At 54.7% G+C, this 132,591-nt stretch overlaps 14 protein-coding genes and 2 non-coding genes across 19 annotated transcripts in view; 7 read left to right on the forward strand and 9 right to left on the reverse strand.

The window, feature by feature from the left end:
• Positions 1-13,527, reverse strand: part of UNC119 (unc-119 lipid binding chaperone) — a 15,543-nt gene extending 2,016 nt beyond the window's left edge. Inside the window, exons 1-3 of the mRNA XM_054394384.1 lie at positions 13,407-13,527; positions 1,899-2,012; positions 898-1,000 (exon numbers count right to left, since the gene is read on the reverse strand). Of these exons, the coding sequence (XP_054250359.1) occupies positions 898-1,000; positions 1,899-2,012; positions 13,407-13,527 (338 nt within the window). The remainder of the gene's footprint in view (positions 1-897; positions 1,001-1,898; positions 2,013-13,406) is intronic.
• Positions 13,528-14,234: 707 nt separating this feature from the next.
• On the reverse strand, positions 14,235-18,684 carry PIGS (phosphatidylinositol glycan anchor biosynthesis class S). Its single transcript, XM_054394254.1, has 12 exons — positions 18,639-18,684; positions 18,384-18,523; positions 18,203-18,314; positions 17,656-17,745; positions 17,403-17,494; positions 17,037-17,235; positions 16,554-16,696; positions 16,338-16,452; positions 15,909-16,054; positions 15,688-15,788; positions 14,898-15,108; positions 14,235-14,744 (listed from the first exon to the last, which is right to left on the reverse strand). The coding sequence occupies exons 1-12, from the start codon at positions 18,682-18,684 to the stop codon at positions 14,469-14,471; spliced, it is 1,671 nt and encodes a 556-aa protein (XP_054250229.1). The 3' UTR covers positions 14,235-14,468.
• Positions 18,685-19,586: 902 nt separating this feature from the next.
• Positions 19,587-23,035, reverse strand: ALDOC (aldolase, fructose-bisphosphate C). Its single transcript, XM_054394206.1, has 9 exons — positions 23,009-23,035; positions 22,082-22,207; positions 21,790-22,001; positions 21,643-21,697; positions 21,412-21,572; positions 20,855-20,938; positions 20,585-20,759; positions 20,305-20,504; positions 19,587-19,682 (listed from the first exon to the last, which is right to left on the reverse strand). Exons 2-9 carry the CDS (start codon positions 22,191-22,193, stop codon positions 19,587-19,589), a joined length of 1,095 nt encoding a protein of 364 aa, XP_054250181.1. The 5' UTR covers positions 22,194-22,207; positions 23,009-23,035.
• A 10,504-nt stretch (positions 23,036-33,539) lies between these two features.
• On the reverse strand, positions 33,540-36,858 carry RSKR (ribosomal protein S6 kinase related). The gene is made up of 12 exons (XM_054394435.1): positions 36,802-36,858; positions 36,484-36,681; positions 35,903-35,986; positions 35,749-35,817; positions 35,519-35,588; positions 34,682-34,789; positions 34,471-34,511; positions 34,355-34,382; positions 34,195-34,284; positions 34,035-34,123; positions 33,848-33,958; positions 33,540-33,761 (listed from the first exon to the last, which is right to left on the reverse strand). Exons 1-12 carry the CDS (start codon positions 36,856-36,858, stop codon positions 33,540-33,542), a joined length of 1,167 nt encoding a protein of 388 aa, XP_054250410.1.
• Positions 36,859-37,437: 579 nt separating this feature from the next.
• BLTP2 (bridge-like lipid transfer protein family member 2) lies at positions 37,438-52,245 on the reverse strand. Of its 4 annotated transcripts, none has more exons than XM_054394479.1 (38): positions 52,187-52,245; positions 51,869-51,915; positions 50,951-51,113; positions 50,754-50,872; positions 50,339-50,399; positions 49,993-50,140; positions 49,659-49,815; positions 49,167-49,291; positions 49,008-49,075; positions 48,783-48,931; positions 48,422-48,537; positions 48,027-48,190; positions 47,647-47,911; positions 47,321-47,526; positions 46,060-47,155; positions 45,622-45,813; positions 45,331-45,533; positions 45,133-45,251; positions 44,839-45,059; positions 44,524-44,714; positions 44,339-44,438; positions 44,064-44,266; positions 43,418-43,712; positions 42,546-42,703; positions 42,217-42,423; positions 41,786-41,885; positions 41,408-41,590; positions 41,007-41,128; positions 40,773-40,928; positions 40,568-40,689; positions 39,753-39,933; positions 39,593-39,679; positions 39,393-39,503; positions 39,172-39,307; positions 38,814-38,938; positions 38,385-38,486; positions 38,146-38,280; positions 37,438-37,941 (listed from the first exon to the last, which is right to left on the reverse strand). In XM_054394479.1, exons 4-38 carry the CDS (start codon positions 50,855-50,857, stop codon positions 37,759-37,761), a joined length of 6,291 nt encoding a protein of 2,096 aa, XP_054250454.1. In that variant the 5' UTR covers positions 50,858-50,872; positions 50,951-51,113; positions 51,869-51,915; positions 52,187-52,245; the 3' UTR covers positions 37,438-37,758. The 4 variants fall into 4 exon arrangements, with proteins under 4 accessions (XP_054250454.1, XP_054250453.1, XP_054250455.1 ...); XM_054394478.1 differs by having other exon boundaries at positions 48,422-48,540; positions 49,659-49,775; positions 49,953-50,140; XM_054394480.1 differs by having other exon boundaries at positions 49,659-49,762; positions 49,946-50,140.
• A 2,021-nt stretch (positions 52,246-54,266) lies between these two features.
• SDF2 (stromal cell derived factor 2) lies at positions 54,267-56,004 on the reverse strand. The gene is made up of 3 exons (XM_054394554.1): positions 55,467-56,004; positions 55,184-55,380; positions 54,267-54,600 (listed from the first exon to the last, which is right to left on the reverse strand). The coding sequence occupies exons 1-3, from the start codon at positions 56,002-56,004 to the stop codon at positions 54,313-54,315; spliced, it is 1,023 nt and encodes a 340-aa protein (XP_054250529.1). The 3' UTR covers positions 54,267-54,312.
• A 5,768-nt stretch (positions 56,005-61,772) lies between these two features.
• SUPT6H (SPT6 homolog, histone chaperone and transcription elongation factor) lies at positions 61,773-85,524 on the forward strand. Its single transcript, XM_054394116.1, has 36 exons — positions 61,773-61,891; positions 62,363-62,515; positions 62,652-62,722; positions 63,276-63,471; positions 64,143-64,227; positions 64,617-64,890; positions 66,095-66,196; positions 66,701-66,817; positions 67,337-67,426; positions 67,913-68,055; positions 68,320-68,471; positions 68,964-69,062; positions 69,674-69,803; positions 69,911-70,061; positions 70,486-70,640; positions 71,242-71,437; positions 71,761-71,900; positions 71,979-72,096; positions 72,728-72,804; positions 72,982-73,117; positions 73,529-73,666; positions 73,991-74,158; positions 74,645-74,772; positions 75,839-76,046; positions 76,506-76,653; positions 76,902-77,044; positions 77,790-77,930; positions 79,019-79,214; positions 79,349-79,587; positions 79,878-79,991; positions 80,481-80,605; positions 81,094-81,206; positions 81,582-81,659; positions 81,741-81,907; positions 83,260-83,447; positions 83,631-85,524. Exons 1-36 carry the CDS (start codon positions 61,783-61,785, stop codon positions 83,815-83,817), a joined length of 5,175 nt encoding a protein of 1,724 aa, XP_054250091.1. The 5' UTR covers positions 61,773-61,782; the 3' UTR covers positions 83,818-85,524.
• Positions 85,525-89,716: 4,192 nt separating this feature from the next.
• LOC128976996 (adenine phosphoribosyltransferase-like) lies at positions 89,717-90,738 on the forward strand. Its single transcript, XM_054394434.1, has 5 exons — positions 89,717-89,839; positions 90,001-90,094; positions 90,172-90,318; positions 90,404-90,499; positions 90,604-90,738. Exons 1-5 carry the CDS (start codon positions 89,717-89,719, stop codon positions 90,732-90,734), a joined length of 591 nt encoding a protein of 196 aa, XP_054250409.1. The 3' UTR covers positions 90,735-90,738.
• Positions 90,739-91,240: 502 nt separating this feature from the next.
• On the reverse strand, positions 91,241-93,236 carry RAB34 (RAB34, member RAS oncogene family). Its single transcript, XM_054394220.1, has 10 exons — positions 93,183-93,236; positions 93,002-93,093; positions 92,560-92,625; positions 92,255-92,356; positions 92,114-92,178; positions 91,991-92,042; positions 91,772-91,853; positions 91,590-91,680; positions 91,396-91,503; positions 91,241-91,308 (listed from the first exon to the last, which is right to left on the reverse strand). The coding sequence occupies exons 1-10, from the start codon at positions 93,234-93,236 to the stop codon at positions 91,241-91,243; spliced, it is 780 nt and encodes a 259-aa protein (XP_054250195.1).
• A 1,211-nt stretch (positions 93,237-94,447) lies between these two features.
• On the forward strand, positions 94,448-96,949 carry RPL23A (ribosomal protein L23a). Its single transcript, XM_054394251.1, has 5 exons — positions 94,448-94,489; positions 94,975-95,155; positions 95,481-95,657; positions 96,041-96,110; positions 96,864-96,949. Exons 1-5 carry the CDS (start codon positions 94,465-94,467, stop codon positions 96,876-96,878), a joined length of 468 nt encoding a protein of 155 aa, XP_054250226.1. The 5' UTR covers positions 94,448-94,464; the 3' UTR covers positions 96,879-96,949.
• On the forward strand, positions 95,334-95,407 carry LOC128977116 (small nucleolar RNA Z17). Its single transcript, XR_008489399.1, has one exon. It is a non-coding gene; the product is annotated as a small nucleolar RNA Z17 (small nucleolar RNA).
• LOC128977130 (small nucleolar RNA SNORD42) lies at positions 95,906-95,972 on the forward strand. Its single transcript, XR_008489412.1, has one exon. It is a non-coding gene; the product is annotated as a small nucleolar RNA SNORD42 (small nucleolar RNA).
• Positions 96,950-99,757: 2,808 nt separating the features above from the next.
• TLCD1 (TLC domain containing 1) lies at positions 99,758-101,858 on the reverse strand. Its single transcript, XM_054394409.1, has 4 exons — positions 101,662-101,858; positions 101,401-101,483; positions 101,021-101,103; positions 99,758-100,459 (listed from the first exon to the last, which is right to left on the reverse strand). Exons 1-4 carry the CDS (start codon positions 101,856-101,858, stop codon positions 100,064-100,066), a joined length of 759 nt encoding a protein of 252 aa, XP_054250384.1. The 3' UTR covers positions 99,758-100,063.
• A 1,258-nt stretch (positions 101,859-103,116) lies between these two features.
• NEK8 (NIMA related kinase 8) lies at positions 103,117-113,024 on the forward strand. Its single transcript, XM_054394269.1, has 15 exons — positions 103,117-103,163; positions 103,557-103,762; positions 104,773-105,005; positions 105,744-105,875; positions 106,056-106,264; positions 106,676-106,755; positions 106,955-107,136; positions 107,347-107,497; positions 108,499-108,575; positions 109,741-109,858; positions 110,161-110,311; positions 110,505-110,668; positions 110,864-111,022; positions 111,195-111,353; positions 112,996-113,024. Exons 1-15 carry the CDS (start codon positions 103,117-103,119, stop codon positions 113,022-113,024), a joined length of 2,097 nt encoding a protein of 698 aa, XP_054250244.1.
• Positions 113,025-118,277: 5,253 nt separating this feature from the next.
• Positions 118,278-123,707, forward strand: TRAF4 (TNF receptor associated factor 4). The gene is made up of 7 exons (XM_054394299.1): positions 118,278-118,420; positions 121,009-121,060; positions 121,374-121,478; positions 121,568-121,729; positions 122,225-122,386; positions 122,461-122,616; positions 123,049-123,707. The coding sequence occupies exons 1-7, from the start codon at positions 118,278-118,280 to the stop codon at positions 123,679-123,681; spliced, it is 1,413 nt and encodes a 470-aa protein (XP_054250274.1). The 3' UTR covers positions 123,682-123,707.
• An 8,442-nt stretch (positions 123,708-132,149) lies between these two features.
• Positions 132,150-132,591, reverse strand: part of FAM222B (family with sequence similarity 222 member B) — an 8,933-nt gene continuing 8,491 nt past the window's right edge. The window contains exon 2 of the mRNA XM_054394247.1: positions 132,150-132,591. This exon is cut by the window's right edge and continues 1,846 nt beyond it. The gene's annotated coding sequence lies outside the window, so the exon portion shown is untranslated.

The following is a 132,591-nucleotide window of genomic DNA, read 5'->3' on the forward strand; positions in this document are numbered from 1 at the left end:
GGTTTGTGCTGGAAACTACAACTACTGCTCCATTATACTATTATGGACTTAATGACACAACAGCAACAGGCCTAAAGCTCTTGATTAGATCTACTAATTTAAATTTCAGTCAATGTACACAAAAAGAAAGATAACAAAGAACCTGCCACACCATGACCCAGTATCTTCCTAAAATCTCCAGTGAGGACAAAGCAGCCCACCAGCCTGCTCCTCAGAGGGCAAGAAGAGAAAATACAGGCTGAAAATTGCACCTCCTGATGCATGCTGTTTAACTGCAGAGAAATCTGAAGTTAGGAGCAATGATCAGTTAATAGTAATAGTGTAGTTAGTAGTAATTACTATTAACTTTGACTAAAGCAAAAATACATTCTGTCACCTGCATTCCAGTAGCAATACCTTTGGCCTAAAGCTTTACAGAAAGATACTTTAGGTGCCACATTTTGGTGTGGTTTACAGAAGACAGACAAATCCAAGATTCTGGTGCATAAAGTGTCAAACATGACTTCACCATCTCACATACATCTATGGATTAATGTTTTTTGGGGAATGCAGTGTGGAATTCTGCAGATAAATTTTCCAAAGCTGCTGCCAGAGCCTCTGACAAACAAACTATAACATGCAGAAAATAGCTGGGATACTTGGATATTCTGTACACCTTACTTTGTCCCTTTTAGCATTAATCTCTTCAGCTCCATCCGTATTCCTGAGGTAAATAAACAAGCTGAGGGGATGGAGAAAGCAAAACATCCAGCAAAGATGTTTGGAGATCCTCATAATAGCAAAAGATTCGCATTAAGTCAACTTTCTGACAGGATCAGCAAGCAAAAGACATTGTTTAATAAGATTTCAGTTGTTTCCTGTACTAGAAAAAGTAGCCCAGGAGCAGCTCCTACTTACGTGGCTCCCACTTGCCGAAGTCTAAGAAAAGCTGGAGTGAACTGGTAACGGACAAACCGCCCAGCATTGGGGTCAATGTCCTTCTTGTCATTGTGTTCACGTTCTGGAAAAGAGCGAAGCACAAAGCAAGCCTCTGTCACAGTCATCTGAGAAACAGAAACTCTATGGAAATAGTTGCAACTGTACATTATGGAGGCTGAGAAACCAGGAAACCATCCTGACAACATCTAGTGATGTGCTTACCCTCTTCCTAGCCTCTCTAAGGCATCCACTGCTGGTCACTCAGAGACAAGATGGCAGGACTCTGCCACCTTTGGTTTGATACAGTCCTCATCTTCTGAAGTGATTTACTGCTCATGCCTCTGATTCAGGATGGCAGTGTGACTCTCAAAAAGCCATTTCACCCAGCAGGTCTGGGCTGCTAGCAGTAAGCTACAAAAAACTTCCTCTCACCTGCAGGGAGGTGGGGAAGATTTAACTGCTTGATCAAGATGAGAACAGTTGCCCTGGGTTTTTATTACCACTGGCACAGGTAACACTTTGATGATTATACCTGAAAAGTCAAAAAGCAAATTTTTCAGTTTGGCCAATTTGCACAACTGACAAAGTTTCTCCCTTTGGGAAATCCAATTTTCCTGATTCCTGAGTGAAAGATATTAGACTAACAGTTAAACTATGTATGGGGGGGGACTCCTAGCTGAGGAACAGCCAAGAAACAAACACACAGTGATCTCCTCCTCCTCTGCTTCTGTTTACAACATCCATCTGTCCTTTCTCATTGCAGATGGCAATTGTAGGAAGACAGCAGCAAGGAGTTCTGTTCCCTGTTCTGCTACAGGGGACACCTGAATAGTATTTCTGCTGGGCCTCCAGCCCTCTTGCAGTTGATAGCATCTGCAATTGTGGGGAAACGTACTGAATGAAAGGAGTGGGACAGGCAAAAGGAAGCACATGCTGGCATTTGTTTGCTCATGACAAGAGCACTTTGTGTGTGCACTCACCTGAAGCTGCTGGTTTGGTGATTTCAAACAAGACTGTGCCAGATTCCATGTCCCGGATTTTGAACCTGGTGAAGTCTATCTTGTAAACATTTTCCTCTGGAGTACACAAATAATCTGCAGAGGAAAGCAAACTCAAATGAAGGCTGCCCAGAATTACCAAGTATTTTGGGTTGTCCTTTGGAGGCCACGAGCAGCAGTAAAAGCAGCCCAAAGGCATCTCCACTGCTGCCTTGGGTTTGATCCCAAACTGATGTCTATGAAGACAGCCTCAGTTCTGAATGCTTACGCCACCCTGCTTGGACAGGACAGGGAAAAGGCTTCTCTTCCCAGCACTGGGAGGTCATCACCTTTTCCCAACCCTGTGCCAGCATCTTCTGCAGCCATTTCCCTTCAGGGTGCTGAGAATAGTCAGCACCTCCACCAAATCCTGCCCTTTTCAGTGTAAGAGGCTTTGCCTGTTCTAAGAACTGCCCTCTGGCAGAACGCGAGTGCTAAGCAGCTTTGGGAGCACTAAGCCAACTGCACGTAACTGGAACAGGAGTATCCTCCCTGTGCCACCTCCCCTACCTCCATCCAGACCTCCAACAGACAAAGGACAGCCTCTTCCCACCACTGATGATTGTCCCACACAGGGATTTTTTTTTAACTCAGTGCTGAAGATAGTGTTGAAGCCTTTCCTCGTATCAGGAAACCAGTCTGGGAAGAGAGCCCTTCCCTGCTTCCACCACAGTTGGCATCTTTGGGAGAAAGTGACTGCTTCAGCCTTGCTGTGCCCTCAAGACAGCTTCCTGGCCTGGGCATCAGGCTCCTCTGTGGGAAAAGGGCAATGGCACTTCATCTGACTGCACACACAAGCATGGATTGAGAGCAGCTCCAGTAACTTCCTTTATGCTGACAAACCTAACTAAATGGTGTATGCATGCACGCTGGGCTAGCTTTTGAACTCTGCACAGTGTAGGAGACTTGTTTTGGAGGTTCTGTGGTGAAAGTAGTAGTTTAACATTCTAATTCTAAGCCCCTTCTCAGCTGCTAATTCCTGTTGTTAGTCTGAACTAATAATTTATTTCTGTCTGCTTCCCTGTTTCTAAAATTCAAATGCATCCATCCACCTAAGGCTTATTCACTGACTATGAAAACAAGCTACTGTGTACTGCATGACCACACCTGCCCATTACAACCCCTACTCCAGTACCAGTATAACAGCTCTGGTACCTACATTATAGCTGGGGGTTATGGCTCATGGGCAGTGGTTTGCACATCCCATAGTTAAGGAGTTAATAGAAGATTGCTGTGGTGTAGTTAGAGAACGTCCCAAACACCAAACATTGCAACTACCAGACAGCAAGACCCTTGTGCTGGAGTCTGTAATGACAGAGGAGGGCAACAAAGCTGGTGAAGAGTCTAGAGAACAAGCCTGAGGAGCAGCTGAGGGAACTGGGGTTGTTTAGCTTGGAGAAAAGGAGGCTGAGGGGAGACCTTCTTGCTCTCTACGACTACCTGAAGGTGAGGTGGGGGTTAGTCTCACAAGTAACTAGCAATAGAGGAGGAGGAAATGGCCTCAGGTTGCAGCAGGGGAGATTTAGGTTGGATATTAGGAAAAAAAATACTGGGTGGTCAGGCATTGAAACAGGCTGTCCAGGAAGGTGGTGGAAGTCACCATCACTGGAAGTTTTCAAAGAATGTTTAGATGTGGCACTTCAGGAAATGCTTTAGTGGGCATGGTGGTGTTGGGTTGAGAGTTGGACTTCATGATCTTAGAGGTCTTTTCCAACCTTAATGATTCTATCATTGTGTTCCATGAAATGAGTTATCTCTATAGCAAGAGACAAAGCTGGCTGGAGTCAGCACTGTGGAGGGTTGCTGTGAGGTGCAGCTGAGCATAAACTAGACACCTGCACTGATCTAGAAGCCCTTTATTCTTTGCAAATCTCCTTAACCTGGAGAAGTGTCCAAGTGCTCACTGGTACAAGGTGTTAAACATGCTCTCTGTTGGGTTCTGCTGCTCTCCATCACCACCACCAAATGGTGAATGCTCAAAGGAATGGGCTTTAAGAGAGAGGACCATGTTCAAAGCATCTCTGGCATTTAGAAGAGAGGCTTCCCTTCCCTACCAACATAACACAAAGCAAAAACAACACCAGTACCCACATTAACAGGAAGAACAAGGCAAAAGCTCAACCCTTTTACAACCACAAGAAGTCTACTGTGGAAGAAATAGCCTAAGAACTGCACAAAATCTTCTTTTCTGTCTTTAACAGTAGCCAAGGAGATGAGTTGGAAATTTAAACCAAGTCCTGGCCTTAAGCCTCACCATCTAGCAATCCTCAGGTACATTTTCTGCAATTACACAATGACTTTAGGTTCTAGCACATCAGCCAGTCCAAATTCTTAACCCATCCCACAAGTTCCTGGCTCCAAGCAGCCCCATCCAAAACACAGACTGACAAAAGCAGGAGCAGATTCCCACAGCTCCAGTTTCTCCTTCCTCAGCCCATGGCTGTGCTTGCACCTTCCCCCTGCTCTCCACGAAGGCAAGAGGCCAGTACCAGCACAGCCTGGTGGTCGCCTGGGAGCTGGGGACACCTTCCCTAGAGCATGCAGGCGAAGTCTGAAGCTGTGTTTCTCTGCAAGTTAATTATTAAGTGTTTTTCCTCCTGCAGAATTCCTGCCCATGCAGCACCATGGCAACAGCTTTATCCCCCTCCTTGGCAGCAGCGTTGCTGCAGTAACGGTGTCCATGACTCATCTGGAGAAGAGAGCCAGGCAGAGCCACCAAAGAGGAGTAAAACCCAGGCAGAATCCCCATCAGGCTCCTGCTCATTGAGATTTTCACCTCTGTACTATATTTTCCAACTCCTTTTGGACTGAAAATATTTTTAATCTTTATTACTTTAAAGGGGGGGGGGGGGGGGAAAAAATTTTTAAAATGCCAGTATCTAAGTGGATGACATCTGGGAAGATTAGCTGCCAGAGTACTGCTGCAATCAAGTGGTTTTTCCTCCTCTGGCAGTGCCCAGTCTCCTAGCAGGAAAAGGAAAGGAGGCACACATATTCCTCTCAGTCTGCACCACATTTGCTTGCTGCAATTCCTGTTCAAAAATCAATCAAAGCAGACACATGCTGGGTTTTTCCCCACATACATAACAGGAGCCTGCGGCTATGCTGGCAGGTCTTATTGGGAATGGGCTGCTTGCAATTGGCAGATACTTGTGTGCTTAGCTGAGCACTGTCAGATTTGCTAATCTCATCCTAGACACACTTATTTTTAAATTACTGTAGGGCCCAGTTGCCCACACTCCCATGACTGACGCACTCAAATGGATCATCTGCTTTCATTAGCCCAAGCCACCACCACCACCATTTGGGGAATGGAGGCAGCATCCATGTCTACTTCAGTTACAGGATCACAGGATATTAGGGGTTGGAAGGGACCTCCAAAGATCACTGAGTCCAACCCCCCTGACAGAGCAGAACCATAGAATGCAGCACAGGTCACACAGGAATGCATCCAGATGGGTCTTGAAAGTCTCCAGAGGAGGAGACTCCACAACCTCTCTGGGGAGTCTGTTCCAGTGCTCTGCGACCCTCCCAGTGAAGAAGTTCCTCCTCATACTGAGGTGGAACCTCCTGTGCAGTAGTTTATATCCATCACCCCTTGTCCTGTCACAGGGTGCAACTGAGCAGAGCCTGTCCCCTCCCTCTTGACCCCCAGCCCTCAGATATTTATAAACATTGATTAAATCCTCTCTCAGTCTTCTCTTCTCCAGACTGAAAAGCCCCAGGTGTCTCAGCCTCTCCTCATAAGGCTCCAGTCCCTTAATCATCCTTGTAGCCCTCCTTTGGACTCTCTCCAGCAGATCCCTGTCCCTCTTGAACTGGGGAGCCCAAAACTGGACGCAATATTCCAGGTGAGGTCTCAGCAGGGCAGAGTAGGGGGGGAGAAGAACCTCCCTTGATCTGCTAGAAGACATAAGACAGCTCAAGCCTCTGTTGGGTGAAGTGGCTCCTTAGAAGAAAGGTAGGCTTGGCCTCTCAGGACAGAATGTCATCTCATTTGCTCAGCTTCCCCTGAAGCAGGTTGTGTCATTTCCCTGAAATAACCAAATAATAGTGTTCTGTCCCTGCATGAGCCCTTGGAACTCCTCTGATTCAGGGCTGGCAGAGAGCACACTCTGAGCAAGGGGTGGACACATCAGCACTGCCTTAGGAAACCCAACAGATCAGCTTTTGGCCAGAAGCAGCCACATTAAATAGTGCAAAAACAATTCCCAGGAAAGAAGCATTTCCTACTCCTTCCAAAGCCCAGTGAATTACCCTATCCCAGACCACCATACCCAAACTCCTCCCAGCAAGAGCTCAACTACTGGGCTGAATTTGTTCTCAAAGCAAAAAGCAAACTCCTGCAACTTGCCCAGACCTGGTATTGACAGCTACTGCTCACTGACACTTTTCCTTCTGGTGCCTCTGCAGCTTCTTTCCCATAATCCCTGCATCACATCCAAAGATCTGCAGCTCACCACTACTAGAGACATTTTCTTTTTCATGTTTTTGAAGAGTCTAGAAGCACAACTAGCAACACTGTGGTGCTGTCAGGAAGCAGCAGAGGTGATGGACTTCCTCAGTCAGTCACAATGGAGTCCTTCATGAATTGTCCTATTGCCTCTGTATGAAAAAACAATTAAAAAAAAAAAAAAAAAACAAACAGCAATCTGTGGCAAGGCACTCAGGAAGAGGCCTCTAGTGTTGTTACCAGGAACTGTGGATGCTCATTCCCTGCTTACAGTTCTGAGGTGGTACCTCTGCTGTCCAATCCAGAGAAGAACCAGTTCTCCTCCAGGTAACTTTCTTCCCCTCCCTAGAACAACCAAGATTGCAAAAGAAACCAGCAAAACAGCCCAGACAATGACAGCAGGCACTGCCTATTCTCCTGTGAGCAATGGCACACTGTGAACCCAGGTGCATGTTTCCAGCCATGTATTTCAGCAAGCTGGCATTACAGAGGAGCACGAAAGGTGAGGGCTAATACATTGCTGGATAGCGCAAGAAGAAAGCTAATGAAGGCACTTTCTCCTCCCACCCTCTTCCTGTTATTTCAGCTATCCAATGGATGAGATTAGGTGTTTGATCCTCATCACAGGAAGCTAGAAGTCCATCCTATATTTTCACATTTCCTTTGCAACCCCTCCACCAAGCACATTTTATCAAGAGGAGTTCACAGGCAGTAGGGTTAGCACTTCTTCCTGTGCTCCTTTTAAGAGCCTCTCTCCTTCTCTGCAACCAGGAGAAAGCACGTGGCCCCTCTCACAGGCTCTACAGATATTTCTGTGGTGCTTAGCAGAGCAACTAAACTCAGATTGGGCAGCTCCTATTTTAAGGCCTATTTCTAGACAAGCATTAGCCAACAAGGTCAGAAGCTATTTTGAAGACAACTCCCAAGACGCAAGCCAGGTACAGCACTAAAACAACTGCAGAGGAATTGTTAGGAACTGGAGATTAGGAGATTATCAGATTGAAGAGTCTCAGGAGGAAGCAAGCAAAAATAGCATGAACCCATGAAGATCCACAGTGCTGACGCAGGACAGAGTACAAGACCTGGAGGGGAAGGCAGGGCAGGGTTCAGGTATTGATATGCCTGCTTAGACAGACGGGGTCCAATTAAAGAAATAAACCATTTCCCTTGCCCTTTGCCTTAGCAGTTCAAGTTGTGTAAAGAAAAGGGCAGAGAAACAAGCTAAGCCAGCCAGGACATGCTCCATTTCTAAAGCCATGGGTTGGATAAACAAAGTCAGTGGAGATCAATGGGTAGGGGAACACCTGCAGCCCCCAGCACAGTGGCAGGGTACTGGCCCTTCACCACAAAAAGGACATTGAGTTGCTGGAGCACATCCAGAGAAGCACAACGAAGCTAGTGAAGGGACCAGAGAACAAGTCTTCTGAGGAGCAGCTGAGGGAACGAGGGTTGCTTAGTCTGGTGAAGAGAAGTCTGAGGAGAGCTTCTTGCTCACTATAACTTCCCAAAAAGAGATTGTAGTGAGGTGGGGGTCAGTCTCCTCTCCCTAGTATGTAGTGGTAGAATAAGAGGAAATGGCCTGAAATAGTAACAGTTTAGGTTGGATATTTGGAAAAAATTCTTTACTGAAAGGGTGGTCAGGTATTAGAACAGACTGCCCAGGGAATGGTGGAGTCAGCATCCCTAGAGGTGTTCAAAAAACATTTAGACATGGCACTTTGGGACATAGTTTCATGGCCATGATGGTGTTAGGTCAATGGTCGGACCTGACAATCTTAGAGGTCTTTTGCAACAGAAACAATTATGATTCTATTGTGAATGTCCTAGAGGAAAGATCTCACACCAGGAGGACCTGATGGGAGTTTTTCTGCAGTGGCATATTCAGTGATCACCACCATGAATGAAGCAGAGGGGTGCAGCCCAGCAGTCACTGAGCTGAGGCAGTCACAAAGGTGCCTGCAGCCTCTACAATGAGCACCCACCTGGCAGCTTGCCTTGCCACACTGCACACCAAGTCCTGTCACACAGCTTACCAAGTTCTGCTTTTTGTGGCAGCCTGCCTGTCTTTAATATTTTTTTAACTAGAGATTTCCAGACTTCACCCTCTCACAATTCGTTTGATCATAGCCCTCCAGGCCTTGTTAAGGAAGGATGGAGCTGCTCTTCCCTCGTCCCCAAGGCATCCAAACACTCTTTCCCACCCCCCTTGTTCATGCTGTTTGCACTCAAAGTCTGAAACTATGTGCACAACATGAACAAAATCAGTTCCCTGTGCTCTTACACAGGACTAAGCCAAAGCAATCAGGCTCTGGCCAAATCCCCAGGCTGACTCCTCCAGCTTTCTTCTTACCTTTGCCATTTCCACCCGGAATAGCAGAAGGAGGAACCCCCCCAGCTGCCAGACCAACACTCTGTGCTACACACACACCATGTGTGCTGCCCTGGAAATCTGAACAGCCCATATTGTACTGCAAGACCACTGAAAAACAAACCCTTCATCTACACAACACTTTGAGCTGTGTTTTCTCACAAAGCCTTGAGAAGGTTCATAATGTATGTGGTGAGGAAGAATCACGGTGAGAGCAGCTTGACACAGCTCTGCAGCAAGAACTCTGAGTATCAACACATCACAGCCCTGGACAACTCACAACAGTGATTCCTTAACCTCCTCATAAACACCCCCAGCTAATCAGAGCTCCTAATACAAAACATTTTCCCAACTGATTGAAGAAAGAAAGGAAAGTCATGGTCCAGGAGTGGATTGGAAGGTTGATTTGGGCACTACAGGGAACCTTGTATGAAAGTCATCCAGGAAGGGTCTGTCCTGACCGACCCATTGGCAGCCCTCTGCCAAGCTGGCCTTTAGATAAAGCTGCTAAAAGAAGTCTCAGAGAAATCCTCAATGACAGCTTGGGGAAGAGATTAGTTTCAGAAATGATTAAGTGTGTGCTCCTTATTTCTAGGTTTTGTTTTGTAATTGTTCCCAAGTATGTAATCGATTGCTTAACCCTTTTGGGTTTGCCAAAACAAAATCAGATTTACAATAAACCTCACTAACAGTAGCTTTGATTTACTGTTCCAGACAAACTGTACAGGTACCTGAGGCTGCAATATGCAGGCTAGTCTCAGAGGCTGAAGCTTGCCTTTATTTCCATATCTGTTTGAAGCCTGGCACCACTGCACGGCAAAAAGGGTGGCATTATTGGGGCTGTAATATCACCTTTCTGCTGACCACTGATGAGTCTAACCCCAAAGAGGGAGGAAAAAATTAAAGCTCTGCTTGAATTAACCTTGTCCTGCAGCTAATGTGGGGGTCACACAGCATGAGCCAGCAAAGCTGTGAGATGCAGTGTGGTCAAAGACAGGAGGGACAGTGCCTGGGAACAATAGCCCTCTGGTTCTCAGGTGGCTCCAAAAGGCAGGACATGGCATTCACAAACACCAGCATCCCAATAACTGCAGATGGACTCCTCCGATCCTCTGGCTGCTTGAATAATTAGTTGCAATTTGAACTGAGGTCTGCCCCACTCCTTTGCTAATCCAAAGTTAATCATGTCCTAAGGTTTTTCCTCTTTTTTGTAAATGCACTTATGTGAGCAAGTGACAAATCTTGCTAATTGCAATGAAAATGCTTCACACACCTTACACCTAATCCAGCTGGAGCAGTGCCAGAACCAGCCCAGCCAAAAGGCCCAGACAGAGGTGCTTAAAAGACATAGAGACGTGGTGTTGAGGGACATGGTTTAGCATCAGACTTGGTAGAGTTGGACAATGGTTGGACTCGATGATCTTAAAGATCTTTTCCAACCAAACAATTCTGTGATATTCCAGGGCAGCACCCCAGATCCATCAGGCTGGATCCTAGTGCCCAAAAATGTTATGGCCCTGGAGCTGCTAGAGAATTTCACATTGAAAGGACACAGCAAATGCAGGACAGTTTGCACAACTCACCCTTTAAGCTTATTAGAAGCACATTAAAAGCATAGCCCAGCTGGCTCTCCTGCCTGGTTACAGACGGGGCTTCTCTGGGTTAGCACTAAGTGTGCTTTTGCCACAGAGCCACATCCTGCACCTCCACCCTCCCAGCCTGAGATATTTCACATTTGCTCCTTTATCAGCTGTACCTGTTGAAAGAGCAAAGCCCAGCTGTGCTTCCTGATCTAAAAGCAAGGGTTTTTCCTAGCCCCCAATGCCAGAGCAGGGCTAAGAGCCTGATTGCACACTGCCTGCTCAACAGGGAGCAACCACAAGCAGCAGCTTGGTTCCAAAGAGACCCAGCTCATCCAGGGCTGAAAGGCAAGTACGTTTGCCCAGTGTATCAGGAAACGTTGAGGAGCTCCACAGCAGGCAGAGTAAGCATAAAATTACAAGATCTAAAAGCCCCAAAAGAGCATCTGCAAGATCAGCACACCTCAGGCACATGCAAGGCACATGGTGTGACGTGGTGTCTTGGTACCACAGGCAGCCATGCCAAGGAGTCCCTTTAGTAACTGGATCCATACTGGACTCCATCAAGTAGTCAGGATTCTGCCTCTTCCTACAAAAGCAGAAACACACAGGCTACTCATGGTGTAAGCATTTCTAAACCACAAATTCCTGCAGTACCAAGCTCTCCTCTAACATGATTTATCCTGGGCTTCATCTGCTGCAGCAACATTAAAGCATGCCCAGGTCTCTGATCAGCTCACACCTTAACTGCAGCATGTCAACAGTGTGAGCTACCGTATTACTGGCCCATGAGTTTGGATAAAGGTGGATTATGCTCCATCTGGAGCAAAAAAGGACATCCAGACCAGGAGGACATTTCTGCTGCAACCCTGCCACCAACTCTCCCTGTAGCTTCAACCATCTGGAGCACCAAAACTTCAGGCATCAAAAGACAGAACTGCTGAAGCAAGGCATCATGTCTGCCCCAACTCAGCATCTCCAAGGGAAAGGCTGGGGCTGGGGCTGAACTTCTCTCCCACAGGCTGGTCCTTCCCCCTGCCTGCAGCACACTCTGCTCAGAGCAGACAACTGGAACACTTTCCCAGTGGTATTTTTGGCAATCTGTTTTCAGGAGCTCGCTGTGGCATGTGGAAATGAGTAAAGGAATGCCCCAAATAATCATTACGTGTTAAGGATCAGAAAAATATTCCTGTATCTTTGCTCTCTGTGCTAAACCCACCAGATGCAAAACCAAGCTTGAGAAGGAGTGCTGCAACACATTCCTTGGTCATAAAATACAATATGCCCAATGTGGATGTATTGTATAACTGTATCCCTAAACACACACTGAGGATTTCAGGTGCAGAGCACATTTGCTAGCTCCCATGTAGCCAGCAGGACATGCAAGTAGTTCCCATGTGCAAATATTACCCACAACTCATCACAGGACCTGACTGGACCTGATTTGGCCTGACCCATCCACACCTCCTGTGCTACCCTCATACCAGCAAGTCTCATAGCAGGAGGGAAGCAAAACATTTTCATGCATCTCACATCTTCCCTGCGCTCCAGAGTGTGCTGCCCCATGGCTGGAAGAAGCAGGTGACAAACAGCTCTCCCAGCCTGGCTCTGAAGCCAGTGACCAGCTCAGCCTTCCCTGTGCCCTGGGAATGCAGGTGGCTACCAGGAGCCATGCACCATCCACAGTGGCCAGTGACACCACTGAGGTGTGAGACCACACCATGAGGTCTGCACACTCTGGGAGCAAGGTGGCCAGGTGCCTGCAGCCCCTCTAGACAGCACTGCCAAAGGCAGTGCCACGCAGGCTACCATGAAGCAAGTACATGAAGTGTTTAATGCAGCCATCACTTGGATTCACCATCTAACTGCTGCTCCTCAAGTCTCCTGGCAGCACGCTTCGGTGCCTGCTGCACAGCTCTCCCTGCTACAGGCAGATTTCTAGGTCTGGGCAGTGAATCACTCTGATGCAACCCAGCAGAGCATCTCTGCTTGGAAAAGGGGACCCAAGGACACTCCAGCCACAGCAGCCCCTCTGTCAGAGAGGAGCCTGTGTAACCCCTTCCTGAGGACAAACACCCAGGCCCCAAAGGGCTCTCCTCCCAGCCTGCTCACCACGCAGAGGCCCACAGGGCTGCCAGCGCACACCAACGCTCACAGCCGCATCCTTCCTCTCCAGGGCTCGTCACGCCGCACAGCCCCAGCCTGTGTCACAAACCCTGCTCCAACGCCACATTGCAGAGCGCTCCAAGGCGAAGAGGAGCACGTCCGGACCAGGCCAGCACCCTCCTCCTCCTCCCTGCCAGAAGTCGTCTTTCCTTGCTCAGCCTGCTGCCTGCAGAGAGATGACCCAAAGGACCCAGGACATATAAAAAGGCTTTTTTTCTGGTGGGCAGCAGGGCAGACCACCCTTGTGCATTGCTGGCACATACCCTGTCCCAGCCTGGCATGCTACAACCTGAACAGGTCCAAGACAGCTGTCCAGCCCCAGCTGAGCTGCTGTACCGAGCACAAGAGACCTTCCAGCTGCATGCTCCCGCACCTGATGGCCCCTGATGATGCTCTGAAGACCAGCAGTGCTATATTGGGGAAGGGGAAACTGCAGGGAAGGTTTTCAGGATGGGGCTGCAATGAAGCCCTCCACAAGTTGCTGGCCACAGATCCAGCCTAGCCCCCAGCCCCATGGCTGTGAGGTCAGTTTAGCTCAGCCCTGCACACAGGGGCACGGATACAGGAGGGTGGCCGGGGGCGGGGGGGGTGGTGGGGGTCTGCTCCATAGCTTGTGCATCCCTGGGATTAGGGGGAAGCATCCCCAGCCCTGAGCTTCACGTCTTGCCATCCTCTGGGGTCCCTGGATAGCACCCAGACCCCAGGGGTAGCACCGGGGAGGACCCTGTTCCCTGAGGTACTGCATCCTCAAACCAGCTCCCTCCTCTGCTCGCCAGTCCCAAGGGGGATGCGTTCCCCATCCCCTGTCACCGCCGCGGGTCGGTCCTTGCCCCCCTGCTCCGCGCCCCGCCGAGTGCCGGGGCAGCCCCCTCCCCAGTACGCACCGCTGGTGACCCGCTGCAGCCCCAGCACATCGTCAGGCCCGATGAGCGCCTTCCGGCCCAGCTCCTCCTCGGTACGAGCTGCCGCCGCCGCCCCGGCCCCACCGCTCTTCTTCACCTTCATGGCCCCGCCGCCGCCACCGGTGTGAGCGGCCCTGGCCCCGCTGCGCTCCGCCACCAGCCTCGCCGCACCGGGAGGGGCATCACCGCCCCGCCCGCCCTGTGGCCCGCCCCCCGCCCGGCCCAGTGCCGCCCGAAACGAGGAGGAGGAGATGGGAGGAAGCAAGGCAGAACAACGACCATCTCAGCCGCTCCGAGGGGATCAGGCCAAACCCCGAGGCGGGGGTTCGGTGTCCCCAGACGCAGCATCGGCCCGGGAGCCCGGGGTGGGGACATCCCTAATTTGAAGCCGGGGGGAGAGGCAGGAGGAGAGCATATCCACCCCACAAGAGCCTCAGGCTAATACTCTGAATGGAGCCGGAGCCCATTATAGTGTAAGTGCCCTCCCCACCTTTCCCTGAGGCTCTGCCTCCATATCCATCACGCATTAGATAAAAGATTATGTAAAAACTGTGCCATTTCCCCACCCCAACCATGAGAACCTCACACCGAGTGCTGACAGCTAAATACTCACTGGACAGGAGCCAGACCCTGTAAAGCAAAGGGAGGGGCACAGCAGGAGGCAAGGGGGGTGAGGGAACTGACATTGAGGACTAAGAGAGTCGCACAGCACCACACCAGTGCCCCAGCCCAAGACAAGGTTTTCTTTATTTACAGAGCAGCTTGTTTTATACACAGTGTAGGGCCAGGGTGGGGGCACGGAGCAATCTCCCTCCCTCCTCTCTGACCTCTGCCTTTCTGGGTAAAGGGCTCAGAACCCAAACTGAGAGAATCTCCCCCCTCTTAAAGCAGCCTCTCTTCCCACTTCTGCATCTCAGCCATGGTAGGCTCAAGCCAAACTATCAGGCAAAGCCCTGACACCCTTCTGAGGGCCATGAGTCTATGACAACATGGCTCCACAAGGTAGGGACAACTCCAGCCCCCACACAGTCATTGCTCATGGGCTCAGTCCGTCTTGATGGGCTCCTTCTTACGCTGCCTGGTCTCCCGGACAATCTTGGCCAAAGAGAGGAGGATGGGGACAGCCACAGGCAAGAAAAGTGGTATGTAGATGGCAAATTTCTGGTCATCGGGGAAGTAGAGGAGATGGAGGAGAGATGGGTCAAAGAAGGCCCTCTCTGAGGAGGTGACTGCCTCCTTGCTGGCCTGGAAAGCCGAGTGCAGGTGTCCCGCAGCCAGCTTGGCCATGGCACTCTGCGCTGAGGCCACCGCTCGGTACACCTGTGTGGGAGCAACACCAACCGTCAAGTCCCTGGCCAGGGAGGACAACAGAAACAAGCCTGAGGATTTCACAACGGTGAGATGTCATGGTCTGCACAGGGACAGTGGCATCAGGCCCTCAGCACTCCCCCCCTCAGGGTGTCCATGCATTACCTCAGAGGCAACATCGTCTTTGATGACAATGTTCCCAATTTTGTCCAGCAGCTGAGCCAGCGATGTCAAGGTGGTGGACACAGTGGCAATGTTCTCTATGGTGTGGGCCCAGAGCAGGCGGTCCAACTCCCAGTCAGCCAGTACCTCGTTCCCTGGGCTCTCCATCAGGAACTCAGCAGGCAGCTCTTCCCGAGATAACCCAAAGAGTAACCTGGAAGCAGAGGGGAAGATCCCAGTCCACATCGCAAGTCTACTATCCCACATGCGCTCCCTGCTTTTCCTCTTTTCTGCTGCATTCAGTCCTAGCAGGGCTCAGCCATGCCTAACCACAGAATGCCTGCACGGTGGACCTCAGAAGGGTCCTCTGGGGAATCATCTAGTCCCACCCCACCCTCCTGCCAAAGGAGGTTGCACAGGATCACATCCAGCAGGTTTGGAATTTCTCCAGAGAAGGAAACTCCACAGACTCTCTGGGGAGCCTCTTTCAGTGCTCCAGCACCCTCACAGGAAAGTTCTTCCTAATGTTCAGGAAGGTTTTACCTAATGGCCTCCTGAACATAGAGTAGGACAAGCCAAGCCTCCTATCTCATGAGATGGGAGATGCATCAGCACCTCTGGCCAGAAAGCAGTGCTGGCCAGTAGTTAGCACCTCAAAGGTAACAAAAAGCCACCCTCAGCCTCCCTGAGCCTATGCAGGAGCTGCCCAGGTAGAGTTTGCTCTGACCCTACCAATTTCCAAGTGTACCAGCAGAGAACACAGAGGCCCAGGAAAGGAAGAGAGAATCCTCACCGGAGCTGGGCCAGGAAAACTTCCATCACTCGCACCATGTCCACGTCCACATGCAGTGGGAGGGAGGCTTGGGGTGAAGCAGGGGTTTCAACATTATAAACCTGCAGGAGAGCATGAGTGAGGCACAGACCGAGCCCTGGGGCTAGCAGAGCTGCAGCGCTCACTGGGGATGGGGAGCCACCACCTTGCCCAAACACTGCCAGCACCCCACGGCCCCGTACCATGATGCCACCCCAGCGGGGGCTGTGGAAGGCGTTGGTGCTCACTGGGGCTCCGTCCTTGTCCTGGATGTACAGAGGGGTGTGGGAGCGCTCAGGCACATACAACAGGAAGTTCAGCACAGGGTACAGTGAGGCAGCGCTGGAGCCTGCAGCAGGACAGGGTCAAAGAACTCCCCTGGCTGACACGAACAGCAACAACAAATGGCCTGCATGCAGCACTGGGGCAGAGCCCAAACCTGCTCCTCCTTCTACAGCAAGCCCTCAGCAGAACTGCCAGCCCAGCAAGTCTCAGTCACCCTCACTCTCACCCAGGGCTGGCACGGCCTGGTGCTGTGGGGAGGGAAGGGGCATATGCCATAGGCACGGCAGTTCCCCTTCCCTCAGCAGAGGCCAGTCCTGCTAGAGTTAGGTCAGGGGCACAGTGCTCACCCAGTCGAGCCTCCACAGGGTTGATGACATGCGGGAGGCTGTGAGCGCTCAGAAGGAAACTGGAGGACTCCTTATCAAAGCGTGGTGTGACTCCTAGGACAGCATAGTATAGGATCTGCAGGCACACAACAAAGGTGTTGCTGACAAAGAAGAGCATCCCAGGGCTCTCAGAAAGGCCAGGGCTTGATTCTCCCCATCACCTCTCCCAGCCCTTACCTGTGAGTCAACAGAGAAATTGGCCACCAAGCTCAGCTTGTCCAGGACAGGCTGCACATAACAGTTCACAGCATCCTCAATGTCCCAGTCCACAGTGTGAGATTTGGGGTCAGGGTTCAACAAGCTGAAGGTGATCTCATACCCTGCCAAGGACCCATAACCGGTGGTGGCAACGGCACAGGCACCACCCATTGATGCCAAAGCTTGGCATGCAGCTATGGTAGTGCTCCAAGAGCAACAGGACTTGACTCCCTCCTCCCTGGCCCACCGTGATACAGGGTGACACACCAGTGCCCCCAACACACAACACCTGCAGCACAGATCCCAGGCCAGAGCAACTGCCAAGGGCAAAGGAGATACCCTGGGGCCTGTTACTCCAGAGGACATCCAGGGATGCCACCAATACACCAGGAATGGGATCTCCTTGCAGGGCCAGAGGGCTTTCCCCAGGTCAGGGAATGGGGCTGGGGTGCACATCCATACCCAGGCTGGATTTCAAGTGCCGGCGGGCATCAGAGCCGAGCTGGCCGTCAGGCACGCGGTCTGAGAGGGCAGCAGCAATGGAGCTGGATGTGAAGGACATCACCTGTGTGAGCTGCTGGAGACGGGTGTGGAGGGTGGCCAGGCCCCCTCCAGCCCTCACCAGGGCACTGCGGTGCTTCCCCACATAGATGTTGATGCCCTGTGGAAGGGACACAGTGAGGGCCAGACGCAGGGCTGGCTCCTGCCAACACGCTGGAGAACAGCATAGTGCCACCTGCAGCAGCCTGGAAACAGATGCCTCCACCCAGGCGCCCCTTTGATGGGTGAAGGACTCAGAAGGTAGCACCACTGGGTTTGGCTTCCTACCTGAGGCAGAAGAGAGGAGGTCTCAGGGACCACATATGTGGTCAGAGAGCCCAACAAGGCATCTTGCAGCGGGTGCAGAGCAGCATCAGCCTCTAGGGAAGATGGAGGCACTAGCAGGGTTGGGAATTTCCCTCCAACTCCCATCTCACCATGAGATGCAGCAAAGCCAAGTCCTCTGCTCAAACAGCCTCAGCAAGAGGAACCTGCTCTTCCAAAGAGTTCCCCCAGTTACCCTGAACCCTCATCCCAGTACCTTGTGCAGTAGCCGCACGCAGTGCTACGTCCTCCTGAGCCGTGGTGATGCGATAGATGATCTCATAGCGGGACATGACACTGGTTCTCACTGTCAGGGTGGGGAAAGCCCAAGTGAAGCCATTAATCCCCAGGCCGTTTGTAGGAGTCAAGTGCTAAAACGGACAAGAGATAGCCCCAGGGAGAAAAGTGCGGTCCTTTGGGCACCAGCTTTAACCTCAGCTTAGTGACCCACGTAGTATCAGCAGCTAGGGCAGCCCCAACACCACCCAGGGCACATCCCGCTCTCTGAGGGCTGCCATCACCCACATCCCCATGGAGAGCAACTCGTCTCTTCTCTGTAGCACCCTGGAGACCTTGCTGTCTCCTCTGCTCCCATGTGCTGCCAGCTCAGGACAGGATGATGCTAGCAAACATAAGGTCCAGAGAAAAGAACTCGATGCTAGCCTCCTGATGAGAAGCTGCAGGCACACATGAAGTTCCCGGGGACGGGCAAGGCCACCCAGGAGGGTTGGCCGGGGCAGGTGATAGCCACGGGCGTCTCTCACAATTCATGGGAATCTCCATCTCCTGCACGTCCCTGAATGGCAGCGGCTTCGGCAGGTCTCCGGGCACCGACCCCGGGGCGAAAACCACGGCGACGGGCACGGTCAGCTGGAACTGAACCAAGGCAGGGTCAGCCCAAGCCCGCGGACCCGCAGGCCCCGGCCCTTCCCTCCCGGCGCTCACCGGCAGCTGGCCCAGTCCGTCGATGTCCACATAGGGCAGGGAGGCGCGGTAGGTCTCGGTCGTCTTCCACCACAGCGGCAGCCCCAGCACCACGGCGATGGCGGCGAAGGAGAGGGCAGCGCGCCGACCCCGCGTCCGCTCTGCGAAAACAGCGCTCAGCGGTAGCCCGGCACCGGCTCGGCTCCCCAGGGACAGGGCGGAAAACACGGCTGAGTGACAGCGAGTGAGCCCCAAGCACCCAGGTACCGCAAATACCTGCTTCATCCGCCGCTATCGCCGCCGCTGCCGCCGCCGCCGCCATCCTCAGTTCCCGGACCAATAGAGCGGGCGGAACCTATGCGCAACTCAGCCATTCAAAGCTCCCAGCCATCAGGGATAGCCAATAGGTGTGGACTTCGGGAAGCTGCTTCATAGACAGGCAGGCAGCAGCACCAGTCATAGCGCGGTAGCTGTCCTCAGGAGGCGGGCTCTGGCCGCACTGTGTCTACGAGTACCACGGAAGGACATACCGTGTCTGGGTAGCGCCCAGCACCGCAATCGGGAAAGCCGGGGTGGAAGAAGCGGGGGAGTAACAGTGGCTCCCCAGGGAAAGCCGGGGTGGAAGAACCAGCGGAAAAGTAGTAACAGTGGCTCCCCAGGGCCTCCTCATCCGCCCTATGGCACACCCTGCCAACCAGCAATGGCTGCAGGTGGACTGAGACCAGGCACAACTCATTGCATGAGTGAGCACAACGGGTGGTGCCCAGAAGAACTGGGCAGGCCCAGGGTTCCCGGCGGCAAGGAAGAGGCCTCACAGCGCTGTCTCTACCGTTTATTCGTTGTTAGGCTATTTGGTACACGGGGTGCACACGGCAAACACAACACAGGTGCCCCAAGGGCAGCAGCAACCGGGACTGAGAAGCTACGGCAGGGCAGGGGCACCCCCAGGCCTCCCCTCCTGCCCCCAACGCGGCCGGGCCTTCCCCCCACAATGGCCCAGCCAGAGGCCCTCACTAAAGGGGCACCTGGGTGGCTCCCTCCAGGGGCCAAGTAACCCAGGCCCCCCACTTCATCTGCAGACGTGGGGCTGGCCTGAGGGGCACACTCTCCTTCCCCTCCCCCGCGTGGTGGCTCCCCTGGGTGGCTGGGGTGGAAGCAGGGTGTGAGCAGTGGTGTGGAGGGGGCCAGGGCAGGGGCCGGGGCCGGTAGGGCGCCCGGTGGGGCTCAGTAAGCATGGTTGGCCACGTAGAGGGACTGCCCGGCAGCCCCCGAGTCGTCCCCACTGCCCTCGTACTTGCCCAGCGCAGCCAGCCCATTCACCTGCAGGGAAAGGAAACGTCAGTGGACCCCATGGACTATGGCCTTCAGAGTCCCCCTGACTCTGGGGACAGAGCCTTCAGGGTCCCCCAGTGCATGGCAACAGTGTTTGATGTCCACTGTTCCCCTGCAACAACACAGCCCCTGGCATCCCCTTCCCACGGGGACATAGCTCTTAGTGTCCCCCATCTCACTGGGCACAACCTTTGGTGTCCCCTATCACCCCAATGGACATGGCTTTTGGCATTCCTCTTCCCACAGGGACACAGCTCTCAATGTCCCATGTCACCCTAGGGAGTATGACTCATCCCACAGGGAGCTGGCCCTTGGCCCCCGTTGCACTGTGGGGACACAGCCCGCACTGTCCTCCATGGAGACAGTATTGTGTCCCTTCCATGGGGAACATGGTCCTTGTCATCCCTTATCCATGCCCTAGGTGTCTCCTGTCACCCTGTGGGACATGGCCCTCAGCATCCCAAAGTGCACAGTCATTGGTGTACCCCTCCCATGGGTGTGCAGCCCTTGGTGTCCCCACCATCCTACTAGGACACAGTCCTCAACATCCCCACCACCTCAGAGGACAGAGCCCTCAGCACCCCTCTCCTGTGGGGGCCATGTCCATCACCTCTGCACGCTTGACGAATTCCTCGGTGGCAGCAATGGCATTGTCTGGCTGCCCACGCCAGGCGCTGAGTGCTGATGCCTGCAGTGCTCGCCCATAGGAGAAGGTGAGGGCCCAAGGCCGCACTAGTGGGCACGTGTTGATAGCATTGAGGTTGATGGAAGCCTCCTCCTCACTCTGACCCCCAGACAGGAAGGTGACACCTGCAGATAATGAGGTTATGGCACCAAGAGGGCCACAGGATATCCCCCTTCTGGTGACTGCCACGTCCTGGTGCTGGTACCTGGCACGGCTGGGGGAACGGTGCGGCGCAGGGCGGTGACAGTGGCCATGGCAATCTCCTCAGGGCTGTACTTGGTGGGGCAGGAATGCCCAGGAGTCACCATGTTGGGCTTCAGCAGGGTCCCCTCCAGGTAGACATGGTGATCACTCAGTGCCTTGTAGACAGCTGCCAGCACCTGGAAAGGACATGGAGTTTGCAATGGCCCAACACAGCATGGCACAGCACGTCACAGCATGGTGCCTGCCCTGCTGGTGGTACCCCACCACTCACCTTCTCCGTCACATACTGGCACCGCTTGAGGTCATGGTCACCATCGGGCAGGATCTCTGGCTCCACAATGGGCACAATGCCATTCTGCAAAGGCCACGCAGAAAATATGAGGATTTCCCTGGACATCACCCTGACCCCATGAAAATGTGGGCCAATACCTGGACCTTGGGAGAGATGCTCAGCCCCAAGGTTCAATATCCACTCTTGCCAGTGATGCTCATCCCATTGGGGCAATACTTGGCACCATGAGGCAACATCCAGCCTCATGGAGCAGAGCCCACATTTGTGGGATGATGCCCAGTCCCATGTAGCAATATCTGGCCCCACAAGTGATACCCACCCCATGGAGCAATGCCTGGTCCTGGGGGTCAATGCCCATCCATGTGCAGCATTACTTAGCCCACCGATTTTATGTCCAGCCACATGGGATGGAGGCAATGCTGAGCCCCATGCATCTGTGGCTGTCCTTGTGGGGTAATACCTGGCCTCTCAGGTCAACATCCATCCTATGGCTCAATGCCCATCCCATGGGGTGAGGCCTGGCAACAGACACATACCTGCTGGCAGATGCTGGCGTAGCGGGCCAGGACGTTGGCATTCTCCATGATGGCGAGGGCAGAAGGGGTGTTTTCACTGATTTTCAGCACACAACGCCACTTGGCAAAGTCAGCCCCATCCTTCTTGTACTGGGCACAGCGCTCCGACAGCCCATCCAGACCTGTCAGGCATCACATCAGCACCACTGCCCCAGCCCCTGTGGCCCCAGCCCCAGTGGCCACCCTACCTACCCTGTGTGGTGGTTTCGCCATCTGTCCCAGCCAGTGGCACAACACCCTTGTCCACCTGTGAAGAGAAGGAGAAGGTGCTGCTAAACCCTACCAGCACCCTCCAAGCACCCTCAGCACCTCACAAACTCATAGGAACCCTCCCCAGACCTTGATGCCCACGACAATGCCCTTGTCTTTGATCATCTGGACGAAGGGAGTGCCATCATCAGCCTTCTGGTACATGGTCTCGTGGAAGAAGATGACACCTCCAATGCATTTCTTCACTCGGCTGTCGGCGCTGAAGAGGATCTGGCGGTACAGCCGGCGGTTCTCCTCTGTGTTCTCCACACCAATCTGGTTCAGGCGCTTTGCCATACTTCCTGCAGGCACCCAGCACCATCGTCAGCCTCAGGCATGGGGAAAAAGGGTGGCAGGGGAGACCCCCCCCACACACACTGACCTACGGACTCATCAGCAGCCAAGATGCCCTTGCCCGGGGCCACGATACGCAGTGCGATGTCCGACAGCTCCTTCTTCTGCTCGGCCGTGAGCGCCGGGTATTGGTGCGTCATGGTGCTGGTGATAGCTGCGAGCGGACGAGGTCTGAGTCACGCACCGGCGAGGTGCCCCCACCCCCACCTCCGTCACGCACCCACATCGTGTGGGGACCGGGTAATCCCCCCGCGGGGGAGATCCCGCTCCAGCCCGGGCAGCGGGCTGAGGGCACGTTGCATAAGCGGGCAATGCCCTCACCCCGGGCCGGGCAGGGCCTCGTGGAGGATGCCGGGGAGCTCCCAGCCATTTTGCTGCCTGCCTGCCTGCCCGCCCGCCCCCAGCCATCTTGAGGCAGCGCAGCTCCGCTGGTGGGGGCCCGGGGATGGAGATATCCCGGGACCGGGAATACGCCGACGGGGAGGGACGCCGGAGATGGCGATTGCCCGGGGAGGGGTGCCTGGGGGGAGGGAGAGCGTGGAAACACCCCGGGAATGGCGCTAACGTGAGAGGGCGAGACCCCAGGGGCAGAACTGGGAGTATCCGCTGGTTAGGGTACCCCGGGGACGGTGCCGTCGCACGGACTATGCCCCAGGGAGCCAGTGCTCTCCCCGGGGCGGTGATCCCCGTCCGGTACCTCCCGGGCTGGGGTTGCGTCAGCGAAGAGCGTGCCTCTAGGCTCCCCGTCTCCCCACAGACACCCTGTGCCCGACGGTCTCTCTGCCCCGGCACCCCTCCCAGCGCTGTCCGACCTCAGGGAAGCCGGCGGCGCCGCACGGAGCGCGCCCCGGAGCCTCGGCAGGGTTGCTGGCTCTCGCCGCCGGGATCCCTCTGCCGGCTCCCCTCCAACCCCTCCACCCCCGCTGGGTGCACCCTCCTCCCAGCTGCCCCTTACCGTGCAGGGCGTGTGCGGCGAGAGCGAACTGCGAGCAGCAAGCTCCCGCCCCGCGGTAAATGGGGCTGCGATGCCGCAGAGCTACGTGACCGACGGGGCGGCACCCGGCAGGACCGGCCCCCAGCCCTCTCTGCTCCGCCCTCCCCCTCCCCTCCGCCAACGCCTCACTCGCCTCCCCCTAAACCCGCCTGCGGCAACTGCTGTCTGGGGACCATGCTGTGTCACCCCTTTGCAACCCTATGCTGCTGGTGAGGACCCGTCTGTACCCCCGCCCCGTCTAGGGACCCAGCTGAGTCACCCCCTGTCATGGGCAGGAACCTCCATACCGCCAAGACACGCTGTGCCACCCCCGTGTTGCCACCCACCGGCCCCGCTGTGCTGTTCCTGGTTATGGGTAGGGGCTTCCCCTGCTACCAACTTGTTGCTGCTGGGGAACCTGCTGTGCCTCGTTATTGCTACTGGTAACTTAGGGGCAGAGAGCACCTGTACCACCCTTGGGTTGGGGACCACATTGTGCCCTCCTAATGCCACTGCCAGCTAGGGGCAGGGACCTTCTCCTCACCTCTTCTGGGCCACCCCAAGGCTGGGCATCACCGTGCCACCTAATTGTTGCTGTTGCAGAGACCCTGAGCATGTCACTTCCGTTGCCAGGGGCCAAGTCCCAGCACCATAAAGCCTCAGCACTCCAGGACAAAGTAGGAAGTCCTACAAAAGACCAGCTCTCCCCAAAAAGCTGCCTGCAGCTAGGGCAGGGACAACAACAGTGTCCCCGCTCACCCCACAGGCCAGCTGCCAGGACCATGCTCTGCCCAATCCCTGCCATAAAAGGAGGGTTTGGCTGCCCTGCATGGCCCTGAGCCAGGAAGGGGAGCACATCTTTCCCTTCATCCCAGAGTCAGGCACAGCCTCAGGCCCCCACAGCCAGCCTCATAGCTGGAGGAGGGCTGTCTAACCCCCTGGCAGCAGAATCATAGCCAGAGCAGGAAGGTAACAATGCCAGGGAGCATGAAGTGCTGCTTCACCATGAGCCACCCACACAGCTGGTAGAGGCAGAGCCATAAACACCTCGTGTCCTGGGTGTGGGGGGATGATAAAGGTGCCAGCACTCGCCCTGCACAAGGCTTCGCAGAGGGCAGGGGAAGGTGATTCCACAACCCCCCCGCAGAAGAAACAGGCCATTAAAAATCAGAGCACTTGTTGCAATGCTGCTATTTTGGGCTGTGCTAAGGGAGGGAGGTGCTGTAAGGCCCCCATGGCAGTCAGGAGCATCCTTGGGGTCGGGAACACTGGGAGAGAGGATCCCACAGGCCATGCCCAAGCACAGAAGGAGGCAGGTGAAGTTGGAGCTGTGCTGGGAGCAAGGACACCCTGAGGGACGCCCACCGTGCAGCAGCAGGAACTAAGGACAGGCGGGGAGCTGGCAGAGCTCCCAAAGCCTCGCTAGAGATGCTGCATGCCAGAGGCACAGTTGAAGAGGAGCTGTCCCCACACAACAGGCTTGTGGCCCTGAGTCCCACAATGGGAGTACAGGATCTGAGCTCCAATACCCTGCACAGAGGGAGGCAAGAGGGGGGCTCAGAGGGAATCTAGGGCAGGAGGAGGAGCAGGGGGAGGGAAGCTGGGTCAGCCTGGGCGTGCTGGCTGCTGCCAGGGCTGCAGGGTGGGAGCCTGGGGAGCACGGTGCCTTATTGAGAGCAAGCAGCAGGAGGGTGTGTGTCCCCTGCCAAGAAGGAGAGGCCCTGAGGTGGCAGAGAGCCATGCTCAGGGCCCTGTGACAGGGACGGAGCAGGAGCAACCAGCACAGGCTGAACAAGTTGTCCCCACCCAGGGCACCAGGAACTTCCTGCATCCAGACACCAGGCAGAGTGAAAGCAAATAGAACTTTATTCAAGAACTAATTACAACATTAAAAAGAAAATTTCATACTACAGGCTAGTACATCTCCGCAGCTTCCCCACTGCCACTGCCTGGCTCCACATTCAAGTACTGCTGCAGCAGGCTCTGCAACTCGGGGCAGCCAGCTGGGATGTCAGGGACAGCCAACAGGACCTGGGGACAGCAGTGGCATTAGTGACAGCATCTGGGATAAGGATTTGTGTTGCTGCAGTCACAGCAAGGGTGAAAATAATGAACCACAAACCTCACCTCTTTTATCTTCTCCTGCAATTTCTCGTGGGTTCGTAGCATTTTCTGGACTTGATGGAGCTTCACCTCCAACCCTTTGATCTACAGTGGGAGATACTTGTCAGGAACCTACCTCAAAACTGGGCAGGAAATGGTGCAAAAGGGAGACAGGACTAAGGCCAGGGCAGCCCCCTGGGGTTCCTCATACCTGTTCCAGGTACTTTTTGGAGATTCGACACTTCTCATCATTATTGTCCAGCATCAGCTGCCGCAGTTTGTCCACCTGCAAAAAGGGCAAATGCTGCTGAGCATTTACTGCGGGGCAAGAGTGCTGGGATGGGGAGCTCTACCCTACCACCCTCCTGGTTTGAGGAGCAAGGGCAGGAGTGGTCAATACAGGGGTGGTGACACGGGTTCTCAACTTCACCTGATGCTGCAGCAGAATCCGCTCTTGAACGTGGGTCGTGTCCACCTTGGGTTCCTGCAACCGCAACTCCTGCCACAGTGTCTTGGCCTCTGTCTCAGCATGCTGGAGCAAGCGCTTCAGCTGGAAGACATCTGCCTCCAGCCTCTGTGGGGAAAAAGGAGATGCTGAGACAGATCCTGTGGTCAGCACCCTCGAGGCGTGTAAGCCTGGCAAACCCCCTTCACACACCTTGACTTCAGCACTGTGGTCAATGAGTTGTGTAATCTTATTGTCCCGCTGCTTCAGCAGGTCCTGCAGGTGCTTCTCGGACTGCAGGGGAGAAGTGGTGTCAGGCAGTGCCTAGCCATGGCTGCCCCTGGCACCTTGAGGGAAGCTGGGTTTATGTTCAGGAAGGTCAGATGAGCCAGGAGCACCCTTGGGCCATCGCCAGAGCTGGTCACCCAGATTTCTCCATGCCCTAGATCAGCGCCTGTCCCAGTTTGGCTCTGGCCTGGGGGTAAGTGCTGGCCCACTTTTGGCACCGACTCACCTCCATCTTGTCCCTCAGCTTCTTGTTCAGCTTGGTGATGGTGGCCTTATGGATCTCTATTTTCTCCTCACTCTCATCTGTCACCTTCTCCAGCTGGTGCTGCAGGTCAGAGCTGGAAGAGGACAGCAGTGTGGAGCAGGTGGGGAAAGCAGCCAAGGGCAGTGCTGGGTACTGAACCCCATCCTGGGCATCCCACCAACTTCATGGTGGCAGAGACCCATGCACCACCCTGGCAGACTGGAAAAAGTCCTTCTAGGCATGGCAGCAGAGGGCTAATTCGGAGCTGGGGTGAGAGTCAGACCCCAGACAGGCTACCTACAGGAGAAGCTATACCCAGGAGAGCAGTGCCCATGTGCTCAATGTGAGCCCCAACAGAACTCACATTTCCTTACGCAGTTCCATGAACTTGTTCTGCTCTTGCTCCTGGATGCGGTAGCTCAGCATGGTGAGGTCAGAGACCACAGCTTTCAGTGCATCCACACTCTCCAGCAGACCTTCCTCGGGCTCTGTGGGTGGGGAAAAGGTCAGCCCATGTGCAAAGAGCCAAGTAGGGTGGTGGGCTGCTCATCTCCCCATGCAGGCAAGCCCTGCAGCTTCAGAGCAGGGTCCAGGGCAGGGTGACAGCCCCAGTACCTATTTGCCTTATTGCAGAAGCAGGTTTGTCCTTGGTAAACACACTGCCATCTCCAGTAGCTTCATTGGCATCTGCAGAAGGAGGGGATAGGTGTACTACGATCAGCCCTGCATGAGCTCACTTGCACCTCCATGTGCCCCAAGAAGCTAAGAATTCCCTGGACACTTGCTGGAACCATGACCCCACCCACAGTTGCCACAAAGCAACAACCAGGGAACCCACAGGAATGGCACTGGGCTCTCTTTCTCACCCAGAATGGGAAGCAGTGATCACCACCCCAGGACCTCCCCAGCACCCAGACAATGGATGACAGTTCACCTCTCCCTGAGACTGCTTTCAGGATGGTGCCCACAAAGGAGCTCCTGGGATAGGGGGTGCGGTATGTGGGGGTGCGGCAGGCAGGAGTCACAGGACGGTGTGGCGTCTGCCAGCCTGGTGTCCGTGGAGCTGGGGTCCGAGCTCTGCTGCTTGATGGAGCATTGTCATCCTTCAGAGGGAGAGCACATCATCAGAGCATGACTTGTGACAGCTCTACACTGCCCCAGCAAGCTGGGCAGGTTTTGAAGCCATGCCATAAAGAGCCACAGATATCTGATCCTCCCCTGGTCCACCCCCAGTCCTTATCTGGCTCTCACCTCCTCTTGCAGAGAGTCCCTAAGGCTGTCAGCAAGTTCCTGCAGCCTCAGCTTGCTTTTGCTGATGTCTGTTGTGCCCCAGGAGACTTTGTTCCTCTTCAGCTGCAAGTCAAGGAGCTCAGCCTTGGTACTTTCCAGCTCCTTGCTGAGAGCAGCCTGCTCTTCCCTGCAGGACAGCATCAGCCTCAGTAGGAACCATTCTTGGTGTGATATGGGGATGCTTCTCATGCCTGCCTCCCATCATGCCACATGGGTGGTGCAAACCCAACTTACTTAGGCAGCTTCCCCCAAGAAATGATCTGCTGGGCTACTCCACAGCCCCTCCCACCCACCTGAGCCACCACACTTGGCCAGGGCAGCAGTAAGTGGAGCCATGGCCTGCCCTGTGTGTCCCCCACCCCCTCCAGGCAGAGCTCAGTTTCCCAAAAATAGAGGGCTTTAGCAGAGGTGATGAGCAAGGTTGGTACCGCAGGCACTGCTGGGATTCCATCAGCTCCTCACACTGCAGGCTGCGCTCCTGCAGGGTGGCCAGTGCAGACTTCAGCCTGGCCTCCTCCTCCAGCAGCTGGGTGCGGGACATGCGGTTCTCCTGATCGATGAACTGTAAGAGGGTGGGGGTCCTAGCCATGAGTACCCAGACTGAGACCTGAGGGCACCCCAATAGGACCCCCAGCACAGTCCCTCCCACACCTCAGGCTGTTCTTTCCAATTAGGGGCAGCTTTACCCCAACAGGCCAACCCCTGGAGACCAACAATTTAGCAGAGACATAGGACAGGCTGGGGGACAGAACCATGAGCTGCTCAACCACTTCCCCAGGAATCACCGCTGGGCAGGACAGAGAGGAGAGCTACGTGCAGGATTGTAAGCACCCTCGCTGTGATTGTCCCTGTCTCCCCCACAGGAGGCTAATCTCACTGCTGGCCAGCTGCCAGTACTCCCACGAGGCTGTGATGGGGGCCGGCAGCACGTGATGGTGCAGACAGGGTGAGGCAGCTCTTACCTCCCGGCACTCGACTGCCTCCCGCAGATCACGGTGCAGCTCACTGCACTCCTGCTGCAACCTGTCCCTCTCTTGCACCAGCCTGTGGAGATGGAGATGGGATCAGGAGATGCTGCATTTTAGGAGCAAGGGGTGGTAGGAGGTGGCTATGGAGAGGGAAGTCAATGCCCTGTCCCAGGGCTCAGACCCACTGGGCCATCTCCTTCTGCTGCATCTTGTTCTCCTGCTGCAGCGCATCGTGCTCCTGCTTCAGGCTGGCCAGATTCACCATCAGGGAGGTCAGGTCTGCAAGGGGGAGAACTGTCAGTGCAAGGGTGGAAGAAAGGGGCAGTGAGGATGAGGCAGCCTCAATGTCAGACATCCTTACCTTCACTGAGGTGTGAATTGGCCACTGTCAGCTGCTCCAGCTGAGCCACCCTGTCCTGCAGGGTCACTGAAATCTCCTCCAGCTGGCAGGACATCTGCAGAGACACAGTGCCCTCTGGGCTTGCTTTTGGGCTGCTCTGACCCATGGGGTGTTCCCATGGAAAGGGCTACTCCAAGTCACTCCATGTCTGGGATCAGTTAGGCTACACAGGAGCATCCCAGACACCCCCAGGCACAGTTCAGCACTAGGCAACTCCCTACCTCCTTGTGGGCTTGTAGAGCTTCATCAGCTTGCTGCCTCAGGGCATCCCGCTCCTCCAGGCAACTCCGAAGCTTGCCAGGCACCCTCTCCAGCGTAGCTTGGCACCCGGACACCAAGGCTATCACCTGCTCCCACTGTAGGGATGTAGCACCAGGCAGAGCTCAGCACGGCACTAGCAGCGCTGGAGCCAGGGCAGCACAACTACTGCACTGCCCTACTGCGTAACCAGGGATGGGTCTGGCTGTCCACACTACTCAGGACACGTAGCACTCCAAGAGAGAGCAAAGCGGTGCTATCCCACACCATGCTCACAGGGAAGTGAGGAGCTGACCCCATCACCAGTTCCTACCAGGACATCCCTCACCTCCACATCCAGGGCTTTCCTTTCCTCCTTTAGATTTTCAAAGGTGACATCTATAAATTCCCGGAAAGTCTGAGCCTCAGCAGCTAGGGATGCCTGTGGGGCAGGAAACGGATCAGCATTGCCTTGGTGGAAGGGTCACGTTCAATAGTGTTGGAGAAAGGAGAGTGCCAGCCATGAGGCCAGATCTGCAGCAGCTTCCCAGCAGCAGCACCAAGAAAGCTCTGATGGACTCAAGCCCACTAGCTGCAGACCACCACCCAGAGCATAGCCCAAGCTCAGGACAAGGGGATGCCCTTCCTGCCCCCGCTAAGGACCTGGGTGGCAGGCAGCTAAAGATGCCCACTCACTCAATACCTGCTGGTCAATGGCACCTTCCAGCAGCGTGCCAAGCTCTTGCTGCGAGGCCAGCCTCTGGTCACAGATACTGATCTGAGTGCTGGCATGGGCAGAGAATGCCTCTAGGAAGCGATCTCCCTGCCAAGAAAAGGATGCAGTGTGTCACACAAGGGGCAACTTCCAGGAGCCATCCCTGCATACTGCTGCAGCCCAGGACAGAGCCCAGCATACCCTACCTCCTCCTTGGCTTGGAGGGCTTCTTCTGCTCGCTGCCTCATGGCATCCCGCTCCTCCAGGCAGCTCCGCAGCTTGCCAGGCACCTTGGCCAGTACAGCCATACACTGTGACAGCTGCTCTTGCTGCAAGGGGAGATGGCACCAACTATAGCTGATGGCTGTCATGTACCTCAGCAGCAACAGCATGTCCCAAAAGCCATGGGAGGCCAGCCAGGCTACGCAGGGACTCACCTCCTCAGTAAGGGCTCTCTGCTCATCCTGCAGGCTCTGAAAGGTGTCCTCCACAACGCCCTGTAACAGGAGCCTCTGACTTCTCAAGGTGCTCTATGAAGCGACAAGGACATTGGCATTTAAGCAGCACTATACACGTGTTTTGCCCTGCCTGTCTGAGGACTGACACACTAGTTGCATGCCAGCTGGCCAAGACGCACCATATTTGTGTTTGCCTGCCCCAGCTCATGCTGCAGGTCCTCCTCCATTCCCCGCTGCCACTGCAGAGCCTCCATTTTCCTCCACAGGTGCACGTAGAGGTTGCGGTACATCTCCTCCTCCTAAAGGCAGCCCAGCAGAGTGGAGGAAGCTTCCTACCAGCCCTGCTGGACTCTGGTATCCAGCAGAAGCCATTAAGCCATGACACCTCCCCCAACATGTGCCAAGGATGTTTCCATACACAAAGGGCTCAAATCCAGCAAACTCAGCAGCTTAAGCCAGGCACATAACAGCTGGAGCAGCATCAGGCACATGATGTTATGCACCACACCGTGACACAGCACTGCAGCTTTACTTCCACTCCACTGGGCCTGTAGTCTAGCCAGGGTCACCATCCCATGGGTGGCACATGGGCACTGTCACAGGGAATGGGGTGGCATTGCCTCATGGAGGACTCTTACCCCTTTGGGGTGAATGACGTCAGTCTGTGTGAGCACGTCCCTCTGCTCAGCTGGCCCCACGCTGGGCAGTGGTTGCTGGCTCTCCTGCCAGTCTTGCTGCCGCAGTGAGAGGGCTTCAATAATAATGAGGCAGCTCTCCAGTCGCCTCTCCAGCTCTGCCCGTGGCAGGGACTTCAGCTGCTCCTGGGGAGAGCTGGGGACAGAGAGAGGGATTGGTGCAGGGACAACCTAGAGGTACCACAGCCCTGGATGCAGGGACATATCCTCACACTTACTGCCAGAGCAGGGAGTCTGTTTGGGTAGCACTGTCCTTGATGCAGATGAGGCTGCTCATGGATGTGTTCATGCTCCTCTCCCACAGCTCACGTGGGGTGATACTGGTGCTAGCAACCACAGTGGACACAGGAGTGATGCTGGTACTGGCAACTATGGTGGGCACGGGGGTGATGCTGGTGCCGGCAGTCACGGTGGATACAGGGGTGACGCTGGTGCTGGTGGCCGCGGTGGAAACCTGGTGCTGCCAGGGGGATCCAGAGTGCAGGGCCCTGGGACTGGGCTGCATGGTAGGGCCAGCATAGTGCTGCCAGGGGGATGTGGGATCTGAGAACGGGCTGCACAGCAGGGCCAAAGGGGTGCCGCCAGGGAAATCCAGGGTGCAGAGCCCCCAAGCTGGGTTGCACAGGGAGGCCAGCACAGTGCTGCTGGGGGCATTCATGATGGAGGATCCAAGGACTGGGCTGCACAGTGAGGATGGCATGCTGTTGCCAGGGGACTCTAGGAGTGGGCTGCATGCAGAGGCTGTCACAGTGATGCTCTGGAGATCCATGACTGGGCTGCACTGGGAGGCTGGCATGGTGCTGTCCTGGGCATCTGGGATTGGACTGTGCAGGGGGGCTGGCATACTGCTGCCCAGGGAATTTGGGACCAGGCTGCACAAGGAGGCTGACACTCTACTGCTTTCTAGGGGAGATGAGACTGGGCTGCAAAGGGAGGCCTGCACAGTGCTGCCTGGAGGACCTTGGACTGGGCTGCACAGGGACACTGGCATGCTGCTGCCCTGGGGATCCAGGAGTGGGCTGCACTGGGAGGCTGGCACGGTACTGTCTAGGGGATCTGGGACTGGGCTGCACAGGGAGACCTGCACAGTGCTGCTGAAAAACTCCAAGGTGCAGGGCTCTTGAGTGCGACTGCCAGGGGGCTCCAGGCTGGCATAGCTAAGGGGCTGCAGGGTAGGAAACTTTGGAGACTCTGAGGCACTGGGAACCAGGGTAGGAGTCCTGAGGGGCTCCAGGATAGTGCTGCTGGAGAGCTCTAGGGTACAAGGCTGGGGGGCTGGAGTGGTGCTGTTGCAAAGGAACAGAATAGCATTTCTGGGGGGCTCTGGGGTGCACAGCAGAGTGATGCTACTGGGTCGCCTTGGCATGCAGGTCACCGAGGTGGCAGAGTCATGGTCCTACAGCATATTTGGAGTTGGAGAGGATCAGGGCTGCTCTACCCTTCCCCTGAGCATCCCATAGCTGTTTCACCCGTTTCCCCATTTCCCCTATCCCAGCAGGTACAGCTGTTCTCCCACTGCCCTAATAGCCCACTCCAGTATCCCCAGTTCTGGTACATCTCCGCAGCACCTTCCATTTACCCCCACCCCCAGTCGCCCCACCCACCACATACAGACCCTCACATTGACCTTAAGCCGCAGTCGACGGAACAACGGCGTGAGGCTGGTGTGCTCGGTGTTCGCCCGCGATTGCTGCCGCAGGTCCTGCAGGGGTAAGCGACGGCGCCGGGGCCGCTCCTGTGCCTAGGGTGGAGACAGCACCGGCGGTCACCGGCGGCAACTGTTTCCGCTTTCCCCCCCCCAGCTCCCCCGCGCAACCCTGAACGGTCAAGTCTGGCCCGCCCACTCGCCCATCCCCGGGGCTCTCCCGCTCAAACCGGGAGGCCCAAATCGGTGTCCCATGCCGAGCCTCCCAGCCCGCACTCACGGTGGGGACTCTGTCGGCCCACATGGCTCCACTCAATCCGGCTCTAATTTAGGTTCCGGTCTTGCTCTCAGCTCCAATCTTAGTTTTGACCCGGCTTCAGTCGCAGTCCTAGTCTCAGTTTAGGCCCCGCTCTCGGCCCTGCTCCATTCCTGAGCTGGCCCTCCTCTCGGCCCGGTTTCACTGCCAACAGCCCTCTCCCACCGCTGCCCATTCGAAACCCCCGCGCGGCTCTGATTGGCTGCCCCGCGTACACGTCACTGCCCCTACAGGCCGTTAGAGGCGCGCGGGGGCCGCCGGTAGTGGGTGGTAGTGTGGGTGGTGCTTGGCAATAGGCCGCGCCCCCTGCGCTGTGCCCGGCGAGCACGGGCTAGGCGGGGGCGCGCAGCCCGTGGATGCCGGAGGTGGTGGAATGGGCAAAGGACCCCACTACATCCCCGATCCTAGGGCCTTTCCAGGTCCTGCCCCGGGGAACCAGCCCTGCCCGCCTCCCCAGCGCTGCTCCGAGCCCTACCTGAGGCGACCTTGAGGGAACTAGCCCTACACGTTCCCATGGGGTTCTGCTTCGCCCCAGGGGTCAAGGCAGCATCCACAGCAGTGCCCGCGGCTCTCGGGTTTATTGCTCCCGCGGGGAGAGGTACAGCGTTAGGGGAACGGGGACCCAGCCCAGCAGGGTCCAAACCTGCTGCCAAGGTGTGTGGGGAGGGGGATGTCCCTGAGCAATGCCGGGGGTCCCAGCCACGATGGCTCAGCCAGGCCAGGGCCGTCCCGGGGAGGCCACGAGGTCGCAGTCGAAGTCAGCGAAGACGGCAGGGTCAGGTGGGGGCTGCTCGGAGGGGCGTGAGGCCACTGCCACTGCCACCGGGTCCTTCTGCAGCAGGTCAGCGTCGAAGGCTACCCCGCGGAAGAAGGGATGGCCCTGGAAGTGGTGGAGGTAGCGCAGGCGGCGCAGGGGGTTGTGGCACAACAGCTGGGAATGGAAGAATGAGCAGTAGGGGACCCTCACATCTAGCCCGGGGGGGCAGAGGGGTCACCAAAATCTGATTGGGAAGTTACCTCGGCAAGCAGCCGGGCCAGCGCAGGACTGAACGTAGGTGGGCTCTCATAGCTGCTCTCTTTGACACGCTCCAGCATGGCCGTATGGTCCTCTGCTGGTGCCACGGGGAACTGGCGGGGGGAGCAGGGAGCAAATTTAGGGGCTCCATAGGCTGCCTTTATCTCCCGCCCACACTGAGGTCCTTACCTCCCCACTGGCCAGGGCAAAGAGCAGGACTCCCAGGGACCACCAGTCAGCTGCGTGGCTGTAGGGGCCCCCACTCAGCACCTCCGGGGCTGCAGGGATGAGTAGGTGAGTGTGTGGAGGGAGGTGTGCCCCTCACCACAACTTCCCATTCCCCCCTTACCCATGTACTGCAGGGTGCCACAGATAGTGTGGGCTCGCTCACCCCACCGCAGGTGCCGTGAGAGGCCAAAGTCAGTGAGCTTGAGGTGCCCTATGGGATAAGATACTGTGTGAGGATCTGTGGATGAGATGTCCCAAAGCCAGTGCCCCCAGACACTTACCTCTCTCGTCTAGAAGGATGTTCTCCATCTGAAATGAGACAAGCACTAGGGTGGCCTCTCTATACCAGGGCATTTGGAGACATACAACACCATTCTCCAGCCCTACTGCTACCCACCTTCACGTCTCTGTGCATGATGCCTACGTCATGGAGGTACACTGGGGAGAAGACAGAGCCGTCAAAGTGGCAAGTCCCCTCCTGGCACAGTGCCCACTGCCACCCCTACAGCACCCAGCAGGCAGCTGTCCACACTCAAGAGGTGGCTGACCCTGCCTACACGTCCCCGTGGGGACAGTAGTGGCTGTCCCCAGCATGGCAATCCACTCACCCAGCACCAGCACAAGCTCAGCAGCAAACAGACGGACAGTGGCCTCGGTGAAGCTCCCAGCAGCACGCCACAGTGCATACAGGTCTCCAGTGCTGCAGTAGGGGCACACTGCCAGGACAGGTGATAAGCCTTACTCATGGGCTGCTCCATGGGGCTGTGCTGGCATGAGGGGCACAAGCACCGGGGTGGCATGGGTATGGTGGGTCATTGGGGCCAGGCACCAAGGCAATGCAAGCAGTGGACCATAAGGACAGTGGTGAGAGCATGAGGATTATAATGGCACCAGGGTGGCACAAGCACCAGGGCGGCACAAGCACCAGGGCAATGTTAGCACTGGGACCATGTACCAAAGTTACATAGTCATGACTGAGATGCAAGCATCAAAGCCATGTACCACCACAACATGGACACCAGACTCATGTGGGCACAGGGAACAGGCAAATATCAGGGATACATGAGCTCCAAGGTGGCACAAGCACTGTAGCCACCCAGGTACAAAAGTGACACGGTCCCTGGGCTCACACAGGTACAAAAGTGACGTGCTCCTCAGGCTCACACAGCCATTGGGAACACACAAGCTACATGGCCACCAAGGTGTCGCAGCCATCAGAATCACTGGGACCGTGCAGGCGCCAGGGCTGCAGCACCTCATTTCCGTGCTCACCCCCATCCCTGCAGTGGGTGCAAGGTGGGAGCTGACAGCCAGCGCCTGAATCCCCCCAGGGCATGGGGCAGCAATTGTGCGCGTGTGCAGGGACACGTGTGCGGGTGGAGGGGACACGTGCACGGGCAGGGAGGGGGGGGTTGAACAGAGCCCGCAGGCAGATGGTCACTCACTGATGAAGAGGTGGCTCTGGCCCTGCCAGCTGTCCCCCAGTCCATGGACAAAGGGGTGCCTGACCTGTCTCTGGGGACACAAAGCAGAGAGGGTGAGAGCCCCCCAGGATGGGGGACCAGGGGGAGGCTGGGGACCCCAATCCTGCCACCCTTCTTTCACAGCTCTGGTGGCCTCCGGCCATCCCCACAGCCACCCCAAATCCTCCCCATGGGCCAGGATCAACCCTAACCTGGATGCTGACTTCTTCCTTGCACTGCTTGAGGGTGTCACGGCGCAGCACCTCCACTTTAGGCACGACCTGGGGGGCCAAGGGGTGGTCAAGGGGGTGGTCAAGAGCTAACAAGCAGCACCCATGGGTTCTGGGGGGCGGGGGGGGCACCCACCTTCACAGCGCAGACCTTCTCCCGCCTGCAGTCCAGCACTTTGAGGATGGTCCCAAAGGAGCCTTTGGCCACAAAACCCAGTATCTGGGGTGGGGGGCAGGGAGGAAGCAGGGTGAGTACCCCACGGAGGTGGGCTCAGGGTTCTTGGGGTACCAGGTCGTGCATGGGGTGAGGTGGCACAGGGCACTTGAAGCAGGCAGTGGGGACACATGAGGACCAGGAGGACCCAATAGGGACCCCAGTGGGATGCGTGGGAACCCCATTAGGGGGCGGAGGGACCCCAGGAGGACGCACAGACTGGACACGGGGACCTGGCAGGGAAAGAAGGGGGACGGCTAGGGACACCGGTAAGATGCGCGGGGACACGGCACGGTGTGCGATGAGAGCCAGTAACACGGTCGGCGATCCCGGGAGGGCGGCACGAGGTGAACGGACGGCGCAAGGAGGATGCACGGAGCTCTGGGGGATCTCGATAGGACGTGCAAAGGGACCCGTTAGGCACCCCGGGAGGACGGTCACGAACCCCCCGTTAGGATGCACCGGGACCTCAGTACGAGGATGGGGGACTCCGGGGATGGCACCTTGAGCTGCGGCTGGCGGGCGGAGGGGCGGACCGGGAACTCCGGCAGGAAAAGCGAGACGAGATGCGGCAGCGGCCACCCAGGCAACGGCGACTCCTCGGTGGGGTCCCGCGGGGCCAGCGCGAGCCCCGACCCCGGTACCGGTACCGACCCGGCGCGGCCCAGCAGTGCCCGCACCCACGACCCCACGGCGCGGCTCTGCGGAACCCGGGGCAACGTCAGCTTGAGCGGCGATGGGGACCCTGCGCCGGGGGTGCCCGGGGCTGGAGAACCCCCAGAGCCGCCTCCGCCGCCGCCGCCGCCGCCGCCCGCACGCACCTGGGGGGTCCGCACAGGAACTGGGGCCGGGCCGGGGCCGCTGCTCGTTGCTCCCATCGCGGCGCCGCCCGGCCGCACCCCGGCCCCGCTAATCCGCGGCTTTACATAACCCCGCCGCCCCGCCCCGCCTCGCCCCGCCCGGGCGCGACCATCCCCCCGCCCCACGAACGCGGGGGTCCCTCTTTTATCTGGAGCGCACCCGAGACAACTCCCTGCATCAGGGCTCTCCCTTATAGGGGAGCGCACCCCAGGACACCCACCCGGCACTGACCCACTTCTACCCACGCTCCCCTGGCTCCGCTTCTGGGCAGGACCCACCTTCCGGGACCCCTTGTGTACTCTTGGGCTTCCCTTTCAACCACTCATCCTCCCTCTGTACCCCACTTGCCCCGTGACAGCCAGTGGGGTACCTGCAGCCCCCCACAGGACAAGCAAAAGGGCTGAGCTCAGGGTGATGCAGACACTGCAGATGTCCCGAGTTCCCCCAAAAGTGACCGCCCCCTGTAACCTCCCACAGGGAAGGGCAAGGAGTGAAGCCAGAGTGGCTGTTTCCCACTGAGGTCAGCACTGTGGAACGATTGAGGAGGTAAGTAACAAGACTGTTCCAAATTAAAAACTCTTTTAAACTCTCTCCCATTCCCCATTCTCCCAGCCTGGGACAATCCTGCTGCTTTACCAGGCCCCAGGACTGGGCCCAGGACCTGCACAGCAGGGAGAGGGGAAGCTCATGGAAGCCCTTGGCACAGGGGTGTCCACCCAACAACGTGGCCCCAGAGCACGCTGTGCCCCACATCCCCGTGCTGCTGCACCCCTGACCCACAGAGACAGGGCTGACGAGGGCCTGTGCATAGCTAACCCCTGCTTTGAGCACTGCAGCCCTCTCTGCCAGGGGAGTGCACCAGCAGAGGAGGGAGCACAGAGCAACCCAGTCCCTTCCCGGCCTGCCGGGTGCTGCCATCATTTGCGCCTGCCAAATATTGACTTCTTGCTGGGGTTCTTCTCGCCCACGCTGAGCCCGATGAGCAGCCGTGCCTTCTCATCCTCCTCCTGCTGCTGGATGGCCCCATCTGATTTGCTCTCCAGCTTCCCCCGGGACTCTGCACCCGCTGCTGGCTTCAGGCGCAGTTTCTCTTTGATCACCTGTCCCAGGATTTAGAGGGCTCAGTACCCTATGGCAATCCCCCAGCCAGAGCGAGAGCTTGAGCTGCCAAGCCAGTGGCCCTGGTTCCCCCTCCAAAGAACGTGCTGCCTGCCCTGGGGTTACCACCTCCATGCTGGGCAAAGTGGCCCTGGCAGCCTCCCTGCAAGCAGGAAGGAGGCACCATGGAGTGGGGTTCCACCTACCTGTGCCACCAAGGCTTTGCGGCTATCCCTTTTCACTGCCATGGCAAAGTCCAGCCATGTCCATGTGTTGTTGTGGTACTCCAAGCATGGCAGCACCAGGTTCAGGTCACCCCAGTCCACACTGTTCTTCTCACCCTGGATGACAGGGTTTTCAGGGAGCATGAGACAATGCCCCAGGCTACCCCAGCCCAAGGGGCTGTGCCCCTTCTCCAGCATGTCCTATCTCACTGGCCCCATACCTTGTAGCTGACGCAGAGTGGCACCTGTGGGATCTTGATGTAAATAAAGGAGTTGTTCATGGCTGCACGCTCCTTCATCTTGTCTATGTCATCCACAGGATGCTGGAAACAGAGCAGGAGGCATAAGGGAAAAAGGGGACACAGCCAGGAACAGTGGGGAAGGGACAGACAGGCACTAGGCCATGGCATTGCCTCACTGGCAAGAGGTGAGAGCTGGTCTGGCGTGGTGTCAGGAAAATGAGATACTACAGGGATCATATCAAGCATGCTGGTGTAAAGGACATAAATCCTCACAGTGGGAAGGAGCAGGAGAGAACAGACAGGCAGGCATAGGAGAACATGGCTGCCCAGCCCTGCAGCCCAGGGAAAACAGACTGGTTTCACAGCAGGGCTCTCCCAGATTCTCCCCATCAAGGCAGCAGCAGGTACCTCAGGTGCTTTTCGGAATGATCTTCTGACTCCTGATGTCCGATTCAGTCCCTGAGCGACTCCTTTCCCTGGGCCCAGAGAGTCATCGGCCACAATCAACTGCCGTGGCTTCACCACAGGGATCCCTGGAACAAACAGCATGGGAGGTGGTGGCTGCTGGCTGGCTGGGGCTTAACTGTGACCCTGACCCTTCCCAGCTTCACTGCTTCCCCCTCCAGCTCCCTGCCCACAGGGGACCACAGGTCCCTGTTCCTCAACACACAGCCCACCAGCAGCTGCCTACAAACATATCCTGGGCATTCAGCCAGAACTGTTCAAGGACACTGCTCAGGGAGGAGGGTGACCATGAGCCTATCACCTGTTGTCACCAGCTTGGACTTGTCTTCCTCATCCCCCACCTCCTCCTCCTCCACATTGCGGCCAGGGAAGAAGAAACCCATCATCCTGTGGAAGAACTGGTGAGTGAGCTGAATGGTGAGGGGTACCACGTTCACCTGCAGGGAGAGAGCGTGTCAGAGTCAGGCACATGCTGCCCATGCCCCACAGGGACTCTGCCACCTCCCCGCCCGGCCCTGGCACCTCAAAGTGCTCCTTGATGGAGATGCCTCCAACGGGTGGCCGAACCTTGCTGAAAATTCTCAGTGCCAGCTGCCGTCCAGACTGGCAGGAGCTCTGGGGACGCAGCACCACCTGCAGGGAAGATGATGGGTAGCTGGGGTGGGGACAGGCCACCCATGTGTCCCCAGGGTGTAAAGCTACTCCCGCAGGCTGCCACTTGCCTTGTACACAGCGTTGGGGAGGAGGTTGTTCATCGTGACCCAGCCCAGCTCCAGCAGATGCTCAGCCGTGTCATCAGTCTTGTTGACCTGCACACAAAGATCCCTCAGCCCCACTGGTCCCTGGCTCAGGGGCTGCAGGTACCACTAGCCAGCTTGGTACCTTGCTGTAGAGGAAGCGTTGGAGCTCCAGCTCAGCTATGCCCAGCTGCCCATCTTCCTCAGTCAGGCGCCAGCGTGCCTGGGCGAAGTAGAACTCAGTCCGCCGTGCCACGCTCACATCCTCTGGCTGCTTTCGCAGCTCCATCTTGTTGGCTCGCTGTAGCTGGAAGTCCTTGAAGCATCTGCAGCAAAGAGAAGAGCACTGGGAAGTGGGAGCCCTGGAGTAACAGAGAGTGTGGCCAGCAGGTTGAAGGAGGTTCTCCTCCTCTACTCTGCCCTAGTTAGGTCATATCCATAGTACCGTGTCCAGGTCTGGGCTCCCCATCTCAAGAGAAACATGGAACTACTGGAGAGAGTTCACCAGAGGTTACAAACATGATGAGGGGACAGAAGCATCTTTCTGACAAGGAAAGGCTGAAAGACCTAGGGCTCTTTAGCCTGGAGAAGACTGAGAGGGGATCTTGTAAGTGCTGATCAGTATCTAAAGGTTGAGCGTCAAGAGGATGGGGTCAGATTCTTTTCAGTGGTGCCCAGCAAGAGAACAAGGAGCAATGGGCAGAGTCTGGAACACAGGAAGTTCCATCTGAACACAAGGGAAAAACATCCAGGGGAGCAGTGAAGTCTTCTCTGAAAAGATTCAAAACTTGCCTAAATGTGACCCTGGGCAAACTACTCTGGGTGACTCTGTTGTAGCAGGGGGGTTGGACTAGATGGTCCCCAGAGATCCATTCCAACCCCTACCATTCTGTGATTCTGTGAAACACCAACAGTGTAGAAGCCAGAGATTACAGTGTAGAAGCCAGAGACTGTCCCTACCTGATCAGTATATTCAGCTCCTCACTCTCCAGCTGTAGGTCAGCTTTCTCCTGGCTGAGCTGCTGCTGCAGCCTGTGGTTGAGGTCGAGCAGGGTCTCATTTTTGCTGTCATCCTGCAGGGACTGAAGGACAGATGACCCTCGGTATCCTCTGTCACACAGTAGGGACCCTGGGGAGCCAGGCCCTGCCTTGGTTACAGGCTCACCTTCACATTGGAGTACATCTGCTTCTCCAGCTGCCGGATCTGGGCGACGTGTTGCCTCACAGCCTCTTGCAGGTGTAGGATACTGTTGCGCTGCTCCTCAGGGTTGCTGGAGATTTCTAGCTGGAAGCGCACCCGCTGCTTCTTCTCACTGTGCTCCTGGACACGGGGAGAGGGGAAGGTTAGCACAGCCTTGGGAGCAGGGAGTAACCCAGTGGCCCAAAGCCTTGTGGGTACCTTGCGTTTGGGCTCTACATGCAGTAGCAGATTGTTGACAATGTCAAGGATCATGGCATACTGCGCAGGGTTGGTGGAGATCTCCAGGTCGTGGTGGATCAGCGTGAATGTATCCACAGCTCCTGCAGGGACACACAAAGGGCAAAGGGGCCTCACCATCACCAGAAGTGGGATGTTTTGTGGGGGAACAGCCAGAGATGGAGAGGAATGAAGAATGAGTCAAGGCGGTTACAGCAGCTCCAGCAGGCACAGTATGTCCAGCATTATCTGGTGCATTGCCATGTGGCTGGGAACCTCTTCTGTCTGCACCCCTCTCAGCAGGGCCCGAACAGCCCATCCCTGAACTCAGCTGGTCAGCTCATAGCTCTAACCGCCAAGACACAATGCCTGGATGTACCCACCCTGCTGCTTCTTCAGAAGATCCTCTTTCTCCTGGTTGGCAGGAGTCTCAGGGGGCTTTATCTGTGTGGCCAGCTCAGGGTCGATGTCATGGCTGTAGCTGATATAGTACATGCGGCAGCTGCAGCGAGAGATGATCCTCTGTACCTGCTGGGTCTGCTGGGCTTCCGAGGGCTGGTTCCAGTCTGGGGACACACAGGTAGACCACTGTCAGAGGGCCATGTCCCAGCACAGTGGGGACCTCATGGCACAAGGGTCAGAGCATCAGCCAGTTCCTGGAGCCATCTAGGGTAAGGCCAGATGCTCTCAGCTTCACCAGCCTTGAGGTCAAATGTGAGTAGGATGGGGGTAGGCACAGCAGCCACCTCCATGGGCCATACCTGTGGTGGTGCTGACCATGCCCCCCACTGCCTGCCCGCTCTCCATCAGCTCCTGCACTGAGTCCAGGCTCCGCTGCCGATGCTCTTCAATATTTTTCACCTGGAGAGGCACAGCTGGTTGTCCCTGCTCTCCCTGCCTTGGCCAAGGTGCTGACAGCACTACCTGACCCCATAAAGCTCACCATCACCCATCACCCATTTTCATGAGGAAAAAAACTCTGCACTTTGAGGGTGACAGAACACTGGACCAGGGTGGCCAGAGAGATTGTGGATTCTCCATCTCCAAAGAGATTCAAATCCCACCTAGACATGATCTTGGGAAACCTGCTCTAGGTAAGCCTGCTTTAGCAGAGGGGGTTGGACTAGATGATCTCCAGTGGTCTCTGCCAACGCCCTCCATTCTGTGATCACAGGCCCCTCCAGCCTCTCACCTCCAGCCAGAGCTGCCCATGCTCCCTCTCAGTGGGGCTGCTCTCTGTTGTGGCAAAATACTGCATGCCATCCAGCAAGCAGGTCCACGATGTCTTCTGCTTCAGCGTGTCCCCATACCAGGCAGGATGGTGCTGGCACTGCAGCAGCTGGGCCTTTGCAGCAGACACGATCACACAGCCCTCTGTCTCTGCGCCACGGAGCATCATCTGCAGGGCGAGAGACTCTGGGGGTCAAATGAGCCCTTCTGAGGCTAGCATGGCCCCTCTCAACAGCAAGGCCATGAGGAGAGAAGTACAAGAGGACAGGCAGGCTGGCTGAGGGAAGGTACCTGGCAATTGACCAGCTCTATGAGGCAGTTGCGGTTGTAGATGTCGTCGGTTTGGCAGGCGGCAATGCCGCACAGCTGCTCACTAGCTCCTGATTCCTCCTCTGTGAAGACCACGAACTTGTCTGTCTCCTCAATGAGCTTCTGCAGCATGTAGGCCCCTGGGGAAGGAGAAGAGGTCAGTGTAAGCTGCAAGGGGCTGGCTGGGGATAACAGGGTGAAGGCAGGCATGGCTTTGGGCTAGCATGCACATTGCTGGCTGTGTGTTTCCCCTTAAAATCATATAATTGTTCTGGTTGGAAAAGACCTTTCAGACCATCGAGTCCAACAATTAACCTTGCCAGTATTGCCAGGTCATCACTAAACCATGTCCCTCTGCACCACATCTACATGGCTTTTCAATCCCTCCAGGGATGAGGACTCCAGCACTTTCCTGAGCAGCCTGTTTCAGGGCTTGACAACCCTTTTGAAGAAGAAATTTTTCCTAATGTCCAACCCAAACTTCCCCTGGTGCAACTTGAGGACGTTTCCTCCTGTCCTTAGGAGAAGAGATGGACGTCCACCTTACTACAACTGCCTTTCAAAGTTGTTGTGGAAAGCAAGGTCTCCCCTCAGCCTCCTTTTCTCCAGACTAAACAACCCCATTTCCCTTGGCTCCTCCTCAGAAGACTTGTGCTCTAGACCCTTCACCTGCTTTGTTGCTCTTCGGACTTGCTCCACCACCTCAATGTCTTTCTTTCCTAGTAAGAGGCCCAAAACTGAACCCAATACCTTGAGGCATGACCTCACCAGTACCCAGTACAGGAGGGTGATCACTTCCCTAGTGCTGCTGGCCACACTATCAGGATGCTTGCTCCCTTCCCTGCTGTGCTCACCTCCTGAGGATGCTCTCTCAGGACGGCCACTGGTGATGGGAGCAGTCACTTTGGCAGGGACAGAGTGAGCAGAGAGTGGGCCCCGTTTCAGCTTCTTAGCTTGGAGCTGTGTGTCAATCTTCAGTCCCTTCAGGGCCTCAGTGGACAGGTTGCGCTTGAGCACAGCTGCCTTCTTGTAGCCATCGTAGAGGCCAAAGGCAATGTCCCGGTTGGTGGTGGTCCAGGATGCCCGCAGGTCCACCAAGTGCAGCTGGTGCGTGTGGAAACCATCATCCCCATCCCGCAGGGGCAGCTCCTGGGTGTAGAGGGTCAGAGCTTCAGCATGACAAAGCCACCCCACCTCAGCCCCTACCCTCAGGCCTCACACAAGAGGGGCTGGGAACCCTGCCAGTCCCTGCAGGCAGAGCATAGGAACCAGAGTCTGGGGGATCACCCCAGGGCCCTTCACAGGGACCTGTACCAGGGATACTGTGGCTGGAACAAGGTATCCTTTTGGTCAGATGCTTGGGAAATCAGAGACCCATCAGGTCTGTCTCCTCTCCAACCAAATCCCTTCCCCTTTGTACCCAAAGGCCAAGGTCCCCTTGCTCCAGGTGGATGCCATCAGGCTGGCACAGGCTGCCATGCTCTGTGTTTGCTGTGGTACCTCCTCCGCTGTGCGGTTGCTGTGCCGCTGGTAGGTGAGGGAGGACAGGCTCAGCAGATGTGTTTTCTTCACCAGGGTGTCGAGCCGGTGGTCAGCACTCTCATCACAAGTGGAGGCCATGAGGTGGACGGTGACCTGGCTCAGGTCGCTCACCATCTGCGTGATGCTCCACTCCGAGATCAGGCGTCGCATCACCGTGCCAGCTGGGGGACAGCAACAGGGGTCAGCCGGGCCCTGCCCTGCCTGGAAGCACTGCTGGCAGGGCCCCCACTCACCTTGTGGGATGAGCCGCTGCGTGCCGCGAGTGAAGATGTGCCCCTGACAGCACTCCACCTGGATTCCCCGCTGCTGGGCAAAGGAGGCCCAGTAATGCACCTGCGAGGGAGCAGAAAGTAAGGGCTGAGAGCCCAGAGCAGGCAGAGCAGGGAGGTAATACCTGACCTCCACCCCCAGAACTTGCCTGCAGCCGGGGGAAGAGCGCAGTGTAAGACAACTGTTTGTAATGCTGTCCCAGCTTCTTCTTACTGGGTTTCATGTTATTGAAGAGCTTCCCACGGCAGATGGGGCGTGTCACACTGGTCCACGTGGCCCAAAAGTTCTGCATCCAGCGGAGGGTGCTGCTGTAGAGCAGGATCCTGGGCTGGGAGTGCTCTGAGAATATACCTGCCATCAGCCAGCGCCGCAGGGCAGGGACACAGCGGCACCCAATTCAGGACTGCTAAAACCTGCAAGCCCTGCCCTGGCCCCAAGGGATCCCCAGGGTGCTGTGACCCACCCTCACTGGGCCGTGTCAAATCCATCCGGATGGAGAGGTTGAGGTTCTCAGAGCGGAAGGCACGGTAGGAATCGTACTGCTGCCCTACTGGCACCTCGGGCAGGAACTCAGGGGAGCGCAGAACTACGCCATGGTGGTCATGGGGGTTGCCATGGCACAACCACTGCAGGTCCAATGTCATGCACAGGTCAGGCAGGTGCAGGAAGCAGCAGTCATCATACCTGAAGACAAAAAGCAGCCCTGGTTACCCCGTGGCACTGGTGGCAGCCCCTGTGCTTCTGGGCCCACACTCACTTGGAGGCTGTCCGGACGTTGATGTCCAGGTTGCCCTTGAAGACAAACTGCCCAGGCTTCCAGTGGAAGGAGAGGTGGTTCCACTCCCAGTGCATGTTCTCTGTGGTGTTGTAGGGGTCCTGCAAGGACAAGTGTGGGGACAAACAGGTGTGAGCTGACCCCACATCACCCTCTGCTCCCTACCCTAGTGGTACCCACCTCAGTGGCCAGCTGGTGCAGGTTGGCCTGTTCAATGTCCATGTGCCAGTCCCCATGGAAAAGAAGGCGGCTCTTGTCCCACCAGGGCAATGGGGCACTGGGGTCCTCTGAGGGCTTGGTGAGGAGATCCACACACTGGCCGATCAGGGTCCAGGCTGGGTCCCAGCAGGGCCCCCACACAATGGTGTACTGGGAGATCTCAGCTAGGGACACAGAGACTGGCTCAGCCCATGTCCCATGCAGCCCCTTCCCCACCCTGGCACCCAGATCCCCTGTCCCTCCAGCTCTTACAGTGGAAGTCATGGTAGAACTTCAAGGGTGGCATGTTCCTCTCCACTGTGGCATCCCCCCAGGGCAGCCCCAGCTTCAGGACTTGACGGCGTCGGGAGCAGGCCTGCCCACACTGCTCGGCCCCGATCAGCCGGCCAGAAAGCTGCCAGTTCCGGATCTCAAAGAGGTAGCGAGGGTAGTCACGGATCCGCACTGCAGGGCAGAGGGAGAGCTGAGACATGGGGCACTGAAGGGATGCTGCCCAGTCCGCCGCTCTGGGTCATGGCCTGAGCTCCTGTTTTGTCATCTCTGCTCCCTTCCCACTGCTTTGAACCTCTGAAAGTCATTGCCGCTGCTTGGTTGCACATCACATGGTGCCAGCAGAACCCTGTCCTAAGAGCCCAGGCCACACAGCCACTGTGCCATCCTGCACGGGCACCCTCACATGAAGCAACTCACCGAAGAAGCTGCCAACTCTGCCCTTCATCATGCGGCACCACTGGGTGACCATCTCCAGACCCTCGGCAGGGAATGGGCTGACATTATCCATGTCCCTCATCTGCTCCAGCACACGTTCTGTGCCATGGAAGGACTCGTCGGCCATGGCCACCAGCTCCAAGTGGGCTAAGGTCCAGGTGAGGAGGGCCCTCCGCATGGGCGTATTGGCATAGAGGCGTCGTGAGCGCTGGATATATATCTCAATGTTCTTCTTCTCCAAGGAGGCATAGAGCTCCTCGATCTTCCGGGCAGGCAGCAGCTCACCATGCTGCTTACGCAGGGCGGCCACCTTGGCGTCCAGCAGCTGCAAACGCTTGGCACTCTCCTTGCTCTCATCCTTCATCAGCTCATAGTTATCTCGTAACTTGACCTCAAAAACGTCGTCCAGGAAGACCCAGGAGAAATGGGTGACTTTGAGCAGGAGGTCAGGGGGCAGCGCTGTGCTGGCAGGGTGCCCGTGCCGGTGCAGGCCTTTCAGCCACTTCTGCACACCCATGGCAGCATCCAGTGTGCGGGAGAAGTCATACTGGTAAGGGAACTCGATGGTCACGCTGGCGAAGGAGAAGGCCCAGCCACGGTTGCGGAGGGTGCGGAGGGTGGGGAAGGCGCAGCGGTGCAAGATGACTTCCTCCAGCTCTGGCAGCAGCTTCACCTCCACCTCCTTGAAGCTGAAAATGCTGTGTCCATCAAAGCCAGCGGCCAGCTCAGGGCAGTAGCCGTGCAGGGCACCACCATGCCAGCTCACAGAGGTCCGTTCGGCAGCCATGCTGATGTAGTTGGCCTCAGAGACAAAGGCCGTGAGCTTGGCAGAGCTCAGCTCCAGGGACAGGGACAGAAGTCTTTTCGGGGAGGACCCATCTGGCTGGAGGAATCCTGGGGTCTCAGTAGGGGTGGCTAGGTGGGGCACTGGGCTCTCTGGGGGCAGGGACGGAGGTGTCCCATGGCCAAGGGCACTCCGCAAGGCTTCATGGCACTGCAAGGTGGCCAAGGTGTGATGGTACAAGTGCATGTGGTCAGGTGGGCTCCACAGCATCACCAGCCCCTCGCCGCACTGCACCTACAGCAGAGAGAGAGAGGAGGCACCAAGTCACCGGTGGATCCAGCACAGCACAGCCCTGTTCTCCTCACCAGCACCTTTCAGTGCCATCCAGTCCACCCTCTGCCCCGTCCATCCCAGTCCCACCAGTACAGAATAAAGCAGAGACCCGAGGTCCACACCAACCTCCAGGGAGCGAATGCTGCTGTGGTAGGTGACAGAGAGCATGGACAGGTTGGCCACTGGGTTGGGGATGGCAGGAGCTTTGCAGCACGGCTGCATCTTTTCCGTAATGCTCTTCACCAAGGCCAGCACCATGCCCTGGACACTGACCGTGCAGCTCTCGGCACTACCCAGGACAGTCAGTGTGTCCAGCCGCAGCTCCAGGGCACCTAGAGGGATGGCATATCAGCACTGGAGGCATGGAAGAGGCACACCATGACATATCAGGTTCCTCTGACCACAGGGTTTCTCCAGGACAGGCATCTGGGATCACTTTTGATGTTACTTACCCACCAGAGCTGAGAGTGTGAAAAGGTTCACATCCTCCACCTTCAGATCTACCTTCCAGAGCAGCCCCCAGGGCTCGCTTGGGGCAGAGGATGGCTGCTTGGGGAGCTCAGCTCCACTGGGCCGCGGGCAAAACAGGGGCAGGACTCTGGCCAAGCACTCGGTGCAGGTGTCAGATGACTCCACTTGCAACCCCCGGATGGTGCAGTCCAGGAACAGAGTGTCCGACTGGGCACTGGACGTGCCCAAGGGCTGGTTGTAGCTGCCCTAGAGGACAAACAGTACAATTACTCCCAGGCTGCACGATGTCCCAATGTCACCTGTGTGGAGCTGCAAACAAGCATCCAAGAGCTACCCCTTGAACCCTTGGCTTGCCCCTCACCTGCAGGTTGAAGGAGTCAAGGATGAGGGCTTCTCCCCACACATGCATGTTGGGGGGATGTGGGGCACGCTGGATGTGTGAGTCGTTGCCCACACGCCAGCAGAGGTGGTCCACAGCCAGCACCACGCGCTGGTGCACGCTCTGCGGCCGCAGGTGCTGGTAGTCTGTGGGTAGAGAGAAGGGGGTGAGCATGAGCAGGGCTTGCTGCTGCCTGCTCAGCTGGCCCCAAACAGAGGCCACCCAGACACATCCAGGCAGGAGTCCACAGCTCCTTGCCAGACACAAACACGGGCAAACATGCAACACAATCTTCCCTATTCACATCCTGATACCTCTCCAGCAGAACCCCCAGCACCCAAGAAGCAGCCACCCTGGTGCCAGCTGCCAGCCTGTACCTGCAGAGATGGAGTTGAAGCCCAAGGCGAAGGGTGGTGTGTCCCCCAGCTGCACTGACACATTGACATTGGACAGTGAGGCACATAGGATGATGGGTGCTATGATTTGGGGATAGCTCCTGCATGGGACAAGCAGGGACAGGCTGTTACTGGGGTGCTGAGTGCCACAGAGCCTGGCAGGGAGCAAGCCCAGAGGGATGCCCTCTCCCTTGACTGCCCACCACCCTCCATACCAGCCTCCCCATCCCACAGGCCATGCACAGAGCAAAGAAGGTGCTGTGTGCCCGGGCACCCTGCCACAGTGTGGCAGGCAAGAGGAAACAAGCTGTGATACCAGCATCTGCGCTGAGGCCAAGTTTACCTTCCCTTGTGCCCTTGGCTGGGGACAGGCACTGCCTGGCACCTGTATTCTTGTGCCAACAGGCCCAGCCAGGGGGAAAACTCTTGGTGGCGGTAGTGGATGATGCAGGTGTTGAGCAGCACAGCAGCTGAGAGGTCAATGGCTGTGACCTAGAGCAAAAAAACTTGTGCCAGGAGCCGAACCAGCAGGACTGGGGGGACAGGAGCATGCCCAGTGCCCACTCACCTGCAGGCTGGTCTTCAGGGAATTGAGGCACACGATGCGTTGGCGACTCTGGGAGAGGAGAAGGCCATCTAGGGAGAGAGAGCAGGAGAAGTGAGGGGTGGCGGAAGGCAGAGGTGACACCCCTGACCAATGAGAGCCCTCCTGATCCTGGCTACTTGCCCTCCAGCTGGAGATCTACACTCATTTGGTCCAGGTCTGAGGTGGGCGTGAAGTTGCGCAGTGGGATTTGCTCCTCTTCACGCTGATATAGAAACTGCAGCAGCTTCAGGCTCCAGGTGAGGTGCCTGCAAGCAGGAAAGAGGCACTGCCAGGAGGGAACTGCACCATTGTATCCTCCATCTCTCATCCTCAGCTGACTGGCATGCCGGCACAGACAAAGACACCAGCCAGCGCCCAGCTGCAGCACAGCCCAGTGCTCTCATCCCATCAGCAAGGGAACCCATCAGTTTCTCCTACTGGAGAAACAGTTCACAGCCTTCCTTCTTCCCCAAGAGCCCAGACCCATGCCAAGCTCAGACCTCCGGGATGGGCTCTAGGACTCGCTCTCTGTGGTCTGGCAGAGCAGGGGATGGGCAGAGAATAGCACAGTTATCCCCAGGTCTACATCCCCAGACCTAATCGGGGCTAGGACAACCTCCCCTACCTCCTCACCTCTTCTGGCTGTTCATAGACAGCACCGTGCTGGTGTTTTCCAGCTTCACCTCCACCCTTCTGGGGATGAGCTGCAGCGTGTCCCTGCCCAGCAGAGAAAGGGACTTCAAAGGCTCCCTTGGGTCTGAAAAGGGACACACAGAGTCACAGGAAGGCTCTTGCCCAAAACCCCATGCCCTGCAGAAGGGAGCAATGGCACAGCTGAATTCCTCTCATCCACTGCAAGTATGGAGACCACCAGCCCTTACCCTGCCCAGAGCTTGTCCCTGTCCCCATCCCTGACCTGCACTGTGCTGTTCTTCCATGCTGCTGTGCTGGGCCCCAGCAGCAACACGGTGCAGCAGGGGGCTGCAGAAGAGTCCTTCGTGCAGCTCTGCCTGCAGGGTCCAGACGCGTAGCCTGACGCCCACCAGCTGCTGTTTGGTGCTGAGCTCCAGCGAGAGGGAAAATGCCAGTGTCAGCTCTGCCAGGCAGGCATCATCCTGTACGGGGGGACAAGCAGTGGGAGCACAGCAAGTCACCCAGTTCCTTGCCGGTGAAGCACTGGACATGGGACTGGGAGCCCAAGGTCCTGCAGCAGGGCCTAGCTTCAGGAACACACTAGAACAGGTCCTTAGATTGTCCCAGTGAGCCAGTGCCCAGGGTCATAGTGTGGCACTTCTTCCTTCTCCAGCACTCACCAGCTGGCTGCTCCGGAGCACTTTGCTGTTCACCTTTGTCAAGCTCACCTCACAGGTCAGGCTGGAGAGAGCAGAGAACAGACAGAGGATGTGGACCCTGTTGCCTCCAAATCAAGCCCCTGCCCTCTCTTTTCTGGGACACAATAACCCCAAGTCCTTCAGCTAAGCCCTCCCAAAAACAAAGCATACCCCTACTCGATGCACAGCACAGCAATTTATAAACTAGAAAACACACAACTTGAGCTTCCCATTAAAGAAAAAGGGACAAGGGCAGCATTGGAGGAGGTTAATGTGTCACACCACAGGTGACATGGGATGACAAAAAAGATGAAACACCAGGTTAGGGTCAGAGGAGCCTCCCTGCCCCCTGGGACCCTGGGCCTGTCCAGTGAAGCAGGCACGAGCACAGAGCTACCTCTTCCCACTGCCATTCAGGAGGAGACGCGCCTTGCTGGCCTGAATGTGCCAGAGAGACTCCGAGGTGGCCACATGCAGAACCATGACGTTGATGGAGTCCATGTGGATGGAAAAGAGCTGGGAGGAAGATGCAGTGTGAGGGGTGTCCAACTACAGGACAACCCACAACAGCCTCTCACTGAGCCAGTGCCTCACCTGGCTAAGGAGCCTCAGCAAGGAGGGTTTAAGAGTCAGGTCTGCTTTGCTTTCATTTCCATTGGCTTCTCTGGGAGCCTCTGGGACAGATGGCTGCAACCCGGGGCCCTTCTGGAGATCCGTGCGGATTCGCACCTCGCCAAAACACAGCTCGAAGTAGCGCCTGCAGAGGAACAGCATGGGCAGCTTTTACAACAGCTCACACATGGCACACCCAGCCCCATGGCGAGGGATGTCCCCCACCCTGGGAGCGTGTAGGACCAACTGTAGGAGAATAACAGAAGCATGACAAGGAGCATTGTAAACACTCTCGTGACTTGCAGCTGGGTTGCTGCAAAATACAGCTATCACACTACTCATAGCTTAGGTTTGTGTCCTTGGCAAGTAGAACATCTGCATTTAGACCTTCACAGCTCTGTGAAGGACTCAGAGGCACCTTACCAAACATCCTTGAGATTCCTCCCCTGCTGTGGGAAAGATCTCAGCATAGCGGAAAGCTACACCTGCGAGAATCCTTGATATGCAAGGAAAGCAGCAGGTCTGAAAGCTTTTTCACTCTCCGTCGCAGAACAAGCCCCGCAGTGCCAGTGTCCCCACTTGTGTGCCTCTGCCCAGGTGCTGCTGTGCAGATCCCCCAGTTCATGAAGTAATGAGAATAGATTTATTCTTTGCATTTTAACCATGGTTTTGGGGTTGTCCCTGTATCCTGCCCATGCCAGCTCACACACTGAGACAAGGCCGCCCCCAAGACACTGCCATCTCAAAGAAGAGTGATTCGCCCCCACACAGAACAGGCCATAGGGCAACAGGGACTGCAGAAAGGTATAAAGGCAGCAGAACTGCAGTTGGCAAGGCCAGGGATGAGCCAGACCCAAACGCTGAGAAAAGCAGGGAGGGAGCTGGGGCAGGGGTACATACGGCAGCTCCTGGCTCAGTTTACTGGAGATCCAGACGTTGTCAATCTCCTGCAAGGATGCACAGATAGGTGAGAAAAGAAACAACCTGTCTCTGTCTTCTGATGCTCATTCCAATGTTTCCACTCTGCTCCCAATGCCTGGCATCATGCAGGGAGCAACTAAAACCCCCAAGTCTGGCTGTAGGAGGAAGGGCCTGGCACCAGCTACAGGGCTGCACAGCAGGAGCTTGGCTGCAGGGATTTGCTGCCAACCTGGAAGTGACTGCAGCGGCTCTGCCTGCCCTGGTCTGCAGACAACCACCTCTCACCCAGGTACCTACCACAGTCTGCTGCTCCCGCTGAAACTTGAGGCTGATGTTCTGGGCCCAGAAGAAACCAAAGGAACCAATCTTCAGCTCCGCATGAAGCTTCTGCCGACACCAGGTGACAGCCAGGCGACATGCCAGCCATCTGCAGGGGTAGGTGGAGGGCCAAGGTCAGCCTTACCTCTTGGGCTGGGGGCTGGAGACACTCTTTGCCCTCTGAGCAGCAGCTCTAGGCTGCAAAGTTGCTCCTAGGACCTGGCCCTGTCACCACTTGTGCCCCAAGCTGGGGCAGGGACCCCACAGGGGTCACAAGCCCAAACACCACCCCCCAACCCCAAGTCTGAGCCCCCACTTTGACCCTCATGCACCTTCACAGCCTATGCCCACTCCTGTGAACTCCCCAAACCCTTGTCAGTCCCCAAGCCCCTGACACCCTCCCAACCATCCCTGAGAGCTTTCCCAAATTTCTGCACACCTGGACACCAGCCCCCAGCCCTTGGACCCTCTCAAACCCCTGCACACCCCCCACACCCCCTTTCACCTCTACCCCAGCCCTATGAGCCACCCCAAACTCCTCCCACCCCCTCCAGCCCTCTTTGGCCACCTTAATCCTTGCAGTCCACCCCAGGCCCTGGGCACCTCACCCTCAGCCCCATGTGTGTCCCCACACCCCTGACAGCCCCCAAGCAGCCTCCCCACGACTCCCCTCTAACCTGACACTACCCGAGCCAGCCCTATCACCCCCTCCAGATCCCCTACGGGCCCCCCTACACCTCTGTCACCCCACTACAAGACCCATGCCACACCTCCCCCCCAGCTCATGCCGCTGTGGGTTCCCAACACCCTATCACTCCCCTGCCAGACCCATGGGTCCCCCTCATGACCCTTGTGTACCCCCCCAGCTTTATCACCCCCCCAAAGCCCCCGTGGGTCCCCTAAACCCCCCGTCACCCTACCGCCAGCCCCGTGGGCCCCTCCCTTGGCCCCTCTGAGCTGCCTCTACCCCAGCAAAGGCTTCCCTCAACCCTGTCACACCCCCAGGCCCCTTGTCACCCCATTTCTAGCCCCACAGGCCCTCCCACCACCTCTGCGGGCCGCCTCAGCCCTCTCAATCCCCGACGCGAGTCCCCGTGGGCCTCTCCCACGCCCCCCAGGCCCTGACCGCGCCAGCAGCCCGGCGAGCAGCGCGACGACGACGAGGCCGAACAGCACGGCGGCCAGCGGCGGCATGACGGCCCCCGGCCCCGCTGCGTGTATTCTCCCGGTACCGCCGCGGCCGCCGTCCATGGGGCCGACCGCCCGCGCACCCGGAGTGGCGGCTGGGAGGGGAAGGGACGGGACCGAGCGGCGAGGCGGAGCCCAGCGGCGCTTTCCCGGAGTCAGCGGCACCGGCAGCGCCCCGGCGCGGCCAGCAGGCGCATTAGGCGGGGCTGCGGCACGCACCGGGGAGGCCGCACAGAGTGGTACCGCTCGTCCCTCCACCCCCTGGACAAACAGCCACACCACGGGGGAACGTTCAGCTCTTTTATAGCCCCCAGTGCAGGGAGTGCTTTGGGGGACAGCAGCCCTTCGAGGGAGTCCTCAGTCAGTGGGGACTTGGGGGAATGAGGGAGTGATGAAAGGTTGGGGTGCTCTGGAACCTGTTCTGGGTCAGGGCTGGATGTTGGGATCTCCTTTGGGCTGTGCTTTTGATGTTGGGTACCTGCTTCCCATTGGATATCAGATACTGGGCTCTGCTCTTGGGTCAGGTCTGGATTTTGGTATCTGATTTGGACTGGATTTATGATGTGGGGAAACTGTTTCATGTCAGATTGTAGATCCTGGCCTCTCCTTTGGGTGAGGTCCAGACGTGAGCACCTGCTTTGGCCGGATATAGAGCATGAGGAACCTGCTTCATGTTGTATGTTAGGCTCTGCTTTGTGTCAGGGATGGATGTTGGGATCTGCTTTGTGTCAGATTTGGTACACCGGGATCTGTTCTGCATTGAATTCAGGACATTAGGATCTGCCTTGTGTTGGATTTGGGTCTCCACATCCTGATGTGTGTCAGACTCAGGTGGGGACAAGGGCTGTCCCCTGGATTGAGTGGCCCCAAACACTGCAGGGCAGCACCCAGAGGCTTGGTGTCAGTTTGTCCATCCATCACAATTCAGCGTGGTACTGCTCTGCTTTGAAGACCTCGCTAGGCTTCATGAAGATACCCTCCATCACCTTCCAGTAGTTATTCTGGCTAGAGGCAGCCATTCCGTGCACCTCCTTCTGCCCATGGATGGGCCGCCCATACTGCTCCCCCGTCACCGAGAGGAAGACGTCGGTGGAGGTGTGCTGGAAGCGCACCTCACCATCCCGCACCCAGTAGGTCCCACTGCACACCACCGTCCAGTCATCCAGGTAGTCTCCCTCACCGGCCTCCCCGAACGCGCTCACCTCCTGTGGGTGAAAACAAGCTTGTCTGGGGGCTTGGGGGAAGCGAGGGGAGCTCAAGAGTGTTGAGCTGGATCCAGAGGGAAAGGAGAGGGGCAGAGGAAGGGATTGTGGAGAGAAGAAGGACCTGTTTGGGATTGGAGCTCTGTTGTGACTTGAAGGATCTAGTTAGGATTCAGATGCTGGTGGACAAGGGAGAGCTGGTAGGGACTGGGGAGCAAGGTGCTGCTGGTAGGGACCCAGTCAGGACCAGAGAACATGATAGTGCTGGTGGGGGCACGAGAGACAAAGGGGGACCCAGTCTGAACTAAGGAACAAGGTGAGACTGGTAGAGACAGGGAGAATCTAGTAGGGACTGGAGAACAAGATGGGGCTGGCTGGAACATGGAAGATCCAGCTGGGACGAGTGAGACTGGTAGGAACATGGTAGACAAAGGGGATGCAGTCGAGATTGGTAGACACAAGGAAAACCTGGTAAAGGACTCAGGGAACCCAGCAGGGCGCAGGTGACAAGGGAAGCCCAGCTGTGCTTGGGGAAAGGGGCTGGACCTGCAGCACAAGGAGGGCTCTCAGGGGTGCCGGCGGGTACCTGGTTCCCGGAAAGAGGGGAAGCGAAGTGGTGGCTATGGAGGTTGCGGCCCGTGCCCAGGTGGGTGAGGCGGATGGCTTGCCCGCAGCGCACCGGCGTGCCCCGCTCGCAGACAGCCGCCGTGCGGCCCCGCACCCGCCAGTAGCTGTTTCCGTCATCCGCCGCCGACACCCCGGTCACCGACTGCTGCCCACTGCCTGCAGAGGGAAAGAACGGCGCTCAGGCCCGGCCCGACGGGCGCAGCGGCCGTACCGACGAGGGCAAGGGGAAGGTGTCCCGTTACCTGAGCCGTACCGCACGTCGTGCGAGTGCAGACGGACATTGTGCCGCAGATTGAGCAGCTTCACCACGGAGCCGCAGGTGACGGGCCCGAGGCCGCCGCGCACTGCCGCGCCCAGCGCCAGCACCAGAACCACCACCCGCCACCCTGCTGCCATCGCCGCCGCCGGAAGCGGATGTAGCGCCGCTCCGCCTGCCCGGAGGTCGCCGCTCGTCTGCTCCGCCCCGCCTCGCTCGCCGCCGCCGCCGCGGAGGCCTCCATTTTCCATCGGCGCCTCGGGTAAGGCCACGCCGGGCGGGACGGGGGCTGGGCGGGGGCAAGTGGCGGCGGTGGCAGTGGCGGGGAGCGCGAGGCCCGCGTGAGCCCGGTACCGGCCGCGAGCGGCTGTTGTCAGGGACGCGCTGGGCCGGGCTCGGCTCCGAGGCCTCTGAGGCGGCTTCGAGGCCTGTGCTGGGAAGCTCCGGCGGGGCTGGGCCTCGGTGAGGACGGTAAAGGCAACAGGAACGCCCCGGTTAGTGTGGGGATAGGTCGGAGGCCGCATTTTGGAGTGATGACTGCAGTTGCGGCCCCTCCGGTCCCGGTTGCTGGCAACGGGTGGGACTGATGGTAGCTGGTGGTGGCTTCTGGGGCGGAGACCGCAGCTGGGACCGTGCCGCAGCGGGGTGACCCGGGCTTGGGGGGCAGGTGAGGCTTTGGACTATTTCGTGAGAGGCTGTGCCGCAGTCGCCACCCCAACCTCGGCCGCCGGAGCCGGCGCCGCTCCCCTGTGGCAGAGACCGCAGCGAAGCCGAGGGCCGCGGAATATTGCTGACATTGTAGGAAAGGGTTGGAGGTGTGAGATGATGGACATGGAGAGCGTCGCCTACTTTCCTGGAGGGGCTTAAAAGAGTCAGAGCTTTGTTTGTCAGGTTCGTTGGCCTTCCAGATCGCCCCCCCCCCCCCCCAGCATGTATAATTCCTGGGGCACTGCAGTTAGATTTGCAAACGTCTGACATGGTCCTTCATGAAAAGCCAAGAGGCAGGAGCCTGGAAAGGCTGCTATGGAGATTAATAACTGACTGAAGGGTGGCAAAAAAAGGTAGGGATGGACTATTTTTGCTCACAGCAAAGTGAAGTTATTGTGGAAGGTTTTTTTTGTTTCCTGTATGTGCTGATGTGGAGAAGGCAAATTTAACCTTAAGTTATTAGGATAGCTAAACTGGGCCGTGGGAAGTTGCAGAGACCAGATAATACTGAGTGTAGTGTGGTGAGGGAGATACGGCAGCAGTGGGTGCAATGAAGGTAAGACACTGCAGCAATTGGCTCTACATCAGCTTTTACTATTCAGAAGAGAGTTGTTGGTGTCTCAGCAATTGGTTGTTTTACAACATCATTTCAACACCCTACTGTAACCTAAAAAAGGATACTTTGCAATTATTTTAAAGAAGCGAAGGACAAAACAGAAAATATTATTACACTGTCACATAAATTGTTGGCAGTTTGTGCCCTGGCTCTTGCTGACAGTTCTGGTTAGCCTTTCTCTATAAAGGGGAGCACTGCAAAGGGGAAACACTGAAAAAGGGCAGCAGGAGCAGCACAGATGAGCAGATTTGTGTGCAAGTGAAGTCTTTGTTTCCTCACCTGCTGACAAGAGATATGATGCAGGTGCATGAAGATGTGAGCAGGTCAGAGAAATCGAGGAGGGAACATCAGTTTTCTGTTTGTTACAGGAAATTATGATGTAGCAGGTCTAAAATAAGCAGGCGGAAGTGCTTTTTCACACAACATGCTATTAACCTGTGGCACTCTGCCACAGGATGTTCTGCCACTCAGTACAGTCAGGAGTGGTGGCACCAGTGGAGAGCAGTAAAACCAACGAAGCAGGTATGGGAAGTTCCTGAGCTGCAGTGGCTGGCTGGCTGGACTTTCCCTGTCAAGGCACCTTTGGTCTCCACTCATCATTTTGCTTCTGTGCTCCCTTTGCACCAAGGCATGAGAGTATCTGGTTTAGGTCCTAACTTCGGAAATGGGTAAAAGAGCTGCAGAAGCTAAATACAGAATTCTATGTTACTGATGCTGTATTAGGACTGATAGGCCTCCGTGGAGATCAGCCCTACAGTACCAAGGAATGACTCCGAGGGAGAGCTCTGTGCTGACAAGGTGCCCAAGAGGGTAATCAGTTGTAGTACAGATGTGTTTGTTAGGCTCATAAATTTCAGATTAAAAACAGAGCCAATATGATCTTGTCTGAATTCTGTAGTGGGACACAGTGTAGAGATCATTGCTTAGTCATGAGCCTTAAATCCGCATGTTCTGGCTCAGATGTGGCTTGGGGTTTTTTCTAAGAAATCCAAAATCGGTTTAATTGTGAGAGCTTCAGGGGATGGAATGGAGGCATTACCTTTGCAGTTCCTCTGAGTTTTTCTTAACGAGCCGTTTATTGCTGCAGTCTTTTGTAGAGGTACTTGGGATGTGCTAATTTCATGGACCTTTCATTGACAAAAGGAATAGATTTGGCTTCTTTAGGCTCTGCATTTTAATTGAGTCAAGTTTCTCAGCCTTCTTGCCTACATTCTGAATCCTCTCCTCTCCCCTTAACTTTTCTCTGTGGAGACATGAGAACTGAGTGAAACTGTTCAGCCCACTCCTGCTGAGCTGATCAGAGCTCTGCAGTCTCAGTACTGCCAGTGAAGAGACTTATCTGCTCAGGGTTATCCCAGTTAAAAGAAGAGCTTATGGACTCTGGACAGTTACCATTGTGCCCTTGAGCTGAGCACAGTGTGGATGGCCCTGGTTGAAAGCAGAGGTTTTGTAGTTGCTCAGTCCTGAACTGCTCTGGTGTCTCTGCCAAGTGGGAGAAGCCATGCTTGACCTCTTGGTCATGCCTGGGAGAGGCCATGGAGGCACCTGTTCTTCCTTGTGCTGTCACAGAGCTGCTTGCTCCGTTGCCCTTGTCTTTAGTCCATCCAGGGAAGTCATTGTACCTCTGTACCTAGCACTAGTGGGGCTGCTCCTCAAATACTGCATTCAGTCCTGGGCCCCTCACTACAAGAGGGACACTGAGGTGCTGGAGTGTGTCCAAAGAAGGGCAACAAAGATGTTGAAGGGTCTAGAGCACAAGTCTTGTGAGGGGTAGCTGGGGGATCGGGGTTTTTTTATCCTGAAGAAAAGGAGACTGAGGGAAGACCTTCTTGCTCTCTACCACCACCTGAAAAGAGGCTATGGTGGGGTGAGGGTTGGTCTCTTCTCTCAAGTAATAAGCAATAAGACAAGAGGAAATGTCCTTGAGTTGTGCCAGGGGAGGTTTAGCTTGGACTTGAGGAAAAAAGTACTTCCCCAAAAGGGTCATCAGGCCCTGGAACAGGACAGGGAAGTCCCCGTCCCTGGAGGGATTTAAAAGATATGTAGATGTGGTGCTGAGGAACGTGGTTTAGTGGAGGACTGGACAGTACTGAATTAATGGTTGGACTTCATAATTTTAAAGGTCTTTTCGAACCAAAATGATGCTATGACACTGACCAGTGTCTAATGGTGCCTTTGGGACAAATATGTAATCCATAGGAGCCTGTCTGCTTGTGTAGTGGTAGGCATGCAGAATTAGGCATGGTCTCCCTGTCTTTTTGGTGCTCTAGTGCACGTTAGTCCTTGCTTCTGGGCTGCAGCAATCTCTGGGAGTGTGCCAGGAGCCAGGATGCTGCTGCACTGCTCCAAAGAAAGGCCGGTAGCATGATAGAGCTTGGCTGGGCCAATGCTCCTCAGTCTTTCAACCCTGCTCAAGCCAGACAAGGGGTGTTGCTAGAGTGGAGTTTTCTCTGCATGACCAACAGTTTGGGGGACTCCTACCAGGCACCAGTGCCCTGCTTCTGTACCTTCACCAGTGCTAGCTGCAGTCTTTTGTTTGCCTCCTTCTCCTGTGTTATTTCAAATGAAGGCCTCTCTGACACAGTGGGAGACGCATCTGTAGTCCATACCTGATTCAACATCTTCTTCTTAATAGTTGTGCTTGCTTCTGTTTGCTCTGCAAAGTGACATCCCCTCTGTGGATTTCACTGGAGCTGAAAGCACCTAGTTTTGTGGGTGATTGGCTTGTGTGGAACCTGCTCAACTGGGTCATTAAATGAGAAGGGTTTCCTAAGTCCTGTCTGTTCCCTGTGTCCAGACAAATTTGGTTGAACATGAACTGAAATTGCCAGAAAATGGTAGAACAAGGGATGAGGAAGAAAGTTGAAACTGTGAGCAAAGTGCTTCGCTGGCAGACAACAGTAAAACTGTACGTGGTGCTGTGATGAGGGGCTTGCTTTCTGGATGGATTCATGTTTTGGTTGTGGACAGGAGAGAAATTAGATTATTCGGCTTGGAGATGCTCTCAGAAAAAACACTGAGCCTGCAGTTTTATATGTGCTAATACATCCTGATGGATACATGTAGAAGAAGAATTGATGAAAAGGTGTAAAGTTGACATTTGTCTACAGGCTGCTGAACATGATAATTCCTGTTCCTGTGCTGTGTGGAATTACACAATTCATCACGGGCATTTGCTTCAGGAATATGAATTTAATGAGCCTCTGCACCACCCTCTGAAGTGTTATTTCTGAGAAGGATGCTTAAATACATGTGTGCAACTCAGACAGTGTCCTCTCAAGGACGGGACTTAGGCTGTGCCCATGCACCAAGCCAGAGCAGCCGTGTCATGTCTGGGTGCAAAGCAGTAGCCTTAGCCTGCTGTGATTTCTACCTGTCTGGAGCATCACAAATAGATGTGGGCTACAACCATGTAATCTGTAGCTAAGGAGTATGAGCTGGTATCTGCTCATGTCTGAAATCTGGCAGAAGTCTTTCCCCTGCTTTTGTTAGGGGCTTTCTTTACTGAGATACAGCTGACTTTGGAGCTAGTGGTGTTTCAAGACTTAAAAGATTATCCAAAATCAGCCTTGCATGTTTCATTGGTGTTGTTTTCTTTAATTGAGAAATAAGTCCCTGTTTTTTCTCTGAGTTCTTGTGTTTGTGCACCAGATGTGTGGATCTCGGGGCGCAACAAGGAGTCCCATGCATGAGAAGCATCGTGGCCAAGCCCTGATGAGGTTGTCCTGAATGGGACTTGCTTCCTTCAGCTGTTTGTTTGCAGTGGGGAAATTATTATGGGAACATTTAGAAGCGTGTTTGTTTTAAGTATCCTTCCCTGGTGTGCAGAATGCTTTTCTCATCTTTTTCTCTCTTTTTTTGATCTTAAATTACATCAGATTTAATTTAACATGGAGGTTTTGGCTTTAGATCTGACACCTACTCTGAGCTTCATTTTGTACCTTCCCAAAGACTGGTTCTTCTTCCTGGGCTGGTGCTTTCATCTTCACAGCCATTTGAGGAATTGGTTTGGTTTTTCTTGTAGCTGACTTCTGTAAGCTTCTGTTGTTTTCATGTGTGTAAAGAAGAACTAAAAAAAAAAAAATCCATTGAAAATTTTTTAAATGACAACAAGTTTTGTAACCACAAGAGGTTGAAGGCTCAGAGAGCCCAAACGTGAGCCATGTCTTTATGCACATACTTTTCTTTGTGCTAACCTTGATTTATACTGATGCCAGAATACCCAGTTTGGGCAAGACATCAAACCAAAGATTCAGGATGTAGAAAACACTGTGTTTCTGTAGTGTGTTGTTACTTTCTAATCTCTGGACAGAGACTCCTGGCCTAGAACATCCCATCCTTGGCTCCAACTACGTGCAACAACGGAATTGGGCAGCTGCAGCTCCCAGTCCCAGCCCTGCAGCACTCTCCAGGGCCTCTCTCCTGTTTCCTCTGTGGGGCTCTGCAAAACCTTGCTAACAGCCTGCAATGGCAACTCAAGGCCCTTTTTCAGAGTTGCCCTGCTTCATTAACTGCGAGAGGATTAATCAAATTATGATCCTAATTAGTTGGATCGTGTGCCTGACACCATGCAGCATGGGTGGCAGCATGGGTTTGTTTTCCTGGCCCTGTGGGAGGGGGTGGAGGGGCTGAAGGCCTTTGGCTGCCTGCACCCTTTCAGCTGCAGCTGGGAGCTGGGCTCTGTAACAAATGCTGTGGTGACAGCTCCTGTCCTGCTCGCTGAGACATAGGTTGACAGGAGCTAGCAGCGTTCTACTGCTGGCTTCACTTGCCTATTCTCTGGTGACAGGGATGTCCAGGCAAGGTGGACACTGGGTAATTTAGGGCCTTGATAGATAATGTGAAATCCTCTGTCCTTAGCTGTCTTCTCTCCAAAACCCAGATGGGGGAAATGCTTGTGTTTTGCTTGCTCAGCTGACGTGATGGGTGTCTCCTCTTTCCCCAGTTGCTGTGGAGCAGTGTGTGAGACACCGCAGCCATGTCTGACTTCGTAGAAAGTGAAGCAGAGGAGTCGGAGGAGGAGTACAACCAGGATGGGGATGTTGTGCCCAGGGTAACCAAGAAATTTGTAGAGGAAGATGAGGATGGTGAGTCTGCCTGTTTGTTCTGAGTTTGCTGGATAGTCTGTGTGCCTCACTGCTCTATTTCACATCCCATGACTGCAGATGGAGCAGTAACTGTGCTGTAATAGCAGGGCCATCTGTGGTCGATAATCTCAGCTGTTTAAGTGCCTCTCTTCCTTAAAGCGCTTAGGTAGGTTTTATATTTGGCAATAGAAAACACACTGCTTCACTCTCTTGGGACTTGCAGTCACACAATTTGAGAGTAAACAGTAAAAGCAGAGGAATTCTCCTAGTGTGACCACTCCACCTGTTCCCTCTGCAGAGAGACCATGAGAGAGGAAGTGGGATTCTGGCATGAGCATCTGGCTGCATTCTGTGCCAGTAAAAGAGTTCAGTTAAAACTCTGTGTGGATGGTGTGAAGGAAGATGCTGTTTGCACAGAAAAGGCAGATAACCAATGAGTAAATGTCTACCACTTGCTGCTCTCCATCCCAGATGAGGAAGAGGAAGAGCTGAATCTTGATGATCAAGATGAGCAGGGAAACCTGAAGGGGTTCATCAACGATGATGACGATGAGGAAGAGGAGGAGGAAGCCAGTGACTCTGGAGACTCTGAGGATGATGTTGGCCACAAAAAGAGAAAGCGCAGTAAGTTTCGTCATGATAGCTCGTAGCAGGCCACAGTGTAGTGCTGTCACTCTGTCCTGGGTGTCTGCATGGGCTAGGTAAGCTAAACCCTTCTTGTTGGTTGGGAGAGTGTAACTCATCTCTGCTTTCTTCTCAGCTTTTGATGATCGCCTGGAGGATGATGATTTTGACCTCATTGAAGAGAACTTGGGTGTCAAAGTCAAAAGAGTGAGTTGTGTTCCCTTGCTGATGTTAATGGTGTGTTGTGTCTTAGCATGAAGGAGGGTGGGCTCTTGCCTGGTGTGTTTGCTTCTGCCCTCTTGGAAAGGGAGAGCTGAATACTTGAAGGAAGCGGGATCTCTTGCTGTCCAGGCAACTGGGAACTGGCTTTACAGAGTTTGCAAAACCACTTTCTTCTGGTTCCTAAAGCCTGCTCTACTCCTCCCTTCCCATCTCTGCAAGACAGTCTCATAGGAGGCCATCTCAGAGTAGGCATGGTGCTAACCTCAGCATCAGCACAGGCTGTTGTGGGCTTTAAGGCTCTCCTGTAACACTCCCAGAGACACGTGAAGCCAGGCTGGCATTAATGGTGGCAGCATGCAAGCAACACAGGCCTGGCCTCAGTGCAGTTCTTGGCAGGTGGTTATGTTGTGTGCACAGTGCCCAGTGGTCTGGGCTCAGTCCTGCAGAGGAAGGGTAGTTCTGACCTGGCAGAGACCATACTTGAGCTTGGGTGTCTGTGCTGGGTGTTCTTGGCACTAACAAGGCTGTTTGCTTGCAGCAAAAATTCAGGCGTGTGCGGAAAATGTCTGATGATGAGGATGATGAAGAGGAAGACTATGGAAAAGAAGAACATGAGAAGGAAGCCATTGCTGAAGAAATCTTTCAGGATGGTGAAGGCGAGGAAGGAGGGGAAGCTGTTGAAGCTCCTGTTGCTCCACCAGAAGAGGAAGAGGAGGAGGAGGAAGATGAATCTGGTGAGTATGGATGGTCAGTTCCATCCAAAATTTGTCCTAGGATTAAAGCACAGGAACCAAATTAAGACTCTGAGCTAGAAGTAACCAAGGGCTATAACGCAACTGTGGTCAAGCCCTTGCTGGTCTGATTAGTACAGTCTTCAGAATTGAAATGTCTTGGAGTGGCAGGTTTAGTTTGTCTGTACTGCTTTGTCCAGAAACACATATGCTGAGGTGGTGAATGTCTCCTCTAAGCTGCCTCCAGAGTGAAAATGCTTCAAAGTAAAGAAGCCATAGCACTGTTTAGTACCTAGTAACACAGTGCACGCCTGCCTGCCTTCTCTGCAGCATCAGCCCTTCACCACTGCTAGTACTGTACTGAAAAAGTTTCGAGAATTCTCTCTGTCTGCTGTCCAAAGCAGCAAGGCCTTCTCAGTGCACTGAGCTGTAGATGGTTGCCAAATGGCTTTTCCTGTGCTTGGAAGTTTGCTTTAGATTGTTATTGTGGTTCAGACCCCTGGAATGTCTGAGGTTGGTGTAGAAGATGCAGTGAGTAGCAGAGCAGACCGACAGCCGGCAGCAGCTTGAGTCTTCGTGAAGGCTCAAAATTGCACTGACTGAGCTGAACTTTATCAGAGATACCAGTGGAATATGAGACTGTCCTGACTACTAAATTGTTTCTCAATGCCCAGACATTGATGACTTCATTGTGGATGACGATGGACAACCTCTGAAGAAGCCAAAATGGCGAAAGAAGCTCCCTGGATACACAGACGCGTAAGTGCTGATCGGAAGTTGGCCTGGAGCCTTGAAAAGAGCGCTCAGCTTACTTGATTCTTGCAACTGCAGAGTGATTCAGCTTGTGGTTGGATATTGCTGGTCTCTTTCCCCAAAGGAACTGGGTAGATTGAAACATGGAGCTTTTAGTCTGTGATTTCTTAAACATCTCGACTCCTTTACTCCCCTGGATTTTTTTGATACCAAAACTAGTCCCTTAAGAGAAGTATTTGCATGGAAAACTCAAGGAGTTGTGTTCCTGTCCATGGTTTTTCATTTTAGGTGCAAAACTAACTCTTAGACTTGGGTGCTTGGCCCCCTCTGTGTGTCTAGAGTAATGTTCTGTGAACTGGTCTATGGGGCTGAACAATCACTTTTTTGCCTTCCAGTGCTTTGCAGGAAGCTCAGGAAATCTTCGGTGTGGACTTTGACTATGATGAGTTTGAGAAGTACAACGAGTATGACGAGGAGATGGAGGAGGAATATGAGTATGAGGATGAGGAGACTGAAGGGGAGACTCGTGTACGCCCCAAAAAGACTGCCAAGAAACGTGTCAGTCGACGTAGTATCTTTGAGATGTATGAACCCAGTGAGCTGGAGAGCAGTCACCTGACGGACCAGGACAATGAGATCCGCATGACAGACATGCCTGAGAGGTTCCAGGTGAGGGAAGAGAGTACAATAGCATTTCAGCTCCCACTGAATACAGCAGGCCTGGGACCTGCAGGCTGACCTTCTCAACTGGCTGCCGGCATCTCTTTTTTCCCTACTTGAAGATCCCACCTGTCAAATGTGTGGGTTAAAAGTCTGCTTTCAGATGTAGTGGTGACGTTGTGAAGTAGCTGTGCAAGCCTAGGTTTATCTGGTCTTGGTTTCTCTTTGGCCACTGGGTGCCAGTGTTCTACTCCTGGGAGTGGTGCAAAGGCTTGTTGTGCTCTGCTGGATGTCCTTTATGCTCGATGCTGTTAGTAGTGTCCAGAGTTACATCTCTGGATAGCAGGAGTGAAGCTGCAGTGGCACTGAAGGTTAACTAGGGTTTCTAGGCTACCTGTGCACCAGCCCATGTGTACCTGTTCTGTACAAGGTGTTTCTGTAACACACTTTAAGCAGTGATTTCAGTGTGGAGTCCTGTTTGTGCTGTTAGGAATCATTCTGGTATCTCATATTTTTGTCTTCATTTTACCCTATAATGAGGCTTTTCCTGAGCAGTCCATGTTCTTCATCTTGCTTAACCATATGTTAATGGAATTCTGTGCTGAGGTTTGTTACTCTCATTTGTAAAATGGGACATTGGAAGCTGCCAGCTCTTCAGAAGGAGCCTTTTCTTCCCATGCCAGTGTGCACAGCACAAGGGACCTCTGTGTGTAAGGTCTTCTGGCCATGTGTGGCCTGTTCACACAATTTGTTATCTTCATGGATGTCAAGATGATTAGGGCAGGCCTTTGGAAGGAGAACTGACAGGGACTAAATGCCCAGAGAGGGTTTGGTTTGCATTCTGTTATTCTATGGGTGCAGCAAGAAAAGCAGTAGCAAGGTTAGAACAAACACAGATGGATTGGAACAGATGATGTCACTGCAGAGGGACCAGAAGTCTGGTAGGAAGCGAGGGTAGCCTTTGATCATCATGGAAGGTTTCACACCATTGCAGGCTTCTCCACAAAGAACTGTTAGCTGTCCTTAATCTGGTGTAAAGCTGATGCAAGTTTCCTGGGCGCTCAGAAGATGTGGACTTTGAGATGCTGTCCTCAGCAAAGCCCTATGAGTAGAACAGAGCCCACAGGCAATCTGCAGCTCCAAACCATAATTTGCAGGTTGTGGTAGCACAAGCCCTGGTGTTACCTCTGCTCATCCTGTTGTCTTTTCACAGCTGCGATCTATCCCAGTGAGAAATGCTGAAGATGATGAGCTGGAGGAAGAAGCTGATTGGATTTACAGGAATGCATTTGCAACACCCACCATCTCCTTGCAGGTGAAGGACTATGCCTGAGACTTCTGTCCTAAAAAGCCTTGAAGGTGCTGCAGATTTCCAGCCTGGAGACATTGTTCTAGGAGTCTGCTCAGAGGAATGTGGTGCCCAATGTACCTTCATGGCTTTCTAGTTTGGAACAGCAAATTTAACATGCACACATTTTCACTTTTGCATCTCTAGAACACATCAAAAATGGAACACAGAAATTGCAAAAATAATTACCAAGAATGGTTGAAGGATCTCTGAGCCACTTTGCACTTAGGGCTAAAGAAGCATTAGACATGATCTGCTTTTAACCATCAATTTATTAGTTACTTTGGCCAAATGCTAATTCCATTTTCTTTTAAGTCAATCAGGGCTGGGATGCTTTTCTGTGGTCTAAAATCCAAGTGTGCAGCTAAGCCTGCTCTTAAGAGTACTACCATTTTCCAGTCTTAGCCTGGGCTGGTGTTTTAAGGGGTCAGCTCAGGAATACAATCAACACAACACTTTTCTTCTTTTTAGGAAAGTTCTGACTACCTTGACCGTGGACAATCCAGCAGCAGCTTCAGCCGCAAGGGGCCCAGCACCATCCAGAAGATTAAAGAAGCCCTGAATTTCATGAGAAATCAACATTTTGAGGTAATTCACAGCTCTGCTTCATTGCCAAGATAAGGTCTGAGATGCTGTCTCCTTATCCAGGTAGGATTAGCCAAGGTGCTGCTGGAAGTATTTGGGGCAGCAATCTTGAAGGGGCTGCAATACCATACCTGGGTGCCTCTCCTGTGCTTCCCTGGAAAGTGCAGCTTATCTTGCATGAGCTGTGGCAATACAGTCCTTTAAGGCTTGACTGATGGGGCTGCCATTACTGTACTTCCCTGATCCTGGACAAATGGACACTAAATGAGGTGGAGGGATTCCAGAGTAACCTGAGCTTCGCTGGTTCCATTCAGCCTATTCTCTGAGGCGTTGTCTGATGTTTCAGAAGTTTTCTGGTCAATGTGGTGTGTTCTTTGGTGGAATGGTGTTCAGAGCCATCACATGGCTTGCTGCCCCATTAGCTTGTTCTTCCAAATGGAACAGGAGCATTCTCTGGACTCTTGGTTGTCAGGAACAGCTTAGTCTCCTGCTTGGTGGTTATGAGTCTCATTTCTGATTCAGGTCCCATTCATCGCCTTCTACAGAAAGGAGTATGTGGAGCCTGAGCTGCACATCAATGACCTGTGGAGGGTCTGGCAGTGGGATGAGAAGGTGAAGAGTGTTTTCACTGCTTGTTATCCCATCAACATTTAACATGTCTCCAAGCTTAGCTTGATACTTTCAGCAGATTTTTGTTCTGGCTGTGCAGACCCTGTTTGCATTTTTAACCTCTGAGAGTTTTTTGCATGTTTGCTATCATGTGGTCATAAAGAACTCTCTGACTATAGAGGTTTCAAAACAGTGCTTCCTCTTCACTGAGTTCCTTTTGTGTAATGACATTTCCTGCAAGGAGTGCAGGTTCTTTCTCTGCTATCAGGTGAAGCCAAAGCTTGATACTTTATTTTTCTGTTAATGTATCTCTGAGATGACACCTGCCATAGGTATCACATCTGGGCTTGGCTGTAGACAGAGGTTTTGATGATTATTTTTATACGATGAATATTCCCAGATCCTGGGAGCCCCTCTTTGGGAAGGGAGGAATTGAGTGTAACACACAGCTATGGCTCATTTCACTGGAAATCTTTGTTCTCATGGTAGTGGACCCAGCTGAAGATCCGCAAGCAGAACCTGACACGTCTGTTTGAGAAGATGCAGGCCTATCAGTATGAACAAATCTCTGCTGACCCAGACAAGCCCTTGGCAGATGGAATAAGGGCCCTGGATACTACTGACATGGAGAGGTATGGTGCCATGACTTCCTTATATTCATTCCAAAACATCTTAAAATGTGTGTTAACTTGCCCAAATAGCACAGGCTGTCTGGCTACTGCAGCACACTATCTTTAGCCTCCCCAGAAAGTCAGTAATGAGAAATACTTCAAACTCCTTTGGAAAATGAGCCCAAATTCTCCTTCGCCTGATGTATATAAGAGCAGGTTCCTTGAGTGCTCTGACAATGGCTCAGCTGCAAGCAGAGTGTAACATGCTGGCTTTGCATGCCGTAGGCTGAAGGACGTGCAGTCCATGGACGAGCTGAAGGACGTGTATAATCACTTCCTGCTCTACTATGGGAGAGACATCCCCAAGATGCAGAATGCTGCCAAGGCTGCTCGCAAGAAGCAAAAGCGTATCCGAGAGGATGGTGAAGAAGAGGAAGGTTTGTCCTCCCAGACTTAAAGTCTCCTAATTGTGACCTGGTTCAAAAGAATAGTAAGAAAGTTTGTTGAAGAGCTTTTGTGTTTGCACAGAACATCTCTGCTCCTTACTTCTGTCTCAGTTTAGTCCCAGGTCTTCCAGGCAACTCTCAAAGTGTTTAAGGTTTGATACACAAGATACTGCTTTCTGATGGACTGAATGCCAGCCCTTGTGGCAGGGGCCAGAGCATGGATCAGCCACCTTGATGTGTGTTTGGATGTGCAACTCAGATTCTGCTACTAAAACTACAGAAGAGTGAAACTGAGGAGGAAAAGATAGCTTTTGCAGGGGGAGTTTCTAACCCTGAGTAATTTTGAGGCTGCTGTGACCTTTGAGATGTCTTTGTAGAATTTAGGAACTCTGCTGCGTTTAATCCCTTTGCTGTGCTTCTGACACTCTGCAGCTGTCTGGATGCCTCAGTAAAGAGGCCTTGCTAAATGTATCTTTTCCATAGGTGAAGGGGAGGATCCAGAAGACGATGAGCAGAAAGGGCCTGAGCTGAAGCAGGCTTCCCGCCGGGATATGTACACCATCTGCCAGACAGCTGGGCTGGGTAAGGGCTGGGCTCTGCCACACTGAGCTTGCAGTGGCCTGCCCTGCATGCTCTTCTGGGTGTGTCACTTACCTCTAGAAGGAGGACAGGGCCACAAAAGTTACCAGAGGGTTGGAGCGCCTCTCTTATGAAGAGAGTCTGAAAGAGTTGGGATTGTTCAGCCTGTAGAAGAGAAGGCTCTGGGGAGAACATAGTCCAGCCTTTCAGTACTTAAAGAGGCCTAAAAGAAGATGGGAGAGGTTTTTAAGCACGTCCTGTTGTGACAGGACAAGGGGTGATGATTTTAAACTAAAAGAGGGAGATTAGATAGAAGGAAGACGTTTTTTACACTGAGGGTGGTGAAACACTGGCCTGGGTTACCTAGAGAGTTGGTAGATGCTGCATCTCTGGAAGCATTCAGGTCAGGCTAAATAGGACTCCTAGCAGCCTGCTCTAGTTGAAGATGTCCTCGCTCACTGCAGGGGTGTTGGACCATATGACCTTTAAAGGTCCCTTCCAAGACAAAATATTCTATGTCTGATACTTCTGCTCAGTATAAGCTACAGTACCCCATCATCACTTTTGTGGTGGTTTATTGTGGTTGTTTTTTGTTTTTGTTTTTTTTTCACCAGATGGCCTGGCTAAGAAGTTTGGTCTGACACCTGAGCAGTTTGGAGAGAATCTCCGAGACAGTTACCAGCGTCATGAGACAGAGCAGTTCCCTGCAGAGCCCCTGGAGCTGGCCAAGGATTATGTCTGTAGGTCAGTGCATCAGGGTCTTCTTGGAGGTCCTGCAGATGTAACACAAATGAAGGGATCTGGGGGTCTTCTCAAGTCCTAAGCCTTCCATGTTGTCTTTTTGCTTTTAGTCAGTTCCCAAGCCCTGAAGCTGTGTTGGAAGGAGCCCGGTACATGGTGGCTTTGCAGATAGCCAGGGAGCCTTTGGTCAGGCAGGTTCTGAGACAGACTTTCCAAGAAAGAGCCAAAGTCAACATTTCACCAACCAAAAAGGGGAAGAAGGTAAGGAAGGGAGCTCTGACTGTGGGTCAGTTCAGGGAAGGATCTAAACAACATACAAATGCTCTTTTTTTGCATCTGAAAACTTCCTCTGTGTCACTGGCAACTCTGAATAAATCTCAGAGCAGGATGTGAGCTGGGCTGTTGCAGAGGCCAGCTCAACAGCATGCTGCTTTTCTAATCTCAGCATTTCATCAGACCTGATTCTTGCTGTTGAGGTGTTGCCTTCGATTATTGGAACAGCCTGTGTTGCTCTGGGACTGGGAACAAATTCCACTGTGTCCTGCTGGGGGAGGAAATGCAGACTGGCAGGCACAGGGGTGAGGGTGTATTGAATAAAACCCATTGTCTGCTGTGGTATACAGAAGGCTCTTTCTTCCTGAATACCCTGTGTGCATGCATGCTGACTGTCTCCCCCCTCTCCTAGGATATTGATGAAGCCCACTATGCCTATTCTTTTAAATACTTGAAGAACAAGCCTGTGAAGGAGCTGCGAGATGATCAGTTCCTGAAAATGAGCCTGGCTGAGGAAGAGGGACTGCTCACTATAGATATCAGCATTGACATGAAAGGAGTGGAGGGGTGAGTCCTCCCCACTTGTGCCATCCATGCCTTAGCAGAGTTTGTTCATCCATGCTGCCATGCTGTTAGAGCCCTTCTGTAACCCAAAGTGCTCCTGCAAGTCACAGCCTGGTAATTTCCTGCACTTTAAAGTCAAGAAGCCTCTCAAGGTCTTGTTTTTTTTCTTCATCTTAGTGAAAACTTCAGCAGACATCTGTCTTACTCTTTTGAAGGAAAACTCTGAAGCCTTTAAGATTTTTGTGAAGGGTGATGCTTATTCCTCAAGCATCAACCCTTGCTGTGTGATCCTTGGTTCCTTCCCTGCACATCTGAGTAGCCACACTGTGCAATGTGGGTATGTTGCAGTGTCTGTGGGCTGCCTCATGCTGCACTGATCGAGCCTCTGTGCTGCCAGCATGGCCTTCAGCTGTCATCTGTCTAGCAGCACAGCTTCTGCAGCTAGAGGAGTGTTTGATGGGAGGATGGGATCGTCTCCAGGTTTTGCAGGCAGCTGTCTAAATCTGACATGCTGCAATTACATCCTTGTGCAGGAATCTGCCAGAGGTGGTGTCACTGCAGGGGTTTGGAGCACTTCTGTATCTCCTCCTCATGTTTCTTGCAGTTACGGCAGTGACCAGACATACTTTGAGGAAATCAAACAGTTCTATTACCGGGATGAGTTCAGCCACCAGGTGCAAGAGTGGAATCGGCAGCGTACGATGGCCATTGAGCGGTCCCTCAACCAGTTCCTCTATGTGCAGATGGCTAAAGAGTTGAAGAACAAGCTGTTGGTGGAGGCCAAGGAGTATGTCCTCAAGGTGAGATGGGAGAAAGGTGGGTTTGAGTCAGAGCTAGGGTTACAAGTGCTGACAATCCTGCAGCATGCTGGGGACAGGCCATACACAGGCTCTTGGGGAGGAAGAGGCAGGCAAGGGTCTGGGTCTGGTTATTTCCCAAGGATGGAGAGAAAAGCAGACGCCTCAGTGGGAGGAAAGATGAGTTCTGTGATTCTGAAGAGTTGGTCCTAATCCTGACAGAACATACTGTGTGGCTATCTTGAACAGCAAGAGAGAAGAGAAGGGCTGTGCCAAAGCACCTGCAGTGGATTTTCTCACTCCTCTCTCCCCTTCTCTTCCCCCAGGCTTGCAGCCGGAAACTGTACAACTGGCTAAAAGTAGCTTCATACCGTCCTGATCAGCAAGTGGAGGAAGATGATGATTTCATGGATGAAAACCAAGGGAAGGGCATTCGGGTGTTAGGCATTGCATTTTCCTCAGCCAGGTAGGAAAAGAGAAATTGCCTCTGGATCCATGTGCAGCTTTAGTAGCCCTCCATGTCTGAGTGGTCTCTGTTTTGCAGGGACCACCCTGTGTTTTGCGCCCTTGTTAACGGCGAAGGTGAGGTTACAGACTTCCTCCGACTGCCACATTTCACAAAGAGAAGGAACGCCTGGCGTGAGGAGGAGAGGGAAAAGAAGGTGAGCCTTGATGCATGATGAGTGTCCACAGGTGGCTTTTGGAACCATGTGATTCTGTGGGCTGGAGAGGAAATTTGAAAATGGCTCAGGCCTTGTCATTCTTGCATGCGAGAATGCTGCCTTTTCCCCACCTTGTAGTTATTCTGGTGGAACAGTTGCTTCCAGTTAGATTCCAGTTCATCTCTTTGGCTTCTCTTATGAGGAGTGGCAGGGCCTTGCCATTCCTGCGTTCTGCTAGTTGGAGTATTGTGAGCTTCTGTGGTCACAGCTACAGAATTTTTCTCTCCCCAATCCCATTATAACAGCAAGAGGCTGTGGGACCTACAGGAGCTTAGGGCAGTGCTCTGACTTCCACGCCCTGTTTGCACTGATTTCCTGATCACACCAGAATGTGATGCCATCAGTCTTTCCTCTTCAGAGCTTTCCTGTTTGTCCTTAAAGTGGTCAGGAGCTTCAAGGTCAGCCTGTGGAAAAGATGTTTAGCCATGTTCACGCCATGGTGGCAGATCGGCATGGCAGTGGGGGAAGGATTTGCTGTGTGAAATAGAAGTCCAGGGCTGGTAGCTAGCTCAGTACAGAAACCCTTAAGCTTTTCTGCTCTGACCTGTCTCACTCCTGCTCTCCTTTCCAGGCTCAGGATATTGAAACCTTGAAAAAATTCCTCCTCAACAAGAAGCCTCATGTGGTAACAATTGCAGGCGAGAACAGGTCAGTCTTTGTGTTCCTTCCATTTCCTAGTCTCTTTGCAATGTTTTTCTCATGCTTGTCCATGTTTCACTGTTTTCTCTCTATGGTGTGAGGTAACCCTTTGGGGTTAACTCCCTGAGTGATTCCAGGACCAAGCTTTGTGCTGTGCTCTCAGTCCCCTTGACCATCTCTCCCTAGGGATGCTCAGATGCTTATGGAGGATGTAAAGAGAATTGTTCATGAGCTGGATCAAGGACAGCAGCTGTCCTCTATTGGAGTGGAGCTGGTGGACAATGAACTGGCCATCCTTTACATGAACAGCAAGAAGTCTGAGGTGAATCTTCTGTTATTCCAGTTATCCCTTAGCCTGTTGCTCATTTATGCTGCCTCATCCTCCATTTGTGCTGTCCCTGCCTTGCATCATCTGCTGCCTCATAAGATCCATTTAAACTGTGGCGTACTGACCTTTCGATCAAGGCAAAACATCTTATGTAGGCTTATGTACAAGCAGCTGTACAAAGTAGATGTGATGAAGTTTGAAATGAATCTTGCTCAGTGGAGTGAATGAAGGTTGTTTCATTCCTAGTCACAGCAGAGCTCCTGGGAGCCTTTGACCTCAACTCTCTTTGCCCTGAGCAGCAAATGCTTCCTGTGTTCCAATCCTTATCCAATGTGTCTTTGCTACTTGTGCTACAAGGCACAAAAACATCAGCAGGGTTTTCCCTAATTCTCTGGGCTCTTGCAGAATGAGTTCCGGGATTATCCACCTCTGCTGCGCCAAGCTGTCTCCCTGGCTCGCCGCATTCAGGACCCCCTCATCGAGTTTGCCCAGGTCTGCAGCTCTGATGAGGATATTCTGTGCCTGAAGCTCCACCCTCTGCAGGTAAGTTTTCCTTGTGAGATCCTTGGGCAAGAAAAATCCTTCTCTGCAAGAGGAAGATGCCTGTGAGAGTTTTCTGTCAAAGAAAATCATTCCAAGTTGAACTGGTGCAAGTTCTGCCTGTTCTGTGCTGTATTCATGCTACACAGTACCTTTGTTTTTTTCTCCTTTAGCTTCATCAGCCTCTTGCCTTTAGGCTCTTCTCAGGGGTAACTCCGAAGTGCAGCTCTGCTCTTGAGAGCCAGTCTGCTGTGTTTGGCTCAGCCTACTTACAGGGAAGTGTTGCACATACCTCCTTGCAAGGCTAACACCTCTCCTTTCCATCAGGAGCATGTGGTGAAGGAGGAGCTGCTGAATGCCCTCTACTGCGAATTCATAAACCGTGTGAACGAGGTGGGAGTGGATGTCAACCGGGCCATCGCTCACCCTCACAGCCAGGCTCTGCTGCAGTATGTGTGTGGCCTGGGACCACGCAAAGGCACTCATCTGCTGAAGGTAAAAAGGCTTCTGTCCCTGCCACAAAAACAACCCATCACCAATAACGTGTGAGTCAGGGTCCTGTGTGCTAGATGCAGCTGACAGCTCCTTGATGTGTTTCAATATGTGTTATCTCACTGTGCCTAACCCCAAAGCTCTGCATGGGTTTATGTCATTGAGACCCAAGCAATTCAGCAGATCCATCAATCCTAGCTAGCTCCTGAACCCACAGGGTGCAGTTAAGAGTATCAAGACATCTCCATACTGTAGAAAACACAAGGCAAAGAGCCAACGCTTTTCCAGAGAGTTGGACCTGTTCCATGTGGAGTCATCTCCTTTCATGCAATGTTGAGACACAGGCAGGGGGGCAACCATTTATGAGTGATGATGGGCTTGGTTACGTCAGATGCTTTGAACACTGCAGTGTCCAGCATGAGTCCTCTGCTTTTCCTGGAGAACCCTTGTGTTTAAATAGCAAGTTTATACTGTTACCTCTCTCTCCAGATCTTGAAACAAAACAACACACGTCTGGAGAACAGGACCCAGCTAGTTACAATGTGTCACATGGGACCCAAGGTGTTTATCAACTGTGCTGGCTTCATCAAAATTGACACAGCGTCGCTGGGCGATAGGTGGGTGCTGGGCTCCATTCAGTGCCTTACAGGGCGTGGAGTTAGTGTGAGCAAGGGGCCAAAGCAGTCTTGTTCTGTGGAGTCTGTGTTCCCAAGAGTTTCTGTGTGACCCCTCTGATTGCTGGCCAAGTTCAAGTATTGCTGGTTATTAATTTGATTCTTAAGGGCAGCTAAATTCACCCAGCAATGTGAGCTGCAGAACATTAATTATATAGCCTGCTATGGTTTGGAAGACCCTTTGTGGTCAAGAGGAACTCAGGTGAAAATGGCTGTTTCCTAACATAGTCATTGTGCACTCCCGTCAGTAACCTTCGTGCACTTCTGCTTAGTTCCTGCCTAGTAATTTTTACCAATAGTATTTTTTTTTTTTTTTTATTTCTCTTGGGTTTCCAGCTTGAGGCACAACTCATCAATTTAGCTTCCTTTTAAACTAGTAGCAGTACTGGGAAGTTTGTAGAACTTTAGATCAGTGGTAACTAAACAAGATGTGTGCTTGGAGGATAGCAGTTAACTAGTTTCTGAGTCTCTGACTGCGCAGAAGGAAATGTGCCTGCTCTTGGGCTGGCACTGTGTCCTTTTTGCCCTTGAAAATTAGTGTGAGACAGGACACCTGGCTGAATCCTTACGCTGAGTGATCCAACCTTGCTGAGTCCCTGGTTCTTGAAGAATACAAGTCCCAGAGATGCAGGGGGCAAAGTGCAGCCTCATGCAAAGAGCTGGATGCAGATGGCTGCTCTGCCAATTGGCAACACTTAATTTGCATGAGGAGAGAAGCTGCAGAGAGCTGTGTGCTCACAGAGAGCCGTCACGCAGTCTACCTATCATCCAAAATGCCCAGCTGTACCTTTGCAGCTCAGGAGCTGCAGACTGAAATTTGTCATGTCTTGCCTTGGCTCCTGTTGATTTAACAACATAAAATTCACTTTGTCCCATGGAGGGCAGCGGTGGCAAAGCAGCCACACAACCAATAGTGGTACTCCACAACCTGCTTTATTATTTTGCAGAAGGAGGTGACTCTGGAACCTCACAGAGTCCTTACATGGACATTACTTTGGTTTTATTTCAGTACTGATTCCTACATTGAAGTCCTAGATGGGTCTAGGGTCCATCCAGAAACCTATGAATGGGCAAGGAAAATGGCAGTGGATGCCTTGGAATATGATGAGTCAGCAGAGGATGCTAATCCTGCAGGAGCTCTAGAGGAGATCTTGGAAAACCCTGAGCGTCTGAAAGACCTTGATCTTGATGCCTTTGCTGAAGAACTGGAAAGACAGGTGTGCTGGGTTGTTCCTGCTGCCGAGAGGCAGAGGAAGCTCTGCCCTCCAGCTCAGTTTCTATATTTTATAGCTGGCAACCCTTATCCTTTTTTGGAGCTGAGCGTTTAGCTGTTGCCATCATAAGATGTATAAACAGTCATGAAGAGTATTCGGTGTCTGACAGTGGCATGTAGTAAATGCTCACAGAGAGCACCTTTGGAGCAGAGGGAAGGAGGGGGCAGGAGACAGTAATTATGCTGCTTAAACTGTTCTCCCTCAAATGAGCAAAGTTGAATGTATTGGTTCTTCTGACCTCCCCATCATCGGGTGACTGAGTTCCCCAGTTTGATGGTACCCTGTGCGTTTCTCTTTTTTACATTTGTTGTTTTGCTAAGTTCCTTGAGTTCTTTAATAACTTACTGCCTGCTCACCTCTTTCCTGGTGCTCATGGTTTCATGACCTTTTAATACCACACAGGGCTATGGTGACAAGCATATCACTTTATATGACATTCGAGCTGAGCTAAGCTGCAGGTACAAGGACCTGAGAACCCCATACCGTTCTCCAAACACAGAGGAGGTCTTCAATATGCTGACCAAAGAAACTCCAGAGACTTTTTATATAGGTACATCCCTGGTTACATTCCTGATTTCTGTCATCCTGACTCTGTGTGTGTAAAGGTGGGGCAGAGGGATCTTGGTGAAAGTGGTGGTGGGATGGTGCTCTGGTTACATGGATATGAAGCAGCTTTTTAAGCACCTGAGTACTTCTAATACCTTCATGCACAGCTGCCTTAGATTGAGGGAGCTGCTCGGCCCTGCAGTTGGCTGTCAGTTTTTCATTCTTTCCTTCTTTTCTCCCAACACTCCCCAGGTAAAATGATCATCTGCAACGTGACTGGGATAGCCCACAGGCGGCCACAGGGAGAAAGCTACGACCAGGCCATACGAAATGATGAATCTGGCCTTTGGCAGTGTCCTTTCTGCCAGCAGGATAACTTCCCAGAGCTCAGTGAGGTGAGGCTGTTTCTCCTCATGGGGCCTGCTCTTGTCAGGAGTTTGATATCAGCAGGCTTGAGCTTTTTGTATTCTTCGGAGACAAAGTTTCAGAGGCAAGATTATGTCTGCAGTGCCCCAGGACCCCAACATGAATGTGGCCTTTGTCTGCAAATACAATCTGTTCCACTTGTGACTAATTGCTTCAGTGTAGATTTGACAGATCCTTCATGGATTTTAGTGAACTGGGCTAGGAGTGAAATGGACCTGGGGCTAAGCTGACCAGATCTGTGCAAATACATTAGGCAAGCTTTTTTGTGGTCTACACAGAGAAACTATCTGTGACACTGAGAACAGAAGGTTGTTCTGTCACCTTCTCAATTATAAGAACTTACCTGGACCCCCTGCTGCTTAATGCAGCTGTACTTTAGGTTTCCTCTAAACACTGCTGAATTCCAGCCTTGGTAATCCGTGACTTTAAAACTCTTACAGCCATCATGAGAAACCAGCATTAGCTACAGGCTTGTATTCTGGGTCTAAAAACATGCTGACCTTCCTGATTGCAAAGCTCCATAAGCTGAGCAGGACCAAAGCAGGAAGATTGCATTACTGGGTGGTATTCATTGAAGTTCTCTGTCACCTGCACTTCTACACATCTCTGCTGGCTGCCATCAGTTTGCCAGCACAGCTCTTAGACTTGTTTGAGTGTGAGCTGCTGGAGCTATTTTATTTTCATGATGAGTAACTTATTTTTGCCTTGCTCAAGGTTTGGAATCACTTTGACAGTGGCTCCTGCCCAGGTCAGGCCATTGGAGTGAAGACACGTCTAGATAACGGCATCGCTGGTTTTATCCCAACAAAATTTCTCAGTGATAAAGTGGTCAAGCGGCCAGAAGAAAGGGTGAAGGTATGAAAGCAGTGGATTTTCACATATCCAGCAAGAGCTGGAAGAACCTGGAGGCCATACCAAAGATTCAGTTTGGTTAATGATACCATTCCCTAAATGACTTTTCAAACCTTGTTTTCATCTAACGACTTTAAATCAGCAGCGAGTTCAGGTTCTGGTTAGTGTCCTTCTCCCACAGTGCAAATCTCTCTTGGCAGCTGGTGGGAACCCTGTTAATCAGTTAACATGTGCACTGCAGGAGGATTTATTATAGTCTGGCTAAAGTCTGGGTTTAAGAGACCAGAAGGCATTCTGATGTAGAGATGTTCTTTGTTTCTGGCTTTCTGAAGAACAGCTTTCACAGAACTGCTGTTAGATATGCAAGGGTCACTCTCCTCCTCCTGTAGCTTCTTTTTCTGTCCAGATTAAGTTGTGGAGATCATCAGAGTTACTGGTCCTGCTCAGGACAGGGATTGGGATTCTTAAAGAAACAGAATCACATATTTTTACCTGATGATAAAATAGAGGTTTATCATCTTTTATGTCTTTTGGAATCCCCCTGACAGTCCATGGAGGTGATGGATATTTCTCTAAGATCAGAGGTCTGTCAACAGCTCTTTAAAGAGTCATTGTTACCTTCAGCATGGCTAACTTGACTAAGACATTGCAGTTCTTGTGGTGGTATTTTTCCCATTTAAGAAGATGGGGAACACCTTTGGGTGTTTTCCACTCTTTCTGAACAGGCATAACTGCTTTCCTGCACATCAGGAAGTCCAGTTTTGCTACAGAGTTACCTAAAATAGCTAACTTAGTGATCCTCAGCCTCCAGACATGCAGCTTTCTGTGTGGTACAGGACATGAGTAGTAGATGTGCTGGAGAACTGCCCGTTTTTACATTAACCCCTTTTGATTCTAGTTATCTTGGGGATCGGTTGGGTTTTCAGTTTGTATGGAAGGATCAGTTTTCAAGGTTGTATCAGTCTGAAGCAAGTGAGGTGATTTGTACCTCCTTAGCAGCAGCCTGACCCCACACAGATCGCTCTGCAGCACAGGGAGGCTGGAGTATCAGCCAGACCTGCTAATCAGCTTTGCCTGCCCCTCTCCTGTAGGTGGGAATGACCGTTCACTGCAGGATTATGAAGATTGATATTGAGAAGTTTGGTGCAGACCTGACCTGCAGGACCTCAGACCTGATGGATAAGAATAATGAGTGGAAACTGCCTAAAGACACCTACTATGACTTCGACTCCGAGGCAGCAGATCACAAACAGGAAGAAGACATGAAAAGAAAGCAGCAGCGAACAAGTGAGTCTCTAACTGTTCTCTCCCTCATAATGTCAGCCTTCCCAGGCTGCTCCAGGAAAACAAGCACAATTGGACATTTAGCTGTGATAAAATAGTGTTTCTTGGAACCCTAAACACTCCACTTTATCCCTCAGCATACATCAAGAGAGTAATTGCTCACCCATCATTCCACAACATTAGCTTCAAGCAAGCAGAGAAGATGATGGAGACCATGGACCAAGGGGATGTGATTATTCGGCCAAGTAGCAAAGGGGAGAACCACCTGACTGTCACCTGGAAGGTGAACGATGGCATCTACCAGCACGTGGATGTGCGAGAAGAGGGCAAGGAGAATGCCTTCAGCCTGGGTTCCACACTTTGGATTAACACAGAGGTAAGAGCCCTGCAGAGCGTGCCTGAGAAGCAGTTGGTGGGGGAAGGAGAAGAACCCATTTGGCAGGGACAGGTTGGCACAGCTGTTCTGTCCTTGCAGCTGCTTTCAGGCTGTTGGAAGGTAACTTACATTGTGGTTCTCCAGATTCATAGACAATACTCAGCAATCATCTTTTTTATCCTCAAAGCATCCAGCCTTGCTGTGCAGAATGTCTAACTGAGAGCTGTATACTAGGATAAGAGTTCCCCATTCTGCACCCTAAACTCCTTTTTAAATGTGTTTTTTGAAAGGAATTTGAAGACCTGGATGAAATTGTTGCTCGCTATGTCCAGCCAATGGCTTCTTTTGCCAGAGACCTGTTGAATCACAAATACTATCAGGACTGCAATGGTGGAGACAAGAAGGTGAGCCAGTCCCAGACTGTGGTAGCTTTTGTGGGAGATAAAGGGAGCATAGTATAAATTGCCTTGTCTCAGGATGGGTCTTAAACTCTGTGACTCTGGCATGAGCTGCTGCTGGACTGAGCTCTCTAATCTTCCTCTTCTTTCTTGGGGCTCAGCAGTTCCTAGCTGTAGGTCTCAGGGGATTTTGTCTGGGTGCAGTGGAGTTAGGACATGGCAGTGTGGTTTGCTGCAGCAGTGTGACAGAGCAGCAGAGGGTTGCTCTGCCAGCAAATACCACTGAAGGGAGAGTGTTTGCTTTCTGTGACCTGGTGACATTTGTACACCAGCCCTACGCAGCAATGGTACAGTTGGTCATCCTTGTTAGATCAGTGGCATCAGGGCTGGGGGAAAAGGCTGACCACAGCATAGAGACAGATATCTGTGGGCTCTGTGTGCTGCTGAAAATGTAGGCTCTCTTTGAGCATTTCTCTTCTTTGTCTCTGTGATTAGAAGCTGGAAGAGCTGCTGATAAAGACCAAGAAAGAGAAGCCAACATTTATTCCCTATTTTATCAGTGCATGTAAAGATCTACCTGGCAAATTCCTCTTGGGATATCAGCCTCGAGGCAAACCAAGGTAAGTGAGAGGCAAGCCCAGCACATGCAGTTGAGTACTGCCAGTACCACAACTCAACTTCTTGCTGCCAGTTTCTCTTCCAGCTCTGTCAGTATCCCCATAGCTTATGCCTCCCCTTACATAGGGTTTGGCCTCCTTGGTGATAGAGGACCTGTATCTGGAAGTAAATCTCACCCAGGAGACTCCTGTGGTTCTACCCATCTGGCTGCCACAAACAATACTGCCCTTTACAGGGAGTGTCACAGGAGTATAGGCAGTGATTGATAGATTTTTGCACGGAAAGACATGGAATTTTGGAGCAGTTGTTTGAAAACAGTATCAAAGCATCTTGGGTAGGTCTGTCTGTTATCATTATGGCCATCACCTGAGCTTGTAGGCTGTGCTTGTTCTGGCTGTGTCCTGTTGGTGTGAGAGTGCTGTACAGTGACAGGTATGTCTCTGAAGCAACCTGTGATCTCTCCTGCTCCTGCATTCACTGCTGCTCACAGGATAGAGTATGTGACAGTGACACCAGAAGGATTCCGCTACAGGGGCCAGGTCTTCCCTACTGTGAATGGACTCTTCCGATGGTTTAAGGATCATTATCAGGACCCTGTTCCAGGTGAGCACCCCAAAACTTGAGTGACTCAACTGCTTGTTTCCTGGGTGTTGCACAATAGACAGTTACTCAAGGACAGTTCTTTGTCCCCAAAATGTGTCTTAGGTTTTTCTGTATGGGGGAAGTTTCAAAGCAACACTCAAGTCTTTGGCTCCCATGGACCTGCTGAGAGTTAACCTTTCAGCCAGCTGGGCCATACATCAAAGACTGGGCTTGTCCCCTGGGCTCCTACTGTCATACACTCCTGCACACATATTCCCTTGCACGCATCATCTTGTCAGTACCAGTGTTATCTGCAGTTTTTTTTCAAAACTCAAGTTTCAGGCCTATAGCTGCTCTCCTAGAAGTAATCTCTCTCTTGGTTTGTATTTTACACAGGTATTACCCCCAGCAGTAGCAGTCGGACCAGGACTCCAGCCTCCATTAATGCTACTCCAGCTAACATTAACCTGGCAGGTCAGTGCAGGCCTCCCAGGTTGGAATTGGGATGTGAGCTCCTTCTCAGGCTTTGTCTAACATGATGAGTCTTTCTTGCAGACCTGACCCGTGCAGTGAACGCTCTACCACAGAACATGACCTCCCAGATGTTCAGTGCCATCGCTGCTGTGACAGGCCAGGGGCAGAACCCAAATGCCACCCCTGCACAGTGGGCATCCAGTCAGTACGGTTATGGAGGCAGCGGAGGTGGCAGCAGCGCATACCACGTAGGTGTCACTTAAGATGGCCTCTCCTTGCTGCTGGAAAGCATCCCGTGGGGGCTCCACTGGGAGCCTAAGTGGTTATTCGTTGCCTGGGATCATCCAGTGCTATGGATCTACAGAGCCTGGCTGGTTTCTTGGACCAGGTTTCTTTTTGCCTGCTGTGGCTGAGGCAGTGAGGCACGTAGTAGAGCCCTGCTTTGGGGAGAGTTGAACCAAGTAGCATATTGGTCTGGCCCCCAAGGAATGTGGCAGGGTGGAGGAGCAGGATCCAGCGGTGAGGGCTCACAACCTTCCAATTGTGCCCCTGAACTGGCATTGTGAGCTGCCAGTGGCAGAGATTAGCTGTGCAGCTATGCGCTGAGCTTGCAGAGCTTTTCAGCTCAGTGTGTTAATCCAAGCCGTGCCGGCAGGCAGCACCTCAGCCCAGCCCAACACCCAGAGGCTTTGCAGGGAAAGAAATGGAATTGGACTGTCTTGGTTCATGCCAAAGCCTTTTCTCACATGTGCTGATGCCTCCCTACTCCCAGCTGATGCTGCCACCTCCCCAGCTGACACCAAGGCTAAACCCAGCTACGGGACTGAGGTGCCTGGGTACAAAAATGCACCCAGCCATTGGCAAGAACCTGATGAAAAGGTGGTGCAAGACAAGGCTTGCAGGGAGGAGTGATCCTCTTTCAGACCACCTTGGGAGGCTTTCACAGAGTTTGGCACAGTAAATGCTGAGCTGAGGATAGGCAGGGACTGTGGATAACGCAATGTATTAATCATCAAGGCAATCTGAAGGAAAAGTGGGGGGCAAACACCAGGATGCAAAGAGACTGAACGCTCCCTTGGACAAATAGTGAGCCAGGCAGCTTGAGATGTGGAAGCACACCATCCTGGGAGCTGTTGCGCCTTCTCTGCAGCCCACAGGGCCAGAATTTGTGTTCTTCATGCCCACTGCAGGACATCATTTCTGCTAGCTTGCCCCAAGTGTCTTCTGTGCCCATCTCTTGCAGCCTTTACCTTGGGTTTGCTCAAGCATCTCCCCTTGTAGCTTGTGTGTGATGAACAAGGAAGGCAGGCTGTGCTGGCCCGGGTTGGGTGGGGGCCATCAGGGACTCTCAGAGTGACAAATGTCCTGTGCTCAACAGGGTGTTGCTCCTTCTGCCCTGCACTCCTCTGCTCCCTACAATGGTCACTCCAAACCTCTCCCTGCCCAGATGAGAGTCTCCAGCAGGGCTGGGAGCATGCAGCAAGGACATGCTCCAGCCTCTTGGGCAAGCAGGGCAATGTAGAGCCATGCCAGTCCTCCCCCAGCGCCACAGCCCAGTGGGATTTGCACTCTGTCCCCTAAAAATATCTGCTCTCTGCAGGTCTTCACGACTCCAGCACAGCAACCGGTGGCCACCCCTCTGATGACCCCCAGTTACTCCTACACTACTCCCAGCCAGCCGATGACAACACCCCAATACCAGCTCCAGGCCAACACCACACCCCAGTCCACCCAGTCCCAGGCACAGTCACAACCATCATCCAGCTCCCGGCAGAGGCAACAGCCAAAGTGAGTGGCTCTGGGTGCCTGTATCTGTCTTTGTGCCTTCTTGATTGCTGTATTTGATCCTTATGGAAACAGCTTGGTTGGATTACCTTGCACCTTCCTGCATGGGACCCTTGTGGAGGGAGGGAAGGCGGGCAGGGAAGCTCTCCTGATGGTGTGTCTCACCTTCTGCCCATGTTGTTGCAGGACCAACAGCCACGCTGCGATCGACTGGGGGAAGATGGCCGAGCAGTGGCTCCAGGAGAAGGAGGCTGAGCGGAGGAAACAGAAGCAGAGGTTGACTCCTCGGCCGTCTCCCAGCCCCATGATCGAGAGCACGCCCATGTCCATCGCCGGGGACGCCACGCCGCTGCTGGACGAGATGGATCGATAGGCCCTGCCGGACCTGACCCGCGGCCTCCACCCCCTTCACTAGGAAGGGAAGGGAGAGTGAACTGTTGAAAGCAACTTCCCTTAAACACATAAACTCCTGTTTTATACCTTGTGAAAAGGTGGGAAATGACTCCTGGTGACGTGCACCTGAGCGAGTGAATAGACTTGGCAGGGCTGGTCTGAATACATATGCTCCATATATATATAAAAATATATCATAGGAAGGGACACTGCAGTGGCCTCTGCATTACAGGCCCTGATTCAACACTTTGGAAGCTCATCAAAGTAAGGAGGAGGTCAAACGAGCCTGTCCCTGTACACACACAGCAGTCTGCTTTCACTGCAAAGACTGGGAAGAAAACCTAGCTGAAAGTGCAGACCATCAGCCTGGAATGAGCCTGTTTCATTTGGATTTGCCCAAACCCTGACTGTCACCTCTTCTTGTCCTGAGAACACAAAGCAAAGTCACAGGGGTTGCAACAAGCAAGCCAGAGTTCTCAGAAAGCTTCTGTGGTCGTTTGCTCCGTGTTCTCATGTGTAATGGGCTCTGCAGAATCTGTGCCAACTCCCAGCTGTGTTCGTAGGGGTCTAGCACAGCAGCTCTGGGGCTCGGGGTCTTGCTGGAGAGAAACGCAGCTGTTGTACCAAAGGCTTGCTATCTCCTCTGGCTTCTTTTTGGAACAATATTTATTTAGTTGTTGATTTTTATTTTTTTTTTAATCAGACTGCAAAGCAAAACGCCAGCCTACGGCAGCTTTCCTGAGCACAGGACAGAGATGTGGGGACTAAAATGCTCTGGGAGCAGTCGCTGTTGTGGTGGAGAAGGCAGAGCAGCCAGGAGTGCACAGCCTGCTCCTCCATACCTGCTTAACCCTGCCCAGCTGTAACCAGGAGGGGTGAATAAATAGTGTTTCTACTGAAGGCTGGTTGAGAGGTTTTCTGCTTGCACCCTATGCTGCCTGCCTGCCCTCTCCTCTTAGCCATGGATTTGTGTAGCAGCAGTGATGAAAGTCAATGCTCCTTCTCCATCTGTTGCTTGGAGTTGCCCTCTGTGTGCTGAAGCTTTCACAGAGAAGATGATTTGTATTGAGCTGTTGAAGAATAATGTTTTGTTTTGAATGCCTTGTATGAAGACACCAAACTGATATCCGGGCACCTCCTGGAGAGGTACTGGGAGGGACGGGGAGGGAGTGGGACACAGAATGCAGATAACTTTGGTTGTGTCAGAAACAGACCACTGCAGAGCTACTGCCAGCATCCAGAGGCATTTCTGAACTGGAAAGTTCCTGCTGCACTCACTCCCCTCTCTTCTGCTTTGTTAGTGAGGATTTTCTATGGGAGCAGAGTCTTTGTTCCTTCCCAGCTCTCCTGGTTAGCCTCCTATCCCTAGGAAATGAGCAAGAACAGCAGATCTTAAGAAACAAAAGTCTTTTTTGCATGTAAATGCTTCTGAAGAATGGCAGCCACCCGGGAGGCAAAGCAAAGCTGTTTCTACAGAGAAATGCAGGTCCTGGCTCAGCCATCTCCTCAGCAGCACTGGGGGCATACATGGTCATGATCCTCCGTGGGCAGGGTGCAGGTGTGCTAACCTTAGGCTATTTTTTTATTTTATGAAACTGTCTGACAAGTTTTGACTGGGAGCAGCTCCTTAACAGGATTATTGGACCCATAGAGGGGCATGGGGGACTAGTTGTGCATTGTCAGCAACTTTTTGGCTCTCTGGTTTTAGTTTTCCCTTTGCCATCAATAAAAGTTCTCCTTTTGGGAAGATGCCCTCTTGCCACATGTCAGTGCTTCGTGCTGTGAGCTGTGGTTGTTGCCACAAGGACTTTGCACTTGTTAGTGCTGCTTGAGAGGGTGTGATGTCTCCCCACAATCTTGATATTTCCCTCTGGGTTCTTATGATCCACTGATTTCAGGGATTTGGGATTACATCCTATGCTCCTCTGGGAACCGAGGGGTTTACAGCTCTCTTCTCCAAGCCTCAGTGCTGTCTGATCTTCCCAAGGCTCTGTCATAGCAAAACAGTGCTCGGCTTCTGTTGCTCAAGGTTTTTGCATTCTGGAATCTGATGCTGGTGTGGGAAAAATCTTTCTACTGGTCTCACTAGGCAGGAGAAGGGAACACTGGACCAAGCCGCAGTCCTTACTCAGAAGTGCTTTGCAGCATTTGGTGGCAATGCCCTGTCTGGGCACTGCACACAAACTCCTCACTATGGGAGCCCAGTTACCACTGAAGGGAATAAATCAGGCTGTGATCACCATCAGGGGCAGCTTGCCCTGCCCCTGCCTCTCCTGGGGCACATTTGTCTTTATCCCAAGGCTGGAAAAGATTCTATTGTCCTATTCCAAAGAGTTCTTGTACAGCATTTGAGGAGCCTCCGGGGAGGGACAGGGGCCTCTGCCCCTGGTGCTGACTGCCACTGTTGGGGGCTGGAGCAGGAGTTGGTGCTGGTGTGGAAGCACTGGGAAAAGGCAATGGGTTAGGCAGGGGAGGGAGCTGGAATGCTGCAGTTCATTAATTAGTGCTCTAGAAGAGCACTCCCTGGGGTCCTGGAGCTCAGCCCTCTGTGGCAGGGGACTTGAGATCAGGGCTCTACCCTGTGAAGGCTGTGGGATGGGAGCAGTGTCCCCAGCCAGAGCAGCAATTTGCTGTTCCCAGTGCCCAGTAAGAAGTTACAAGCTGGTGGGAGCAGTGCAGAACAGCTCCAACCCATTCAATACCCACTTGGCTCCAAGTATTTCCCGTCCCGCAGCCCCAGAAGTGGGATCAGTTCTGGGATTTCCCCTGGAAACAGACCCCAGAGCAACCCTTTCTCCCCACAGACACGGGGCCAAGGCCACACCATCTGCTCCAGCAAATAACTTTATTAGACAGCCACAACCCACCCAGGGGGAGTCAGGGCTGTGGCTCTTGTGCAGGCTCTGCCTCAGCTTTGCTTTTCAGCCTTTTCTTCCTGTTTCTCTCCTTCCTCCTCCTCTTCCCACTGGTGGTGGGACCTGGGGATGCAGTGGTGAGTGCCGGCACCTTGCTCAAGCCCTCCTGCACTGGGGCATTGCTGAGGATGGCGCTGACCACTTCCCCCAAGTCCAGCAGTGGGGCCTGTGGGTCCTGCCCAGTGAGGGCAGCAGCTGCAGGACTGCTTAGCAACTTGGTTTGGGAAGGGTTTTTCCTTTTCAGACCTTTCCCCTTCTTTTTCTTGTCTTTCTTCTTCCCCTTCTCTTTCTTGGCTGCTGTGGGGGTGGACAGTGGGTGGGCAGGTGGCTGATGCTCCCGTGGGATGGCTTCTCCACCTACGCTGCTCCATGGGGGGTTCAGAGGGACCCCCTGGGGGCTGGCTGCCCGGTCAATCAGCTCCCCACCGTACTCATACAGCACCGGCTCCCTGGGCACCGCAATGGCCACCGTGTTGTACGTCTTACACCTGCAGGACAGTGAGGAGGCATAAGATAGGACAAGCCCCAGTGGGGCCAAGGCAGAGGCCAATCCCCACAGCATGAGGGGGCACTCACCAGACATAGAGGTAAGGCTCCACACACTCCTCCCTGTAGGTGAACTCAAAGCAGGGCACCTGGATGACGTTGAAGAAGGCCTGGCCTACCACTCGTGAGGCTGTGTCGTTCACCTGCCGCAGGCAATCCTTCAACCTGCCAGGAGGCAGGGCTGGGGTCAGTGGGGTAGGGGGGGTGCCACCAGAGGGACCGGGGCCCCCCTGGGGTGGAGGGATGCTCCAGAGGCATGGCTGGGCACAGGGCTGCTTACTTGCGGTCACAGTCGCAGTGGCTGATGGTGTGCCAGCGCAGGTTGCGGTACCCGTAGCGGGCAGTGAAGGGGTGGATGATGTGTTGGCAGTGATCATGGTCCCGGCAGCACCGGTCCGTGTCCCGGTGCTCCCCTGCAGGGAGCAGGGAAGGGGTGGGAGGAAATGGATGCAGGGGTTGGGGCTAGATGGGCTGGACAGGGACTGCACTGTGCTAGGACTGGGACAGGACTGGGATGAGGCTGGGTTGAGTAGGTGCGAGGACTAGACTGGCACTTTGACAGGGACAAGGCTGCACCAGCACCACAATGAGGATGAACTGGGACTAGGTTGAGATTTGGATACAGATCTGGGCAACTGGACCAGAATCAAAAGAGGGAGCAAGCTGGGATCAGGATAGGAAGTGGAACAGATTGGACCAGCACCAGACCAGGCTGGGGACAGAGAGTGAATCAGGACTAGACCAGCAATAGGGTGGGGACCAGGATGGACCAGCCCTTTGATGGGGAATAGATGAAGGTGAACTGGAACTGGACCAGCACTGGGGTGGGGGCTGTACTGGGACCAACAGGGACTGAATTAGCGTGGGCATGGGAAATAGAATGGACCAGCACTGAAACAGGGACTGGGACTGGGTTGGGGTGGAGCAGCATCAGGCTGGGAATGGGATGGGAGGGGAAGGACAGATGGCAGCCACCCCGCCGCCCTTACCCAGCTGCTCGTAGGCATCCGCGTTGCTGCCCGCACCGCACCACAGTGTCCCGGGGTAGGTGAGCCCACGGCGGGTGCGGGGCCGTTCTAGCTGGGCCGCTCCGGTACCAGGGGTCGCTCTGGCGGTAGCTGCGAACAGAAGGAGAAAGAGGAGGAGGAGGAGGCGGCAGCGCAGCCCTGGGGCGCACATGGCACCGCACTGCTCCCCGTCGTGGTGCCGCCTTATAGCTCCGCGCAGCCCGCCCACGCGGGGCGGCTTGGCACGGACCGGTACGGCACAGACTGGCACGGCACCGTGCGGAGGGTCCTGGAGAGCCGAGGTGCTGGAGCTGCTTCCCAGAGCCGTGGCTCCCGGGCCCTGCAGCCTGTGGGGAAGGGGTTACCCCTCCCGGTGGGGCCGGGCTCCGTTGCTGTGGCAGCCGGTGGGGTGATGTGCCGGGGCCGGTAACGTGCCGGCCACAACGCGCCCGCCCCGTGACGCACCGACCCCTGCATGGCCCCCGGTCCCAGAGCAGCCCCACGACGGGAGAAGGATGCTCCCAGTGTCCCGTCGCACGGATGCTCCCCACAGCCTCTTGTCCCTTCCCGTGGATGCTCCCTGGATCTGCACGTTCCCATCCCACGATGCTCTGTGTGCCCCACCCTGTCCTGTGTCTCAGATGCTCCCTGCAGTCCCATGTCCTTGTCCCACTGATGCCCCATGATGACTGTCACAGGAGCAGCCCTGATGCCCTGTATGTAACCAGGGCTGCCAGCCCACAAGGGCCCAGCAGCTCCCAGTACAGCTGCCAGGGCTGGCCTTCTTAGCTGGCTTCTCAGCCTATTGACAATCCAGGCACGGATCTGGCATGCTGGGTGGCCGAGGAAGCCAGCACTGGCAGGGCAGGATGGTGCCCAGCCATCCCAACAGGGACGTGTGTGGCTTCTGAAAGTGTCTGCACTGCCCAGGATCCCCAAAGGCTGCAGAGCTTGCTGACCCTTGCACTTATGGGGTGCCTTGGGTATTGTGCCACCTGCAACCATGCCATGGCACCACTAGCGCAGGTGGCTGGGAGCTGGAGACATCCACATACAGTTTGACTACCCGGTGGGGGTGCATAGCTGGCCCACAAGCAGGGCTCTCATCTGGCACCAGCCCAGGGCCCAGCTGGCCAAGGGCACTGGCGGGGGCCCAGTGTTACAGGGACTGTTCCTGCTCAGCTGTTGCTGTCTGTGACGCTCCCTGTGACCGTCCCACTCGGTTTAGCCTTGCCACCGGTACCCAGGTATGGAGCCAGCTCGGGTCTGCTGGGCCCCCAGTGTGCCCACATGTGGGTGTGGGTGGGGAGGATGTGGGGCAACAAGCCATGGGGAGTCATGTGGGGACAGCTGGTGAGGAGTCTCACCTCTATTGCATGCTCAATGCCCACAGTATCTTCAGTCCTCACACATGGACCTGTGCCACGTCCCTAATGCCCAAGAAAAAGGCTGGTACCTTGCACTGATGGCCCCCAACGTCAAGGGTCCCAACTATGCTTGGCTGGACCCCTCCCGGCTCTACTGCCACCCGCAAGTACCCAGTGCCTGGGGCTGATGGCACCCACGGGGGTGCCAGGGTGGGCTGCATCTCTATGGGGCTGTTGCGGCACCTGACTGTGCCCACAGGCACTGGCACATGGGCTTCAGGTGCCCATGATGGGTTGCAGGGCCCCAGCACCTCTGTTCTCTCCCCAGGGCTTGCAGGACTGCTTGTCTGACCTGCTGCAGCCGTTCCAGGGGGACCCCATTGACATGGTGGCAGGCATCGACGCCATGGGCTTCATCCTGGGTAAGCAGGGACAAGAGTGAGCCCAAGGTCCTCATTCCTTGTCCCTGTGGGGCCTCACAGTGCCATGCCCACCCCAGGTGCTGCTGCCGCTGCCAGACTACAAAAAGGCTTCCTGGCCATCCGCAAAGCTGGGCACCTCTGCGTGCAGACACAGGCACAGCCTTACACCGACTACTCTGGCCGAGAGAAGGTGATGGAGGTCCGCACCGATGCCATCTCACCAGGTGAGCTGGTAGGGTGCTCCTTTCTCGAGGCAAAGCTTCTGGAATGGGCACCAGGCACTCAGCCACAGCCTCTGCCCCCTGCCAGGTCTGCGCATCCTCCTCGTGGACCAGTGGGTTGAAACCGGGGGCACCATGCGAGCAGCCATCCAGCTGGTGGAGCAGCTGGGAGGGGTTGTGACAGGTAGGAGGTGGGACATGAGGGCATCCCAGGAGTGTATCCAGTGTAGAACCACTGTCCCCAAACCCTGCAGTGAACAGAGCTGAGCCCTCTTTGTCTTCCCACAGGTGTCGCTGCCATCTGCATTGAGGACAGTGAGGGCGGGCAGTGGCTCCAGGAGCACTACAAGTGTGCCCACTGTGTGCCCCCACACCTGCAGCCCCGCTTCAACCACCACCAGCTTGACCAGGACTGGTGAGGGAACTGACACCTCACATGTCCTCCACCTCCCCTCCATGGGGCACAAAGTTGCTGGCTCTTCATGGCAGGGATGCCTGGCACATTAGCCTCCTGATGGAGGAGGCTTCCACCATACCCAAGATGAAAATCTCTCCTTGGCAGCAGTCACCCTCCCCTGGCTCCATCCTCCCACCTACTCACAAGCAGAGGGGCTGAACCCAGGAGCAGAGGGAGCTACAGACAAGCCCAGACCCAGTCCCCAGACCCACACGTTTCTTAAAAAGCATAAAAAAGGTTTTATTAAAACAAATGGGACCCTGGGGGCATTACCCCCTGTGAGCAGTACCTGGGTTTGCATAGCTAAGGGAGCTGTATGGGTGCTCCTGCCCACCCCAGCCATGGGTCTCTGGGCAGGTGGGAGGCTGGGGGTGCCGGGGGACAGCAGGGACAGCTCCTCGGGGCTGGCCAGGGCCACCCCTCTTTGGTCCAGAGGTGTAAGCGTGGGGTGGGCCGGAGGCTTCCCCCTCACTGGCAGCACTTGGGTTTCTTGCGCGGTGCCGACAGGTACAGGTCGCTCTCGTTGCTGCTGATCCCTGGAGGGGCAGGAGGGAGGGAGGGAGAGTGTGTGGGTGGGGTGTATGGGAAGGGCACCCACAGCAGGGCCAGCCGGGGGTACTCACGCACGGTGTCGCCGATCCTGCGGGTGCTGCTGCGCTCCAGCTCGGCCAGCACGCTGCTCTCGAAGGTCAATGCCGCCACACGGAAAAAGAAATCCCGCACGTTCTCCCCTGCCCCACAGGGTAAGACCCCCTGAGTGTCCCATCACCTGGCCAAACGCTGAGATCTGCATCCCCCCACCCAGCTGGGGACTCACCAGTGAGTGAGGACACAGCCCAGTACTCTGCCTGCATCTCCTGGGCCACCTTCAGAGCATCCTTCTCTATCAGGCTGTACTGCGCTGGCGTCTGCCAACCAAGCCAGAGGGGTTGGCAGGTGACAGTGATGGCTCTGCTGAGCCAGGGTGCAGGAAGGCCACAGAAAGGGGGACACACTCACACTCAGGTCCTTCTTGGAGCCCACCAAGAATAGGATCACATTGGATGGGTCATTCTCCTTTAGGGCATCAGCCAGCCACTGCCTGCAGGGGCAAATGTCACCACCTGGTGGCCAACAGGCCCATGCCCTCTTTCCTGGCTCTCACCCCTCCATTCAGACCTATTGCCCCCTCTGCATATTGCGAGTCCTATCTGTGCCCCTTGGCCATGCATCACCTACCGTGTGTGTTCCAGGGATGTCACATCATTGACATCAAAGACAATGACAATAGCTGGGGAGGGAAAGAGGGATGAGATGGGGACAGGGACAGACAAGCGTGGTGGGATGCAGTCAGGACCTCACCTTGTGCTCCCCGGTAGTAGGTGGAGGCGATGCACTTGAAGCGCTCCTGGCCGGCAGTGTCCCACCTGGAGGCGGAGGATGCAAGAGGTGAGGGGGGGGGGGGCATGTGGAAGCGTGGGGAGGGGGCTGGCACCTACTTACAGCTGGAGGCTGAAGTGCACCCCCAGCACCTCGAACCGCTCCATCTCGAAATCCACCCCAATGGTTGCCTTGTAGTTCTTGTCGAAGGTGTCCTTGCAAAAGCTGTCGGGGGGAGATGGGTGTCAGCAGCCTCAGGTCCCCCTACACTCCACCCCTGGGGACTCAGTGCCCCTTGCCCTGAGGGGTACCCAGCACCAGAGTTTGACAGGCTCAGCCCAAGTTGCTGCTGCCCTTTGTGGGGCTGTGGGGGGGTGTTTCTTTGCTGCTTCCTCCCACAGAGACTCTCGTGGAGAAGGTTCTATTACCGGTTGATCAGGCAGGTCTTGCCCACCGAGAGGTCCCCCACCACGATGATCTTGGAGATCTTGAACCTGCAGGGCAGGCGGACGCACAGTTGCTCAGCAGGGTGGAGGGAGGTCCTCGCCTGCCTCCCACTCAGCCAGCCTCAGGGGCAGAAGGGTCCATGGGGTAAGGGGCTGTCAGCTCGCAGCCCCTCCATGCTCAGCAGCGCCTTGCAGCTCTGCTCTCCCGCCTCGCCGCCAGCCCCAGCCCAGACCCCCGTGTCCCCCCCCCGCGCTGCATTCCTGCACCGTGACGCACGGCTCAGCACACAGGCAGCGTCGGCAGCCATGAGGTGCTCACGCCGGAGACCCCCAGCTGCGGCTGCTTGACGGGACCGTGAGTCCCATGTCAGCCCACCTCTCATGGGGCCTCGGGGCGGGGAACCTCGGATCACCATGGACTCACCCCACGGTGCCTGTCCGCTGCTCCTGGCAGGCGCTGGCAACTGTGGGGTGGAAGGCGTGGCGGGTGTGCAGGGCGGCCTCCTTCCGAAAACACTGAGGGAAGGGAGGACAAAGGGGGACAAAGGTGTGACCCTGGAGCTCAGCAAGGCCACCCCAGGACAGTGTCCCTCCTTCCAGCTCACCAGTGGCAGGTCGGAGATGACCCTGTCCCTGCGGACCGGAGCCAGCATGTTCATGGTGCCACGGGGCTGCCGGGGCAGGCTGGGTGGCCACAGAGAGCAGGGGACGGGTCAAGGGCCACCGCGAGGCCTGAGGGGAGAGGGAGGAGGGAGCAGTGATGACTCCATGTCTCAGCAGACCACATGTTCCCCATGCACGGTATCCCCGGAATATGGCTGTCCCTATGTCCCCAGGCAGAGGTGTTCCTTTATCCCAATTATCTCCACATCCCCAGGACATGGCTGTCCCTGCATCCTGGCTATCCCCACAACCCAAGCTTGGCTGTCCCTGTGTTCCAGCCACCCTAAGGTCCCTGAGTATGCAGTCCCCACGCTCTGGGGTGCAGCTGTCCCCATGTCCCAGTTGTCCCTGTGTCCCAGCCATCACTGCATCCCTGTGCACGGCTATCCTCTTGTCCCAACGATTCCCACATCCCAAGTGTGCCATCCGAGGGTACCGCTGTCCCCACCTCCCATCCTCACGTCCCTGCACACCAGAGTACTACTGTTCCAATGTCCCAGCTGTCCCCGTGTCCCATCCCCACGTCCCTGCACACCAGGGTACCGCTGTCCCCACGTTTCGGCACAGGAGGGGTACTACTGTCCCCATATCTCAGCTGTGCCCACATCCCGAGTGTGGCATCCCAAGTCTACAGCGATCACCAGCCCTTACATCCCCGTGGGTGCCTGTCCCCATGTCCCTCCAACATTGCACGTCCCCCATGCACATTCCCCCGCGCATCCCAGCCCACGGTCAAGTCCTCCTCGCTCCGTCCCGGTCTCCGCCGCGGGAGGCGTCTCCGTTACCGCCAATCTCCCAGCTCCGGTAGCGGTGCTCGGCGCTGCACGCCCAGCCCGGGAGGAACCGGCGTGCTGGCTCCGCCCCGAGGGAGGGATCAGAACGCTGGTTTCTCCGGGTCGAAGTCAATGCAGTGCTACCCACACCACAGGACCCCGGTAATGTCCCCGCCACAGGGGTTCGCCTTTGTCCCAGCCCTCCGGCCGGCGAGGGGAGGGCGGAATCGGGACTACAACTCCCATTAGTGCCGCGGGAAAATAGAGCGCATGCGCGGATGAGACAGAGTGCGTGCACTACTAATCCCAGCATGCTCCGCGGTAACGCGGCTGCTGGGGACACGGGGAGCTATCGTGAGATTTGTGGTACGGAGAAAATGTCGCGAGATTTGGAACTATAAGCCCTTGCAGCGCGGCACGGGAGACCCCTTTCGGCTTCCGCCTGACCAACATGGCGCCCAAGGCGAAGAAGGAGGGTGAGGGCTGGTGGCGCGGGGACGGTGGGGGGTAAGGGAACCGTGCTGAGCTATAGCCCGGAGTGCGGGTGTATGCGGGGGGGGGTGCGATCTGAGCGGGCTTAGGGGATGAGGGAGGGCTGCAGCTCGGGGCTGGCCCGCGGGCACGTGGAGGTGGCGGGAGAGGCCTACACCGGCGGGATCGGTTATCTAAAGAAGGGGGTGGGCGCCGGTCTCAGTGGTCTGTGAGGGAGCGGGGGAGAGAATGAGTGTTCTCATCCTTTGGTGAGGAGGGAGGCTTGTGTTCCTTTGAGGGGAGGGAGTGAAACTTTTAATCTGTTGGGTGTTTTGGGGTTCGTTTTGGTTGGATGAGGTAGCATGGGCCGCTTGGAAGGGTCTCGTTAATTGAGCTGCGTAATAGGAGAAACCATGGGCTGTTGGGACGGGCGGAGAAGCATGTATTGATTCTGTAGATCCTAGTTGTGCTGACTGAGTTGCCGTTGTAGCTGTGCCTCCGAAGACAGAGGCGAAGGCTAAGGCGCTGAAGGCCAAGAAGGCTGTCCTGAAGGGGGTCCACAGTCACAAGAAGAAGAAGATCCGCACATCACCGACCTTCCGCAGGCCCAAGACCTTGCGACTGCGGCGACAGCCCAAGTACCCCCGGAAGAGCGCGCCACGGAGAAACAAGTATGTGTGGAATGTTGGGGCCTGCCCTGCCACAGTGCTTGCAGACTGGGACCAGCCTCATGCATGGGCTGATGTGGGGACCTGTGCCCAGCTACAGGTCCCAGGGTGGTAACAGCCAGTGTGCTGACGTGGAGGTGAGCCCACATCTTGTGTCAGAGTGGTGGGGCATGTTATTTGGAGTGCAAGTGATGATTTCAAGCGACCAAAGCCTGAGCGGTTGTGATTGGAACTTTTTTTGGTAACTGATGCACCCCAGAGAAAGCCCCTGAAGTGTAGAGGGGTCATGTGCCAAGCTTCTGTTAACCATAGGGTCTCTTTCTTTTAGGCTGGACCATTATGCCATTATCAAGTTCCCTCTGACCACAGAGTCTGCAATGAAGAAGATTGAGGATAATAATACTTTGGTTTTCATTGTTGATGTCAAGGCAAACAAGCACCAGATCAAACAAGCTGTCAAGAAGCTTTATGATATCGATGTGGCCAAGGTCAACACATTGATTAGGTGAGAAGAGGGAGAGAATAAGTCACTGGTGGGAGTGAGATGCTTCAATAGCCTGGAGTGGCTTTTAGCAGAATGTGAGAACACTTGTGAGTCTTCTCAGGTGTGGGATTAAGCTCTGTAGTATTTTTAGTGTTAACTGTTTTGACAAACGTAACTTTTGACTAAGCCCATCTTAGTGGAGGTGGGAAATGCTGACAGACCAGAGGATCAGCTTCATCAGAGAGCTCTTTCAGCACCCAAAGAGTCTTGTGCAAATGATGTAAACTTTTTTGGTCGCTGACTAAAGTGATGTTTCCAAAGGAACCACTGATGCACATGGCTGTAGCGGGACAGTGGAGCAGGTGAGAGGAGTTTCTGTACTGATACCTCCTGTTCCTTTCTAGGCCTGATGGGGAAAAGAAGGCTTATGTCCGACTGGCTCCAGATTATGATGCACTGGATGTAGCCAACAAGGTGAGAAATCTTTGGAACTTTTGTAGCTTCTGTTGTCTTGTATCTCCTGCACCTGGTTGGTTGCTCTGGTGTACATCTGAGGTACTTGTGCCTCAAATGGGCACATCTATGTGTGAGGTACTTGTGCCACATCTGTGGGGTGTCCTTGCAGTTAGATGGGATCTGAGTGTTTAGAAGCAAGACACCTTGTGTAGTGAAACTGAATTTCACCTGGAATATCTTGAGGTTAGATGGGACAAGAGAGGATTGCTGCTATTCAGCTTCTCCAGGGAGGGGCTGCACTCCACTGCACTACAAGAACTCCAAAGTATTATTAGCTGAGAGGAAGCAGAAATTGCTTTGCAGCTTCTGGATGGAAAGAGTGTTTGTCCCAGCAGTATTCTTGGCCAGCACTGTTGGCAGCTGGTAGGAACAGGGAAAATGATGACTGGCATCACTGTGCCACTGGCCTGGGTGAAGGAGGAAGAGTTTCTGCCAGGCTGTGTTGCTGGAAGTGGCAGACAGCTTAGTCCTTCGAGGTGATTTTGAGGAAGACTGGAGGGAGTCATGGTACAGATCACAGAGGAATGTGGCTTACCATAAGGCTCATTGGAATAAATGTATAAAGCAGTTGTGTAAGAGGCTTGGGCAAGTCTGGGAGGAAAAAGGGTGTCCTTGGAGAACAGGAGCCCTGGGGAGATGGCAGCTGTGGCAGCAGCATCTATGGTGGAGGCTGTGTAACATCTTGCTTTAATATGCTTTGCTTCTTTACAGATTGGAATCATCTAAACTGCATGTACCGAGGACTGTACAGACAGGATAATAAACCCTGTGACACCACTGAGGGGCTCTTGTGTTTTGTGACAGCATAGCCCCTGTGAAAGAGCACCTAGCAGAATCTGGGGGCTTCATTTCGGTGAACTGGGCCCCCTCCCTCCCTTCGCAGCACTGGATGGGCAAAGTTGACAGCTTTGTGAGATGGTGGCACAGAGGATGGTGCTGTCCCACTGATGGGGTTTCCTGGGTCAGTGACCTCTCTGCTGTCAGTAGGCATGAGGTGATCCTGTGACACTCCCATTCTATTTACCTGAGACCTTTGATACCCTCCTGTATTTTTGTAATAAGTGTGTGTGGTCAGTGTTCCTGGTGTCCTATATAGCTTCCTTGTGGAGTGTACCACAGGCTGGTGAATGCCCAAAAATGTGTTCAAGGCTCAGATATGGTACAAGGGGGTGCATTACACCATTTCCTGAATGTATCAGCTATTTGCTTATGCTGCAAGTGTCACTTGATGAAACCCTCAAGCTTTCTGTGGTTATTTTCTGGCCTGGTCCTTTCTCCCCATGCTGCAGTGTGTGAATCACAGCCTGATTTCCCCAACACTGTTCCTGTTACACTGCCTGTAACCTCACAGGGTTCACCAATCTCATCAGGGCTGTTCCCAAACTAGCTGCTGTTGCCTCAGCAGTCTTGTGCTTCCTTAAACGTGTAGCTCAAGTTGCTTTTTGCCAAGGGTCTGGAGAGTCACAGGAGTGTGGAGTGCTGGGTGAAAGGTGAAGTACACATAAGACTTTTAGGGGTACTTAAAGATGCAGTTAGATGATGAAAGCCCTGAGCAAATATTGATCAGGGTAAGTGAGCTCTTCGGTAGCAGGACACTGAGTTCCTTTGAACGTCTTGCAGATGGTAGTGGAGTATTGGGGTGGTGGTTTGTATGCGTGTGGAGGATGGTAGTAGAGGGGAGATGTGTGCATTGCTACTGCTCTTAGGACCTGCGAGTGATGGTTCCAAGCTCCAGGAAGGTTGTGTCAGATGAGGTAAGGCTGAACAACAGGCAGCCTTATGACAACCCTGTGATGGGGGATATGGTGGGATAAGGACCTAGGACAGCCCCCTTCCTTCCTGGGGTCAGCTTTGATGTTTTGTTAGCCTGTGGGGTTGATGGCACCAAATCAGCCTCCTGTCTGGCCTGGGGAAGGGGATGAGCAGCGGCAGCGGGGGCTCCAGGGCTTTGCCTCAGCTGGAGTCACCCCAAGAAATACGCTGGGGGAGAAGTGCCCCTCTTGTGGCAGAGCTACTGTTGCCATGGGGCTGAGGAGCAGGTTTGTGCCGCAGCGTGGAGGGATTTCACATCAGCATGACTTGCAGTCTGCCCTGACCTCGCCTCAGCTTCACCTGGTGGCTGCCAGCACTTCGCTTCCCTGCACTTGCCTCTTGTTCTGAGTTGGCAGCTGGCCTGACCCACAGCTGCCCCAGCGCTGTGCTGCTGGGAGCTGCTCCAACTGGAAGCCAGGAGGGCAGCAGTGGGAAGCCAGGTGCTCCGCTTTGGGAAGCTTCGTCATGCCTGACCTTTCCCTGCTGCTGGGAGGCTGGTGGGAGCATGGGTTGGTCCCTCTGAGCTGGTGACCTGCTGGGGCAGAGACCAGAGATGACACAAGACAGACGAGGGCAAAGGTGCAGTGATTAGAGTGGTTCTCCTGAAACTAAGATTTGGGCTTGATTGTATGAGGTATTTGCAGCTGGGAAGATGCATACTCCTGGGATGTGCTGCTGCTGAGTGCTGCTTTGAGCAAAGAAGGGGCAACATGGATTTGAAGCTGGTGTTGGGTCTCTCCTTGTGCAGCATCCTGATTATCACGTCTCTGCTCTGCCTGACACTGGTCTTGGTGCACACTGGGGAGCCCCAGCAGGATCCTGGCTCTGTAGGGTGTTCCCCAGCTATCCAGAGGAAGGGAGGGTGATCTCCTGCTGCTTCCACTTCAGTTTATTTCAACCACAGTATCTTTCCCTGCCTGAGCTGGGCTGGTGGTGGGATTGGTAGGACAGATACTGCCCTGGAGCAAGTGGTGGTCAGGAGTATCTCTAAGCCCTGCTGCTTTACGCCAGTCTAGTGTGATCCTGGAGCAGTCACGTCAGCAGGATTTGCCTTTCTGATGCTCTAGTGCTCCACAGGACTGGCTGGGCAGGTTCTGGTCCTGCTCCCCCAGGGAGATGAAGACCCTCTCCTCCCACCAGTCTGTGGGAGGGGCTGCTGATCACAGCCCGGTATTGCTGCTGCAGGAGAGGGTCCAGCATGCTTGCAGGAGGCTGGAGCTGTGCTGTGCTGGTGAACACTATTCCGGGGGGACGTGAGCATGCAGCAATCTTCCAGGAAGAGCCTGTGGCCTCACAGGGCTTTCCCATGCCAGCTCCACTTCACATGGCTGCTGGGTGAGTCATGCAGCCCAGCCAGGCTCATTGCCGCCAGGCTGGAGACAAGCAGGTCAGGGACTGTAGCAAGGGTTGGTACCTCTCCTGGCTCCCTTTCCCTGATCCCTGGACAGCCCTGGGTCTCTGGAAGAGCAGAGGAGTGAGGAGAACCTGGGAGGGATGGGGTCTTGTGATTTAAGGCTTAGCACAGTGCAGCAGGGCCAGTAGGACCTAGTGAGCTTGAGTGCATCCCTGGAGAGTTTCTAGAACAAAGTCAGTGGCAGAATTGTGCCCTCACTCTCCCCAGGGGCTGACAACCCTCCACTGGGAACTGGCACAGCCTTTCCCATGGCTCTGTCCCTGCAGTCCTCCCCCTGACCCTTTTCTGCCCTACAGAAAAGCCAGGCCAGGTGTGCTGCAACAGCAGTAAACAGACCGATTTTAATGCACATAACACCCAGCATCACTGTGGGAGGGACTCATCCCTTCCCTCACAACCCCTTCAAGCCATCAGCTGTCGAAATACAGCCACCCTTGGCCCTCCAGCTGCCTGCATGGAAGCTGGCTTGGGCTGCTTCTCCATTGGCTGTGCCTCTGGTTTTGGTAGCATCCCTGTGGCTCAGCAAGGTTGTCAGGCTGGTCCAGCATGGAAGCGCTTTTAGGCAGCAGAGTGGGTGAAGGCAGAGCCTGGCGCCAGGGAGCGAGCCCTAAGGCACATCAGAGCAGGTTTGGAGAGGCCAAGACCTTCAGAAGCCAGAGCCGGGGTCCCCCTTGGCGTGCTCATCTCAGTCTATCAGAAACTTCTCACCATCCACATCTCTCCCTGCAGAGCCCTTGCGCAAGGACGGGAAGAAATCAGACCGGAGGAGGCGGGAGAAGTACATGAGGATCATGGCATCGAGCAGCAGGAGGTTGGCAGTGAGGAAGGCACCTTGGCCCTGCATCTCCACGTAGCGGAGGAAGTACCAGGTGAGGTAAGCCTGGGGGGCCAGGCGGAAGGCAAAGTACACCACCAGGTTGATGTACTTGTTGGCCTCGTAGAGTGCTGGGGAAGGCACATTGCTCATCTTCAGGAGCATGCGGATGGTGAGGAAGATGTTGCTCACCTCCACCAGCAGCAGCAGCACTGCTGCCACCAGAAAACGGCCCGTGATGATGAGTGAGATGAAGGCAGAGATGGCCTGGAAGTGGGGGAGGTACACACAGCAGAGTCAGTTCTCCACACCCTGGGGGAGGCAAGTCCTTCCCCACCAAGGTTTGATATACTTGGTGCTGCTCCTCCCCACCCAGAGATCCCAGCTGCCCCCCCAGGCACTGGAAAACCAGTCTGGAGAGCCAGTTCCCTTTAAACCAGTTACACCTCACAGAATCACAGGTTGGAAAAGACCTCTGACACCCTGAAGTCCAACCTATTACCTAACACCATCTAATCAACTAAACTAAACATGGCACTAAGTACCACCTCCTCGCACCAGGCACCTGGGACCAACCTCCAGCTCTTCCCTCATCCAGCGTGGCAGCCTGTCTGGCTCCCGGTGCTTGCAGCCAGCACTGGCAGGCATCCTGCCCCACCAGGCACCTTTACCTTGTTGACGCACAGCCTACCTGGCAGCCACCGCAAGGGGGAAGGTAGAGCTCCAGCTTGCTCTGACTGAGAGCATGAAACTTGCATGGGCTGAGCCCCGGGGTGTGTAGTAGCCCCGCCCTAGTCTGACCCTTCGCCTCCCTGGGGTCATACTCACCATGGCATGGTGCACCAGGTATTCCCAAGATGAGCGGGACTGATGGTTGAAGATGATGTCAAGGCTGTCGTGGATGAAATAGCCTGTGGGTGGAAGGAGAGCATTGAGAGGGTCTGGTTTGTTCAGCCTTGCCTGCTGTGGCAAGGGGAAGCAGTGAGGAGGAAGAAGGTCGTGTGACCATGTTCCAGGTGTCAGGAATGCCTCTGTCCTGGCTGAGCGTGGGGAGATGGCCAGGCCCTGGGTGCTGGCAGCCTGAGGGCTTCACACTCATGATGAAGGCAGGAGGCATGGAGAATTGCCCTTAAGCAAGGCAAGGCTGAAGAAGGAGGGGGCAGAGCCTGGCAGGGTGACCATAGCAGTCACCCCGTGGGGTTCCTTACCTGAGGAGAAACAGACCAGCAAGTGCCCTGAGACGCTGTAGCCGTCCTGTATGTCGGAGAGCAGCTCCGGGGAATGCCAGAGGCTTGGGGGAGAGAAGGAAGGGAATCAGCCTGGGTGCTGGGAGGGGAGGGACCTCAAACACCCCACCCATTGCCTCCTCCCCAGGGAGTCGTGCTCCCACAAGTGTCCCGAGTCCTGGCTCCCGCTGGGAGGGTGTGCACCGCGGCCGCCCGCCCTTACCCCCTACCGGTGCCCGGTACCTGAAGAGGGCCCATAGCCCGGCCAGCACAGAGTGTGCGAAAGAGACGAGGAGGTTCAGCCAGCGCCAGTCGCGGCTGGGGCGGCTCCGCACGGCAGCGGGCCGGGGCAGGGCTAGTGCCACCCGCCGCAACCCCACAAACACGGCCACGCTGCCGCCCACCAGCGCTGTCGAGGCCGCCCGCCAGCCCGGGCCCATCGCGCCCAGCTCCCGTGGCGCGGAGCGCGCGGCGGGGCGGATGCAGCCACGCCTCCCCCTGATCACGCCTTCCCAATTGGCCACGCCCGTCCATTGACCACACCTTTCTGCTGGCCACGCCTCTCACGCCGAGCCCGCGCAGGAGCGGGCTGAGGGTGCGCGCCCGTGCGTGCGCGTACCCTCGGGGGCTGCACGCACGTGTTCGCGGCGCTACGTGTGTGTTTGCACCAGGCGGTACGCGCGGCGGTCTCGGGCATTGTACACGTGCGGGATGGGGTGGCAATCTCTGCACAGCTGTGCTGGGCCCCGCACATCTGTCCCAAGGCTGCACAGCTGGCGTGAGGCCCTGCACATCTGTCCTGGGTACGGTGTGGCTGCTGCAGCACCTGGCACGGTGGAGGATGCTGGGAAAACCATCACGGCCTGGAAAAAGAGTCGCCAAACTGGCCACCGGTGGCCCCTACGGAGATATGGTGGGGAACGGGGTCGCAGGTGCCCCCCACTATCAGCATGGCAGCAGGGTGAGGCCGGGCACCCAGACACGGCTGGGTGCTCGTTCCTCCGCGGGGGGTGCCGTGTCGTGTCCTGCCCCCCCGTGCCAGTGCAGAACACGACACGGCGCTCGCTGACCTGCTGCCTTCACGGTGAGCGGGGCTTGGTGTCACTAGATGGCAGCATGGCCACGTGGAGTGGCCTGGGGGTGGCACAGCTACCGCTCTCTGTCCCTGCCCCAGGACAGGGGCAACTTATGGGTGTAGACATCCCCTTTCTATGCTATAGGTGCCACCATAGCCAGCCGCAGGGGTGTTCGTAGTCGTCCTGGAGGTCTAGAATGGGTTTGTGGGAGCAGGGAGGCGACCCGGAACTCTTTTCCCTGCCCCTTTCATAATGGGTGCTCCCACTGACTCGGAGCTGTGGAGCAGCAGGCTGCTGCTGGCCCCGCTCTCTGGAGGTGTGAGGGGTTCTGTTGGCACCCTCCAGCCAGCGGGCCGTAGGCTACACGTGCCCCAAACTTCCCTCTCAGGGTGCTTCCCAAGGAAATCTCTGGCTCCCCGCGGCACTCTGGTGCCCACCCAAGCCAGGGGCGCCCAGCCAGGCCACCTTGGGGTGGCATTACCCCCTTCTCACAAGCGCAGACACACATGGCGGGGGGCACCCGGACGCGGCTCGCCGTGTTTTGTCTGCCCGCGGCCGCCGTAGCGACTCCCGGAAGTGTCTCTATGGAGACGGGAGGAGCTGGGGCCTGGCTGGGGCTGCGATGGAGAAATACGAGCGGATCCGAGTGGTGGGGAGAGGGGCTTTCGGGTGAGGGCAGCTCCGGGGGGCACCGGGAGTGGGGAACGAGGGTGGAGTCTCCAGGCCTTTTGACCATGGCAAGGCGATGGGTTTGGGGGGAGCGCAGAAGAGTATGGCACCGCGGGGTGGGAGGCGGCCGGCTGCGTTACCATAGCAACAAGGCACACGGGCCCTGTCACCATGGTAACTCGGGGGGTCAGTCGGCGTGTGGCACCCTGGGGTGGGGTGATGGCCAGGCCCTGGCTGTTGCCAAGGCGATAGGATGACATGGCACTGGGTGTGTGACACTGGGGGGTGGTGGATTGCAAGGCTTTGTTACCACGGTGACAAGGGGCAGAGGCCATGTGCCACCCCAGCTTGGTGGCTGGGCCCTGTCCCGCCTCTGAGACCTTGTCCCCGTAGCATCGTGCACCTGTGCCTGCGCAAGGCTGACCAGAAGCTGGTGATCCTGAAGCAGATCCCAGTGGAGCAGATGAGCAAAGACGAGCGGCTGGCAGCACAGAATGAATGCCAGGTCCTCAAGCTGCTCAGCCACCCCAACGTCATTGAGTACTACGAGAACTTCCTGGAGGACAAAGCGCTCATGATTGCCATGGAGTATGCCCCAGGTGTGCCCTGATCTCCCTCATTATCTGCAGCTAGTTCCTTGGCAGGTCCAGATGTTGTCAAGCCCTTGTCTCTCCTTGGGTCATGTTGCCGTGGCCCTATGTTGTGCTTCATGTAAAATTCTATTCCCAGAGAGTCCAAGCATGTCTCTCTTGACCAGACAGTTTTTGTAGAAAAGGATCTGTGGTTTCTGGTAGCCAGCAAGCTGATTGTGAGCCAAGTAACTGAGCACTGGTATCAGCTACCCAGAGAGGTTATGGAGCCACCATCCTTGAAGATATTCAAAAGACATGTCATGGTCCTGGGCTGTTAGTGACCCTGCTCAAGCAAGAGATTGGACCATGTGACCTCCTGAGGTTCTTCCCAACTTCAGCCATTCTGTGATTCTGCGCTTCTGTGCCTTACACCTGCATATTATATCCAAAACAGATTTCTAACACCTCTGTCGCTGATAATTGTGCTACCATCTGCCCTTGGCTTAGGTTTCACATGCGTTTCCGTGTCAGCTCTTGGCCTTGCTGCTGGTCCCACAGCTCTGTGTGGGAAGGTGTGATTTTCTAACAAGATTTGCTGTGGAGTTTAAGATGACATCAACATTTGCATGAGGGTTTGTTAAAGGTTGTACCTGAGCCCTGAATCTGGACCTCCTCCTCAGGGGCCTCTCGGACTGCAAGAACTGTCTTTTGCAGAACAGGCTTATCTTGTTCTGCCATCTAGGTTTATGTCTTCTTCCAAGAGCTGTAATTTTAACGTTTATTTTCCTGCTGCCTTTGATAATATGTCAACAGTAACTTCTTTCTCACTGTTTCTTTGTCCCACCAACTGTGCTGCCATTGTTCTCCGCATGGTTTCAGGAACATTGGAGGATGTGCTGCGTGTCTCACCAGGACGTGCTTTTTCCCATGTGCTTGGCTTGTTAAGATGCCACAGCTAAATCCCCCTGGCCCTTGGGCCGGGTTTGCGCTGCCCTGTGCAGCCACCCTTACCAACAGCCCTTTGTTGCTCCTTGCAGGAGGCACGCTAGCAGAGTTTATCCATAAGCGCTGTAACTCCTTGCTGGATGAGGACACCATCCTGCACTTCTTCGTTCAGATCCTCCTGGCTCTCCACCACGTTCACACCAAGCAGATCCTGCACCGTGACCTGAAGACTCAGAACATCCTCTTGGACAAACACCGCATGATCGTCAAGATCGGAGACTTTGGGATCTCCAAAATCCTGAGCAGCAAGAGTAAAGCCTACACGGTGAGTGGCCTGACTTTACATGGCAGCTCTACTTACCACCATGGCAGCAGGCTGGAAACTCTGGGCTTGGCTCATGGTGGTCTTGTGGAAGCTGCTGTAAGCAATGAGGTTGTGTGTAGCATACTTGCAGTGGGTCACATCTATGTGCCATGATGCTGCTTTGCTCCTTAAAGTTTACACAGTCTTCACGCCTAAGTTTGCTGTAGCTTAGTGGGCTGTAGAAAGCTGAGAAAGACTTGTTTGGCCAAGCCTGGGAGAGGATGGGGTGTCTGGTCCTCCAGGGTTGCTCCTGCTGTCACAGTGGGAGGGGTGATAATTTGCAGGCTTGTCTGGCACATACTTGGCAACTGAGTTCCTGCCTGTGCTCTGCCGTCCTGTCTTGTCTTAATCTCCTCTCTCTGCTTGAGACCTGAGGATCATTCCCCACCTGGTCTAATCTAACTAGACATTTATATCACACTCATTGCTTTGGGCTCTGATTCTCTCAAGTGGATAAGAGCAAAATTAGAGGTAATCTCTCTATGTGCAAAGGAGGTCACTGGAAAGGCAAATATTCCTGTTTTTCACTGAAATTGTCAAGCAGATATTGACACCAGGGAACGAAGGTCCCAGCTGCACTAAGCTTTGACTGATGGGGCTCCAGCCAGCCTGCACACTGTACTCTAATCTGAGCCTTTCTCTTCCCACCTCACTGCCCCAGTTTCACAGCATCACGGTAAATTTCTTTGTCTCTTCTAGGTTGTGGGAACTCCGTGCTACATCTCCCCAGAGCTCTGTGAAGGGAAGCCTTACAACCAGAAGAGTGATATTTGGGCTTTGGGCTGTGTTCTGTATGAACTCGCCAGCCTCAAGAGAGCTTTTGAAGCTGCGGTAAGAGGGCCATGGTTTACATGTAGCACAGGGAGCCCTGGCCTCTTGCAGAGGTGAAAACATCTTCTCACTGAGCTTGGAGGGGTGAAAGCAGTGTGGGCAGTGCTGAGAACGTCTTGCTCCTTGGCCTCACCTCTGACCACCCAGCCGCTATATGTCTCTCTTTTGTTTTCTCTCCAGAATCTTCCTGCCTTAGTTCTGAAGATCATGAGTGGGACGTTTGCTCCAATATCAGACAGATACAGCCCTGACCTTCGCCAGCTCATCCTCAGCATGCTGAACCTGGATCCTTCCAAGCGGCCGCAGCTGAATGAGATCATGGCCCAGGCCATCTGCATTCGGCCTCTTCTGAACCTCTACACTGACGTGGGCAGTGTCAAAATGAGAAGGCAAGTGATCCTGCTACCTTGGCAAGGGCTGCCACAGCCCACTATGGATCTAACCGGTTTGCCATCTCTGTTACAGGCTTCAAAGAGAGTTCTTTTCACCGAGCTCTCCTGCATTACCCAAAGTGCAGCTGCTGTGGGCCAAGCCTGGCCCAGTGGCTCAGGGCCACAGCAGGTGCCAGGGCAGGTGTGGACTTGTCACTGCAGTAACACTGAACAGAGAATTGTGAGCTCAGGGGAAAGTGAATTGATGCCAACCCTTCTCTCTCAGGTGGCTTAAAGTACCTACTGAGGAAATTCTGTGAGCTATTCAGCTGTGGTTTACTCTAGCTTTGCCCAGGGCTTCTGTGATCCAGGGCTCTGTAGGACTTCTGGGGCCAGGCTGATATTAAGGACTGAATTTTGCTTTGGCAGGCCTGAAAAACCTGTGGCTCCAGTGCCACCAGTGACCCACAGCCGGACAGGGGGACGAGTGAGCAGTGCCAGGCCAAGGGGTGAGTTCTGGCACAGTGTATGTGCTTCTCTCAGCCCCAGCTGAAGCCTCCCAGCACCCTCTTGCTAGCCTTGGACCCGTGCAAATCTGGCTCTGCTGGTTGGCAGGCAGCTCTGCTGGCAGCCAGACTGGCTGGTGTCATTTCTCTTCCTGTGGGAGAAGTCAGGGATCTGCACTGATAGTTTCTCTTTGACCCATAGGTGTTCGAGGTGGTTCAGCCAGGACAGGAATCCCTCCTCCGCTGTCATCCATCTACACCTGGGGCAGTGGCATCACCACCCCTCTGCGCCTGCCCATGCTGAACACTGAAGTGGTGCAGGTGTCTGCTGGCAGGACACAGAAGGCTGGGGTCACTAAATCAGGACGTCTCATTATGTGGGAGGTGAGTGATGGGAATCCTGGAGCAGGTAGTGCCTGTGGAAGCTTCAGATGTGTGATTTCTGAGGAGACATTTCTGTTTACTGCACAGGCCCTGGCTTTGTGTCCCCCAGGACTACTGTTCAATCCAGGGTGTGGGTAACACTGCTAAGCCTGTGGGAAGAGGTTCATCCAAGTTCTCCAACCCATCCCTGACATGCCTTCTCCCCAGCAGGCTCCCCCAATGGGTGCTGCAGGAGGCCCTTCTCTCCCAGGAGCCACCGAGCAGCTCCAGCCTCAGTTTGTGTCCCGTTTTCTAGAGGGTCAGTCTGGTGTAACCATCAAACATGTGTCCTGTGGTGATCTGTTCACAGCCTGCCTCACAGGTGAGCCGCTGCCTCCTGCCTTTGCCTGGCAGAGTCCCAGACCCCTCTGTATAGCAGCTGGCTTACAAATGTGTTGTGACTGCCTGGGGAGCCTGCCCATAGGGGAACCCAGGAGATGCATCGGGCTGGGCTTCTCATGGAACATCAGGTGGGGGTCAAAAATGACAGGCACAGTCCCCCTGTGATGCCACACTGGTCAACTTGATCCCTAAGGTCTGTCTGGTGTGGGTAGGGCCACAAATTTCTTGTGCTGGTTGGACTGGTGTCACCTGAAGCTGGGTACAGTGGGGACTGCAGTGAGAGGAGGGTCTGGTAAGTTCAGCCTTTATCTGTCCCATACTGAGTGTGAGGCAGACGCAAGCAGTGACCAGCAGTGATTGGCATTGTAGTGAGCAGTCAGTGTGAGCTCCTGCAGGGTTGGTTGTCCTCAGCGGCAGCAAGGCAGGGTCTGAAACCCTTTTAGAATGGACCAGGATGTGTTCTGCCTGGGAGGGGACCACGCACACCAGCCCGAGGCTGTGTTTGTGGAGCCAAACCCACAGACACAAAAATGCCCTGTGGGAGCCCTGTTTGCACTTCTGCTAGGGATCAGGGCAGCAAATGACAGACATGCAACTGGCAAACTTTGTTGACATGAGTTTGTCCTACCTCTCCACGGCATTTCCTGCCACCCCTCTGCTGGGCAGCTGCTCAGTGGGTGCCTGTGTGTAATTAGCACCTTGACAGACCGTGGGGTTAGCAGCTCCTGGGTACACAGCTGCAATAATGTTATCTCAGCGCTCTCCTATCATCTGCTGTTTGCTTGCTGAGTTGTTGCAGCAGATCAAGGCTGCTTCTCTCTGGAAGCTCAGTGAAGGCTTCTGGCCCCTGCAGCAAGTTATGAGTCAGAGTGGGTCCAAGAAGAGCCACTGTGCTGGGAGCCATGACCAGCCCCAGGGGCTGTGTGTGCCTTGCAGGGCCTCACGTGTGCCAGTAACTCGACTTCCTTTCTGCTTTTCCAGACAGGGGCATAATCATGACGTTCGGCAGCGGCAGCAATGGCTGCTTGGGGCATGGAAACTTCACAGACGTGAGCCAGGTTTGTCATGAGGGTGCTGGGCATGCTGCTCCCCCAAGTGAGAGGATGGATTGTGCCTTCAGTACCATGTGAGAGGGCTCATCCCAGCTCCAGGGATGTATTTCCCAGGCATGCTCTGGTATCCGACCCCCTCCCCCTCCTTTCCCTATCACTGCAGAGTTTAAAAGACCCAACCTGCCTCTCTTTTTCTCTCTCCCCCCCTACACAATGATCTCTTTGAGTGTGGGGGAAGTCAAGAGCTGCCTTGTGGTTGCTGTTGGCAGGCACCCAGCTTGGAGGCTGCCTCAAATCACACACCTGCCTGCTTCACTCTTGGCCTGCAGCTGCCAGGGTTCACTGAGAAAAGTTATTTTTCAGAAGAGGCAGTATTTAAAGAAGAGCTGTGTGTTTCCGATTGGCTCTGAGCACCAGGGCTGAGGGCCCATTGCTCCCTTCCAACTTCTTCCTTGCCTGCCCTCGGATGTGGCAGCAGCCAATGGCTTCCAGCCGAGCCTGGGGACTGGTGCCATTTGTCACCGTGGTCAGCTGGCTCCTTCGTTCCTGCTCCGTCCAGAGCTGAGCTGCTCAGTGCTTATTGCTGGGGAGGGGAGGCCAGTTGGGAACAGCAGCCAGAGCCCAACAAATGGTGCTTTTCACTTGAGGAAGATAATGAGGATGAGGCTAGCTGGGGCGAGGTGTCAGATCTAACAGCAGGTCACAGCAGGGGCTGGGTGAAATGTGGATCTCTCTCCACCCTAACGAATATGTAGCTGATAGCTCACAGCTCCTCTGCACAAGAACCTTTCAGCCAAAGCATCCTGCACCAAGCCCCTGCCTGCTCCCAGTGTGCGTTAACAGCCCCTGGCACTCCCTACATGGGCAGGGGGGCAAATCCCAACCCTTCCCCCTGAACCTCTTCCCCCTCCAAAGCCTTGTGTTGGCTGCTTTCTTCTGCCCCAGAGATGTTTGCATTATCTTCTGTGCTGTGGGCACGTAGTCTCTAAACCCTTTGAAGACTGTTTGGAACAGAAAAAAAAAAAACTAAAACTTCTCTGGTGTTTGTGTTGGATGAAAACTGGGATGCTGCCAGCGCTGTGTTGAGGCTGGGGGGTCTGGGTGGGAGGGATGGGAGCAGCGGGGCAGACTGGGAGGTCTCGGCTGACGGCTGCTGCTCTTCCCCTGCCAGCCCAAGATCGTGGAGGCCCTGCTGGGCTATGAGATGGTGCAGGTGGCCTGTGGTGCGTCTCACGTCCTGGCAGTTTCCAACGAAAGGGAAGTGTTTGCCTGGGGCAGGGGGGATAATGGTAAGAGAAGTCTGCTTTGCAAAACAGGGCTCGTGCTTTCCATTGCCTGTTCCCACTCCCCTCACTGGCCCTGCTTGCCTGCAGTCCCTTCCAGATATGCCAGGCTAGGTGGGTGTGGAAGAGTTGCAGCTGCTTCACTGCATACCAGGACCCTCATGCTTTGGGTTTCACTGCCTTCTGTGGCGATAGGTCCCAGGCTGGGCTCTTGCAGCAGTTCTGTCACTGTTAGTGCTGTTGTTGATGGGGTTGTGCTCAGGTTGTGTGTTGCCACCAGCTCTGTCCTGCTCTGTTTCTTCTGCCAGGTCGGCTTGGGCTGGGTACTCTGGAGTGCCACAACTCCCCCCAGCAGGTCGCAGTCCCTCTGGAACATGAGGCTCAGAGGGTCATCTGCGGCATTGATTCCTCCATGGTCCTCACTGTGAAGAACCAGATTCTTGCTTGTGGAAGCAACAGGTAAGAGGGTCTGTGCTCCACAACTTGCCTACAGCCTCCTGGGCCTCTCCATCTGTGTCCAGCCCAGAAAGTAGGAGCAAGGGCCTCTAAAAGACATCTCTCTGTGATCCTTCTCCCCAGCATCCTGCTGCTGGTGTTGTGGTTATGCTAGAGCAGAACCAGACTGCTCTGAACCGTGCTTTTCTCTGTGCAGGTGTAACAAGCTGGGCCTAGATCGGATCAGCTCAGCCGAGGAGCCTTCCCCAGAGGACCAGGTGGAGGAGGCCACCATGTTCATGTGTGCCCAGTCGGCCCCCTTGAACCAGGAGCCAGTCGTGTGCGTCGACATCGGTACAGCACATTCAGCTGCTGTCACAGGTGAGAGGGCTGTGCCCAGATCCCTGAGGGGACATCTACATTTTTGCTGTTCTCCAGCCTGTTTCCCTCAGAGATGCTCAAGAGGTACCCTGCTCCCAGTGTTGGAGCTCTGTGGAACCTGATGCTCAGCATGGCAGAGAGCCTTCAGTACACCCTCAAGTGACACCCAGTTGTTTCTCTCATCTGTGTTGTCAGCTTCTGGCCAGTGTTACACCTTTGGGAGCAACCAGCATGGGCAGCTGGGCACCAACTCCAGCCGCAACAGTCGTGTACCCCGCTTGGTTGTGGGGCTCCAGGCAATGAAGGTCACCGTGGTGGCTTGTGGGGATGCCTTCACTGTGGCCATTGGAGCAGGTGAGGCTGAACTCCCCGTGTCCTGGGCTGCAGCAGGCTCTGGCTTTCCTGTGCCCCCTTATTCTGTGGCCAAGGTGGGCCTTGGAGACAGTCCAGGGTATTCCTGGGGAGCAAGGAGGCCTGTTTGCTCATGAGCTCTGTGTGCAGCAAGGTGTCTATAATCCCTCTGCAGATGGTGAGGTGTGCACCTGGGGCAAAGGAGCCAGGGGCCGCCTGGGTAGGAAGGATGAGGAAACAGGGACACCAAGGCCAGTGCAGCTGGAAGAGACACATCCATACCTGGTGACCTCTGTAGCCTGCTGCCACGGGAACACACTGCTGGCAGTAAAGCGTGAGTAGAGGCTTTTGTTACTGTGATTCCTACCATGAGGGCCCAGGCAGACCCAATGCCTTGTGACTAGGGCTGTACTGAGTAACCCTGGCATGTAAGCTCTGTGTTATTCTTGTCCCTCTAGAGCTGTAGATGAATAGAAATGACTTGAAGTCCATAAAAATTCCCCTTCTGCAGCAGTGTAGCACTGCCTCTTCCACTGGGCTGGGGGAGCAGAGGCATGGCAGAGACAGTCTCGTGCACTCCCAGACAGGTGGACTGGCCAAGCGGTGGCTGGTGAGGAACTGGTGTGCTGGCTGTCCACCAAGCATCCAAAAAGAGCAGCTCTCTAATTGAAGCTGCTGAAATAGAAGCTGAGATTTGAGGCGTCATTTTGGCTGCTGGCTTTCCATTGTGGTTTGGAAAAGATAGCAATGGTTTTTGTGGTTCTTCTCTGCTCAGGCCAAAAGCAGCATCAATGCACATTTAAAACGTGCCCATGGCATGACCTGCCCTTCCGTTGCCAGGATGTATGATGGGAGCCTGGGCCAGACTGCTGGAGGGGACCTTTTCTCCTCCTCTGCTGGGCTGCTTATAGCCTCAGTGCTGGGCTGAGGGATTCCAGTCTCGGCCCACTTCAAGGAGACTAATTACACCCTGGAGGGGAGGAGGCCCAGCTGACTGCCCCAGTGCAGCAGCATCAGCTGGGGCTCCTGTTCCTCCCCTGTGAGTGCTGAGCTCTCACATGGTGTCTGCTGCCATGTGAAGAGGACAGGGAACAGCCGAGTCTCTGGCCATGGGAACAAGTAGGGCGTTTGTCATGGGAGTAAAAGGGTTTTGTCTCTGCAGGCTGCTTTCCCCTTCCGCTGCTGGAGTCACCCTCTGCTCCTTGGCAGCTGGTTTGTGGCCTCCCACCTGCAGCACCATCAGAGCAGGGACTGAGCATGTAGCTCCAGTGCTGTCCCCCTGCACTGCCCAGACTGAAACCATCACCTGCCTGTCCCAGTACTGGGAGGACAAGCCCAGCAGCAGCAGTAGTATCAGGGCAGCAGCCTCGCCTGCTCCAGCACCCACTAGTGAGCAGGGGGCAAAAAGCATTGAGAGCTCTGTAAAAAGCTGAGGTCTGACTTTGGGCTTTCACACAGCTCAGTCTGCCTGGAAAGTTCTCCAGAGAGCACACGAGAGCCGGTGACACGTGTGGTGTCATTGCTGCTGTCAGCTCTGGCTGGGACCTGGCTTGGAGAGGGTGTGCTGGCACAGGCGGGCACCGCTCCACCTTTGGGGCAGCAGTTCTGCACCGCTCTGCGGTTTCCTCCTGTGTGGCCAGCACCATTTCTGACTGGCTTGGGCTTCTGCCCACTTAATCATGAGGCTGTTGCTGCGCCCTTCTGTCAATCCCACTACAGACAGAAGAATAACTGGGAGAAGCCAGAGGAGGGTGTAAGCCTCCAGAGACTGCATTTCCTTGTGCTTGGGCTCTGTGTGCTGGGCATTGCCTCCTGCTTGTGCCACTGCTGAGGCCTTCAGTGGCTTTCTGGGGCAGCGGAACAGGGATTGCGGTGCCCATCTGTTGTGTCTCTGGCCTGTGTGCGCTCTGCTCCCCACAGCTTTGTTGAGATGCTGGCTTATGGCTCATTCTTGGTCCTTGCCTTTTGTGTTTCAGCTGCCATGGAAGAGTCACCTTCCCAGTGAGTTTGAGTGGAGAGGGGCCCACATCCAGCCTCGCCGTGCACCCAGTATGCCTGTCCTCTTGCTGCTGCCTGCTATGGCCTGGCTTGGACCTGTGTCCCCAGGCTCTGCAGCTCCTCAGCTGCACTCTGAAGGCTGTGGTCTGGAAACTGGGAGCTCCTAACGGTTCTCCAGTAACAGCAGCCAGTCAAGAGTCACTGTGAGCCTCCAGTGTCTGAGAGGTGCTGCCTTGGACATGCCGTGGGGCAGATGGCCCCAGAGCTCTGGGGCTGGTCACAATGGGGCTCTGCTCCTCCCTGCTGGATGTGCCTGTGTGGAAGGGTGAGGAGCACAGAGGTTGTTTTCCCTGATGGAAACTGTCTCTGGTTACAAAGCCCAGGCTGACAGCTTGGTGTCTGAGCAAGCTGTCAGCCTCTGCACGGCAGTGTCTGGAGTTAGGGCCCCAGGCACTATGCTGGGTGACTAAGTGCAAACCTCTTTTCTAATTAAGAGGAGTCTGTCCTTTCCCATCCCCCCCTTAAAACCTTTCACCATTTGCTGAGCTGTTCATCACATTTTTGAGGGTCCTGGTCTGCACAGCTGGCCAAACCCAGTACAAACTGCAGGACAGCCCAGCTCACTCCCAAAATGCTTCCTGGAGCTTTCCAATTATGGCCTCCTTTGGCCCCAGGAGCTCACCAGAGCATCCTCCAGCTGACATTTGTCCTCAGGCCCCTAAATCCTGCTGCCGACCAGCTCGCTGGCTCCCAGCTGAGCTAGCGGAAGGCAGCAAAACACAGCAAGCAATTGTCAGGAGTTGAAGTTTTTTAACCCAGATCTCTCCAGGGAGATGATGAGTTTTCACCAGGGTTCCTTTCTGCAGGCAGGAAGGGGCATATCACTGTGTCACAGACAGGACTTAGGTTTTTTATCTCCAGAAGGGTCATTTCCTTTCCTTTCCTTTTTTTTTTAACTTCCATCTGCCCTGGGCCATTTTTTGATGAGCTTCTGTCTCTGATCTGTCTGACATTGCAAATGCTCTTGCCTTTCACATCCATCTTTGTGCTGTTGCCAATCTGTTGTGTATAAAGTCAGTGCTTTCATAAGCTGGCTGAGATGAAATCTCTCTAATTATTTTTGTGATTCTTTCCTGTTTTCAATGAGGGAAGCCTCGCTGGGCTCTGGGAGAAGCTGACTGATCCCTCTGTCATGTGAAAGGTAATGAATTTCAGCAGGTCTCCTTCTTTTTCCTCCCAGGCTCTGTAGCTGGGGAAGGGAGCAGGTCCTGTCCAGCCGGGAAAGGCGTGTGCAGCCCCGACTGCAGACACGGCCTCCCTCTCTGGCTCCTGGCAGGGTGGGTGCCTGGGTTTTTCCCGGCCCTTTTTGTTTCTGGTGGAGCTACCTTTCCAGGCAGTTACACCCTGCAAGCCCAGGAAGCCAACTTGAATTCAAAGGCTCTGCCAGTCCCTTGGCACTCACCTTGTGCTGCAGGTTACAGGGATGGCTCTGGCAGCCTGGTATTGGTGGAGGGGAAGGTGTTCTCTACTCCCAGACCAACTTGGGCACCAGAATAATTGCAGGGCTGGGTTAAATTACCTCAAAGCCCCTCTGGGCCGCTGTCGTTCCTCCCTGTACTGAGTTGGCAGCAGCACTAGCTCCTACAGCAACAGATTTCTTTTGGCTGTGTTCTGTTCATCTCCTGGGGCTCAGCTCACCCCACACCACGTGCAAACACACCCCGTAAGAATCCCAGAATCCCAGCATGGTGGGGACTGGAAGAGACCTGTGGAAATCATCTAGTCCAACTCCCCCTTATACAGCACATTCACCCAGAGCAGGTTGCCCAGGATTGTGTCCAGGCAGGTTTGGAATCTCTCCAGAGAAAGAGACTCCACAACCTCTCTTGGCAGATTGTTCCAGTGCTCCAGCACCCTCACAGGAAAGTTTTTCCTCATGTTTAGATGAAAAGAAGGGGTCGATGGTTCTGCTGTAGCTTCTCCAGGACTGAGGGCTGGCAGGAGAGCAGGCAGGCAAGGCACCTTTTGTCTTGTCAGTGGTGGCACCAAAATGCCACCTCTCCAGTGCATGTGCAGCCTGGAGAGCCAGGCTCTCCCAGCTTCAGCTGGGCTGTGAAATCCAGGGGAGAGCCACCTGGCAGCCATCCTGTTCCCACCGATGTGCTGGTGTCAGGTGGGTTGGTTTATGGTTTAACAACGCCTTTGCACAGCAGTGCTGGGGCTGGAGGTGTCACTACTTTGAATATCGAGACCCTTCACTCCAGCCAGGCAGGGGGAACCAGTACGGACCAGTGTGCTTTGTGCTGGGGGCTCACCGATGAGGGCTGGAGCCCTTGGGATTTCGCAGCCCGTGTGCTCCGCTCGGGAGTTCAGCTGTGAAGCCCGACGAGATGATTTGAATAATTTAATACCAGGCTGTGACCAAGCCTGGCGAAAGGGTAAAGGAAACAAAGAGGCCCCCCAGCCCCGAGCAACAATAGCTCTTGAAACGACAAGCTGAGGCATGTCGGCGCTGCCGGAGGCAGAGAGCAGCCCAGGCAAATAGGCCAGTTGCATTCCTCACGTCTGCTGCTTTGTTTCCCTGCAGAAGCTCCTGGTGAAAACTGCAGGTCTCAGGGCTTCTCCTTTTACCCTTGTTTTGTTCCCGTGTCCTGTGGAGTTGCTGGTGGATCAGCTGCATCCCCATGGCCTTTCCAGCGAAGACGGAGTGGGTAGGGAAGATGATGAGGGGATGAAGCTGCCTGGTCGTATCTTGTGCATCGTGGCCGGATCTCCTCCGGCCATTGTCACCCAGGGAAAGCCTGTCCCGGTTCCTGTGCTTGATAAGATCCTGCTGACCTGCGGCCGTCACTGGTGGCAGGAAACAGCCCAAACCACCTCCTGATCCTGGAGCTTTGATTTGATTTCAGCACCTCTGTCGTGGGTTGTATCCCAGTTCCCACGAGGCTTGGCAGAAAGTGCTCTGGCTGTCCATCTGTCCAGTTGCCTTGCTGCCCTTACCCACCTTCCCTGGGCAGGAGTCCCTAGATGCAGGGAGAGGACTCTTCCCACTCCCTTCCCCGGGGCAAAACGTTCCACCTTAACTTCTTTAGAAACTGGAGCGTCGGTTTTCTGTCCCTCCAGTTTAAGTTAAACAGAAGGCAGACGGATGGAGCCGGGGTGCAGGGCAAGGAGAGGCAGGGCGGGAGGGTGGGGAGGGGGTGAGGTGGGGTGGTGGCAGGGGTGGGCAGAAGGCAAGAGGTCTGCCGAAGCCCAGATGGGCTCAAGGACTGACCCATCACAGCGGACAGGGAACATATTGGGGGACAGAGGAACATATCGCCTCCACAAAGGGAATTGCCCTGCCTGGAGGTTGAGTGTCGCCTTTGTGTGAGACAAACGCCTGGCTGTGATGTGGAGTGCGGGGAGGGCTTTCCTCAGGGAGAGAGGAAAAGGAGGGGATCTTTGTTTGCAGGGTCTGACACCTCCCAGCCGTCCTGCCGGCACAGCCAGCGCCTTCTGATGGCTTTGTCAGCTCCTGGCTAATTAGCTGAGATGCTCTTCAGTGAGGCTAGGAAGGAGAAAATTTTAGAACATCAAAGAGAAGGAGTAAGTAATGATAAAACTCGGCTTTGCTTCATGCCTGTCATGGGAAACACAAGCGTTCAGAGCTGGCAGGAGCAGTGTGTCCTGTGCCTTCTGCAGGGGAGGCACAGGGGGTCCCCTCACCTGCCGGGATGCCAAGGACCCCTCCTTTGGGCCTGAACCGGTCCCACAGCAGTGCCTGCGGACAGGTTGTAGACAGATATTTCAGGGTGTTGGGACAGATGTCTGGAACAGAGACTTCTCTTGGCTGGGAGATGAACCTTGCTCCAGGGCAAGCTGTGGCTTAGTGGCAGAACCAGATCCTTGTAGATTCTGCCCTGGGGGGATCACAGCTCTGAGCAAACGGCCCGGGAGCATCTCAGCGCCCAGCTGCCACCCCCCAACCCCCGTTGACAGCTCGGAGGTGCCTGATGCACTTTAATGCTCTCTGTACAGTTGCCCACTGCCATATCTGTTTCTATGCTATGTTCCCAGGCTCTCTGGGAGCTGGTTAAAGTTTAGCCTGGTGCACTCCACCATCCAGACAGGCTGCCGTGTAGTCATGTCCCTCAGAAAAGACCCTGTTCCTGCTCAGCGTACACCAGTACAAGCCTCCCCACTATTTGGGTGTTGGGAGGTAAAGCCTTGTGACAGGGTAACCCCAGAAACAAGCCACCCACCCCCTTCTTGGCAGCTCTGGCAGCCAGAGCGGGCAGTCTGCTGCCTTCCCCCCAGCCCCAGGCTGCTGGAGGATTTTATTTTAAGCAGAGCCTCTCAGGGAGAAGGGTAACGTGAGCTCCTTGAGTGACAAGTGATAGAGCTTGACTTGCTTAGCGTGTCCCCCAGGAATCCCTCTCCTCTGCCATTTGCTAATTGAAAACTGCTAACATTTGGGTCTGGAGCAACTGCCGCCCTTTAATGGGAAGCTGGCTGGAGCGTGCGTTGGTGGGACTAACACATGCTTGCAGCCTGTCATCTGCTCGTCTCCATCTCCAGGGAAAGGGGCAAATACTCCCATATGTTGCTCTGCTTTCTGAAAGAGTGACATGGGGGCTGGAGCCAGACAGATTTGCTTTTATTCTTTCTCCTCCAAGCTCCTGATAGGAGATTAGAAACCAGAGGCTGAAAGGCTGCTGTTGGCTGCAGCCTGGGCCAGGAGTTCTGAGTGAGATGAAGCCATAGGAGCCTGTGTTCCCCCCTGTGCCTCTGGCATGGGGTGGGCGGCTCAGAGCAGCCCCTCTATGTCACTGCTCCGTTGTTGCCCGCTTCAGACCCTGCTGGGACATGACTGGGACACGGGTGCTCTGCAAACTCCTGGGGTATCTGTCCCCAGCACTCACGTTTGCCGTCCCCAGTGCAGAGGGTCCGAAACCCCCCATGATGGTTGTGTCTGCTGTCACGCTCCCCCCCCGAACTCCTGTGCTGACTGTCCCTGGTGCTGTGGGTTTCAGCTTCCCCCGAAGAGGCTGTACCACTCATCCGTGGGGTGTCAGGGCCGCAGCAGCCCCCGGTGCGGGGAGGCGGAGCCCGGCGGGGAGGCGGTGGCTGTGCCCGGCCCCCGGCTCCGGGCGCGGGGCGGTGTCAGGCGTTTTCCACCGCCCCGTCCTCCCCCCTCCCCGGGCGGAGCCGGGACACGGAGCGCGGAGGAGGCGAGCGGGCCGGCCACGGCGGAGGAGGCGAGCGGGCCGGCGGCGGGATGCCGGGCTACGACTACAAGCTGCTGGAGCGGCCGCGGCGGCGGGTGCTGTGCCCGCTGTGCGGGAAGCCCATGCGGGAGCCCGTCCGTGTCTCCACCTGCGGACATCGCTTCTGCGACACTTGCCTGCAGGAGTTCCTGAGGTGAGTCCCGCCGAGACTGCACTACCCCCCACCGGGACTCCACGCCGCGTACCCTTCCTCCATAGAGCGCGCCCCAGTCACAGCCCCCCACCTCCATCCCGATCTGGGGTTTAGCAAATCGGGGGGCAGAGGGTGCCACCCACCTCCACCTCTACCGGTCCTGGACGTCGCTGCTGGATGCGGGGCTTCCCGAGGAGGGCTGCGGGGTGCGCTGAGACGGAGCGTACGGAGGGCTGCGGGGAGAGGTGCGTGGATGACAGGGGCGAGGAGTGCCTCGGGCCGGAGAGAGCATGCGGGGTGCCCCGGGGGTTCCCCAGGCAGGGGACAGGGTGCCTCGGGGGTGGCCCGGGCCGGGAAGAGGGTGCGGGGCTCGCCCAGCCCCTGACAGCCGCCTTACGGGGTGCAGCGGCCCGTGGCCCCTCTCGGTGAGGAGGAGGAAGAGGAGAGCCGACTGAAGCCCGGAGCGGCGAGTTTCAAGCGCTTGCAAAGATTTGTGTTTAACTCGTTCCTGCCCCGGCCCGGTCGGGCGAAACGACCTCAGGTGCGGGGAAGTTGATGGTGCCACCCTCGGGCCCTCGGGTGAGCGCTACCCGGAGGTGTTGTGCGCTCTGGGAGCAAGGGGACGCGGATTCTTCCCACCCCGCTGCGGGTTGGCAGCACCGGCACAAGTACCGGCAGCGTACCGGGGCCACGGGAGTCCCACGGTGGCACCGAGGGGGAATGTCGGTGCTTCCCGGGCCGGGCGTGCGGCAGTGGGAAGCGTCACCCCGGGGCCCCGGTTTCCGCTGCGGCCTCCGGCTGCACCTCGCCCCTTTGAAGCGACCTTTGCCCGGGCCGAGGACCCGCGGGCACGGGCCGGTTTCTACGAAACCAGGCGTTCCCCGGGGCCCGTGCCAGGCTGCGCCTCCTCTCCTCTCTCCTCCCGCACCCGCCCAGAGGGTACTTCGGGGAGAGGGTAGTACCGGGGAGGCCAAACACCGGGGACCCCACTGAGCCCCTCCATTTGCACCGGATCAGGTTTGGGGAATCTGACGGGCGGAGCCGTTCAGGCAGATCAACCCTGCCAGGGTGGGTACTGGGGAGTGCTGGGGGTCTCCTGCCCGTCACCTCGCAGCGCCCCGCACACCGTGAAGGTCAGAGGCAAGGACGGTGCCCCCCAGGCGCTGCCTCAGCACATTCCCTGCCTGCCCGAGCGTGAGGAATGGGGAAGCTTTGTCGAGGATTAGGCTGTGGCTTCGGGTCACCCTCCCATTTCCCTGCCAGCTCCAGCACCCCGACATCGTGCACGGGGTGCAAGCAAGGCCAGCTGCACTCAGAAAGATGAAGGCTGCTGCCAACTGTGGGGTGATGCCAACCACAGGGCAATGCCAGCCGTGGGCTCCCCGGAAAGGGCTGGGTGCCCGGGAGCAGCTTATCTCGGTGGGTGCCTGGTGACTCCCACGGAAACACCCACTGCAAACACACCGGGCACGTGGCAGGGCGGGACGCGGCTGTGCCCTGTGGGGCTCACACCCCACAGCACAGGGCTGGTATTCCTGGTGGGTCCCTTGGCCCCCCAGAACAGGGATAAAGGCTGCGGGGGATGTCACCAAGCTGTGCCCAGTTGTCCCAGGCCAGCAAGTGCCAGGTGGCACTGTTTGCTCTGATGTGCCATCTCACATCCACTTGGCAGCCCCGGTTGAGGCTGTGCCAGTACCTGCCAAGGGCATGCAGTGATTAGACATGCAGGGGCTGCACAAGCAGGGTGACCTGGCTGCTTTGTCCAGAACCATCCTGGGGACACCAGAGTCCCAGTGTCCCTCCTGTGTGTCCCTGCGGGAAGCACCCATGGCCCCACTGTGTGTTAGGGATGGCATGGGGGCCCCACTCTCATCTGTCCATGAGCATTGTCATGGGGGGCAGAGGCGACAGTGGCTCCTGGCCAGCTGTGTCCCAGACCAGACTGTTTGTTTGTGTCTGTCTCCATCCCTTCACCCTGACCTGCAGAGGGGCAGCGTGAGCTATTCCTATCTTGAGGACAGCTCTCAGGAGGAGCACCCAGTGTTGGGGGCCCAGTAGAATGGGGACCCTCCCATGGTGGCTGCCTGTCCCCCCTCCCGGCTAACCACAGTGGCTGGCGGAGCCGTTTCCTGTTGAGTGGAAGACCCAGGGCCATGCATCCGGACTGCACATCTGGCACCCAGCTGTTGCCCACCCCCCCCTACCACTGGGCCCCAGCACCTGGGGCTGTGGGCACCCATGTCTTAATCCCAGGGGGCCAGGGCAGGTGAGGAGGCTGCCAGGGCTCCAGATGGTGCCATGCTCCAAGCCACTGGCCCAGGCCCCTGGGGACCATAGCTGCCATGCCAGGCTCGGGGCAGGGGGGGCCTGCCTAGGGGGGTGTCTGGGGGTGGAATTTCCCAGCTCAGACAGATGGAACAGGATTAGAGCAGCAGCTCCCCAAGGGCTGCGGCTGGCTTGAGCGGCAGAGGGTCAGTGCTGATGTCCTGGGGTGGGATAGCCAGGACCATGTGGGCCATGGTGTCTGTGTCACCAGGGCTGTGCTGTTCCCTAGCCTTGAGTGATCCTGGGCCCTCTGTGTCTTACAGTGAAGGTGTCTTCAAGTGTCCTGAGGATCAGCTGCCCCTGGACTATGCCAAGGTGAGCCCAACACGTGGTACCCAGCTGGGGGAGAATATCCTCATCACCTGTGCCCCCTGCCAAGGGGCTGGCACAGCCACCTGGCACAGCTGTGACAGCCTGGCACAGCCGCCTGAGCAGAAGCAAGGGCCCTTTGTGCTGTGGGGCCAGGGAACGGAAACCCACTCCCGACAAAAGGCATTTGTTCGTGTGCCCGCGAGGGGGATCCGGCCCCGGGCAACATGCCCATGGCTCCTGGCCAGGCTGGGGTGGGGGGTTCATATGCCTTCACAGCCTGGCACGGGATGCTGATGCCCTAGTGCTGCCTCCCCAGATCTACCCTGATCCGGAGCTGGAGGCACAGGTGCTGAGCTTGGCCATCCGCTGCATCCACAGCGAGGAGGGCTGTCGCTGGAGCGGGCTCATCAAACACCTCCAGGTAGGGTCTGGCTGGAGGCGGGGGTGAGGGCAAGTCTGTGCCCTGAAGACCCCTCACACACACACCCCCCCCATTCCTGTGCCACTCAGGCCCATCTTGGCACCTGTGGCTTCAACGTCATCCCCTGCCCCAACCGGTGCAGCACCAAGCTGAGCCGTCGTGACCTGCCCGAGCACGTCCAGCACAGCTGCCCCAAGCGCAGGGTCAAGTGCGAGTTCTGCGCCACTGACTTCACTGGGGAGGCCTTTGAGGTGGGCAACAGCATGGGGACACTGCTGGGGGGTGTGGCTGTGGTGGGGTACTGTAGGGGGGACAGCTGGTAGGGATGTCATGGGTGGGGCAAGGCCTGCCTGGGGGTATCATGGAGGGTACAGCCAGGTTTGGGGCGGGGGGGGGGCAATGTGGGGATCTAGGCACTGCAGGGCACCATGAAGGCACAGCTTGGACATGGGACAGAGCCTGGATGGGGGACACCATCAGGGTGTAGCCAGGCTGCCGATTAAATGAGGAATCCAGTGTGGCCATGGGCAACCCAGATGCAGGGCACCATGGCAGGCACAATCAGTCTGTGGGGATAGTGCATGGCGCTATAGTGGGGAGCCTGACCTGGGATGGGGACAGAGTCTGGGTGCCAGATGTGCTGGGAGGCACAGCCTGGCCGTGGGAGGGTACCATGTGACCCCATCCCTTGGCAAGGCTGGCTGGTGAGGGTAACCAGAGGGTGACGATGCCACCACCATCCCCAGGGCCACCAGGGCACGTGTCCCCAGGAGAGTGTGTACTGTGAGAACAAGTGTGGGGCCCGCATGATGCGGCGCCTGCTGTCCCAGCACAGTCTGGCTGAATGCCCCAAGCGCACCCAGCCCTGCACCTACTGCGCCAAGGAGTTCGTCTTCGACACCATCCAGGTGAGATGGGGGCCTGTAAAGACCCTGTCCCCACCGGCTCGTGGCCACAGCTGACAGCCACTCTCCATCCCCAGAACCACCAGTACCAGTGTCCTCGGTACCCCGTGCCCTGCCCCAACCAGTGTGGGACGCCTAACATTGCCAGGGAGGATGTGCCCACCCACCTCAGGGAGAGCTGCAACAGTGCCATGCTGCTATGCCCCTTCAAGGAAGCTGGCTGCAAGCACCGGGTGAGTGTGTCCCCATCCTCATGCTGGCATTCCCATGCTTATCCTATGCTGGCATCTTTGTGCTGTTCTCACCATGGCAAACCTATGCCCCTCAGCAGCCCCACGCCTCTGCTGTCCTGATGTGTCCCATCTCCTGTGGTGTCCTTTTGCTCTATCCCATCCATGTGCTCTTTGAAGTTCTTATCCTTGTCCTGCCTCATCCCTGTGCCGCTTTGCCACCTAAGTGTCCCCGTGCTATTCCAAACAGATGTCTTTGTGCCACCCCTGTGTCCCCACAGCACCCCGTCCCATCTTGCTCCAGTATCCCCATGCTCCAATGACATCTCTGTGATATCCCAACGGCATCATTCTCTTGTCCTGTGCCACTCTGTGTCCCCATGCTGTCCTGTGCCACTGGCACCCCCTCTGCTAACAGCTCCGTTGTCCCCACAGTGCCCCAAGCTGGCTATGGGCAGGCACCTGGAGGAGAGCACCAAGGTGCACCTGGGCATGGTGTGTGCCCTGGTGAGCCGGCAGCGGCAGGAGATCCTGGAGCTGCGGCGGGACGTGGAGGAGCTGTCGGTGAGCAGTGATGGGATCCTCATCTGGAAGATCGCCGACTACAGCCGCAAGCTGCAGGAGGCCAAAGCCCGCAGCAACTACGAGTTCTTCAGCCCTCCTTTCTACACCCACAAGTATGGCTACAAGCTCCAGGTCTCAGCTTTCCTCAACGGCAACGGCAGTGGGGAGAGCAGCCACCTGTCTGTCTACATCCGAGTGCTGCCAGGCGAGTACGACAACCTGCTGGAGTGGCCCTTCTCCTACCGAGTCACCTTCTCCCTGCTGGATCAGAGCGACCCTTCGCTCTCCAAGCCCCAGCACATCACTGAGACCTTCCACCCTGATCCCAACTGGAAAAACTTCCAGAAGCCGGGAGCCTCGCGAAGCTCCCTGGATGAGAGCACCCTCGGCTTTGGCTACCCCAAGTTCATCTCCCACGAGGACATCAAAAAGAGGAACTACGTGCGGGACAACGCCATCTTCATCAAAGCCTCGGTGGAGATCCCCCAGAAGATCCTGGCCTGAGCCCTGGTGCCCCTTGGGGGACAGGACATGAGCTGGGCATCCACCCAGGGGTGCCCCAGGTGGTGCTGAGCCCCTGCCCACAGCCAGTGCCTGTGGTTTGGAGATGCTGCTGTGGCTGCAGCCAGCGGCTCTCAGGTGGGCAGGGGATGGGGCTGCTCCCCCACTCCCCTCCTGGTTCCTGGACTCTGCTGCAGCTCCAGCTGCCTCCCAGGGCAGCCCCTTCTCAGGTGCCTGGGGTGCCAGGGGGCTGGGCCCCCCCCCAAACCCCTCACTGGGGTGCATGGCAGCCCCACCAGCCTCGCTGGGGGCCCTGCTGGACCCCACTGCCCAGAGCCATATTTTGTAAGCTGGTGCCCCCCGGGTGCAGGGTTCTTTGTTATTTATTACCCTGGGCCGGAGCCTGCTGCCCCCTCCCCACCTCTTTTTTTTTTTTCTTTTTTTCTCAATAAACTTTTCTTGTATTTATTAGGGCTGTCTGAGCTCCCTTCCTGTGAGCTGGGGGGCTGGCTGGGGGGACCCCTGTCCCCAGTGCATTCTAGCACAGCGGTGCTGGGGACAGGGGTGGGCTGGGGGGGCACACAGCACTGAGGTAATCCCTGACCCACATCCCAGCAGTAGACAAGCTCAGATGGAGCCGGTTTGGAGCCGGTTAATTCGGTAATCACCGGCAGCAGGGATGTGCTGGGCAGGGTTGCTGTTGCCAGCCCCAGGGGTCCTGTGAGCCCCCTGACTCCTGCTCCACCAGCCCCTTGCTGGGGCAATTTCAGCCCCAGGAGAGGGCAGGGATTTGGGTGAGAGAAGGGTGGGTGGGCAAGGGCTAGGGTGTACAATGGGCACTGGGGCACTTTGGGGGGAGCTGGATCAGGTCCCAGGTGTCATTCCCTGCCTGGGAACTGGAGGGGGGGTGGGGTGGGTGTCGTCGTCTCTGCAGGCTAATCCCACAATTGCATTAGTCCTGCCCCAGCTTATCATAATTAGCCCCTAATTAGCTGCACCCTGCAGCCCTGGCTGAGCTGGACGGTAGGGGCTGCTGGGGGGGGGGTGTCCACTTCCCCTACAGAATCTTCGCAGGGGGTGGTCTGGTGCTGCCTTGGTCCGTGGCACATCCCCTGGGCCAAGGGTGACACCTGCAGCCCTGTGGGCACCAGCTGGCCCTGGGAAGCTGGGCAAGCCACTGCCTGTACTGGTGTCCAATGCAAAGCTGTACTCTGGTGTCCAGTTCTTGCCCATACTGGTGCCCAATACTAGCCCATGCTCCTGCTCAGTCTTAGCCCCTGCTTTTGCTTGATGCCAGCCCCACACCAGAGCCAAATGCAAGTCCATACTAGTACATGATGCCCTCCAATTCTGGTGCCCAGAGCCAGCCTGCATGGCTGCCTAATGCCAGCCCTGCCTCCTACAGAGGGCCAGTTCTTGCCCATGCTGGTACCCAGTGCTAGCCCTATAAGATTGTCAAGTGCCAGGATGCACTACTGCCTGGTGCCAGCATGTCCTGGAGCCAGCCCACACCAGTGCCCAGTGCTGGGTTCAGTTCATTGCCACATGGGGTCTGTGGGACCTCTCTCAACACCAAGGCTGGGGATCGGTGGAGGGTAAGAGGTTTCACCAGCAAACAGAACCACAGCCCTGCAGAGGCTGCAGCCCTCTGGTGCCAGAGCCACTGCTCTCCAGCACGTTTCCTGTTGTTTTGGGGTTTTTTTTGCATGTTTAGAACTGACGTGGCCCAGCCTAGATAAGGGTAAAAGCACCGAGCCTGCCCTGCATGTATTTTAATGTTATATATTTTATTTATATGGTTTATTCTATACCTGGTGCTTATACATTTCTGTATTTACACACACTATAGGAGCTGTTCCCTTCCCACAGCCTGGCAGCACAGCTAGGGGCTGGCAGCCTCTCGTTGCTCTCCAGTTATCTTTAAAAAGAAAAAAACTCACCACAACGCACGATACAATAAAATCCATAGATTATTTATGAACAAAAAGCTTCAGCTATTGTGCTGAAGTGCTGCTGGTGAAAGCTGCACACGGCAGCTCCTGGCTGTGCTCCACAGAAATTCTAGCACCGAGAAGCTGAGAGAGAGAACAAACCCCAGGAGCCAGGGGCTGTGCCACCGCCCTGCCTGGACCCCTGCCCAAGGAGCCATTCACAACCCCGTGCATTCCCTGCTCGGGTGGTTGTTCCCTTTTCCTTTTTCCCTCTCCAGTGACAGAGGTGAATGTTGCCATCAGGTGCCGCTCTCCAGTAGCTCCCAGTGCTGGTACTCCACCCTGCGCCAGCCTGCGCTGCATGACAGCTCCCTTCGCTCCGGTGCTTTGCAACTGCAGCCTGACTGGAAATGTCAGCAGCGTCTTCGAGCACCTCTTAACCTTCATGTGTTTGTGTAAAATGGGGAAGAAGCTCCTCTGCAAGACCTGGGCTGCGAAGCAGGAGGTGATGCTCTTCATATTCACAGAAGAGAGGGAGAAAAATCAATTTGCTGCTAAATTTAACTTCTAATATCTAGTTTAAAAATAAACTTCCTGGAAACTTGGTGGTTTAAAGATTTATTCTCAAGACCCAGAACCTGCCAGCTTTCTCCTTCCTCCATTGGTCCAACAGGGCTTGGACAACAGCCAGGTGTTGCTCAGGATGCTCAGCCAGAGAGGAGAGAGCTGCTAAACACCCTGAGAACCCCAGGCTGGAGGGCAGGGGCTGGACTTTGCTTGTTTATTACCCCAACCACATTGGAGAAGGCAAAACCACACCACACTGGAGCTGTCCTAATGTAACTACACACCAAATCCTTTTCACACCTTCCACCACCTTCAGGATGGAGACAGGGAGAATTTTTGGCTTATGGCTCATGCAGCACAGCCCTGATTTGTGCTGATTATCGACGCTTCCCAGCCCAGGCAGCTGAACCTGACATGAATATTTCATGGGGAGGAAAGAAGAGGACACAATCACTTTACACAGCTTTAATTAACCACCCAACCAGGCTCCCCTCCCAACCCAGTCCTTTACCTCCCCAGGAACGAAGGGGTTGAGGGTGATGAAAGAGATGGGGTTTTATGGTAGGACCATTTTATGGTAAGAACAGGTTGGATGAGGTTTTGAGCAACATGGTCTAGTGGAACATCCCTGCCCATGGCAGGGCAGAGGGGGGTTGGAACTAGATGATCTTTAAGGTCCCTTCCAACTCAAACCATTCTGTGATTCTAAGATTTTTTTTTTTTTTTGGGTGTGCTTTCACCCCTTCAGCTTTAGCACACCTCAGGCTAGCAGTCGGTCCAGATGAGTTAGCAGTTTGTACTCAATTGCCTTGAAATTACCTTAAAGTAATTAGATAAAATACTCCAGCAATTTTACTGCAGTTTGGCCTCGTTGAGCACTGGAAGAGCATCCAAAACACAGCTGCTGCTGGAGTATGTCCAGCAGAAGCCCCTCCAGACAAGACCCAAGGAACTGACTTCAATGTAGCCCTTTCCTTTGGCTCCTCCACTCCTGTGGACCCTCCAGGACCCCCACATTGAGGACATTTTTCAGCTCTGATTTGTTTTTACAGCACCTGCATCAGTTTTTCCTTTCCAAATGATCTCCACCACGAGATGACATCTTGCTAGTATTCGTCAGTCTCACTGGTTTTGCCTACCTTGGGTGAAACTTTGGGTTCGCATACCCCCGTCATCTACTGGGGTATGGCAAGCTCAGTGTAGGGAGAGAAGACCCAAATAGAGCAATGAAATCTTTGGAAGGAAATTCTAAGAAAGAAGTTTTAAAAGGTTGGGCCCTACTCTGCCATCTGCCAGAAGCCTTCAGCTTCTTTAGCTGTGGCTGAGGGTGACTCCTTGATAGCGGCAGCAGCTGCTCATGCCAGGTCCCCACTGGCTCATTATCACACCAGCTACTTGCTCCAGTAAACTGGAGCAGCAGAGACTATGGAAAACTCTCCTGGAAAAGCTTTGCAGAGAGATTTCTCCTGTTGTAGGGGAAACATATGAAGAAGCCAGACATCAAAGAAGCTCCAGGGATGCTGAGTCAAAGGAGCGGAGGATCCCAAAGCTCTTCACTGTGGAAGGATGGAGAGGCTGCCCTTGGCACGATGTTTCCAGAAGCTGGAGCCAGGATGTGGCAGCATCTGTGGGCAGAGCTCTTCCCAGCTAAGCTCAGCTGGGCTAAGCTGCTCACTTTAGCCCAAATTCCTGGAAAAGCATGTGGGAGCCTAATGTTTCTCAGTATCTGGGGAACACTGGAAACAGTATGAAAGGTATTAGTTTGGCATCCGAGGGATTCAGACACTCAGCAGCAGGCACTGAGGAGATGGGTTTGGACTTGCTGTGTGGCTCTTGGGGATGAAAGCAGGCAGGTTAAATTAGATGTGGGATCACTGGGAAGGGCAGAAACCCCTCATGGCTCCAGTCCCTGGAAGGGGTCCACAAATGTTACCAATTCCCTTTAAAATTTTGTATTTAGTTTCATGTTCTAAAGCAAAACTTGGAGTTTGTGGCACACACTATCAAGTGAGCACTTTGAAGAGCAGCTGCTTCATTGTCCAGCTTTCGGAGCAGCCCTGGCTCCCTCTGGGCCAGGGACAGCACTAATGCTCAGACAGTACCAAACCCCACTCCAAGTTCACCTTAATGGGACTTGGTAAACCTCTCCAGCTCCTCCTCCTCCTTTTGTTTTATGAATCATAATTTCAGCACCTTGCTGTCTTTCAGATTTTGTCTGTTTTCCCAGACTTCAGTGTTCTTATTGGAGAAGAGCAGCCAGGCTGTGCCCAACTCATTAATACCCCAGAAACTCAAGAGACCCTTCCCCAGATTCCCTCTGGGACAAGCACCCACCCTGTGGCTCCCCACGCTGCTGGCCACAGCCACGCAATCCCCATGCACTTGCACTGCATGAAACCAGCAGAAGGGGCAGAGGTACCAGGCCTCCCTTTCGTTTTATTTTCTTCCTGCAAACAAAAATCAAGAAATAATAAAAAGCAATCCTCGTTGATACCCGTAGCACACAAGCAGCAGCGTTTATAATCAGTCTGTGGTTTAATGAAATACAGCAGCAATTCCCAGTTCTCTCCCCAGTGAGCCCCAGCAAACATTTCTGTTTGGTTTCTATGGGAGCGGCTGAGTCCCACGGAGACATCTTTCACATCATGAGCTTAAAGAAAATTCATCACAAGTGTCTTTATAAAATGTTAACTTTGGGCTGTAACAAACTGGGCTCGTGGTTTAATAGCTTCAAAGCTTCTGCTTGAAAAGACAAGACACGTCAGAGATGGAAGCTTTCTCGGGGGTGTACACCATTTTCATCTTTATCCCTCCTAGGAGCTATCTAACATCCACCTCTGGCTGCCAAGGGAGCTGCCAGAAACCATCAGAGCAACGATATCCTGCTGAATCTGTGTGGTGCTGGGAAGGGGACAGAATTCAGTGGTGATGAGGAAGCATTAATAGTTCAGGAAAGCATCCAAAAAATCCCTTACTCTTTCCTCAAGAAGCAGAACTGCTTTCTGCAAGTACACAGGTCCATTGGGGAAACCCTTCTGAAAGGAGGTTGTAGACGAGAGGGTTGGGCTCCTTTCCCAAGTAACAAGCAATGGGACAAGGGGAAGCAGCTTCAAGATGCACCAGGTGAGGTTACGGTTCAGTGTTACAAAGAAAAGTCTTCCCTGAAGATGCTGTCAAGCCCTGCCACAGGCTGCTCAGGGAAGTGGTGGAGTCCCCATCCCTGGAGAGATTTAATAGATATGTAGACATGGTGCTGAGGGACATGGTTTAGTGGTGCCCTGCCACTGCTGAGTTAATGATTGGACTTATCTTAAAGGTCTTTTCTAACCTGAACAATTCTGATCCTGCAACAAAAGCTTTGTGCTGGAGCCAGAGCTCAGGAAGCCACCGACTCACAGATGAAGAAAGAGGGAGGCAGCCACGTTCATCAGGGAGAGCCCAGGGCAAAGAGGGGCCCTGGCCTTTCTGCCCCATGAAATAAACCTGTGCACAGACCAATCTCTCTGGGAGAGGACAGCTGCCACATCCTGGAGCACCAGAATCTGCTCACCTGCTCTTTTTCCTGTGTCCCCTCACTGAGTGACAGTGGCACAACTGGATTCCCATGCTGGGCACCTATGGTGCATGCAGTGTCTGCTCTCAGAGGTTGTCTCTGGAAATGAGGCAGGTCAGTGTTTATTTCTCTTTAGAGAAGATGTGGTGGGGAAGGAGAAGAAAGGAGAAGGAAGGAGAGCCCACCAGCGACAGGCTGCTGCAGAAGTGAAAAGGGTTGGTTTAAAGAAAAAACAAACTCTCACTCCTAGGACAAAAGGAAATATTTCAGTATAGTTTAATAGTAAAATGATTTCTATTTTTCAAGCAATGTCCCACCTGGATGAGTCTCAGGAGTATTTTTGCTTCCTGGTCCTGCTGTACTGGGGCAAAGTCTCTGAGGCTGTAGCTCTCAGGGCAACAACCCCCAGGCACCAAGACCACCTCCACAACCACCACAACCACCACAACACAGGATTCTGCTCAGACTCTCTCGCAAGAGAAGAGCAGGATTTTAAAAAATCAGCTTTTGATAACAGTCTGGGTTGAGATTTGTAGCAGGCTACTGAAGAGGGGAGCTGGCAATGGTGTGTTTAGTAAAAAGGTCTGAGTTCAGGTACACCTTACAGGGACTAACTCGGCAGGACAGGTTAAAGTCACAGCACAGCCCTGGATGGACTGGGGACAGCAGGGAGGCTGTAAGGGAAGCAGCATCAGACCCAAACCTTGGCTTCCAAGAGAACGTGTTCAGAAAAATATTGCATGAAAAGCCTCAGGATTTTCATTCTTTCATAGCTGTATATTTACCAGTTTTTCACAAAGACTGCAGGAATACGATAATAAACAATAAATTAGGACTTTATGTTGCTATCATTTGGCATAACACAATCAGGCAAGTTTCTTTTTTTTTTTTTCCTTTTTTCCTTTTTTTTTTTCTGTTTTTTAACATAAGGCAACACAAGCCAACACATCATTTAATCCGTCTTTAGTCAAATTGCTTCACTTTGCTAACCAGAGTTACCACTAAAGAACGGCTTCTAGTACACTTAAAAAAGAACTTAAATAATGACAGAAGTGTACTAAATCTTATGTGAGGAGTCAGGGAAAGGACTCTGCTAAGCTTTGAAACCTAAAAGATTTGTTACAGCCCAGGACTACACCTCTAAATTAAAAAAAAACAAAACCCAAACCAAAAGAAATGTTTCCTAATTTATTTTTTTTCTTCTTCCATTTACCAAAAAACTTTTAAAGAATCTCTAAGCCAACTATGACATCATTTCAAAACTTAATTAAATTCTTCTGAGATTTTTTTTTTCTCCATTTTGTATGATGTCTTTTTTTTGTTTTTTAAAAACCATGCTTGTTAAGGAAAGTTCAAGGAGCAAATACTTAAGGCTTTGTTTTTTGTGGGCTTTTTTGTTTTGTTGGTTTTTTTTTTTAATTTTTTGTTTTGTTTTGTTTTTTTTTCCAAGGGCTGTGAGGGAGGCCAGTGGGTGGCAGAGGCCAAGTAGGTTCACCCATACACAATGCTACTCAAACCCACACTACCAGGCGACATTCATACAGAAATATTACACTTAAAAGTTACAGTGTAGAGCAATAGTTTTTAGCCAGTGTACATAGAAAGAATCAATGCTTTTATATTGTTTTTCCTCCATTATTTTCTTTTTTTTTTTAATTTCCAAACTTGCTGTGATCATTACGTTCAAGTATTAAGTCTCATTAACAGAGATGAGGAAATTTCTACTTACAGCAAATTCAGCTGTGAGAAAGGAAAGGTGTGTTTGGGTACACTGAGGGGGAAGGAGATGCTGAGGTCACCCCATGGTTAGTGTCCTGCGGTCACTGACTTGTCTAGCTGCTGGAAGTGATGTGGGAAAGGAACAGGAATTAGGCACTGAGTCCCTGGGAAGAAGGGATGTTATGAATAGCTTTGCTAATTCCCAGAGAGGAGAATTGTTCTGTTAAATCCGTGAGGTTTGGATGGAGAATATGGAACCCTCTGCCCCACAGCAGCTTGTGAGAGGAGCTTCACATGAGATCAACTGTGCCTTGTCAGTGCTGCTGTTGCAGCAGAACACTGCCACTTGCCCCCCACACCCTCTTACTGCTCTGCAGATGAGCTCCAGTTAGGTCTCCTCACCCTGAAATCAATTCTAGCTACCAGAGAAGTGGCTGAACCCTTTTGGAGTAGTTGTCAGTGGGTCTGGATTCCCTTCACATCAGGACAGCCAGACTCCTAGCAGCGAGGGGTCCAGGCAAAATTAGCTCTTATGCTGTTGAAAGAAGAGAGGGGAAGGGAAACATGATGCAGGAATAGGGCAGCTCCCTATGGCAGCTATGCTGCCTGTGCCCCTAACTGGCCAATCTCCCCTTCCTCCATACCCTGTCTGCTTGGGAAAAAAAAAAAAAAAAAAAAAAGAAAAGCAAGCGTCAGAAAAATCTGCAAGAGACTTTTGACTTTGGACAAAGTCTAAATGATAAATGCAGGCATCTCAGCAAGAAACAGCTGAAATGCTTCCCTCTTATTAATGTCTAAACACATACCCCCAGCTAGCTCTTCTCAGACGTAGGCTTCTTTTTCAATTAAATAGGCCTCTAGACAGTGCAAATGGTCAATGTTTAATGCATTAATGAAATGGGCTTTCGAGTTGAAAATAAGCCCTGCTTCCTGACAAATTCTGGTGCTCTTAATCTTCAGAGGAAATTGAGATGGAAATGTAAGCAGCTACGCTACCTCGCTCTTGACAGAGCCGGCGAACAGATGCGAAACCCTGCAGCAACTCAACATCAGTCCAGCAAGGAGCTACGAAGCAGAAGGCAAAAGCTGCACAAAGGGGGATTCTGTGGTGAGGAAATAGCTGTGGCGTGAAGTAGTGTAATG

Source organism: Indicator indicator, chromosome 30 (assembly GCF_027791375.1).
Source record: "Indicator indicator isolate 239-I01 chromosome 30, UM_Iind_1.1, whole genome shotgun sequence".
NCBI lineage: Eukaryota > Metazoa > Chordata > Aves > Piciformes > Indicatoridae > Indicator > Indicator indicator.

What these genes read in the sequence shown, in the direction of transcription:
- TRAF4 (XM_054394299.1), top strand. Translation starts at nt 118,278, where the DNA reads ATGCCGGGCTACGACTACAAGCTGCTGGAGCGGCCGCGGCGGCGGGTG. An exon ending in GGCTCATCAAACACCTCCAG is followed by an intron (nt 121,479 to 121,567) that starts GTAGGGTCTGGC and finishes TGTGCCACTCAG; the next exon opens with GCCCATCTTGGCACCTGTGG. An exon ending in TCACTGGGGAGGCCTTTGAG is followed by an intron (nt 121,730 to 122,224) that starts GTGGGCAACAGC and finishes CACCATCCCCAG; the next exon opens with GGCCACCAGGGCACGTGTCC.
- RSKR (XM_054394435.1), bottom strand. Translation starts at nt 36,858, where the DNA reads ATGGGAGCAACGAGCAGCGGCCCCGGCCCGGCCCCAGTTCCTGTGCGG. An exon ending in TTCCTGTGCGGACCCCCCAG is followed by an intron (nt 36,682 to 36,801) that starts GTGCGTGCGGGC and finishes CGGGTTCCGCAG; the next exon opens with AGCCGCGCCGTGGGGTCGTG. An exon ending in CCAGAGCCACCTCTTCATCA is followed by an intron (nt 34,790 to 35,518) that starts GTGAGTGACCAT and finishes CTGTCCTGGCAG; the next exon opens with TGTGCCCCTACTGCAGCACT.
- LOC128976996 (XM_054394434.1), top strand. Translation starts at nt 89,717, where the DNA reads ATGGACCTGTGCCACGTCCCTAATGCCCAAGAAAAAGGCTGGTACCTT. An exon ending in CACCGATGCCATCTCACCAG is followed by an intron (nt 90,319 to 90,403) that starts GTGAGCTGGTAG and finishes GCCCCCTGCCAG; the next exon opens with GTCTGCGCATCCTCCTCGTG. An exon ending in GCTGGGAGGGGTTGTGACAG is followed by an intron (nt 90,500 to 90,603) that starts GTAGGAGGTGGG and finishes GTCTTCCCACAG; the next exon opens with GTGTCGCTGCCATCTGCATT.
- NEK8 (XM_054394269.1), top strand. Translation starts at nt 103,117, where the DNA reads ATGGAGAAATACGAGCGGATCCGAGTGGTGGGGAGAGGGGCTTTCGG. An exon ending in GAGCAGTGCCAGGCCAAGGG is followed by an intron (nt 106,756 to 106,954) that starts GTGAGTTCTGGC and finishes TTTGACCCATAG; the next exon opens with GTGTTCGAGGTGGTTCAGCC. An exon ending in ACTTCACAGACGTGAGCCAG is followed by an intron (nt 108,576 to 109,740) that starts GTTTGTCATGAG and finishes TTCCCCTGCCAG; the next exon opens with CCCAAGATCGTGGAGGCCCT.
- SUPT6H (XM_054394116.1), top strand. Translation starts at nt 61,783, where the DNA reads ATGTCTGACTTCGTAGAAAGTGAAGCAGAGGAGTCGGAGGAGGAGTAC. An exon ending in CTGCCAGACAGCTGGGCTGG is followed by an intron (nt 69,063 to 69,673) that starts GTAAGGGCTGGG and finishes TTTTTTCACCAG; the next exon opens with ATGGCCTGGCTAAGAAGTTT. An exon ending in ACAGCGTCGCTGGGCGATAG is followed by an intron (nt 74,773 to 75,838) that starts GTGGGTGCTGGG and finishes GTTTTATTTCAG; the next exon opens with TACTGATTCCTACATTGAAG.
- TLCD1 (XM_054394409.1), bottom strand. Translation starts at nt 101,858, where the DNA reads ATGGGCCCGGGCTGGCGGGCGGCCTCGACAGCGCTGGTGGGCGGCAGC. An exon ending in GGGCTATGGGCCCTCTTCAG is followed by an intron (nt 101,484 to 101,661) that starts GTACCGGGCACC and finishes CTCTCCCCCAAG; the next exon opens with CCTCTGGCATTCCCCGGAGC. An exon ending in ACCTGGTGCACCATGCCATG is followed by an intron (nt 100,460 to 101,020) that starts GTGAGTATGACC and finishes CCCCACTTCCAG; the next exon opens with GCCATCTCTGCCTTCATCTC.
- PIGS (XM_054394254.1), bottom strand. Translation starts at nt 18,684, where the DNA reads ATGGCGGCGGCGGCGGCAGCGGCGGCGATAGCGGCGGATGAAGCAG. An exon ending in GTTTTCCTGGCCCAGCTCCG is followed by an intron (nt 15,109 to 15,687) that starts GTGAGGATTCTC and finishes CTCTGCTTCCAG; the next exon opens with GTTACTCTTTGGGTTATCTC. An exon ending in AAGACGATGTTGCCTCTGAG is followed by an intron (nt 14,745 to 14,897) that starts GTAATGCATGGA and finishes GCTCCCACACAG; the next exon opens with GTGTACCGAGCGGTGGCCTC.
- BLTP2 (XM_054394476.1), bottom strand. Translation starts at nt 50,857, where the DNA reads ATGGACTCCATCAACGTCATGGTTCTGCATGTGGCCACCTCGGAGTCT. An exon ending in TGTAGATCTCCAGCTGGAGG is followed by an intron (nt 49,076 to 49,166) that starts GCAAGTAGCCAG and finishes CTCTCTCCCTAG; the next exon opens with ATGGCCTTCTCCTCTCCCAG. An exon ending in CCATCAAGGAGCACTTTGAG is followed by an intron (nt 39,308 to 39,392) that starts GTGCCAGGGCCG and finishes CTCTCCCTGCAG; the next exon opens with GTGAACGTGGTACCCCTCAC.
- ALDOC (XM_054394206.1), bottom strand. Translation starts at nt 22,193, where the DNA reads ATGACGCACCAATACCCGGCGCTCACGGCCGAGCAGAAGAAGGAGCTG. An exon ending in TGGCGAAACCACCACACAGG is followed by an intron (nt 21,573 to 21,642) that starts GTAGGTAGGGTG and finishes GATGCCTGACAG; the next exon opens with GTCTGGATGGGCTGTCGGAG. An exon ending in AATTCGTCAAGCGTGCAGAG is followed by an intron (nt 19,683 to 20,304) that starts GTGATGGACATG and finishes CTTTCCCTGCAG; the next exon opens with GTGAATGGGCTGGCTGCGCT.
- RAB34 (XM_054394220.1), bottom strand. Translation starts at nt 93,236, where the DNA reads ATGAACATGCTGGCTCCGGTCCGCAGGGACAGGGTCATCTCCGACCTG. An exon ending in GTGCACTTCAGCCTCCAGCT is followed by an intron (nt 92,179 to 92,254) that starts GTAAGTAGGTGC and finishes CTCCGCCTCCAG; the next exon opens with GTGGGACACTGCCGGCCAGG. An exon ending in CTACTACCGGGGAGCACAAG is followed by an intron (nt 92,043 to 92,113) that starts GTGAGGTCCTGA and finishes TTCCCTCCCCAG; the next exon opens with CTATTGTCATTGTCTTTGAT.
- SDF2 (XM_054394554.1), bottom strand. Translation starts at nt 56,004, where the DNA reads ATGCGGCCTCCGACCTATCCCCACACTAACCGGGGCGTTCCTGTTGCC. An exon ending in CGACGTGCGGTACGGCTCAG is followed by an intron (nt 55,381 to 55,466) that starts GTAACGGGACAC and finishes TTCCCTCTGCAG; the next exon opens with GCAGTGGGCAGCAGTCGGTG. An exon ending in CCCCTCTTTCCGGGAACCAG is followed by an intron (nt 54,601 to 55,183) that starts GTACCCGCCGGC and finishes TTTCACCCACAG; the next exon opens with GAGGTGAGCGCGTTCGGGGA.
- RPL23A (XM_054394251.1), top strand. Translation starts at nt 94,465, where the DNA reads ATGGCGCCCAAGGCGAAGAAGGAGG. An exon ending in GCCCAAGGCGAAGAAGGAGG is followed by an intron (nt 94,490 to 94,974) that starts GTGAGGGCTGGT and finishes TTGCCGTTGTAG; the next exon opens with CTGTGCCTCCGAAGACAGAG. An exon ending in AAGGTCAACACATTGATTAG is followed by an intron (nt 95,658 to 96,040) that starts GTGAGAAGAGGG and finishes GTTCCTTTCTAG; the next exon opens with GCCTGATGGGGAAAAGAAGG.